At 43.0% G+C, this 141,576-nt stretch overlaps 3 protein-coding genes across 3 annotated transcripts; all 3 read right to left on the bottom strand.

Annotated features, from left to right (window-relative positions):
- Positions 1–4,875: 4,875 nt before the first annotated feature.
- On the bottom strand, positions 4,876–6,171 carry LOC120064748 (probable G-protein coupled receptor). The gene has a single exon (XM_039015363.1). It carries the CDS (start codon positions 6,169–6,171, stop codon positions 4,876–4,878), a length of 1,296 nt encoding a protein of 431 aa, XP_038871291.1.
- Positions 6,172–9,743: 3,572 nt separating this feature from the next.
- LOC120065220 (protein mono-ADP-ribosyltransferase PARP3-like) lies at positions 9,744–33,563 on the bottom strand. Its single transcript, XM_039016021.1, has 11 exons — positions 33,444–33,563; positions 32,666–32,881; positions 31,813–31,938; positions 31,469–31,651; positions 22,212–22,350; positions 21,454–21,671; positions 20,622–20,780; positions 20,332–20,418; positions 19,943–20,120; positions 19,608–19,751; positions 9,744–11,082 (listed from the first exon to the last, which is right to left on the bottom strand). The coding sequence occupies exons 2-11, from the start codon at positions 32,858–32,860 to the stop codon at positions 10,913–10,915; spliced, it is 1,599 nt and encodes a 532-aa protein (XP_038871949.1). The 5' UTR covers positions 32,861–32,881; positions 33,444–33,563; the 3' UTR covers positions 9,744–10,912.
- Positions 33,564–70,921: 37,358 nt separating this feature from the next.
- Positions 70,922–140,058, bottom strand: LOC120065219 (metabotropic glutamate receptor 2-like). Its single transcript, XM_039016020.1, has 5 exons — positions 139,690–140,058; positions 94,550–95,390; positions 90,913–91,976; positions 72,815–72,998; positions 70,922–70,995 (listed from the first exon to the last, which is right to left on the bottom strand). The coding sequence occupies exons 1-5, from the start codon at positions 139,942–139,944 to the stop codon at positions 70,922–70,924; spliced, it is 2,418 nt and encodes an 805-aa protein (XP_038871948.1). The 5' UTR covers positions 139,945–140,058.
- Positions 140,059–141,576: the final 1,518 nt, after the last annotated feature.

Below are 141,576 nucleotides of genomic sequence, written 5' to 3'. Positions count from 1 at the left end.
GTTACAGCCTGAATTTTTTTATTTATTTTTATTTTTATATCTCACCTATCTACACACAATAACACATAATGACAAAGTGAAACATGTTTTTCAAAAATGTTGCAAATGTATTGAAAATTAAAATATCGAAATTTCTAATTTACACAAGTATTCACACCCCTGAGTCAATACTTTGTAGAAGCACCTTTGGCAGCGATTACAGCTGTGAGTCTTTCTGGGTAAGTCTCTCAGAGCTTTCCACACCTGGATTGTGCAACATTTGCCAATTATTCCTTTCAAAATTCTTCAACCTCTGTCAAATTGGTTGTTGATCATTGCTAGACAACCATTTTCAGGTCTTTTCATAGATTTTCAAGTAAATTTAAGTCAAAACTGTAACTCCGCCATTCAGGAACATCTTCTTCTTGGTAATCAACACCAGTGTAGATTTGGCCGATTTGTGTTTCAGATTATTGTCCTGCTGAAAGGTGAATTAATCTCCCTGTGTCTGGTGGAAAGTAGACTGAAACAGGTTTTCTTCTAGAATTTTGCCTGCGCTTAGCTCCATTCCATTCATTTTTTATCTTTAAAAACTCCCCAGTCCTTAACCATTACAAGCCTACCCATAACATGATGCAGCCACCACTATGACTGAAAATATGGAGAGTTGTACTCAGCAATGTATTTGCTCCAAACATTACACTTTGTATTCAGGAGCATTAGTGAGGTCGGGCACTGATGTTGGGCAATTAGGCCTGGCTCGCAGTCTGCGTTCCAATTCATCCCAAAGGTGTTCGATGGGGCTGAGGTCAGGGCTCTGTGCAGGCCAGTCAAGTTCTTCCACACCGATCTCGACAAACCATTTCTGTATGGACCTCACTTTGTGCACTGGGGCATTGTCATGCTAAAACAGAAAAGGGCCTTCCCCAGGCTGTTGCCACAAAGTTGGAAGCACAGAAACGTCTAGAATGTCATTGTATGCTGTAGAGTTAAGATTTCCCAAGCCCGAAACATGAAAAATAGAACCAGACAATTATTTCTCCTCCACCAAACTTTACAGTTGGCACTATGCATCGGGGCAGGTAGCGTTCTCCTGGCATCCGCCAATCCCAGATTAGTCCGTCGGACTGCCAGATGGTGAAGCGTGATTCATCAGAGAATACATTTCGACTGCTCCAGAGTCCAATGGCTGCAAGCTTTACACCACTCCAGCCGACGCTTGGCATTGCACATGATGATCTTAGGATTGTGTGCGGCTGCTCGGCCATGGAAACCCATTTTATGAAGCTTCCGACGAACAGTTACTGTGCTGACGTTGCTTCCAGAGGCAGTTTGGAACTCTGTAGTAAGTGTTGCAACTGAGTACAGACGATTTTTACACACTACGCGCTTCAGCACTCGGCGGCCCGTTCTGTGAGCTTGTGTGGCCTACCACCCCAGCTGAGCCGTTGTTGCTCCTAGATGTTTCCACTTCACAATAACAGCACTTACAGTTGACCGGAGCAGCTCTAGCAGGGCAGAAATTTGACGAACTGACTTGTTGGAAAGGTGGCATCTTATGACGGTTCCAAGTTGAAAGTCACTGAGCTCTTCAGTAAGGCCATTCTACTGCCAATGTTTGTCTATAGAGATTGCATGGCCGTGTGCTCGATTTTATACACCTGTCAGCAACGGGTATCACTGAAATAGCCAAATCCACTAATTTTAAGTGGTGAAGATCAGACCACATTTTATGAGTAATCAATGCAGAAATCCAGGTAATTCCAAAGGGTTCACAAACTTTTTCTTGCAACTGTATTTGAACCCAGGTCTGGTGTTTGTGTTTGAGAATCTACCTCCCTGTTCTTACTAACGCATGGATCGGTCATACAACCCAGGTTACATAACAATACGCAAATACTCCTGTTCTATGGCGATGCTATGTGTCATTATTTGCTGGGAACAATCCACCCTGAGCCCCAATCCAGATAAAGAGCCGTCATAAAATGACAGTGTCATCACTCCTAGAGCGTTAACGTCACTAAGTAATGATTTCCATTGGACATTCACTATCTCTTTCTCACTGGAACTGTGCCACTATGTGTAGTTAGGTAGATTCAATCACTGAGAAGTCTCATGCTGGCCTGTCTTTTTCCCTCGCTTTATTCAGATGATAATAAGCTCTGTCATTCTGTATGTCTCTAGCTATAAGCTGTGGGTAATGAGACACACAGCCTATGTAATGTGAAGAGCAGGTTCAGGCCTCTCTCTCTTTCGCTCTATGCTCTCCCAAACTGGATCAAAAGCCTAGCATCCAGCACTGCAGCAGAGGACCTTGTTGCTATGTGTCCCTGCCTACTGCCTCACTGCATTTCCATGGCGACAGGCACAGATGACATTTAAGGCCTCCCTCAGATTCATGGTGGATGGTTCCATTTTTAAATCTCCATGTTGCTGTTTTGATGTTTTATATTAGTTTTGCCTTTTATCCCTTGCATTGATATATACTTGCACATGACACATCGTTTTTCACTGTAAGATGGTTTTAATTATTGTAATTATTAAAAAAGATAAATCCATTGTTGTTACTCTTGTAATTATGCTTTATTTAAATAATGTGTTAATGAGAGAAAGTTAATTAGAAGCTTTACATTCCCGCTGTACAATTTTAAAATAGGAAAGTATTTCAATACCTTTTTTCCTGTTCATTGGAAACATGAGTAAACACGTCCATAAATGTTATTTCAGAATATAAACTGAGCAAAAAAAGAAACTTCCTTTTTTCAGGACCCTGTCTTTCAAAGATAATTCGAAAAAATCCATACAACTTCACAGATCTTCATTGTAAAGGGTTTAAACACTGTTTCCCATGCTTGTTCAATGCACCTGTGGAACGGTCGTTAAGACACTAACAGCTTACAGACGGTAGGCAATTAAGGTCACAGTTATGAAAACTTAAGACACTAAAGAGGCCTTTCTACTGACTCTGAAAAACACCAAAAGAAAGATGCCCAGGGTTCCTGCTCATCTGCGTGAACGTGCCTTAGGCGTGCTGGAAGGAGGCATGAGGACAGCAGATGTGGCAAGGGCAATAAATTGCAATGTCCGTACTGTGAGACACCTAAGACAGCGCTATAGAGAGACAGGACGGACACCTGATCGTCCTCGCAGTGGCAGACCACGTGTAACAACACCTGTACAGGATCGGTACATTCGAACATCACACCTGCGGGACAGGTACAGGATGGCAACAACAACTGTCCGAGTTACACCAGGAACGCACAATCCCTCCATCAGTGCTCAGACTGTCCGCAATAGGCTGAGAGAGGCTGGACTGAGAGCCTGTAGGCCTGATGTAAGGCAGGTCCTCACCAGACATCACGTGCAACAACGTCGCCTATGGGGACAAACCCACCGTCGCTGGACCAGACAGGACTGGCAAAAAGTACTCTTCACTGACGAGTCGCGGTTTTGTCTCACCAGGGGTGATGGTCGAATTTGCGTTTATCGTCGAAGGAATGAGAGTTACACCGAGGCCTGTACTCTGGAGCGGGATCGATTTGGAGGTGGAGGGTCCGTCATGGTCTGGGGAGGTGTGTCACAGCATCATCGGACTGAGCTTGTTGTCATTGCAGGCAATCTCAGTGCATTACAGGGAAGACATCCTCCTTCCTCATGGTGTACCCTTCCTGCAGGCTCATCCTGACATCCTGGCATCCTGGCTCATCCTGGCATGACAATGCCACCAGCCGTACTGCTCGTCTGGGACCTGTTGGATCGGAGGGTGAGGGCTAGGGCCATTCCCTCCAGAAATGTCCAGGAACTTGCAGGTGCCTTGGTGGAAGAGTGGGGTAACATCTCACAGCAAGAACTGGCAAATCTGGTGCAGTCCATGAGGAGGAGATGCACTGCGGTACTTAATGCAGCTGGTGGCCACACCAGATACTGACTGTTACTTTTGATTTTGACCCCCCCCCCCCCTTTGTTCAGGGACACATTATTCAATTTCTGTTAGTCACATGTCTGTGGAACTTGTTCAGTTTGTCTCAGTTGTTGAATCTTGTTATGTTCATACAAATATTTACAAATGTTGAGTTTGCTGAAAGTAAACGCAGTTGACAGTGAGAGGACGTTTCTTTTTTTGCTGAGTTTATAATTCATACAACATTATATAAAACAAGCATACACTTTAACCCCCTAAGGTCGATGTCCGCGCCCCTGTGTAAATCTAATTGTAATAATAAAAAAATCCCCATAAAAATCTGTCAATTTAAGCTAGAGATGTGTTTTCTGGGGGATTGGATGCCTCTCAATCCACCACATCTGCCTATATCACAATTCTGCATCTGTGGTGAAAGGTGACAGAACTAGAGCGGTGTTCGTCAGACCACGAGACAATCCCGAAAATCGGTCTTCTCACAAAATCATCTGTAGCGTACCAACGGTTTGGCCTACAAACTATGGAAAGATGAGACTCTAATGAACATGATGGTGAGACCACAGGCCTCACAAAACTCATCTGAAGGTCCCTTGGTACCAGCTGAAAAAAATGAATGGAAGTATATATGGAGACTGTTTAACATAATGTTTCGGTTTAGGCCTGTCATGAAACAATGGTAAAGTCAATTAAATTCTGTCACAATAATTTCATATTTCACATTAAAACACTGGTCTTGTGTTGGAGACCTTACCTGAATGAATCCCATACCAATAAATAATGGACACCTACTCAGAGGCATATTATGTACAGCTTATGAGTAGGGGCTTGAGTTTTTACCAACCACATGATCTGACCTGAAAAACCTCAGGGCCCTATAGTTTTCCTGGTCATAATCAGGAAAAACTCAGGGTGCTACGAGTCCAGAGGGCTATCATATTAACAGTCCAAATTGAAATGTGTTGTCCACTGTCCTCTGTTTAGCCATGCTCCTCTGTTATCTGGCCAGGTATTCTGATCCCCTGGTCCAGAGTGTTCCTGGGGCTGGAGTTGGTGCAGCTGGAGCGCTTGTCGGCCGTGCAGCTGGTTCTCTGAATGAACTGGAGGAAGTTCTCCTGAAAGGAGCCCTCATGGCTGGAGGCCACCAGCTCCACCGGCCCGGAGGAGCAGCAGCGCCGGAACTTGACCAACTCCTCCCTGATCTGCCTGTTGAGAAGGCCATAAAAGAAAGGGTTGACAGCGAAGGAGGAGTAGGCCAGCCAGGTGACGGCCTCCTCCACGTCCCCGGGACTCTGCAGGGACGATCTGAAGGACAAGTGCAGGTGGAAGGAGAAGTAAGGCAGCCAGCAGAGCAGGAACTGGCTCACAATGACCACCAGGGTGAGGGCAGCCTTACCCCCGCTAAATGCCCTCTCAGGGGACAGTCTCTGGGGCAGGCTGCGGGTGGTGGTGATGATGGTGGTCTGACTGTTGATGGAGTCAGAACGGTTGGCACGTTTGGCTGGGTTGGACGAGGCCCAGGTGGTGGTCGCGGGTGCGTGCTGCAGGGCAGCCGAGCGCGCCACCTTGTACACGTTACAGTAGACAGCAAAGATGACAATGGCAGGTAACAGGAAACACACCACGCTGAAGAGCACGGCGAACACCTTCCTCAACCGACTGTGGCTCCAGTGGAGGGAGCAGTGGTTGGCAGCGATGGAGCTGTGGGCCCCGTAGGCAGGCCAACCAAACAGGGTGACCAGGGCCAGAAGGATGGACTTGACCCATATGAGGAGCATTATGCCGATGGCTAGATTGATGCTCATCTTCACCTCGTAGCGCATGGGATGGACGATGTAGTAGTAGCGCTCCACACTGATGGCGGTGATGGTGAGGATGGAGGCACAGATGAGGAACACATTGAGGAAGATGTAGACCTGGCACTCCAACACGGTGAACACCACGGTGCCAAAGAAGGGTGAGTTGGAGATGATGCCCAGGGGCATGAGGAGGATGGCACACAGCAGGTCCACTGCACACAGGTGGCACACAAAGGCAAACCTCTTCAGGTGAGGGGCGCGGGCGATGGCCACCATGACTCCAGTGTTGGCCAATAGGGCGATGAGATTAAGGGTCACCATTGCAAACAGCCCAATCAGATCTTTGATCTGAGACTGGGAGCTGGTGACCACTCCCACCTCTGCGGGGACTGTGGGGTTGGGTCCCCATAGGCCAGTTGTGAGGTTGGACCCTGTGCGATTGGGAATAGAGGCCAGCATCGGACCATATTTCTCCATATTTCACAGAAGACTAGTCAGAGGCGTCACTACAGCAGCAGGCCCCATTGCAATGTTTACTTTCTTCTCTTTTCACGTACTTGTCATCATGTTGGATATGTCCTGTTAAGGAGACAAAAACACAATTTAAACATTTACTGTATAGGAGCTTGAAATGTCATGCTGATGCAGCTTAACATATGGTTTGCTCCTACGGTACATGTTGCTTTGAACATATGGTTTACTCTTACAGTACATGTTGCTTTAATGCCTAGTAATCTTTTTCTATTAAATCAGTCTTCATCCCTGTCATGTGAGGGACAACCTAATTGATTTATTCCATTTCAGACGGCCCTGGAGACCTCATTGTATTGACAAGGAATATGTTCTACATTAAATAACCCTTTAAGCCTTCAAAGACATTCTGTCTGACAGGCTCTTGAGATAAAAATCTTCTACAAGTTGAATATTCATGACGTCTTTTCTCGAGGCTGCACTGAGCATTTCTAAATTTCTTTCAGGTCTTGTTCTAAAAAAAACGTATGTAGGTGTGGGTTGATAATTAGCCCAAGGTCAGAATGGAAATATACCGTACTTTCTATCTCATGCCTTGCTCAAACAGAAGAGGATGAGAGGGTAATCAAAAAGACATTTTGGGTAAAATAAGAGTAAAAATAGCTGTGTTTATGAGACAAGATTGTAATTGGATCGCAATTGTATATCATGAAATTAGGGGGTAAAATACAAAATGAAATCACCCAAATGAAATCCAGCCAATTTGACACAACTGTGGGAAGCATTGGAGTCAACATGGGCTAGCATCCCTGTGGAACGCTTTCGACACCTTGTAGAGTCGATGCCTTGATGAATTGAAGCTGTACTAAGGGCAAAATATTTGTAAGATGTTCTTAATGTTATGTACACTCAGTGTATAATCTAATATAGTAATGAAGTTAGAATAAAAATAAAACAAAGCAAATTAATTTGTAAATTGTTGGATATTATTTACATTTCTACAGCATTATAGTCACAAGAGGATGGCCTGAGCGCTCTCTATTTCACTGCCTGGAGGTTATCTGACAAGCCAAACTACCAGATCACATGGACCTAAAACCAAGACAGCTAAAGAAATGAGAATACACATGCATTTTCACTGTTTTGATAAGAAAAACAGGTGCACAAGTTGATTCTGAATTAGAAAAAAACAGTTTTAGTTCAGATAAAGTACTTCCCACTGGGCAAAAACTGGTTGAATCAATGTTGTTTACATGTCATTTCAACCCCCTAAAAACGTGATGAAGATGAACCAACTTGGAAAAATTATTAGATTTCCAAACAGTTATCAACATAAGGGCATATCGTATTTTCTTCACCTAACCTTTAACCTAAATATAATGACATGGTGAATAATTTAAAAAAATGTAATGTTGAATTCATGTTCGTTGAATGTAAATCAAAACTAGACGAACTGCCGTCTATGCCCAGTGGGTTACTACAGTTTGTCTAAAACATATAGTCCTTACTCCTTGCTACATGGTGTCAGCATTGCATGGATTTGGGGAACACGAAGTAGGTAACAGTAAAGGGCACATTAGATACAGTGTGGTGCACAGGGCCAATGGATGGATTGTGGTGCTTTTCCTACTTTCTCTTCAAACATTGAGCAACAACAACCTTTCACTCACAGAGGAAAGCAAAACAACTCTATCCTTGCCTTTTGACTTTGATTCATAAGCCCGGTATTAGTCCCTTTAATTAATGTCCTGGTCCTTTCCATCTTTAGAAAGGTGTATTTTCTACAGACAGGAGAAAAAGTATAACACTTAAAAAGAATATGTTTTACACTGAAGGATCAATGACTTCTGTTAAATGGCGCTATTTTTTGAGAGGTCACAAGAGTCACCCATGCTTGTTCCTCCAATGTACCCCTCACTGCCCCCACCCCACTTCCTGTCCTTCTCTGAGCCCACCCCTTCCCTCTCCCCCAGCCATTTCAGCTCGAGCTGTCCCTGCACAGCTACTGTCAACTGGGTAACCCACTGAGATGAGTCAGTATAATATCCTTCAATGTTAATATATTAAAAGTATTTTCTTAAAATGTACATTTTGTATTTAGGATGTAGCTAAAGATAGATTTAGAGGCAAATGTTTTGTAAGGCTGTGTATTGAATGATAATAGATGGGATATAAAAACATTTCTGTTAAATTTCCATATGGTATACTATTCTACTCAAAAGATGAAGTAATTTCTTAAGAGCACATACACATAGTGGACACTGGAGACATACGGTACATTACCCTGCATTTGAAACACATGCACCTGAACTGGAAAACCCACCCCCCAAAAAACAATAACTCTTAAAATAGCTTGTTGCCTCAACTTTCAGCTCATCTATGACTATCTGATGAAACATTCAAAGTGATTTCACTCTATGTAAAAATGCACAGTGCATCTCCAACAGAATGTACACCTGTTAGCTATGACCCCTGTTGAGGATACATTTTATGGATTTGTGAGTCAAAATGAGTAGAATGATAAGAAGTCTTGTAACCTACCCATATGAGATTATGATATGTCCAGTCCAATTCAAAGAGACCAGGATTTTATGATTCGTCCTTTCTAGATATCCCAGGTGTTGTTTCAGTGAGGAGACGTCAGTTAAGCAGATCCAGACCTGAACAGGTCCACATAGACCAGTTACACGGGGTATTTCCACTGGATGAGCAGGACGAGCTCCACACTGCTGAGGATAGAGCTAGCCAGTGGGTTTTCCAGAGGTTTTGAAGTTTCTGGTATAGGTGTAGAGGGAATCACTTCACTTCACTCAGGATGGTGTCTAAGTCCCTGATAGATGTGAGGATGCACTTTCCATCCCTCCTCCTCCTCTCTATCACTGTGTAAGGCAGTGACTGTCACACATTGTGCACTGTGTGATTCCCTCCCCTCCTCCCTCCCTCCCAGACAGACACACACTCCACTGTCCCCTAAAGAGACAGTATTTCCCTGGGTCCTAGAGCACACCAATTCAAAAGACTGACATCAGCTCTGCGTTAACATGTATATGCCAGTTGCAGTTAACATGTTGGCTTTTTCCAACAATGTGTGTCTGTATTATTTCGATGCAAAAACAAACAAAACATTTTTTACAACCAAATATCACATTACTCATAGTGAGGGTTATTAAAACATGAGGTATAATCTTGTCGTGACTCCTGAACTTTCAATATTGGATTTAGTAATTGACCCAGCTGTGGTGATATGAGAACATTTCCCCCATCTCTGGATGACACTGTTCAAAATATAGGTTTATGGAAGAAAGTAATGGTAACCGTCTGTGTTGGTGTTGCTGTTTATCGAAATGTTGAATGTGTTGTCTGAAGAATGTGGTCAACACATCCAACTGTGCATCTACAGCATGTTGCAAACATGTTGGGCAACAACCACTAAATAGTGGCAACCCACTGAAGTAACATCAAAAGTGCTGAAAAAATAACTTAAGAGTGATTTGTCAAAACACTGGGGTCTGGGCTGAGTTACATAAATAGGTGAAAGCATATGCAGTCTCCTCAGAGAGAGAGGTCTGACAGCCAGCTGGAGGGTTATTTGTTTATTGAGCCTTCAAGTAAATAGATCAGGTGAAAAAAGGCTCAGAGGTGGTCTGAGCCTGGATGTTCACTAGTGACACCTCCTGGTTACGAGGCAGAAGGACATTCTCTCAACCGGCTGCTGTGTGCAATAAACAGCCCCATAGTCTTACAGCGTCTCAGAGTTCGAGTGCTGATCCAGAATCAGATCACCCTCCAATTATTCATTACGATTTAAAAGGCAAAACTGATCCTAGATCACGACTCCAACTCGAGACGCTTTGTGAATCTGGACCCAGGCCCAGGAAAATGTATAAACTGAGACAAGAGCATTGATCATCACCACAGGAACTTTGAGCCTTGCTAGGTAACACATGAATATTAACATACACAGTGCACTGGGATTATAGATTTGCAAAGCCGCATGGTCTCCTTCATAGACGCACAACACATGCAAATCAAACTTCTAAACCATACAGATCAACTCTACAGTTATTCCTTCAATCATGCATTTTATTACATGCCAATACAGCATCTAGGCCTATCTAGTGTATTGAATTATGTTCCATGCACTAACATTCAAACAGTTATTGAAGAGAGATGTTTTCACAAAGTAGGTAAGTGAAAATAAAGCTTTATACAAGTATATTCAGAGTAGGAAATACTCACAGCTAAATGAAAACATATAGTGCAGAATAAAGATACAGGTAGGTATTGTATTGCATATTAGTAAAGGTACAGTATTCACACTACATCCAGTAAAGGTAAAGAGAATAGTCCTCCCATAACAGAAATGAGTGGCCAAATAGTACAATAACATTGAAAATCCACAATACTATGATCTGCTCAAAGTAAATATTGTAGACTAATAAAATTATAATCCTAATTGTAATTCTAAGTGAGAGTGCAGTATTTATACTCCGGTTAAGAGTAGAATCACCAACGACTTGCAACCAAAACTGACAATGGAAGACTTCAAAGCCCGTTGTGTAAAGCATAAGGCACAGAGAAGTATATCTGATACATTATAGACAACTTTGGTTGAATATGGTACTCAGTGACAGTGATGTCTAACAACAACCACCTTTATTTGAATAATACTCTTGATACTCTACTAATTAGACAGAGTAGGAGACATCTTTCTCAGAGAGGGCATAGGTGCCTTTCCCCTCTCCGGTTAAAACTTGAGCTCCAGCAGGTAGCGGATGCGACACTGGTTCTCCTTGTAGACCAGATACTCGCTGTTGGAGAAGTAGCTGTCCTTGTACTGGGGCTGCTTAATGGGCTCACCCTGAGGCACAGCCACCTGCTTACCATCCAGAGTCAGGAAGATGTCCTTAGACGGGTCTGAAACAACACACAGTGTTCACTACACAACCATACAGCTGAAACACACAAGTGTTTACTATACAAACACTGTACTGATATACACAACAAAAGTGTTCACTAGACTTATGCAGTCTTTTGGATATCTGCTCATCATCTACCAGATGTTTAGACATACAGTGACCACTTCAGTAGTGTATATGGAGAAAGACACTTGCAAATACAACTCTCTTTCGGTTACACAGACTCTTGGTTTCCCATCCTATTCAACTACCTCCCTCCGGCTTTTTATTCACATTACCTGATGAAAATGCTGTACAATATGTGACCCGATTCAGGAAACTATGCTTATGTCGCAAGTCACGACTTCACAGGAGAGACTTTAGAACGTAAAAAGTATTTGATCAAAATGCGTTTTCTGGCAGAAATGTCTTCTCGAACATGAACTTTCAAGTGCCTTAATAACAAACTTTTATGCCATCTGTAAACACAAAGTTGTTAAATTAATAGCCTAGCTGGTTTAGCCAAAGAAAAAGCCAGGTAGATTCCCGCTAACCATGACTGGCTGAGATAATGAGTGGGCCATAATGTGGTGTAGCATCTTGTGTCTATAAAATGAGCTGCTCGTTATGCGTAGATAATCCTTTCTACTGCAGTTTGTTCAAAATATATAACTTTGGCCATGGAGAACTGCAAATATGTTGCTACTGCTCTCAACACCGCTGCCCAGAATTTATCAGGCGCTTTCGACAAAGGTCAGTGGGAAAAAGTTGTGATGGACTACTTTCTGGAGGATGACCGTGCCATGCTGACTTTCTCTCGGACTCTGTAAATGTATCAGACGATGAGGAAATCCCTGATTTAGGTAAAAACATTTTCATTGAAGACATTGTAGAGTCTTCTGATGACTGTGATGGGGAAGAAACGGCGATCAACAGTGTTGTTGTCACGGAAGATGTTGACCCAAGTTTTGAAATCAGTGGAACACAACGGGCCAAACAAGCTGTGTAAACTAAATGGAAAAGACAAAAGTCTTATTTAATGAAAGGGGGTGCAGTCTGCCGTGAAGCTTTCATCCATGTATACGGGTAAGAATCGAACTACAGTTTCAGAGAGTACACTACCGTCCAAACGTTTGGGGTCACTTAGAAATATCTTTTTGTTTTAAAAGAAAAGCACATTTTTTGCCCATTAAAATATCATCAAATTGATCAGAAATACAGTGTAGACATTGTTAATGTTGTAAATGACTATTGTAGCTGGAAATGGCAGATTTCTTACTTAGGCGTACAGAGGCCCATTATCAGCAATCATCACTCCTGTGTTCCAATGGCACGTTGTGTTAGCTAATCCAAGTTTATAATTTTAAAAGGCTAATTGAACATTAGAAAACCCTTTTGCAATTATGTTAGCACAGCTGAAAACTGTTGTGCTAATTAAAGAAGCAATACAACTGGCCTTCTTTAGACTAGTTGAGTATCTGGAGCATCAGCATTTGTGGGTTCGATTACAGGCTCAAAATGGCCAGAAACAAAGACCTTTCTTCTGAAACTCATAAGTCAATTCTTGTTCTGAGAAATGAAGGCTATTCATGCAAGAAATTGCCAAGAAACTGAAGATCTCGTACAACGCTGCGTACTACTTCCTTCACAGAACAGCGCAAACTGGCTCTAACCAGAATAGAAAGAAGAGTGGGAGGCCCCGGTGCACAACTGAGCAAGAGGACAAGTACATTAGAGTGTCTAGTTTGAGAAACAGACGCCTCACAAGTACTCAACTGGCAGCTTCATTAAATGGTACCCGCAAAACACCAGTCTCAACGTCAACAGTGAAGAGGCGACTCCAGGATGCTGGCCTTCTAGGCAGATTTGCAAAGAAAAAGCCATATCTCAGACTGGCCAATAAAAATAAAAGATTAAGATGGACAAAAGAACAGACACTGGACAGAGGGACTCTGCCTAGAAGGCAGCACCCCGGAGTCACCTCTTCACTGTTGATGTCGAGACTGGTGTTTTGCGGGTATTATTTAATGAAGCTTCCAGTTGGGTGTAGTCAAAGGAGAGCTCTCCAGTAGGTATCAAAACAGTCCAAGGTCCTTTTCTCAAAACTAAGTTTACAAGTGTATCAACTTTCAAAGCAGAATAACTTTCCCATTGTTCGACAAAAATGCTGTGTATGATATCCCATTTTGTAGCTCAGTCTCTACTTTATCCAATTTTTAAAAAACAATTTAAAATGTTGCTACATAAGACCGAATCCAGGTGGTGAGTCACATATGATCTTGTTTCAATCTGATGCGCATTCAAAATGTCATCCGCATTCCGCTTCGCTCCACAGGTAGTATTACATTTCATTTCATTACAGTACAACGGTTTGATTTGTTTGATCTTAGCTAGCTACATAGCCGTCTTTGTATCAAAGATAATTGTGTAGTTTAGAGTAATTATTGAGGTTCGCTAGCCAGCTATTTTCGTCCTTCTAACGTAACGTAGTCAACACTGCTAGCTAGCCAGCTAGCCAGCTAGCCACCGAATAGCAGCACTGTATAAACTATTACATTACAACGGAACGACTTGATTAGTGTAGTGTTAGCTAGCTACATAGTTGTCTTTGCATCTAAGATAATTGTGTAGTTTAGAGTAATTATCGGTTAGCTAGCCAGCTATTTTCGTCCGCCGCGCTGCCGTTCTCCTACCTAGTCAACACTGCTAGCTAACACTGCTAGCTAGCCAACTCCTACCGAATAGCAACACTGTAGAAACCATTACATTACAACGGAACGACTTGATTAGTGTAGTGTTAGCTAGCTACATAGTTGTCTTTGCTGTCTTTGTATCTAAGATAATTTTGTAGTTTAGAGTAATTATCGGTTAGCTAGCCAGCTATTTTCGTCCGCCGCGCTGCCGTTCTCCTACCTAGTCAACACTGCTAGCTAGCCAACTCCTACCGAATAGCAACACTGTAGAAACTATTACATTACAACGGAACGACTTGATTAGCGTAGTGTTAGCTAGCTACATAGTTGTCTTTGCTGTCTTTGTATCCAAGATAATTGTGTAGTCTAGAGTAATTGTCGAGGTTACCTAGCCAGTTAGAGGTTACCTAGCCAGCTACACTTTCAAACAAAGTCAACAACGCAGCCACTGCTAGCTAGCCTATTTCACCAGCCAGCAGTACTATATCATTTTAGCCAATAAGATTTTTTGCAACGTAAGCTTAACTTTCTGAACATTCGAGACGTGTAGTTTCGAATATTGAGACGTGTAGTTTCGAGAGTGTCATTCCAATCTCCTTTGCATTAGCGTAGCCTCTTCTGTAGCCTGTCAACTATGTGTCTGTCTATCCCTCTTCTCTCCTCTCTGCACAGACCATACAAACGCTTCACACCGCGTGGCCGCTGCTACTCTAACCTTGTGGTCCCAGCGCGCACGACCCACGTGGAGTTCCAGGTCTCCGGCAGCCTCTGGAACTGCCGATCTGCGGCCAACAAGGCAGAGTTCATCTCAGCCTATGCTTCCCTCCAGTCCCTCAACTTCTTGGCACTGACGGAAACATGGATTACCACTGATAACACTGCTACTCCTACTGCTCTCTCCTCGTCTGCCCACGTGTTCTCGCACACCCCGAGAGCTTCTGGTCAGCGGGGTGGTGGCACTGGGATCCTCATCTCTCCCAAGTGGACATTCTCTCTTTCTCCCCTGACCCATCTGTCTATCGCCTCCTTTGAATTCCATGCTGTCACAGTTACCAGCCCTTTCAAGCTTAACATCCTTATCATTTATCGCCCTCCAGGTTCCCTTGGAGAGTTCATCAATGAGCTTGACGCCCTGATAAGTTCCTTTCCTGAGGATGGCTCACCTCTCACAGTTCTGGGTGACTTTAACCTCCCCACGTCTACCTTTGACTCATTCCTCTCTGCCTCCTTCTTTCCACTCCTCTCCTCTTTTGACCTCACCCTCTCACCTTCCCCCCCTACTCACAAGGCAGGCAATACGCTTGACCTCATCTTTACTAGATGCTGTTCTTCCACCAATCTCATTGCAACTCCCCTCCAAGTCTCCGACCACTACCTTGTATCCTTTTCCCTCTCGCTCTCATCCAACACTTCCCACACTGCCCCTACTCGGATGGTATCGCGCCGTCCCAACCTTCGCTCTCTCTCCCCCGCTACTCTCTCCTCTTCCATCCTATCATCTCTTCCCTCTGCTCAAACCTTCTCCAACCTATCTCCTGATTCTGCCTCCTCAACCCTCCTCTCCTCCCTTTCTGCATCCTTTGACTCTCTATGTCCCCTATCCTCCAGGCCGGCTCGGTCCTCCCCTCCTGCTCCGTGGCTCGACGACTCATTGCGAGCTCACAGAACAGGGCTCCGGGCAGCCGAGCGGAAATGGAGGAAAACTCGCCTCCCTGCGGACCTGGCATCCTTTCACTCCCTCCTCTCTACATTCTCCTCTTCTGTCTCTGCTGCTAAAGCCACTTTCTACCACTCTAAATTCCAAGCATCTGCCTCTAACCCTAGGAAGCTCTTTGCCACCTTCTCCTCCCTCCTGAATCCTCCTCCCCCCTCCTCCCTCTCTGCGGATGACTTCGTCAACCATTTTGAAAAGAAGGTCGACGACATCCGATCCTCGTTTGCGAAGTCAAACGACACCGCTGGTTCTGCTCACACTGCCCTACCCTGTGCTTTGACCTCTTTCTCCCCTCTCTCTCCAGATGAAATCTCGCGTCTTGTGACGGCCGGCCGCCCAACAACCTGCCCGCTTGACCCTATCCCCTCCTCTCTTCTCCAGACCATTTCCGGAGACCTTCTCCCTTACCTCACCTCGCTCATCAACTCATCCTTGACCGCTGGCTACGTCCCCTCCGTCTTCAAGAGAGCGAGAGTTGCACCCCTTCTGAAAAAACCTACACTCGATCCCTCCGATGTCAACAACTACAGACCAGTATCCCTTCTTTCTTTTCTCTCCAAAACTCTTGAACGTGCCGTCCTTGGCCAGCTCTCCTGCTATCTCTCTCAGAATGACCTTCTTGATCCAAATCAGTCAGGTTTCAAGACTAGTCATTCAACTGAGACTGCTCTTCTCTGTGTCACGGAGGCGCTCCGCACTGCTAAAGCTAACTCTCTCTCCTCTGCTCTCATCCTTCTAGACCTATCGGCTGCCTTTGACACTGTGAACCATCAGATCCTCCTCTCCACCCTCTCCGAGCTGGGCATCTCCGGCGCGGCTCACGCTTGGATTGCGTCCTACCTGACAGGTCGCTCCTACCAGGTGGCGTGGCGAGAATCTGTCTCCGCACCACGTGCTCTCACCACTGGTGTCCCCCAGGGCTCTGTTCTAGGCCCTCTCCTATTCTCGCTATACACCAAGTCACTTGGCTCTGTCATATCCTCACATGGTCTCTCCTATCATTGCTATGCAGACGACACACAATTAATCTTCTCCTTTCCCCCCTCTGATAACCAGGTGGCGAATCGCATCTCTGCATGTCTGGCAGACATATCAGTGTGGATGACGGATCACCACCTCAAGCTGAACCTCGGCAAGACGGAGCTGCTCTTCCTCCCGGGGAAGGACTGCCCGTTCCATGATCTCGCCATCACGGTTGACAACTCCATTGTGTCCTCCTCCCAGAGTGCTAAGAAACTTGGCGTGATCCTGGACAACACCCTGTCGTTCTCAACCAACATCAAGGCGGTGACCCGTTCCTGTAGGTTCATGCTCTACAACATTCGCAGAGTACGACCCTGCCTCACACAGGAAGCGGCGCAGGTCCTAATCCAGGCACTTGTCATCTCCCGTCTGGATTACTGCAACTCGCTGTTGGCTGGGCTCCCTGCCTGTGCCATTAAACCCCTACAACTCATCCAGAACGCCGCAGCCCGTCTGGTGTTCAACCTTCCCAAGTTCTCTCACGTCACCCCGCTCCTCCGCTCTCTCCACTGGCTTCCAGTTGAAGCTCGCATCCGCTACAAGACCATGGTGCTTGCCTACGGAGCTGTGAGGGGAACGGCACCTCCGTACCTTCAGGCTCTGATCAGGCCCTACACCCAAACAAGGGCACTGCGTTCATCCACCTCTGGCCTGCTCGCCTCCCTACCTCTGAGGAAGTACAGTTCCCGCTCAGCCCAGTCAAAACTGTTCGCTGCTCTGGCACCCCAATGGTGGAACAAACTCCCTCACGACGCCAGGACAGCGGAGTCAATCACCACCTTCCGGAAACACCTGAAACCCCACCTCTTCAAGGAATACCTAGGATAGGATAAAGTAATCCTTCTAACCCCCCCCCCCCCTTAAAGAGTTAGATGCACTATTGTAAAGTGGTAGTTCCACTGGATATCATAAGGTGAATGCACCAATTTGTAAGTCGCTCTGGATAAGAGCGTCTGCTAAATGACTTAAATGTAAATGTAAATGTAAATAAAAAAATCAACACCACAGATCTCTCCCTGTCCTCTGCCGTGCCCTGATTGTATTATTGCTGATGATATCTGGAAATGTGCATGTACACACTGGTCCGTCTACTGTTGCTAGCCCCAACTCTGACATGTGCTTCGATTTCTTCTTCACTGATTTCTGCTCTCGTAAATGCCTGGGTTTTCTGCACGTTAACACTAGAAGCTTATTACCTAAAATTGATCAATTGAAAGTGTGGGTTCACAGCTCCAATCCAGATGTGTTGGTCATTACTGAGACATTGTTAAGAAAGAGTGTTCTGAACACTGATGTTAACCTTTCTGGTTAAAACCTTTTTCGGCAAGACAGATCTTCCAAAGGTGGTGGAGTGGCAATCTTTACCAAGGAACACATTCAGTTCTCGGTAGTCTCCACTAAGTCTGTTCCCAAACAACTTGATTAGCTGTTTATAAGCTTTCAAATAGCTATTTGTTAACTGTTGCTGAGTGCTACCATCCACCATCAGCACCCTAACTGCCCTACCTAACATGGTTTAGACCCTTTCTTCTTTAACTTCTTGTGGGCAGGGAGCAGCATTTTCACTTTCGGATAAATAGCATGCCAAAATTCAACTGCCTGCTACTCATCCCCAGAATATAAGATATGCATATTATTAGTAGATTTGGATAGAAAACACTCTGAAGTTTCTAAAACTGTTTGAATCATGTCTGTGAGAATAACAGAACTTATGTAGCAGGCAAAACCCTGAGGACAAACCATTCAGAATTTGTATTTTTTTGATGTCACTGTCTTTTCAATGAGTTTTCTTAGAGACACCAGATTTCTAATGGACTTGCTTGCAGTTCCTACCGCTTCCACTGGATGTCACCAGTCCTTGGAAATCGGTTGAGGTTATTCCTTTGTGTAATGAAGAAGTAGGGCTATCGTAAATGAGGGTCACATGAAGTACATTATTTGAGAGAGGCACGTTACGAAAAAAGTTGCGTCAGTTTGTTTTCTTTTTGTATTGGACACAGATCATCCCGTCTTCAAATTGATCGATTATTAACGTTTAAAAATACCTAACGTTGTATTACAAAAGTAGTTTGAAATGTTTTGGTAAAGTTTACATGTAACTTTTGATACATTTTGTAGTGAAGTGGCGAAAGTTGGAAGCTGTGTTTTTCTGGATGAAACGGTCCAAATAAATTGACATTTTGGATATATATCAAAGGAATTAATCGAACAAAAGGACCATTTGTGATGTTTATGGGACATATTGGAGTGCCAACAAAAGAATTTCGTCAAAGGTAAGGCATGATTTATATTTTATTTCTGCGTTTTGTGTCGTGCTTGCAGTGTTGAAATATGCTTCTCTCTTTGTTTACTGTTGTGCTATCATCAGATAATAGCATCTTATGCTTTCAACGAAAAGCCTTTTTGAAATCTGACATGTTGGCTGGATTCACAACGAGTGTAGCTTTAATTTGGTATCTTACATGTGTGATTTAATGAAAGTTTGATTTTTATATCATTTTATTTGAATATGGCGCGCTGTATTTTCCCTGGCTATTGGCCAACGTGGGACGCAAGCGTCCCACCTGCCCCAGAAAGGTTAAGGTTACAGCCCCTATCATCGTTGAGCCTCTCTCACCTTTTTAACATGTCTTTCCTCTCTTGGGAGTTTCCCAGTGCTTAGAAGGCACTGGGAAATCCTAACTGTCATAGGTCAATTTATATCTTGTCCTTTTTATCAAAAGTCAACTGACTGGCTTTCTTGGTCTATAGTATTCTCTCTGGTATACAATCTGGTTTCTGCTTAGGTTATGGATGTGTCACTGCAACGTAAAGGTCCTATATTATGTCACCATTGCTCTTGATTCTAAGCAATGTTGTGCTGCTACTGTTATTGACTTGGCCAAAGCTTTTGATACGGTAGACCATTCCATTCTTGTGGATCGGCTAAGGAATATTGGTGTCTCTGAGGGGTATTTGGCCTGGTTTGCCAACTACCTCTTCAGAGTGTGCAGTGTGTAAAGTCAGAACATTTGCTGTCTCAGCCACTGCCTGTCACCAAGGGAGTACCCCAAGGCTCGATCCTAGGACCCACGCTTTTCTTAATGTACATCAACTTAGCTCAGGCTACTGTACCTGGTTCCAACTGTCCTCTAGCCACCACGCAGTCATAGCCGGAAGGAGCCTTCTTCAGGGAGCTGTCATCCATAGTGATGGTGTTTTCCTTCCCCAGCGCCACCTCGTTCAGAAACATCACCCCCCTGTCTTTAGATGTACGCACTACACAGGGACAGGACACATATGTAGTAAGTAGCACGGTATTTCTTCACAAAACGAACAGTGTCGTAGTAGTGCACCTAACAGTCTTATACTCACTACATGAACATACATTTGGAAATTGACTGGATATTCCGAAGATGACGTCTAAAAGAGATACCGGTAGTTCAGCCACATGGTAGCTATAGCCTCACCGTATGCAGCTGACTTGCTGTTCTCCGAGGCAAAGTAGATGCCCCTGCCCACACGGCCCCCTGACTGGGGCATGATCCGCAGGCCGCCCTTCAAGATGGCTGCCACCACCGCCACATTGGTACCGTGCCACAGCAGACGCCGGTTCTCTAGTCCGTCGTTCTCCCTGAATCTCTCCGCCTGGGGAGAACAATCCCCACAGAAAGATCAATCAACTTAAATACTAATGCTAAGTCAAACAAACCTACAGTTATAACAATATTATTTTTTATTTATTTTATACATTCATCAGCACAAAAATCAAGAGCACAGCAAATTAGTAAAAAAATTAATGCTGTATTACATGCTACAAGGATTATGACATGAAGTTGTTGTGCCATATGTTACCCACCTCAGTCTCTCTGTCCACCTCCCAGACATCTATAATCTTTGGCTGGTTGTGGCTATATGCAGTGGCCTTCAGGTATTTCTCTATGACCTTTAAATGAGGCAAGAATGGAAATACAATGGAAGCTTTACATTTACAATATTCTTCTCTCTGTAGTATAAATGATGCTTTGTCACAGTAAATATAGTCACCCATTTAAATACGACCATCAGCATATCACTAAAGACTTGTCTGATTTTGAACAATACAGTGGTGTTTGTATAGAATTCAACTTCGATTAGAGACCACAGTACCTTGAATTCCTGTGTATCTCTTTGTAGTAGAACGAGTTTGCAGCTGAGAGACAGATAGTTTTGGTCCAGTGGATGAGGTACTTTCTCCACCTCCATTTGCTCCTGGGCCTTCTCAGTCTCAGCCTTCAAGTTCTGGGCTATCTCTATATCAGCCAGCACCTGCAGGGGACAGCACAGTCAGGAATGGGATCAGGCCTGGCCAGGAGTTTCACCAGACCTGATCAGGGAAAACTGGGTTCTTATTGTAGGCTATTAAAAAACTTTTGGCCCTAAATAGTACTGATCAAGATCAATGTCATTCCATAAAGCACAATACTGTGACAGCGTCTAATCAAGTACAAGGTGATCTGGAAACACTTATCTCCCTCACTAGCTTTAAGCACCAGCTGTCAGAGCAGCTCACAGATTACTGCACCTGTACATAGCCCATCAATAATTTAGCCCAAACAACTACCTCTTCCCCTACTGTATTTATTGATTGATTTATTTTGCTCCTTTGCACCCCATTATTTCTATTTCTGCTTTGCATTCTTTCACTGCAAATCTACCATTCCAGTCTTTTACTTGCTATAATGTATTTACTTCGCCACTATGGCCTTTTTTTGCCTTTTCCTCCCTTATCTCACATGGTATATAGACTTATTTTTCAACTGTATTATTGACTGTATGTTTGTTTTACTCCATGTGTAACTCTGTTGTTGTATGTATTGAACTGCTTTGCTTTATCTTGGCCAGGTCGCAATTGTAAATGAGAACTTGTTCTCAACTTGGCTACCTGGTTAAATAAAGGTGGGGGAAAAAATGGGAAAAAAATTGAGAGAAAAAATCTCACCAGAAGCATCTCCTTCTTCTTCTCCACGATCTCAGAACTGTCGATGACCGGGGGCCTGGTGCGTCCAAAGTTGTGTGGGATGGTGGTGAAGAACTTGGAGGAGAGTTCCTCCAGTTTGGGCCTGCTGGCGTTCATGGCTCCCTCGATCTCCTCCAGCACCTCAAAGCCCTTAGCGATCTGCATCTTGCTCAGCTTCCCCAGAGGCATCTTCTTTATGTCTGGTGGCCCAAAGAGAGAGAGACAATAAGGGGGATATGATTACACACATTTCACTGCTCTGTCTGAGTTTATATGTTAAGTCTATATAAACTGTGTAGGTGTCTATGTTGACTGCTCTCCTCTACATTGGTAAATGTGGTAGTTAGGGAACTTGCAACACAGCTGAATAAACATTGTATACATTTTACAGTCCTACTTACATTATCGATCAGACAGACTAGGTTTTTATATGGATTATACATTTATCTCCAGATCGCAAAGCTTTACCCTCCATCTAAAATTACTAATGATTTAGGATACTCTTCTCTGATCACATAGAGCAGATGCCTGGTCTTCCCTGACTTCAGTTTAACAGCCAAGTATATCATTGCACTGACAGAGTAAAACACAATACAACAAGCAGTCCAGTCCAACAGGTATGTTACATAACAGAACATGTGTACATAGACAGACCGCACCCAGGCTTACTGACTGAGGAACAGAAAGTTGCTTCAGTGCTGGAGGGGTACAGGTGGTGTGCTGGACAGATTGACACCCACCCAGGTTCATGCACTCCATGGCCTCTTTGAACATGTCATTGCTGAAGATGAGCTGGATGAGCTTCTGCGTGGGGCTGTCCAGGGTGCAAGGGAGGATGTTTCTGGGGCCCTTGCCAATCTTCCCATCAACACAGTCCACCTGCAAAAGCCAGAAGAGAGCATGTTATAAGAGAGGGAACAGAAATGGACACAGCAAAACTATAATGAGTCAGCCTGCCCGCCTGAGCGTATTGTAAGATATACTAATTACAGGAGCCAGGAAGGTAAAATGTTGTTATTCTTTAGAGTATGGTTGGGCGATGTCTGAAATTACAGCTATTATTTGATATCAGTTATATATATTAGCCTACCCTTTAAAAACTAATATTACAGCCATATCAAGTGCAGGCTATTGCTATTTCATCATCTTGAGCATCTGGGTAAGGGCATTTGCGTAATTCGTTCTTCATTTAGGCTACTTCAGACTGTAAATAATAAAAAATAAAAAGGCATTTCACTTAGTAACTATAGAATAGCCTGCCTTATACTAAATCAGAAAAAAACAATGGCTGAATTGGTGGTGTTAAGCAGTCCTTCGGTTTCAGGCAATGGATGTACAGACTACAAACCTCCAACATTTACAAGTCCATCATCCTGCGGAGTTTGCTACTCTGGGCAGAAAAGGCGAACATGCTGGTGTTTTCTGCCAGAAACCTTTAGGTAGGTCTAAGACATGGTAAAAAACAACTAAACCTAACAGTTCATCATTGCACTTTATTTTAATGTAGCCTATATCCAGATCCAGATGCATCTTATTCGAAAGACATAGCCTATAGATTAAACTAAAATATTCAGTCAAACCCTTAGACTTACATGCATAGTTTTTTTGGACTAATTTGTTATTTTAGTACTTATTTTGTTCAGGCTACTTTATTTATTTTGTAACTTGTTGACCTATACTTAGGATTTGTACAGTTCGAAATGCAAAAAAGCATATGCTAATTGGCCTATTCATTTTTTGCCTACGCCAATGTTCATTCAAGTGTTAAAGAATGTTATAGGCTAAATAATTTGATTTTCAGGAGCTGACTTTTGTGTGTCTGTGTTATTTTGCTCATCTTAATCTTTTTTTTTATTGGCCAGTTTTGGGTAATGGTTTTTCTTTGCAACTCTGTCTAGAAGGCCAGCATCCCAGAGTCGCCTCTTCACTGTTGACGTTGAGACTGGTGTTTTGCGGGTACTATTTAATGAAGCTGCCAGTTGAGGACTTGAGGCATCTGTTTCTCAAATTAGACACTAATGTACTTGTCCTCTTTCTCAGTTGTGCACCGGGGCCTCTTATGAATTTTATGTATAAATGACTAAATGATGTATACATTTAAAGTAATGATAGGACTACAACTAACATAATTCTACCCTGTCTCTGTATAATGATGAAGAATGTTTGTACATAGGCAAAGAGAAAGTGTTAACCTGTCTGGCTCTGGCGTTCCGCTAGCGGAACTCCTCCCACATTCCACTGAAAAGGCAGAGCGCGAAATTCAAAATATATTTTTTAGAAATATTTAACTTTCACACATTAACAAGTCCAATACAGCAAATGAAAGATACACATCTTGTGAATCCAGTCAACATGTCCGATTTTTAAAATGTTTTACAGCGAAAACACCACATATATTTATGTTAGCTCACCACCAAATACAAAAAAGGACAGACATTTTTCACAGCACAGGTAGCATGCACAAAGCCAACCTAACTAACCAAGAACCAACCAAACTAACCAAGAAACAACTTCATCAGATGACAGTCTTATAACATGTTATACAATAAATCTATGTTTTGTTCGAAAAATTTGCATATTTGAGGTATAAATCAGTTTTACATTGCAGCTACCATCACAGCTACCGTTACAAATAGGACCGAAGCAGCCAGAGTAATTACAGACACCAACGTCAAATACCTAAATACTCATCATAAAACATTTCTGAAAAATCGATGGTGTACAGCAAATGAAAGACAAACATCTTGTGAATCCAGCCAATATTTCCGATTTTTTAAGTGTTTTACAGCGAAAACACAATATAGCATTATATTAGCTTACTACAATAGCCTACCACACTACCGCATTCATTCATCAAGGCACGTTAGCGATAGCAATAGGTACGTTAGCGATAGCGAATTTGACTAACCTTGATAAGCTTCATCAGATGACAGTCCTATAACATCGGTTATACATACACTTATGTTTTGTTCGAAAATGTGCATATTTAGAGCTGAAATCAGTGGTTATACATTGTGCTAACGTAGCATCTTTTTCCCACAACGTCCGGATATTTTTCTGACACTTTTTCTGACACACATATTCTGACCAAATAACTATACATAAACATAACAAAAAAATACATGTTGTATAGGAAATGATAGATACACTAGTTCTTAATGCAATCGCCGTGTTAGAATTCTAAAAATAACTTCATTACCACATAAGGCTTAGGTATAGCGAGAGAGTACCCAAAACCTGGGCGCAAACGACTATTTCACATGTTCGACAGATATATGAAATAGCATCATAAAATGGGTCCTACTTTTGCTGATCTTCCATCAGAATGTTGTACAAGGGGTCCTTTGTCCAGAACAATCGTTGTTTGGTTTTAGAACGGCCTTTTTCCCTCTCGATTTAGCAAGCACACTTGCCAAGTGGCGCGAATCTCTCCATCGTCAACAAACGGAAGAGAACGGAACACGGCAAAACTCCCGAAAAAATTTCAATAATCTGATTAAACTATATTGAAAAAACATACTTTACGATGATAGTCACATGTATCAAATAAAATCAAAGCCGGAGATATTAGTCGTCCATAACGACAGCTTATCAGAAGGCAAATCCAGGTCCCTTCTCGCGCTCTCCAGAAAACAGGAAACTGGTGACACGTCATGCCAAGAGCTATTATTCGAGCCCAGATCAAGTTACACACTCAATTTCTTCTCTCACTGCTTGTCGACATCTAGTGGAAGACGTATGAAGTGCATCTAAACTAATAAATATCAAGGCCATTAATAGGCAGGCCCTAGAACAGTGCATCGATTTCAGATTTTCCACTTCCTGTCAGGAAGTTTGCTGCAAAAGGAGTTCTGTTTTACTCACAGATATAATTCAAACGGTTTTAGAAACTAGAGAGTGTTTTCTATCCAATAGTAATAATAATATGCATATTGTACGAGCAAGAATAGAGTACGAGGCCGTTTAAATTGGGCACGATTTTCCCCCAAAGTGAAAACAGCGCCCTCTGTCCTCAACAGGTTAACAGACAACTTGTGACAGTTTCACTGTGGTCACAAGTTGTCTAACAAACAGGAAAGATGTCTCGTCCTCGCCCAGGGAGGGGAGAAACCGTTGGGCTTGCAGTAGATTGTGTAACATGTTGCAGGATATGATAAGCAATGTATGTGTTGGAGAAAACTTGTAAACAGCATTGACAGTGCTAGAGAGGAGGGGCATTTATATGACCAAATGTGAGGTATAAAAGGTGCATGGTATGATTTTTAGAGCTCTCGTAAATAAACGTTTCTGACTATTGTAGACTGGCCTCTGTCTGTTTCATTTCAACCAGAACCTTAGAAACTCTGGGTTGCAGACTGAGTATTTTAATTGAAGTTCAGTTTATGAACCTTGAGAACATAATTCGCTTAACAGCCTCCCACTCCTCTTTCTATTCTGGTTAGGGCCAGTTTGCACTGTTCTGTGAAGGGAGTAGTACTCAGCATTGTACGAGCTCTTCAGTTTCCTGACAATTTCTCAAATGGAATAGCCTTCATTTCTCATAACAAAAACAGACTGACGAGTTTCAGAAGAAAGTGCTTTGTTTCTGGACATTTTGACCCCGTAATCGAACCCACAAATGCTGATGCTCCAGATACTCATCTAGTCTAAAGAAGGCCAGTTTTACTGCTTCTTTAATCAGAAAAACAGTTTTCAGCTGTGCTAACATAATTGCAAAAGGGTTTTCTAATGATCAATTAGCCTTTTAAAATTATAAACTTGGATTAGCTAACAACGTGCCATTTGAACACAGGAGTGATTGTTGCTGATAATGGGGCTCTGTACGCCTATGTAGATATTCCATTAAAAGCAGTTTCCAGCTACAATAGTCATTTACAACATTAACAATGTCTGCACTGTATTTCTGATCAATTTGATGTTATTTTAAAAATGGACAACATTTTTTGCTTTTCTTTCAAAAACAAGGACATTTCTAAGTGACCACAAACTGTGTGTGTGTGTAAAAATATTCGTGGCCAAAAGTTTTGAGAATGACAAATATACATTTTCTAAGTTTACTGCTTCAGTGTCTTTAGATATTTTTGTGAGACGTTACTATGGAATACTGAAGTATAATTACAAGCATTTCATAAGTGTCAAAGGCTGTTATTGACAATTACATGAAGTTGATGCAAAGAGTCAATATTTGCAGTGTTGACCCTTCTTTTTCAAAACCTCTGCAATCTGCCCTGGCATGCTGTCAATTAACTTCTGGGCCACATCCTGACTGATGGCAGCCCATTCTTGCATAATCAATGCCTGGAGTTTGTCAGAATTTGTGGGTTTTTGTTTGTCCACCCGCCTCTTGAGGATTGACCACAAGTTCTCAATGGGATTAACTTCTTATGGCTGAAGGGGCAGTATTGAGTAGCTTGGATGAAAGGTGCCCATATCAAACGGCCTGCTCCTCAATCATAGTTGCTAATATTTGCATATTATTATTAGTATTGGATAGAAAACTCTAAAGTTTCTAAAACTGTTTGAATTATGTCTGTGAGATTAACATAACTCATATTGGCAGGCAAAATCCTGAGTTGAAATCAAAACAGGAAGTCAGAAATCTGAGCTTGTATGTATTCACCAGAGTCCCTAAAGAAATCCCCTTGAGTTATGAATGATTGTGCACTGCCTAGGGGTTCCACTAGATGTCAACCATCAATAGAAAATATAATGAGACTTCTATGATGTTGTGGGAGAGAATGAGAGCAGAATCAGTCAGGTGTCCATCAAGCAGCCATTTTCTGATCATGCTTTTTCCTCGTGGAAGTCACTTGCGTTCCATGGCTCACGAAGACAAGAAGGAATAATCCGGTTGGAACTTTATTGAAGCTATATGTTAAAAACATCCTAATGATTGATTGTGTACTTAGTTTGAAATGTTTCTTCGACCGGTAATATCACTTTTTGTCCGATATAACGCTGACCAGAATTAGCGTTTGGATATGTAAACCAGACGCGCTAACAAAAGAAGGTATTTGGACATAAATAACAGATTTTTTCGAACAAAACAAACATTTATTGTGGACCTGGGATTCCTGGTGTGCTTTCTGATGTAGATCATCAAAGGTAAGGGAATATTTATTATGTATTTTCGTGTTTATGTTGACGCCATCTTTGCAGCTGTGGTATTTTACTTTTGAGCGCCGTCTCAGATGATTATAGCGTGCGTTTCTTTTTCCGTAAAGTTTTTTTGAAATCTGACACAGCGGTTGCATTAAGAACAAGTGTATCTTTAATTCTGTGTAAAACATGTATCTTTCATCAAAGTTTATGATGAGTATTTCTGTTATTTGACGTGGCTCTCTGCAATTACTCCGGATATTTTGGAGGCATTTCTGAACATGGCGCCAATGTAAACCGAGATTTGTGGATATAAATATGCACATTATCGAACAAAACATAAATGTATTGTGTAACATGATGTCCTATGAGTGTCATCTGATGAAAATCATCAAAGGTTAGTGATTAATTGTATCTCTATTTCTGCTTTTTGTGACTATCTTTTGCTGAGAAAATGGCTGTGTTTTTCTGTGGCTATGTACTGAGCTAACATAATTGTTTGGTGTGCTTTCCCCGTAAATCCTTTTTGAAATCAGACATGTTGGCTGGATTCACAACATGTGTAGCTTTAATTTGGTGTCTTTCATGTGTGATTTCATGAAAGATTGATTTTTATAGTAATATATTTGAATTTGGCGCGCTACATTTTTTCTGGATTTTGGCCAAGTGGGACGCTATCGTCCCACCTATCCCAGAGAAGTTAAATGTGCCTTGAATTCTAAATAAATCAGACAGTGTCACCAGCAAAGCACCGACACACCATCACACCTCCTCCTCCATGTTTCACGGTGAGAACCACACATGCGGAAATCATTCGTTCACCTACTCTGCGTCTCACAAAGACACGGCGGATGGAACCGAAAATCTCAAATTTGGACTCATCAGACCAAAGGACAGATTTCCAACGATCTAATGTTCATTGCTCGTGTTTCTTGGCCCAAGCAAGTCTTCGTCTTGTTGGTGTCCTTTAGTAGTGGTTTCTTTGCAGCAATTTGACCATGAAGGCCTGATTCACGCAGTCTGCTCTGAACAGTTGATGTTGAGATGTGTCTGTTACTTGAACTCTGTGAAGCATTTATTTGGGCTGCATTCTGAGGTGCAGCTAACTCTTATCCTCTGCAGCAGAGGTAACTCTGGGTCTTCCATTCCTGTGGCGATCCTCATGAGCCAGTTTCATCATAGCACTTGATGGTTTTTGCAACTGCATTTGAAGAAACTTTCAAAGTTCTTGAAAATATCCAGATTAAGACATGAAGGTCAGTCAAAGTAATGATGGACTGTCGTGGGTATGACATTACAAGCTTGGCACACCTGTATTTGGGGAGTTTCTCCCATTCTCTATGCAGATCCTCTCAAGCTGTCAGGTTGGATGGGTAGCGTTGTCGCATAGCTATTTTCTGGTCTCTCCAGATGTTCGATCGGGTTCAAGTCCGGGCTCTTACTGGGCCACTCAAGGACATTCAGAGACTTGACCCAAAGCCACTCCTGCGTTGTCTTGGCTGGGTGCTTAGGGTCATGGTCCTGTTGGAAGGTGAACCTTCTCTCCAGTCTGAGGTCCTGAGCCCTCTAGAGAAGGTTTTCATCAATCTCTGTACTTTGCTCTGTTCATTTTTCCCTCGATCCTGACTAGTCTCCCAATCCCATCCACTGAAAAACATCCCACAACATGATGCTGCCACCACCATGCTTCACTGTAGGGATGGTGCTAGGTTTCCTTCAGATGTGACGCTTGGCATTCAGGTCAAAGAGTTGGTTTCATCAGACCAGAGAATCTTGTTTCTCATGGTCTGAGAGTCTTTAGGTGCCTTTTGGCAAACTCCAAGCGGGCTGTCTTGTGCCTTTTACTGAGGAGGCTTCCGTCTGGCCACTCTACCATAAAGGCCTGTTTGGTGGAGTGCGGCACAGATGGTTGACCTTCTGGAAGGTTCTCCCATCTCCACAGAGGAACTCTTGAGCTCTGTCAAGAGTGACCATAGGGTTCTTGGTCACCTGCCTGACCAAGACCCTACTCCCCCAATTGCTCTGTTTGGCAGGGCGGCCAGCTCCAGGAAGAGTCTTGGTGGTTCCAAACTTCTTCCACTTAAGAGTGATGGAGGCCACTGTATTCCTGGGGACATTCAATGCTGCAGACATTTTTGGGTACCCTTCCCCAGATCGGTGCCTCGAAGTGTGTCTCAAAGCTCTACAGACAATTCCTTAGATCTCATTACTTTTTTTGCTCTGACATGCACTGTCAACTGTGGAACCTTAGATGGACAGGGGTGTGGCTTTCCAAATCATGTCCAATCAACTGAATTTATCACAGGTGGACTCCAATCAAGTTGAAGAAACATCTCAAGGATGATCAATTGAAACAGGATGCACTTGAGCTCAAATTCTAATCTCATAGCAAAGGGTCTGAATGCTTATGTAAAGAAGGCATTTCTGTTTTTATTTTTAATAAATATGTGTAGAGGTATTGTGTGTAGATTGCTGAGAATTATAATTTATTTAAAGCATTTTAGAATAAGGCTGTAACGTAACAAAATGTGGAAAAAGTCAAGGGGTCTGAATACTTTCCGAAGGCACTGTATGTAAACTCAACAACAAAAAAAGAAACGTCCCCTTTTCAGGACCCTGTCTTTCAAAGATAATTAATTAAAATCCCAAAAACTTCACAGATCTTCATTGTAAAGGGTTTAAACACTGTTTCCCATGCTTGTTCAATGAACCATAAACAATTAATGAACATGCACCTGTGGAACAGTCGTTAAGACACTAACAGCTTACAGACGGTAGGCAATTAAGGTCACAGTTATGAAAACTTAGGACACTAAAGAGGCCTTGCTACTGACTCTGAAAAACACCAAAAGAAAGATGCCCAGGGTCCCTGCTCTTCTGCGTGAACGTGCCTTAGGCATGCTGCAAGGAGGCATGAGGACTGCAGATGAGGCCAGGGCAATAAATTGCAATGTCCGTACTGTGAGATGCCTAAGACAGCACTACAGGGAGATAGGACGGACAGCAGATCGTCCTCGCAGTGGCAGACCACGTATAACAACACCTGCACAGGATCGGTACATCCAAACATCACACCTGCGGGACAGGATGGCAACAACAACTGCCCGAGTTACACCAGGAACGCACAATCCCTCCATCAGTGCTCAGACTGTCCGCAATAGGCTGAGAGAGGCTGGACGGAGGGCTTGTAGTCCTCCCCAGACATCAACGGCAACAACGTAGCCTATGGGCACAAACCCACCGTCGCTGGACCAGACAGGACTGGCAAAAAGTGCTCTTCATCAAGTCCCATTGAGCACATCTGGGACCTGTTGGATCGGAGGGTGAGGGCTAGGGCCATTCCCCTCGGAAATGTCTGGGAACTTGCAGGTGCCTTGGTGGAAGAGTGGGGTAATATCTCACAGCAAGAACTGGCAAATCTGGTGCAGTCCATGAGGAGGAGATGCACTGCAGTACTTAATGCTGCTGATGGCCACACCAGATACTGACTGTTACTTTTAATTTTGACCCCCCCTTTGTTCAGGGACACATTATTCCAGTTCTGTTAGTCACATGTCTGTGGAACTTGTTCAGTTTGTCTCAGTTGTTGAATCTTGTTATGTTCATACAAATATTTACACGTTAAGTTTGCTGAAAATAAACGCAGTTGACAGTGAGTGGACGTTTCATTTTTTTTGTTGAGTTTACTAAAAATGTACGCTATGGCAAATAGGGAATAGGCCATTTGGCTTGTAGCTGCCAGACTCCGGTGGTGAATTCAAGTTCAAATATGCTAAAACATAGTTTATGATATTACAATGTCATTACCATCGACAATGACTGTCAAACATCATTGATACATAAAATTGCCAAACACTTTAGAATCCGTGGTCCTACTGAGACCCAGCCACCACTTTACCTTGACCTCTGCATCCTGGTCTCCATCTACCTCTATCAGGGTGTACTTCCCCGGGTGAGACACAAAGTTGTCCCGCTCCTTCCAGCTGTTCTTCGTCTTGTCTTTGAACTTTTTCTCAAAGTCTTTGATGGCTTTGTCTGGGCTGTTGGAGAGGTCTGATAGGTTTGACTGACCCGTTTCTCCCTGTAAGGGAGAGAGGAGAAGATGATGCTTCAATTCTGGGTGCTCAAGAAATTAATAGCTTAGTATTTAAGATAATTAACTCAAATGTAGATTTACTACTAAAATATACACAGGAATGTGTAGTAAACTAACATCGTGTCTTTGTCTAAAATTAAGCTTACCACTCTCCCCCATCTGGTCCAGCAGTAGTAAGAGTCATCTATACACAACACTTGAATGACATAAAACTTGTTGTTGTTATTTCCAATGTTGGTCTGATTCAGCATGCAATCATAATCTTCATACACCTGTGGGGGAGATTAAAGGAGGAACATGATTCAGGAAAGCAGTCAGATAAAAAATGGGCACATTCATCTATTGCACTGCACAGCAGTCTGTCCTACTGACATGACTGCAAAGATGATCAAACAAATCAAGTCAAATACCTGTAACTAGTGACAGTTTCTCAGATTCTGCTACATATGAATGATTAGCAAACATGCTGTAGCAACACACTGGTCTGTTGAAACAGCTATAACTGAATGCAGCATATACAGTAGATATGAGTGACCTTCCACACTCATTATCTCAGGTGTCTTGGGGGAGCATACATTACAACTGAGCAGAGGTAATGTCTTGAACAAGGAAAGAAGAGAATAGTCCCCTTCTGTATTAGATGAATACAAGGGGCAAGTGTCTCTCACTCTCAGGGAGTTTACTTCCAACTGAAACTATTACTGTACCCTACATGTCACTTCTAAGGTTTGTATATTGGAAAGTAGTCAAACCTCATTGAATCTAAATGAAGGGTGTGGCTGAACTGAAAGCCATACATTGTCATAGCCTTTACAGTTAGTGTGTGACAAGTGCTTCAATCACAGTAACACCTTCAGAGTACCTCAATGAGTAACACTGACTGCACAGGAGGACTTTTGAGCTGAAATAGTACATAATACATTTTTGTATGATTGGTGGCACAGGCAGCATAATAAATAGCCTACTCCTTGCCTTGATATGGCATGATGTCCAACTCACCCTTCCTGACTGCTGTTCTGACAGCAAGCAGTGCTCATCCGCCTTCCTTTTGCCCTTAACTTCTGGCCCTGCAGCCTTCAGAGCCTCTTTGGCAGAGGTAAAGGCATCCTTTGGTGTGTCAGGCTCTTGCTTGACCTTCTTTCCACCCACTTTATTGGCTTTGGTGGATGAGGCAGCCCTTTTCTTTGGTGCCATCCCTGATCTGTATTTCAATCACTGCAGAAAAAAGAAACATTATGCATCATTAACACACTAAAATTTGAAGAATGAATGATAGTATTGATGCACTTAAGGCAGGTGCTTTTCACTTAATCCCCTTTCACCTTTTCTGGCACACTGGCCAATGGCAGTGGTGTTTTGATACAGCTGAGTGAGGCGGGGTACTTCCAGTAACACAGAAGTAGTAGCAGCAGCAGACACAGCAGACAAGCTCTGACGTGGCTGGTAAATTCCTTGACCTGTCTAAGGAGGCACTGAGGAGGTTGTGCGAGTGCTAATTAGCTAGCTACAGCAGCTGTCCTAGATGTATTTCCATGTACAACCCCTCAGTAATGTTTAGGTAGATAGCTAGCTAGTTTAGTTAGCTTGGCGCAAAGTCCAATAACTTCATTTTGTGGGTGTGTAGCTAGCTAGCTAACGTTAGCTAAACGCCGTTGGTATCGAGAAGTTCACGCACTAGCGTTAGCTAGCTAACTACAAGGCTATGGATGCCGCTACGGTTGACAGAAATTGGAAGATAGCCAAATAATTTGCGAACCTTTATCGACTTGCTACTTACCTTAGAGCAGGTATTCGGCAGCTCGAGCGGTCACTGTCAGAAGTAGCAGAACACAATATTTTGACAGACACACTTCTCACCGACTGTCGAGGAAGTTCTACTTCCGCTTTAAGGGGGGGGGGTGGTAAGTGGCATTCAGAAAGTTGCAGATAACTACAGGCCCACCGGATCACCCCCCACCCCACCACACACACACAAGGTGCAATTTCGAAATGTTATTGTTCATCCGCAGTTTTTCTCTTATTATGTTAGTCACTGACAGTCACTCAATTAGACCAAGTCAGCTAAAACATTTTAGATTGGTAAATTTGTCTAGCCATCTATCTAAAATGGCAGTAATCATGGTCGAAGTAATGTTAGTCACTCTCACTCAGATATCATATAAAAAAACTGCTAACTGCTAACTCCACCCCATGGCAGTGTGTAGACTTGCAGCAAACTTGCTTTAAAAGTACAACATTTTCTCTACGACCCATGGCAAAATGTGTAGAATTGCAGAAAATTAACTCTGAAACATTCTCTCTGCTGTCAAGAGGGGGGCCGCTAAAATGCTTTGGGGGCAAAAGGCTAGTGCTAGTGCGGGCTCTGGGTGCATGTGTGGATATGGATTTGGGTACTGCAGACCCATGAGCCACTACGTGGCGGACCCATGAACCCCTCATGATGAGTTCAGATGTTTTGAGGCCACCACCCCCATCAATGTTGCCCATCCCTGTTATAGAGAGACTGTCCATTCAAGGTGTGGTCCGTAATTCATATTACACACTGAAACCTTCATGTGCACTTTATTTGATAGGGAATTCAATCTGAATTTCTGAATTCAATGTTCTGCCATTCTGTATTGAATACAAAAGTATTATCAGGCATTGAAAACGCATTGGCAATTGGTCCTCATAAATAAGGGACTGCTACCAAACTACTACAGGTAGGCTATTGTTGCAAACACTATTATACAGAAGAAGAAGACTGCTACAGATGGCATAATTAGAGTTGTTCTGATCAGAGTTGCCTGGTCTCTGTCTGTCCTGTAACGTCAACCTGAGAGTAGTTGGGCACAAGCTGTCAAAACGTTGAATTCAATTTGTGCAATGTGAGGATTCAGGTTTCTGTTTCTTTTCCAAAATGTCTCGCATACCTGTGGAAGGCAGACTCAGGCTCCAGCTGGATTCTGGCTTGAATGTGATTTACACCAGCCTACCTACAGTACCTGACCTGACCCCACAGCAGCCTCTGAGAGCCCTGCCTTACTGACATGACCTTTGCCTCAAGGAGACTCGTGATGGGTGAGCCAGCCTCCAGATTGCACCCAATCACAGCTGCACACTGCCCTCTCTGACTCAGGTGGCAGGTGTGACTGTTTTATCAACCATGGTCTGGCCATTCATGTACAACTTGATTTGTCTGCCCTACACTGTTTTATTTTAAATGGTCATATCATATAGTACTGTATTATGATATAGGTTAATATTTGCTCAGATTATGGCACACTATATTGTCCAATCACTGGTGAAAGTGTAGCCGGTGTAACTTTTAAACAGAGAGCTCTCTATACCTAAAACTCTTCCATTACTCATATTAACAGACCTTATCAACTTTGCAGTGCGTGATTGGAATGTCTCATATGATTACTCAATTATGTTAACATGTGACTGTGAATGTCTGGGTGTCAGGACCAGTTTTTACAGCCTGGTCTCATAGACTGGACGAAACATAGTAAATGTTAATCCGGGACACTCAAATTAGTATGAAATGTTACTTTTGATATGTTTATATAAGACAGATAGTTACTTAAGGCAAAAATGAAAGTAGGGTGGGTGGGTGGTCTGGTGGGCGTATAACACGAATGTCTAGCAACCCAAATCATGCACAACTTTAGCATTTTAGCTAATGAGCAAATATTAAACTACTTACTACTTTTCAGTTATTTTGCAACTACTTAGCATGCTAGATAACCCTAACCTTAACCCTTTCAGCTAACCCTTCCCCTAACTCTTACCTTAACCCTTTAACCTAACTACTAAACTTAACCCTAACCTTAACCCTAACCCCTAACCTAGATAACATTAGCCAGGTGCCTCAAATTAGCCACCTAGATAATTCATAACATATCATACATTTTTGCAAATTCGTAAAATGTTGTACTTTTTGCAAATTCATAACATATCATACGAAATGGGTCATGGACATCGACAAATTAATACATACCATACAAAACATAACATAGCATACTAAAGAGGGGTTGTTTTAAATGTGGAAGACACAGTTCAGTTGAAGGCATTCAGTTGTACAACTGACTAGGTATCCCCCTTTCCCTTTTAATGGAGTGTCTCGGTTTAGAATCATACGAAATGCTCTGAGACCAGGTTGGTTTTTAGTGTGATTGCACTCACCAATATTGGCACACAGAATGTATTCATAGCCAGCTATTCCTATTTATTGGTGTGATCGTATGCACTCACCCAAATTAAAGAGTATAAGCTTCATAATGGATACTGATGTAGAAAATTACCAATTTGCAGTGCAGAACATCCCTGCCGGCCAAACCCTCCCCTAACCCGGACGACGCTGGGCCAATTGTGCGCCATCCCATGGGTCTCCCAGTCGCGGCCTGCTGCAACAGAACCTGGACTCGAAAGAGGTTCTCTAGTGGCACAGCTAGCACTGTGATGCAGTGCCTTAGACCACTGCACCACTCGGGAGGCCTTGTAGTAGTTTTTTTAATGAATCTAAATAAGACATTTTTCATATCACTAACTTTTTTCCGCCTTTTGCTTATATCTGAAAGGAATTGCCGGTATCAAAGCCATAACTATTATTTCCCACCTACAACCTAGTAGCCTAATCATTTTGGTAAATGTCTGCCTACAGCATAGTATTGATGGGGTTCACCTTGGGGTCATGATAGGGGCTGCACCAAATGTTTGATGTATTATTGTCACATTCCTGACCTGTTTTCCCTTGTTTTTGTATTTGTTTAGTATGGTCAGGGCGTGAGTTGGGGTGGGCATTCTATGTTGTGTGTCTAGTTTGTCTGTTTCTGTGTTCAGCCTAATATGGTTCTCAATCAGAGGCAGCTGTCAATCGTTGTCCCTGATTGAGAATCATATATAGGTGGCTTGTTTTGTGTTGGGGATTGTGGGTGGTTGTTTCCTGTCTCTGTGTTTGTGTTCTGCACCAGATAGGACTGTCTCGGTTTTCACGTTTGTTGTTTTGTATTGTTGTAAGTGTTCACAGTTCGTTAAATGAAACATGTTGAACACTAACTGCGCTGCATTTTGGTCCTCTCCTTCATCCCAGGAAGAAAGCCGTTACAATTATAATAATTGATTATTGAATATCTTTTGACGAACATATCAAGACTGTTTCAAGGACAGCTTTTTTCCATCTACGTAACATTGCAAAAATCAGAAATTTTCTGTCCAAAAATGATGCAGAAAAATTCATCCATGCTTTTGTTACTTCTAGGTTAGACTACTGCAATGCTTTACTTTCCGGCTACCCGTATAAAGCACTAAATAAACTTCAGTTAGTGCTAAATACGGCTGCTAGAATCCTGACTAGAACCAAGAAATTTGATCATATTACTCCAGTGCTAGCTTCCCTACACTGGCTTCCTGTTAAGGCAAGGGCTGATTTCAAGGTTTTACTGTTAACCTATAAAGCGTTACATGGGCTTGCTCCTACCTATCTTTCCGAGTTAGTCCTGCCGTACATACCTACACGTACGCTACGGTCACAAGACGCAGGCCTCCTAATTGTCCCTAGAATTTCTAAGCAAACAGCTGGAGGCAGGGCTTTCTCCTATAGATCTCCATTTTTATGGAATGGTCTGCCTACCCATGTGAGAGACGCAGACTCGGTCTCAACCTTTAATTCTTTACTGAAGACTTATCTCTTCAGTAGGTCATATGATTGAGTGTACTCTGGCCCAGGAGTGTGAAGGTGAACGGAAAGGCTCTGGAGCAACGAACCGCCCTTGCTGTCTCTGCCTGGCCGGTTTCCCTCTCTCCACTGGGATTCTCTGCCTCTAACCCTATTACAGGGGCTGAGTCACTGGCTTACTGGTGCTCTTTCATGCCGTCCCTAGGAGGGGTGCGTCACTTGAGTGGGTTGAGTTACTGACGTGATCTTCCTGTCTGGGTTGGCGCCCCCCCTTTGTTTGTGCTGTGGTGGAGATCTTTGTGGGCTATACTCGGCCTTGTCTCAGGATTGTAAGTTGGTGGTTGAAGATATCCCTCTAGTGGTGCGGGGGCTGTGCTTTGGCAAAGTGGGTGGGGTTATATCCTTCCTGTTTGGCCCTGTCCGGGGGTATCATCGGATGGGGCCACAGTGTCTCCTGACCCCTCCTGTCTCAGCCTCCAGTATTTATGCTGCAGTAGTTTATGTGTCGGGGGGCTAGGGTCAGTTGGGTATATCTGGAGTACTTCTCCTGTCTTATCCGGTGTCCTGTGTGAATTTAAGTATGCTCTCTCTAATTCTCTCCTTCTCTCTTTCTTTCTCTCTCTCGGAGGACCTGAGCCCTAGGACCATGCGTCAGGACTACCGGGCATGATGACTCCTTGCTGTCCCCAGTCCACCTGGCCTTGCTGCTGTTCCAGTTTCAACTGTTCTGCCTGCGGCTATGGAACCCTGACCTGTCCACCGGACGTGCTACCTGTCCCAGACCTGCTGTTTTCAACTCTCTAGAGACCGCAGGAGCGGTAGAGATACTCTTAATGATCGGCTATGAAAAGCCAACTGACATTTACTCCTGAGGTGCTGACTTGCTACACCCTCGATAACTACTGTGATTATTATTATTTGACCATGCTGGTCATTTATGAACATTTGAACATCTTGGCCATGTTCTGTTATAATCTCCACCCGGCACAGCTAGAAGAGGACTGGCCACCCCTCATAGCCTGGTTCCTCTCTAGGTTTCTTCCTAGGTTTTGGCCTTTCTAGGGAGTTTTTCCTAGCCACCGTGCTTCTACACCTGCATTGCTTGCTGTTTGGGGTTTTAGGCTGGGTTTCTGTACAGCACTTCACGATATTAGCTGATGTACGAAGGGCTATATAAAATAAACTTGATTTGATTTGATTATGCGTTTGTTGTATTAATAGAAGGGGAAGGGCTATAAGACCCCTCCCCCACTACATTTATAGGGTCCTAGACTACAGATTAACAATCTATATATTCAATATAAGGTTTAATATTGTTCCACTATTCTTTTCTAGTCTCTGCTTCTTATAAGAAACGGTCTGAGAGATGTGTGAGTTATTGCAGTCAAAACAGGGTGTCTGTGAGAAAGCGCCTCAAGGTTAAAAGAGATTCATAGACAGAACCCTGCAGGGGAGTGAAAGAGATAAGAGACAAGACAGACATACCACTATAAATCAACTTGGGGAGTGGACAATTACTGCTGAGCTTTTAGATAACACTGGAACTATTGTTTGTATAGCTGTGTGTGCATGGGCTTGGCCTCATGAGTAGAGGGTGTTGACATGGGTAGTGACATCACTAGGGGTTGACTGCAAGCACAATAAAGCAACTTGGACCCTTTCCTATTTTACAGAACTTACTCTGAAACATGCGTGCTATGTTCCCATTGTCAACCTCTGTCTGCAATTGCATTAATAAAGGTTTTTGATTGATTCACTGAAAGATATTGTCTGATTGCTGATTTCACCAATAAGCAAATGATTGACAAGGAACAAGGAACCTACCCCAACAGTATGAAGCGTAGCCGTAATGCTGAGCATTGGCACGCACTATGCTCTTAAACTCTTGATAATTGCTAAGCAGCGGCAGTTATTAACCATCCTCTTGCCAGTTCTTAACTTTGATGCATGTCACTTCTCACATCTCTTTGCATATCCCACCAAGCATGCAGTGTTTTCTTAACCACAACTGGATGGATCCATAAAGAATTACTGTGGGAATAACTATCACTGAATGATGAAAATATTGGAATAAAGTAGGCTGATGCAATTGAAGGCATGTATCAAATTGTTGTTTACTGAAACTACCAAAGGCCAAAGTCATCCAATCATTGTAGTAAATTTGAAGCAATAGCCCTAAATCTTGTAATGAATAGTGTGGTAATGGAGCAAGTTGAGGAGACTAAACTGCTTGGAGTAACCCTGGATTGTAAACTGTCATGGTCAAAACATTGATACAACAGAAGCTAGGATGGGGAGAAGTCTGTCCATAATAAAGTGCTGCTCTGCATTCTTAACAGCACTATCAACAAGGCAGGTCCTACAGGCCCTAGTTTTGTCGCACCTGGACTACTGTTCAGTCGTGTGGTCACGACTATATTTGAGATTCTTCAAATGGCCACCTTTTGCCATGATGACAGCTTTGCACACTCTTGGCGTTCTTTCAACCAGCTTCACCTAGAATGCTTTTCCAACAGTCTTGAAGGAGTTCCCACATATGCTGAGCACTTTTTGTCTGCTTTTCCTTCGCTCTGCCGTCCGGCTCATACCAAACCATCTCAATTTGGTTGAGGTCGGGGGATTGTGGAGGCCAGGTCATCTGATGCAGCACTCCATCACTCTCCTTCTTGGTAAAATAGCGCTGACACAGCCTGTGGGTGTGTTGGGTAATTGTCCTGTTGAAGAACAAATTATAGTCGCACTAAGCCCAAACCACATGGGATGGCGTATCGCTGCAGAATGCTGTGGTAGCCATGCTGGTTAAGTGTGCCTTGTCACCAGCAAAGCACCCCCAGACCATAACACCTCCTCCGCCATGCTTTACGGTGGGGAAAAACACATGCGGAGATCATTCGTTCACCCACACCACGTCTCACAAAGACACGATGGTTGGAACCAAAAATCTCCTATTTAGACTCTAGACCAAAGGACAAATTTCCACTGGTCTAATTTCCATTGCTCGTGTTTCTTGGCCCAAGCAAGTCTTTTCTTATTGGTGTCCTTTAGTAGTGGTTTCTTTGTAGCAATTCGACCATGAAGGCCTGATTCACACAGTCTCCTCTGAACATTTGATGTTAAGATGTGTCTGTTACTTGAACTTTGTGAAGCCTTTATTCAGGCTGCAATTTCTGAGGCTGGTAACTCTAATGAACTCTGCAGCAGAGGTAACTCTGGGTCTTCCTTTCCTGTGGTGGTCCTCATGAGAGCCAGTTTCATCATAGCGCTTGATGGTTTTTGTGACTGTACTTGAAGATACTTTTAAAGTTCTTGAACTTTTCTGTATTGACTGACCTTCATGTCTTTAAAGTAATGATGGCCTATTGTTTCTCTTTGATTACTTGAGCTGTTCTTGCCATAATATGGACTTGGTCTTTTACCAAATAGGGCCATCTTCTGTAAACCCCCCACCTTGACACAACACAACTGATTGGCTCAAACGCATTAAATTCCACAAATAAACTTTTAAGAAGGCACACCTATTAATTGAAATGCATTACAGGTGACTACCTCATGAACCTCTCTTTCTAAAATTATCCGCCTCCATTGTTGCAACCCCTATTACCAGTCTGTTCAACTTCTCTTTTGTATCGCCGAGATCCCTAAAGATTGGAAAGCTGCTGCGGTCATCCCCCTCTTCAAAGGGGGTGACACTCTAGACCCAAGCTGTTACAGACCTATATCCATCCTGCCCTGCCTTTCTAAAGTCTTCGAAAGCCAAGTTAATAAACAGATCACTGACCATTTCGAATCCCACCGTACCTTCTCTGCTGTGCAATCCGGTTTCTGAGCTGGTCACGGGTGCACCTCAGCCAAGCTCAAGGAATTAAACGATATCATAACCACCATCGATAAAAGACAGTACTGTGCAGCCGTCTTCATCAACCTGGCCAAGGCTTTCGAATCTGTCAATCACCGTATTCTTATCGGCAGAATCAATAGCCTTCGTTTCTCAAATGACTGCCTCGCTTGGTTCACCAACTACTTCTCAGATAGAGTTCAGTGTGTCAAATCGGAGGGCCTGTTGTCCGGACCTCTGGCAGTCTCTATGGGGGTACCACAGGGTTCAATTCTCGGGCCGAATCTTTTCTCTGTATATATCAACGATGTCGCTCTTGCTGCGGGTGATTCCCTGATCAATCTCTACGCAGATGACACAATTCTGTATACATCTGGCCCTTCTTTGGACACTGTGTTAACAAACCTCCAAACGAGCTTCAATGAAATACAACACTCCTTCCATGGCCTCCAACTGCTCTAAAACGCTAGTAAAACTAAATGCATGATCTTCAACCGATCACTGCCCGCAACCGATCGCTGGACGGTTCTGACTTAGAATTTGTGGACAACTACAAATACCTAGGTGTCTGGCTAGACTGTAAACTCTCCTTCCAGACTCATATTAAACATCTCCAATCCAAAATAAAATCTAGAAACGGCTTCCTATTTCGCAACAAAGCCTCCTTCACTCACGCCGCCAAAAATACCCTCGTAAAACTGACTATCCTACCGATCCTCGACTTCGGCGATGTAATTTACAAAATAGTCTCCAATACTTTACTCAGCAAACTGGATGCAGTCTATCGCAGTGCCATCCGTTTTGTCACCAAAGCCCCATATACCACCCACCACTGCGACCTGTATGCTCTCGTCGGCTGGCCCTCGATACATATTCATCTCCAGACCCACTGTCTCCAGGTCATCTATAAGTCTTTCCTAGGTAAAGCTCCGCCTTATCTCAGCTCACTGGTCACGATAACAACACCCACCCGTAGCACACGCTCTAGCAGGTATATCTCACTGGTCATCCCTAAAGCCAACACCTCCTTTGGCTGCCTTTCCTTCCAGTTCTCTGCTGCCAATGACTGGAACGAATTGCAAAAATTGCTGAAGTTGGAGACTTATATCTCCCTCACTAACTTTAAACATCAGCTATCTGAGCAGCTAACCGATCGCTGCAGCTGTACACAGCCCATCTGCAAATAGCCCATCCAATCTACCTACCTCGTCCCCATATTGTTTTAATTTACTTTTTTGCTCTTTTGCACACCAGTATTTTTACTTGCACATCATCATCTGCACATCTATCATTCCAGTGTTAATTTGCTAAATTGTAATTACTTCGCCACTATGGCCTATTTATTGCCTTACCTCCTCACGCCATTTGCACACACTGTACATATATACTTTTTTCTATTGTGTTATTGACTGTACGTTTGTTTATTCCATGTGTAACGCTGTGTTATTGATTGTGTCGCACTGCTTTGCTTTATCTTGGCCAGGTCACAGTTGTAAATGAGAACTTGTTCTCAACTGGCCTACCTGGTTAATAAATAAAGGTGAAAAAAAAGAAGGAAAAAAAAGCTGTTTGAGTGCAGAAAATAGTATATATCAAATAATGTGTCTGAAACTTTTCCAGTAAGTCTATGTTCATGTTATTCAGATCCAGTACGGCTACATCCAGGAATTTCACTACCTCTCCAAAGCTCTCTTCCAACTCGTCGGCAACCATCTCCTCAACAGTAACAAATGGGGACAGCAGCAGCAACTCTGGCTATACACTGAACAACAGCACCTCCTCTGGCAATAGGCAAGCAAACTGTGTTTTTATCACTATGCCACAATATGCAGTCAATGGGATATCACTAGCCAGTCAGACCAAGTCAATGGAGTCCCATTTACTCTACCGGTCAAAAGTTTTAGAACACCTACTCATTCAAGGGTTTTTCTTTATTTTTACTATTTTCTACATTGTATGAAATAACACATGGAATCATGTAGTAACCATATTTTATATTTGAGATTCTTCAAATAGCCCCCCTTTGCCTTGATGACAGCTTTGCACACTCTTGGCATTCTCTCAGCCAGCTTCACCTGGAAGGATTTTCCAACAGTCTTGGAGTTCCCACATATATGCTGAGCACTTGTTGGCTGCTTTTCCTTCACTCTGCGGTCCGACTCATCCCAACCCATCTCAGTTGGGTTGAGGTCGGGTGATTGTGGAGGCCAGGTCATCTGATGCAGCACTCCATGACTCTCCTTCTAGGTCAAATATCCCTTACACAGCCTGGAGGTGTGTTTTGGGTCATTGTCCTGTTGAAAAACAAATGATAGTCCCACTAAGCACAAACCAGATTTGATGGTGTATCGCTGCAGAATGCTGTGGTAGCCATGTTGGTTAAGTGTGCCTTGAATTCTAAATAAATCACCAACAGTGTCACCAGCAAAGCACCATCACACCTCCTCCATTCTTCACGGTGGGAACTACACATGCGGAGATCATCCATTCACCTACTCTGCATCTCACAAAGACACAGCGGTTGGAACCAAAAATCGCAAATTTGGACTCATCAGACCAAAGGACACATTTCCACCGGTCTAATTTCCATTGTTTGTGTTTCTTGGCACAAGCAAATCTCTTCTTCTTATTGGTGTCCTTTAGTTGTGGTTTCTTTGCAGCAATTCGACCATGAAGGCCTAATTCACGCAGTCTTCTCTGAACATTTGATGTTGACATGTGTCTGTTACCTGCACTCTGAAGCATTTATTTAGGCTTCAATTTCTGAGGCTGGTAACTGTAATGAACTTATCCTCTCCTGCAGAGGTAACTCTGGGTCTTCCATTCCTGTGGCGGTCCTCATGAAAGCCAGTTTCATTGCGCTTGATTGTTTTTGTGACTGTACTTGAAGAAACTTTCAAAGTTCTTGAAATGTTCCGTATTGACTGACCTTCATGTCTTAAGGTGATGATGGACTGTTGTTTCTTTTTCTCTTTTTTGAGCTGTTCTTGCCATAATATGGACTTGGTCTTTTACCAAATTGGGCTATCTTCTGTATAGGGCTATCTTCCTTGTCACAACACAACTGATTGGGTCAAACGCATTAAGAAGAAAAGAAATTGCACAAATAAACTTTTTTAAATTGAAATGCATTCCAGGTGAAGCTGGTTGAGAGAATGCCAAGAGTGTGCAAAGCTGTCATCAAGGCAAAGGGTCGCTATTTGAAGAATCTCAAATCTAAAATATATTTTGATTTGTTTAACACTTTTTTGGTTACTACATGATTCCATATGTGTTATTTCATAGTTTTGATGTCTTCACTATTATTCTACAATGTAGAAAATAATAAAAATTACGAAACCCTTGAATGAGTAGATGTTCTAAAACTTTTGTCCGCTAGTGTATGTACTATACACACACGTACACGTATATTTTGTGTTGTAGATATGTGGTAGTAGGGTAGGGGCCTGAGGGCACAATGTCACGCCCTGACCAGAGTTTGCTTTGTATGTTTTATGTTTTGGTTGGTCAGGGTGTGATCTGTGTGGGCATTCTATGTTGTTTGTCTGGTTTGTCTATTTCTGTGTTTGGCCTGATATGGTTCTCAATCAGAGACAGGTGTTTTGCGTTGTCTCTGATTGGGAACCATATTTAGGTAGCCTGTTTTGTGGTGGGTTTTGTGGGTGGTTGTCTTCATGTCTTCGTGTGTCTGCACCAGACAGAACTGTTTCGGTTTTTCACATTTTGTTGTTTTGTATTTTGTAGTGTTCACATTTATTGGCTTTAATTAAAAATGATGAACACTAACCACGCTGCGCTTTGGTCCGATCCTTCGTCCACAGAAGAGAGCCGATACAGAATCACCCACCAACCAAGGACCAAGCAGCGTGGTAACGGGCAGGAGCAGGAGAGGCAGCGATGTCAGGATTTCTGGACATGGGAGCAGAATCTGGACTATAATACTTGGGAAGAGATAGACAGATGGGCGGTCGACCCAGGGAGAGTGCCGGAGCCCGCCTGGGATTCGCTGGAGCAGTGCGAGGAGGGATACAGGCGAATGGAGTTGGCGAAACGAGCACGGCGGCGCGGTAGGAAGCCCGAGAGGCAGCCCCAAAAATTTCTTGGGGGGGGGGCACACGGGGGGTGTGGCGAAGCCAGGTAAGAGACCTGCGCAAACTCCCCGTGCTTACTATGGCGAGAGAGAGCGCCGTACTGGTCAGGCACCGTGTTATGCGGTAGAACGCACGGTGTCTCCAGTATGCGTGCTTAGCCCGGTGCGCTACATCCCAGCTCCCCGCATCTGCCGAGCTAGGGTGAGGATCCAGCCAGGGAAGATGGTGCCACCCCTGCTCTCCAGACAGCCAGTGGGTCTCCTCGGGCCAGGATATCCTGCGCCGGCGTTGCACACTGTGTCTCCCGTATGTCTGCACAGCCCAGTGCGTCCTGTGCCTGCGCCCTGCACGTGCCGAGCTAGAGTTACCATCCAGCCAGGACGGGTTGTGCAGGCCATTAGCTCGAGACCTCCAGTGCGTCTTCACGGCCCGGTCTATCCAGTACCACCAGTGCCCACACCACGCACCAGGCTTCCTGTGCGTCTCCAGAGCCCTGTAAGCCCTGTTCCTCCTCCCCACACTCGCCCAGTGGTGCGTGTCCCCAGTCCGGTACCCCCAGTTCCGGCACCACGCACCAGGCCTACTGTGCGCCTCCAGGGTCCAGTATGCCCTGTTCCTGCTCCCCGCACTCGCCCAGTGGTGCGTGTCCCCAGTCCGGTACCACCAGTTCCGGCACCACGCACCAGGCCTACTGTGCGCCTCCAGGGTCCAGTATGCCCTGTTCCTGCTCCCCGCACTAGCCTTGAGGTGCGTGTCCCCAGCCCGGTACCACCAGTTCCGGCACCACGCACCAGGCCTACAGTGCGCCTCGGCAAGCCTGAGCTGCCCGTCTGTCCAGCGCTGCCTGAGCTGCTCGTCTGTCCAGGGCCGTCTGAGCTGCCCGTCTGTCCAGCGCCGCCTGAGCCGCCCGTCTGTCCTGAGCCGCTAGAGCCGCCCGTCTGTCCTGAGCCGCTAGAGCCGCCCGCCAGTCAGGAGCCGCCGGAGCCGCCCGCCAGTCAGGAGCCGCCGGAGCCGCCCGCCAGTCAGGAGCCGCCTGAGCCGCCCGCCAGTCAGGAGCCGCCGGAGCCGCCCGCCAGTCAGGAGCCGCCGGAGCCGCCCGCCAGTCAGGAGCCGCCGGAGCCGCCCGCCAGTCAGGAGTCGCCGGAGCCGCCCGCCAGTCAGGAGCCGCCGGAGCCGCCCGCCAGTCAGGAGCCGCCCTTCAGTCATGAGCTGCCCTTCAGTCATGAGCTGCCCTTCAGTCATGAGCTGCCCTTCAGTCATGAGCTACCCCTCAGTCATGAGCTACCCCTCAGTCATGAGCTACCCCTCAGTCATGAGCTGCCCCTCAGTCCTGAGCTGCCCCTCAGTCCTGAGCTGCCCCTCAGTCCGGAGCTGCCCCTCAGTCCGGAGCTGCCCCTCAGTCTGGAGCTGCCCCTCAGTCCAGAGTCGCCCCTCATTGGAGTGGGGTCATTTAGGAGGGTCGCCGTTCCTAGGAGGCCACGGAAGCGGGGATTGACTATGGTGGAGTTGTCACGTTCTGACCATAGTTCTTTTGTATTTTCTTTGTTTTAGTGTGGTCAGGGCGTGAGTTGGGTGGGTAATCTATGTTTTCTATTTCTGTGTTGGTTTTCTGTGTTTGGCCTGATATGGTTCTCAATCAGAGGCAGCTGTCAATCGTTGTCCCTGATTGGGAACCATATTTAGGTAGCCTGTTTTCTGTTGGGTTTTGTGGGTGGTTGTCTTCAGTCTTTGTGTGTCTGCACCAGATAGAACTGTTTCTGTTTTCACTTTTGTTGTTTTGTATTTGAAGTGTTCTGTTTTTTGATTATTATTATTATTTATTAAATTAAGATGAACACTAACCACGCTGCGCTTTGGTCCTCTCCTTCCACCGACGAAAGCCGTTACAATTATATTGTTGCAGGAGACCAATTGCACTTTAGATCCTGTTAAAGATTGCACCTCGGGTTCAAACTACTCCAACACCAAATCTAGGAAAACCATAGAGCATTTTATGAAGACTTTAAACTTAGTAGAGATTTGGAGAGAAATAAAACCAGATGATGTGGAATATTCCTGTTACTCTAGCACTCACCAGACCTATTCCCGAATACACTATTTTTTGATCTCAGCAGCATTACGTTCTAAAATAAGAAGATTGCTTTTATGACAGTATTGTCATCTCTGACCATGCTCCAGCATCTCTTATACATTCCGATTCTAATTTAGTAGGTGACCCACCTAAATGGTGCTTCCAACCTAAATGACTGCAAGATACAAGTTTTACAGAATACATTGGACAGCAAATTGACCTATACTTTTCAATTAATACTACACAGACTTCAGCTTGTACTAGATGGGAAGCCTGTAAAGCTTTCATAAGGGGTCAGGTTATACATTTCACCAGCTCCAAGTCAAAAAATACTTGTCAAAAAATAAAATTACTTAAAACTCTGGAGAGAGACATTTTCCTCACTAATTCCACAGGTGCACACAAGGAGTTGCTCTTGCTCAGGGCTCAATATAACATAATTTCTATGGGTAGAGCTGCAGAAAGCTTATTGAGACTAAACCTATAATATTATGACAAGGGTGAAAAAGCTGGGAAGCTGTTGGCCTGGCGAATCAAACAGCAGCAAGCAGAGAGAGCAATCAATTCAGGATGCAGGGGGAGCTGTGACGGTAGACCCTCGGGTGATAAACAATACCTTTAAATCCTTTTATGAAAAATGATCTGCATCAGAGTATCCTCCTGAAACTGATACTCAGGCTAGCGTTTTAGATAGATTCATCTGAAATATTGGGAAACTCCAATCTAAGGATATTCTTAATGCTGAGCTGACTGTGGAGGAAATTTCCAATGCAATTGATAGTATGAGGGTGGGGAGGGCATCTGGCCCAGAAGGGCTGTCCATTGACATCTACAAGAGATTTAAGAACAAACTTGTGCACTCCCCTCCTGGAGGTGTTTTTGGAATCTTACGAAACTGGTCTCCTGCCCCCTTCTTGGAGAGAAGCTCTGATCACTCTGCTCCTAAAACCTGGAAAGCTGCATACCAAATGTGATTCCTATTGTGCTATTTCACTTTTCAATTCTGACACTAAGGTTCTTTGTAAAGCACTTGCGAGGAGGTTGGAGGGTTTTCTCCCGGATGTGGTGGGTAGAGACCAAAATGTCTTTATTCAAGGTCGTGAAGGATTTCATAATGTTAGGAGAGTGCTAAATGTTCTACATGCTAGAATTGGGTCGTCAGACACTGCGATCCTGTCGCTGGATGCAGAGAAGGCCTTTGACAGGGTTCAGTGGCCCTACCTATGTTAAGTGTTAATTCGTTTTGGTTGTGGTGAGAGCTTTTGTAAATGGATTAAGATACTACATACAAATCCCACTGCAGAGATCCTTACTACTAATACGGTATCTAAACGTTTTGACATCTGCAGGGGTTCTAGGCAGTACTGCCCTCTTTCCCCTCTCCTGTTTATCCTAGCCATTGAGCCTCTAGCCATAGCTGTTAGGTCCCATCCCAATAGTTCAGGTATCAGAATAGATCAGATGGAACATCGAATTGCCCTTTATGCAGACAATGAATTTTGTTTCTTACAGACTTGTGTAATTCCATACCCGTATTTCTGGACCTAATCAAAAAGTTTGGCGTGTTCTCGGGATACAAAATAAATTATGCAAAATCCTCAATTATGATGCTTAAGGAGGAGGAAAGACGTAGACCCACACCGCTGACTTTTTTTTAATGCAACGGAAGGCTTTACATATCTCGGCGTTCGTATTGTGCCAGAGATTGACCACATAGTCTCAACTAACTATGACCCTGTCGTAGATTTAATAACTCAATCGATAGATAGATGGTCATCTTTACCTATATCTTTAATTGGCCGGATTAACATTCTGAAAATGAATGTCCTCCCAAAATTGTTGTATCTATTTCAGAACATTCCCTTGCCGCCACCACCATCCCTCTTTACAAGGCTAAAAAAGATGTCACTATATTTATCTGTAATAACAGACGTCCCAGAGTTCGCTTGTCTTTATCGTACCTACCGTATGACAGAGGGGGGTTCCATTTGCTTAATATCCAGTGGTACTACTGGGCAGCTCAGCTTCGCACTGCTATGTACTATTTTACCTCCGAGTCTCTCCCTTTGTGGATGGAGATTGAAATGTCTTCAGTTGTACCCAAATTACCCCTTAACTCTCCTCTACATATACTCAGCTGATATCAAGACACATAAAAATAATCCCTTGGTTTTTAATACGATCAACATTTGGTATAAGGTGCGGAAGTTCCTTGGTGAAACGCATTCTTTGTCATGTTTTAGTTATATCTGGGGAAACCACAATTTCACTCATGGAAGAGCTGATAGAGGTTTCAATCTATGGGCCAGCAAGGATTTAAGAAAGGTTTGAGACCTGTATAAAGAAGATATTTGTATGTCATTTGAAGAATTCATAGCAAAATATGACATTCCTAGAAATATATATTTTTAAATATATATTTACAGTTAACTTCTTATGGCTGGGGGCAGTATTGAGTAGCTTGGATGAATAAGGTGCCCAGAGGTGCCCAGAGTAAACTGCCTGCTACTCAGTTCCAGAAGCTAAGATATGCATATTATTAGTATATTTGGTTAGAAAGCACTCTGAGGTTTCTAAAACTGTTTGAGTGATGTCTGCGAGTATAACAGAACTCATATGGCAGGCAAAATCCTGAGAAAAAATCCAACCAGGAAGTGGGAAATCTGAGGTTTGTAGGTTTTCAACTCATTCCCTATTGAAGATACAGTGGGATATTGGTCATGTTGCCCTTCCTAAGGCTTCCACTAGACGTCAACAGTCTTTAGAACCTTGTTTGATGCTTCTACTGTGAAGTGGGGGCGAATGAGAGGGGAATGAGTCAGGGCTCTGGCAGAGTGCCATGAGCTCGTGACGCTCGTTCACGTGAGGGCGAGCTCTGTTCCATTGCATTTCTACAGACAAAGGAATTCTCCGGTTGGAACATTATTGAAGATTTATGTTAAAAACATCCTAAAGATTGATTCTATACTTTGTTTGACATGTTTCTACGGACTGTAATGGAACTTTCTGACTTTTCGTCTGCTCGTGCGTCATGAATTTGGATTTGTGAACTGAACGCGCTAACAAAAGGAGGTATTTGGACATAAAGACTAACTTTATCGAACAAATCAAACATTTATTGTGGAACTGGGATTCCTGGGAGTGCATTCTGATGAAGATCATCAAAGGTAAGTGAATATTTATAATGCTATTTCTGACTTCTGTTGACTCCAACATGGCGGATATCTGTTTGGGTTGTTTTGGTCTCTGAGCGCCGTACTCAGATTATTGCATGGTTTGCTTTTTCCGTAAAGTTTTTTTGAAATCTTACACAGCGGTTGCATTAAGGAGAAGTGTATCTAAAGTTCCATGTATAACACTTGTATTTTCATCGACATTTATGATGAGTATTTCTGTAAATTGATGTGGCTCTCTGCAAAATCACCGGATGTTTTTGGAAGTACTGAACATAACGCGCCAATGTATACTGAGATTTTTTTGATATACTGTAAATATGAACTTTATCGAACAAAGCATACATGTATTGTGTAACATGAAGTCCTATGAGTGTCATCTGATGAAGATCATCAAAGGTTAGTGATTAATTCCATCTCTATTTCTGATTTTTGTGACTCCTCTCTTTGGTTGGAAAAATGGCTGTGTTTTTCTGGCTCTGACCGGACATAATCATTTGTGGTGCTTTCACCGTAAAGCCTATTTGAAATCGGACACTGTGGTGGGATTAACAAGAAGTGTATCTTTAAAATGGTGTAAAACACTTGTATGTTTGAGGAATTTTAATTATGAGATTTCTGTTGTTTGAATTTGGCGCCCTGCACTTTCACTGGCTGTTGTCATATCGATCCCGTTAGCGGGATCTCAGCCCAACGAAGTTTTAAGGAGCTTCCTCACGGCTGCCCAGAACCAAAACCTAACAGAACCCCTTCTGTCCACTTTCGAAAATACAATCTCAACCCATTGTAACGGTAAGGGTAGAATTTCAGCTCTATACAATATACCAGAGTCTGGCTCAACCGAATCCTCTGCGCACAAACTGAACTCTTGGAAGGAAGATATTCGGGAGGACATAGTCTTGGACGAATGGAGTAGTATATGTACTAAGGCTCAGACACAGACTCTGAATACTTGGCTAAAACTACTGCAATACAATTGGTTGATGCGAACATATGTAACCCCTGCTAAGTTAAATAAGTTTAATAGTACAATTCCAGATACATGCTACAAGTGCAATCCCTCTAAAGGGACTCTGTTTCATTGTCTGTTGGACTGTGAGAAAATTCTATATGTTTGGAAGGAGGTATCACATATGATATCCCAAATAGTATCAGTAAAATTGCCTCTCCATTCCAAAGTGTTTATCCTGGGGTTGTACCCAATCAATCCTCATCTACAGAGCCAAGTACAAACACTTATAGATATGTGTTGTTGCAAGCGAAACGTTTGATAGCTCTTTCCTGGAAAAGTCTGAACAGGTCTAGTATTGCCCAATGGCTTAGGGAAATATTGTCTTGCATAACAATGGAAAAGATAACATACAGTATATTGTTAAGGGTAAACAAGACACTTTTGAAAAGGTTTAGAGACCATTTGGGGATTTTGTTGAGCAGAATGATGTGGGTGAAATATTGACTAATGAAGCGAACTCTGGGTAATGTACTATGCTTTGTGTGCATGTGGGGTGGTGGTGAGAGATATCCGATTGGCTTGTGGCGCTATCTTTCATCTGAAATTTGTCCCAAATATGTTCTATCTTATTGGATCAGACCACTGTAAAATGTATTTTTTGTGGTTTTATGCTTCTGTAAACACTTTTGTTTTGTCTAAGATGTTTCATCATTTACTTATTTACATTTTTTAGTGATGTTAACTTTTGATGTGGTTTCAGGCTGGGAAAATAAGTGGAGGTGGTATAGCTAATCTATTTGTTTTCATGCAATAATGTAGCCCAAATCAAGTGTAGGCCTATTATTTTGCTAAATCGCATATAGACAACTCCAAACGCTTTTAAAAATATGATTGCTATTATTTTCTATCAGTATCACAATAAAGATAGTCTACTTTCAGTGAAGGACCCTACACCTGCTCCCTAACAAAGTGGAGTGAAGGTAGAAAAAAGAAGAAACGTGGATTCAAAATATCACTTTTCATATGACAGCGGTTCATATTATTTGTATTTTATTCTGTTATTTTCCATTATATTCTTACTACAAAATATCTGGGTAGGTGTGTTGTCTGTTTAAAACTTCTTGAAAATAGGGGGCGACATTTTCGTTTTTGGCTAAAAAACGTACCCATTTGAAACTGCCTATTTCTCAGCCCCCGAAACTAGAATATGCATATAATTATCAGATTAGGATAGAGAACACTCTAAAGTTTCCAAAACTGTCTTAATATTGTCTGTGAGTTAAACAGAACTGATATTGCAAGCGAAAACCGGAGGAAAATCTAAACCGGAAGTGTATTTTTTTTTAAACCTCACAGTTCTGAGGCCTGTCTAACGAGCATTTAAGGGATATCAAACACTTTTTCTGTGTCTTCCCTAGGGTGTCAACAGTCATTAGACAAAGTTTCAGGCTTTTATTTTGAAAAATTAGCGTGAAGGGGCACATTGCGTAAGTGGATAGGTGGGGGCTCTCAGAGTGAGCTCTGCGTAACAGAGAAATGCGGCCATTGTTCCTCCCGTTCGTAATGAATAAGCAACACTCTTGGTTGATATATTATCGAATAGATATTTGAAAAACAACCTTAGGATTCATGATAAAAAAACGTTTGACATGTTTCTGTGGAATTTATGCATATTATTTGGCATTTTCGTATGCGTTTTGGCGAATGCTCTTTACGGTGGATTTTGGCGCATAACGAACCAAACGAATGGGAGGTATTTGGATATAAAAGTAATATTTATCGAACATAAAGAACATTTGTTGTGTAACTGGGAGTCTCATGAGTGGAACCACCCGAAGATTATCAAAGGTAAGCAATTAATTTGATTGCTTTTATAACTTTCGTGGCCAAGCCAAGCAAGCTAATATAAGGCTAAGCTAATGTAGCATAGAATGCTACACTCACAAAAGCTTGGATTTCTTTCGCTGTAAAATATATTTTCAAAATCTGACACGATAGGTGGATTAACAACAAGCTAAGCTGTGTTTTTGGTATATTTCACTTGTGATTGCATGATTATAAATATTTTTAGGATATTTTTGAATTTGGCGCGCCTGCAATTCAGCGGTTGATTAGGAAAGTGATCCCGGATACGGTATGGGTATTGAGTAGAGGTGTCACGTTCCTGACCTGTTGTCTGTTATTTTTGTATGTGTTTAGTTGGTCAGGGCGTGAGTTGGGGTGGGCATTCTATGTTTTGTGCTTCTATGTTTAGGCCATTGGTAATTAGCCTTATATGGTTCTCAATCAGAGACAGGTGTTTGTCGTTTCCTCTGATTGGGAACCATATAAAGGTAGGGTGTTCACACTGTTTGTTTGTGGGTGGTTGTCTTCCGTGTCTGTATTGTATGTTCGTACCACACGGGACTGTAGCGTTTTGTTTGTAGTCTATTCCTGTTCGTGAGTTCTTCGTGTTATATGTAAGTTCTCTATTTCAGGTCTGTCTTCGTTCGTTTTGTTATTTTGTAATTATTCCAAGTGTTGTTTCGTGTTCGTCTTTGTGGTTGAATAAATTCATTATGTTCTCAAAACCCGCTGCATTTTGGTCTGATCCCTACTCCTCCTCTCCGGACGAAGAGGAGGAGAACAAGCGTTACAGAACCACCCACCACCGAAGGATCAAGCAGCGGGTTAACGGACAGCAGCAGGTGTACAAGGAGGAATGGACATGGGAGGAAATCCTAGACGGAGAAGGACCCTGGGCAGAACCAGAGGAGTGTCGCCGCCCCAAAGCGGAGCTGGAGGCAGCGAAAGCGGAGAGGCGGCGATATGAGGAGGCAGCACGGAAACAAGGCTGGAAGCCCGCAAGTCAAACCCAAAAATTTATTGGGTGGGGGCTCTCGGGGTATATAGTTGGGTCAGTCAGGGGACTTGAGCCAACTCCTCCTGCTTTACATAAGGAGCCGGTGAGGGCGGATTTGGAGGTGAGTAACGCAGAGACAGTAAAGGAGCTAATGGAGAAATTGAAGGAGAAAGATATGAGGGATGTACTGGTTTGGTGCATGAGGCACGGCATCCGTCCGAATGAACGTATTGGTGAGTTAATGTCACTGGGAACAGCTCTCCATACTCGTCCTGAGGTGCGTGCTAGCCGTCTGGTTAAGACAGTGCCTACACCACGCACCAAGCCTCCTGTGCGTCTCCAGAGTCCTGTGCGTCCTGTTACTGCTCCCCGCACTAGCCCTGAGATACGTGTTCCCAGCCCAATACCACCAGTGCTGGCACCACGCACCAAGCCTCCTGTGCGTCTTCAGAGCCCTGGTTCTCCTCCATGCACTCTCCCTGGGGTGCGTGTCTCCAGCCTAGTACCACCAGTGCTGGCACCACGCACCAAGCCTCATGTGCGTCTCCAGAGCCCTGTACGCACTGTTCCTTCTCCCCGTACTCGCCATGATGTACGTGCCCTCAGCCCGGTACCATCAGTGCCGGTATCAGGCACCAGGCCTATAGTACGCCTTGAGAGTCCAGTGTGCCCTGTTGTTGTTCCTTGCACTAGCCTGAAGGTGCGTGTCCTTAGCCCGGTACCTCCAGTTCCGGCACCACGCACCAAGCCTCCTGTGCGTCTCCAGAGCCCTGTACGCACTGTTCCTTCTCCCCGCACTCGCCCTGAGGTGCGTGCCCTCAGCCCGGTACCACCAGTGCCGGTACCACGCACCAGGCCTATAGTGCGCATCGAGAGTCCAGTGTGCCCTGTTCCTGCTCCCCGCACTAGCTTTGAGGTGCGTGTCTCCAGTCCGGTACCACCAGTTCCGGCACCACGCACCAGGCCTACTGTGCGCCTCAGCAAGTCAGAGTCGGCCGTCTGCCCTACGCCGCCTGCACTGCTCGTCTGCCCAGCGCCGTCTGAGCTGCCTGCCTGCCCAGCGCCGTCTGAACTGCCTGCACTGCTCGTCTGCTCAACGCCGCCTGCACTGCTCGTCTGCCCAGCGCCGTCTGAGCTGCCTGCACTGCCTGCCTGCCCAGCGCCGTCTGAGCCATCCGTCTGCCCAGCGCCGTCTGAGCCATCCGTCTGCCCAGCGCCGTCTGAGCCATCCGTCTGCCCAGCGCCATCTGAGCCCTCCGTCTGCCCAGCGCCATCTGAGCCCTCCGTCTGCCCAGCGCCATCTGAGCCATCCGTCTGCCACGAGCCATTAGAGCCGCCCGTCTGTCCCGAGCCATTAGAGCCGTCCGCCAGTCAGGAGCCGCTAGAGCCGTCCGCCAGTCAGGAGCTTCCAGAACCGCCAGCCAGACAGGATCAGCCAGAGCCTTCCGCCAGACAGGATCAGCCAGATCAGTCAGCCAGCCATGAGCAGCCAGATCCGTCAGCCAGCCATGAGCAGCCAGATCCGTCAGCCAGCCATGAGCAGCAAGATCCGTCAGCCAGCCATGAGCAGCAAGAGTCCGCCGGCCAGGATCCGCCAGAGCCCGCCGGCCAGGATCCGCCAGAGCCCGCCGGCCAGGATCCGCCAGAGCCCGCCGGCCAGGATCCGCCAGAGCCCGCCAGCCAGGATCCGCCAGAGTCGCCTTCCAGTCATGAGCTGCCTTCCAGTCATGAGCTGCCCTCCAGTCATGAGCTGCCCTCCAGTCATGAGCTGCCCTCCAGTCATGAGCTGCCCTCCAGTCATGAGCTGCCCTCCGGTCATGAGCTGCCCTCCAGTCATGAGCTGTCTTCCAGTCATGAGCTGTCTTCCAGTCATGAGCTGCCCTACAGTCATGAGCTGCCCTACAGTCATGAGCTGCCCTACAGTCATGAGCTGCCTTACAGTCATGAGCTGCCCTACAGTCATGAGCTGCCCTACAGTCATGAGCTGCCCTACAGTCATGAGCTGCCCTACAGTCATGAGCTGCCACTCAGTCATGAGCTGCCACTCAGTCATGAGCTGCCACTCAGTCCGGAGCTGCCACCCAGTCCGGAGCTGCCACTCAGTCCGGAGCTGCCACCCAGTCCGGAGCTGCCACCCAGCCCGGAGCTGCCACCCAGCCCGGAGCTGCCAGTAGTCCGGAGCTGCCCCTCTGTCCTGAGCTACCTCTCTGTCCTGAGCTACCTCTCTGTCCTGAGCTACCTCTCTGTCCTGAGCTACCTCTCTGTCCTGAGCTACCTCTCTGTCCTGAGCTATCTAGGGGGGACCGGTGTGAAGGTTCCTAGACCAGGGTTGGGGGCGAGGATCGCCGCTCGGAGGACGCTAAGGAGGGGGACAAAGACAATGGTGGAGTGGTGTCCTCGTCCTGCGCCGGAGCCGCCACCGCGGACAGATGCCCACCCAGACCCTCCCCTTGAGTTTTAGGGGTGCGCCCGGAGTTCGCACCTTGAGGGGGGGGTTCTGTCACGTTCCTGACCTGTTGTCTGTTATTTTTGTATGTGTTTAGTTGGTCAGGGCGTGAGTTGGGGTGGGCATTCTATGTTTTGTGTTTCTATGTTTAGGCCATTGGTAATTAGCCTTATATGGTTCTCAATCAGAGACAGGTGTTTGTCGTTTCCTCTGATTGGGAACCATATAAAGGTAGGGTGTTCACACTGTTTGTTTGTGGGTGGTTGTCTTCCGTGTCTGTATTGTATGTTCGTACCACACGGGACTGTAGCGTTTTGTTTGTAGTCTATTCCTGTTCGTGAGTTCTTCGTGTTATATGTAAGTTCTCTATTTCAGGTCTGTCTTCGTTCGTTTTGTTATTTTGTAATTATTCCAAGTGTTGTTTCGTGTTCGTCTTCGTGGTTGAATAAATTCATTATGTTCTCAAAACCCGCTGCATTTTGGTCTGATCCCTACTCCTCCTCTTCGGACGAAGAGGAGGAGAACAAGCGTTACAAGAGGTTTTAATTAACAAAATAATGAACTATTACATTCATTTGGACGTATCATAGGCCTAATAAACTCAAAATATTAAATTCTATTGTTTTGAAAATACATTATATTAGTTGTGTAATGTTTTTTAGGACCTGCCTAAACTAATTAATAATAGATTTATTTTTGATGGTGTATATTCAATAGATTTATTAAAATAGACACCCACCCACATCTGCACACCACTACCACCACTAGTCATTGGCATGCCAGCATACGCATGGGAGGTATAAAAGGCAGGCAAAAATGTGGTAAAAATGGGCTTGTTTGTAAGGGAGTCATATAAGCATTGGTCAAAAGAAATGCAGGCAAAGTAACATCATTCCTACGTGAAAGCAAGAATACTCAGTACATTTAGTGCTTTTCTAAAGTCTACCCAGCAAACCGGGAATATTCCCAGAACATTAGCTAAGATTCCCATTAAGTTCTAGTTAGGGTTTTATCTAATATTATGATGATAACATCCCAAAAACATGTTTTTGATACCATCTTATTTTTTTTTTTAAATGTTTTAAATGAAATATCCTTGGAATGTTCTCCTAACGTTCACTAAAATGTTGTGCACACCATCTGTAACAACCACCATAGAACACTCCCCAAAAGTTCTCATTAGGCTTCCAGGTAATGTAATATTACAATTTACCAGTAATGTTTTCGCAGCAAACCAAAATTAAAAGTTCCCAGAACATTCGTAAGGTCACGGCAAATGTTCTCATAACACAAAAACTGTCCATTTGTGGTGATGATTATAGACTGCTTGTATAAACCGTTCTTTAACGGTTCCCATAACATGTAATTAGGTTGTGGGAACACTGTGGGTACATTACAAGAGATAGGTTCCCAAAACACAAATATGCTCAGTTGTGATGACATTCATGCAATTTTTAAGTTAGGTTGCACAGGACATTCCCTGTTGTAAGAATTAAATAACTCAGTTTTTGACACAAACCGGTGCGCCTGGCACCTACTATATCAATAAGGGATCATAGCATTCACCTAGATTCACCTGGTCAGTCGATGTCATGGAAAGAGCAGGTGTTCTTAATGTTTTGTATACTCAGTGTACATTTTACTTTGTCTTGGAGGTCCTCAAAACATTTCGAGAACATTTTACAAATGTTTACCTAATATTACCACAACATTCTCAGCAAGCAAATTAAATCAAAGGAAAGCAGATTGGAATACATCCCCGTTATGTTTATCTCCCGATTTAATGGCAATTCACGTTTGAGGACTGCATTGTAGATGATATAGAAACACATGGTATTTAATTTAATTAATAGGCCATTTGAACAGCATTAAGTCATACAAACACAACCATATTTTTTTTACACATCATATCCACACATGTGGGGTTTGAACCTGCAATGTTTGGTTCCCAAATTAGATTTCAGACATAAAGTTTGTATGTGAAAACTATTTCTAAGATACATATCTTAAGTTTTTACAAACTCACTTCACTTGCGCATAAGAGGAAGGCTTGCGCTACCGGTGCTGAAACATGTGCAGATCAAATACACAGCTGGAAAGGTTCTAAGCTGACATATGGAATTGTTTTAAGGTCATACCATGGATCATTTAGCTATTTCATAAAACAATTTAGGAACCCTTTAGGTACATATACATATATATATACATACATACATACAGTACCAGTCAAAAGTTTGGACACACCTACTAATTCAATATTATAATTTTTTTACTACTTTCTACATTTGTAAAATAATAGTGAAGACATCAAAACTATGAAATAACACATGTGGAATCATGTAGTAACCAAAAAAGAAAGTGTTAAACAAATCAAAATCTATTTTATATTTGAGATTCTTCAAATATCCACCCTTTGCCTTGATGACAGCTTTCACACTCTTGGCATTCTCTCAACCAGCTTCATGAGGTAGTCACCTGGAATGCATTTCAATTAACATGTGTGCCTTCTTAAAAGTTAATTTGTTGAATTTCTTTCCTTCTTAATGCATTTGAGCCAATCAATTGTGTTGTGACAAGGTAGAGGGGTATACAGAAGATAGCCCTATTTGGTAAAATACCAAGTCCATCATTATGGCAAGAACAGTCAATACGGAAAATTTCAAGAACTTTGAATGTTTCTTCAAGTGCAGTCGCAAAAACCATCAAGCGCTATGTTGAAACTGGCTCTCACGAGGGCCGCCACAGGAATGGAAGACCCAGAGTTACCCTGCTGCAGAGGATAAGTTCATTAGAGTTACCAGCCTCAGAAATTGCAGCCCAAATAAATGCTTCACAGAGTTCAGGTAACAGACACATCTCAACTGTTCAGAGACTGTGCGAATCAGGCCTTCATGGTAGAATTGCTGCAAGAAACCACTACTAAAGGACACCAACAAGAAGAAGAGACTTGCTTGGGCCAAGAAACACGAGCAATGGACATTAGACCAGTGGAAATGTGTCTTTTGGTCTGGAGTCTAAATCGGCGATTTTTGTTTCCAACCGCCGTGTTTTTGTGAGTGAACGGATGATTTCCGCATGTGCATTTCCCACCATAAAGCATGGATGAGGAGATGTTATGGTGTGGGGGTGCATTGCTAGTGACACTGTCTGTGATTTATTTAGATTTCAAGGCACACTTAACCAGCATGGCTACCACAGCATTCTGCAGCGATACACCATCCCATCTGGTTTGGGCTTAGTGTGACTATCATTTGTTTTTCAACAGGAAAATGACCCAAAACACCTCCAGGCTGTGTAAGGGATATTTTACCAAAAAGGAGAGTGATGGAATGCTGCATCAGATGACCTGGCCTCCACAATCCCCGACCTCATCCAAATTGAGATGGTTTGGGATGAGTCGGACCGCAGAGTGAAGGAAAAGCAGCCAAGAAGTGCTCAGGATATGTGGGAACGCTTTCAGGACTGTTGGAAAACCATTCCAGAAAAGGTTTATCTCCATCTCTTCATTCAAAAACTTAGTCAAAGACACGCTTACTGACAGTTGTGGTTGCTTTGCGTGATGTATTGTTGTCTCTACCTTCTTGCCCTTTGTGCTGTTGTCTGTGCCCAATAATGTTTGAACCATGTTTTGTGCTGCTACCATGTTGTGCTGCTGCCATGTTGTGCTGCTGCCATGTTATGTTTACATTTACTGTTACCATGCTGTGTTGTCATGTGTTGCTGCCATGCTATTTTGTTCTTTCTTTCTTTATGTAGTGTTGTGTTGTCCCTCTTGTCGTGATGTGTGTTTTGTCCTATTTTTTCACAGCCCCCATCCCCGCAGGTGTCACGCCCTGACCTTAGAGAGCTTTTTATGTCTCTATTTTGGTTTGGTCAGGGTGTGATTTGGGTGGGTGTTCTATGTTCATTTTTCTATGTGTTGTATTTCTTTGCTTTGGCCGGGTATGGTTCTCAATCAGGGACAGCTGTCTATTGTTGTCTCTGATTGGGAACCATACTTAGGTAGCATTTTCCCACCTGTGTTTTGTGGGTAGTTATTTTCTGTTTTGTGTTTCTGCACCTGACAGAACTGTTCGTTGTCATTTTGCTCTTTGTTATTTTGTTCAAGTGTTTTTTGAGAATAAATCATGAACACTTACCACGCTGCGCTTTGGTCCACTTCTTCATGCAATGATGACCGTTACAGCAGGAGGCCTTTTGCCTTTTGGTAGGCCGTCATTGTAAATAAGAATTTGTTCTTAACTGACTTGCCTAGTTAATTAACGGTTAAATAAAATTGTAAAAAAAATTATTTCATAGTTTTGATGTCTTCACTATTAATCTACAATGTGGAAATAATAAAATAAAGAAAAACCCTTGAGTGAGTAGGTGTTCTAAAACTTTTGACCGGTAGTGTATTATATTTAGTGTCTTATATTTCATAACATATGTTACCTTATATGCTCATATACTGTGTGTGACTCATATTATTCAAATGTTTATTGCATATACTGTCACGCCCTGGCCTTAGTATTCTTTGTTTTCTTTATGTTTTTTAGTTAGGTCAGGGTGTGACATGGGGAATGTATGTGTTTTTGTAGTGTCTAGGGGTGTTGTATGTGTATGGGGCAGTGTCTAGTGTAGTTGTCTAGTTATGTCTATGGCTGCCTAGATTGGTTCTCAATTAGAGGCAGCTGTGGTTCATTGTCTCTGATTGAGAGCCATATTTAAGGCAGTCATAGGCATTGGGGTTTTGTGGGTAATTGTCTATGTTGAACGTTTGTTGCTTGTCATTGCACTTACGTCATTTAGCTTCACGGTCGTTTGTTGTTTTGTTTAGTTTGTATTCAGTGTTCGTTTCGTGTTCTTCCTTTCTCTAAATAAAAGAGAATGTATTTTGCACACGCTGCGCCTTGGTCCTCTCTCTCACCCATAGACGATCGTGACAGAATTACCCACCAGAATCGGACCAAGCGGCGTGTGAAACAGCAACAGGACCCACCTACACAGGATTTCTGGACATGGGAGGACGAATTGGATGGTAAGGGACCTTGGGCTCAACCAGGAGAATATCGCCGCCCCAAAGCTGAGCTGGAGGCAGCGAAAGCAGAGAGGCGGCGATATGAGGAGGCAGCACGGAAGCAAGGCTGGAAGCCCGCGAGTACAACCCAAAAATTTATTGGGGGGGGGGGCTAAAAGGGAGTGTGGCGAAGTCAGGTAGGAGACCTGCGCATACTCCCTGTACTTACTGTGGAGAGCGAGAGTACGGGCAGACACCGTGTTACGCAGTAGAGCGCATGGTGTCTCCTGTACGCGTGCATAGCCCGGTTCGGTACATTCCAGCTCCACGTATCGGCCGGGCTAGATTGAGCGTTGAGCCGGATGTCATGAAGCCGGCCCAACGCATCTGGCCACCAGTGCGTCTCCTCGGGCCGGCTTACATGGCACCAGCCTTACGCATGGTGTCCCCGGTTCGCCTACATAGCCCGGTGCGGGTTATTCCACCTCCCTGCACTGGTCGGGCGACGGGGAGCATACAACCAGGTAAGGTTGGGCAGGCTCAGTGCTCAAGGGAGCCAGTACGCCTGCACGGTCCGGTATTTCCGGCCCCACCTCCCCGCTCCAGGCCAGTACCACCTGTGCCTACACCACGCACCAGGCTTCCAGTGCGTCTCCAGAGCCCTGTTCCTCCTCCACGCACTCTCCCTGTGGTGCGTGTCTCCAGCCCAGTGCCTCCAGTTCCGGCACCACGCATCAAGCCTCCTGTGCGTCTCCAGAGCCCTGTACGCACTGTTCCTTCTCCCCGTACTCGCCCTGATGTGCGTGCCCTCAGCCCGGTACCACCAGTGCCGGTACCACGCACCAGGCCTATAGTACGCCTTGAGAGTCCAGTGTGCCCTGTTGTTGTTCCCCGCACTAGCCTGATGGTGCGTGTCCTTAGCCCGGTACCTCCAGTTCCGGTACCACGCACCAGGCCTACAGTGCGTCTCAGCCGGCCAGAGTTTGCCGTCTGCCCAGCGGCGCCTGAACTGCCCGTCTGCCCAACGGCGCCTGAACTGCCCGTCTGCCCAACGGCGCCTGAACTGCCCGTCTGCCCAACGGCGCCTGAACTGCCCGTCTGCCCAACGGCGCCTGAACTGCCCGTCTGCCCAACGCCGTCTGAACTGTCCGTCTGTACTGAGCCTTCAAAGCCGCCCGTCTGTACTGAGCCTGCAAAGCCGCCAGTCTGCCATGAGCCTAAAGAGCCATCCGCCAGACAGGAGCCGCTAGAGCCGTCCGCCAGACAGGATCAGCCAGAGCCGTCCGCCAGACAGGATCAGCCAGAGCCTTCCGCCAGACAGGATCAGCCAGAGCCTTCCGCCAGACAGGATCAGCCAGAGCCTTCCGCCAGACAGGATCAGCCAGAGCCGTCCGCCAGCCAGGATCCGCCAGAGCCGTCCGCCAGCCAGGATCCGCCAGAGCCGTCCGCCAGCCAGGATCAGCCAGAGCCGTCCGCCAGCCAGGATCCGCCAGAGCCGTCCGCCAGCCAGGATCCGCCAGAGCCGTCCGCCAGCCAGGATCAGCCAGAGCCGTCCGCCAGCCAGGATCAGCCAGAGCCGTCCGTCAGCCAGAGCCGTCCGCCAGCCAGGATCAGCCAGAGCCGTCCGCCAGCCAGGATCCGCCAGAGCCGTCCGCCAGCCAGGATCCGCCAGAGCCGTCCGCCAGCCAGGATCCGCCAGAGCCGTCCGCCAGCCAGGATCCGCCAGAGCCGTCCGCCAGCCAGGATCCGCCAGAGCCGTCCGCCAGCCAGGATCCGCCAGAGCCAGCCAGCCAGGATCCGCCATTCAGTCCGGTGCTGCCCCTCAGTCCGGTGCTGCCCCTCAGTCCGGTGCTGCCCCTTAATCCAGTGGGGTTAATTTGGAGGGTGGCCATTTGGAGGAGGCTACCAAAGCGGGTATTGACAATGGTGGAGTGGGGGCCACGTCCCGCACCCGAGCCGCCGCCATGATGGGGCCCACCCCGGACCCTCCCCTTTCTATGTCAGGTTGTGCGGTCGGAGTCCGCACCTTTGGGGGGGGGGGTACTGTCACGCCCTGGCCTTAGTATTCTTTGTTTTCTTTATGTTTTTTAGTTAGGTCAGGGTGTGACATGGGGAATGTATGTGTTTTTGTAGTGTCTAGGGGTGTTGTATGTGTATGGGGCAGTGTCTAGTGTAGTTGTCTAGTTATGTCTATGGCTGCCTAGATTGGTTCTCAATTAGAGGCAGCTGTGGTTCATTGTCTCTGATTGAGAGCCATATTTAAGGCAGTCATAGGCATTGGGGTTTTGTGGGTAATTGTCTATGTTGAACGTTTGTTGCTTGTCATTGCACTTACGTCATTTAGCTTCACGGTCGTTTGTTGTTTTGTTTAGTTTGTATTCAGTGTTCGGTTCGTGTTCTTCCTTTCTCTAAATAAAAGAATGTATTTTGCACACGCTGCTCCTTGGTCCTCTCTCTCACCCATAGACGATCGTGACATATACACTACATTGCCAAAAGTATGAGGACATCCCTTCAAATTAGTGGATTTGGCTATTTCAGTGTCACGCCCTGATCTTAGAGAGCCTTTTTATGTCTCTATTTGGTTTGGTCAGGGTGGGCATTCTGTGTTTTTGTTTTCTATGATTTTTGTATTTCTATGTTTTGGCTGGGTATGGTTCTCAATCAGGGACAGCTGTCTATCGTTGTCTCTGATTGGGAACCATACTTCGGTAGCCCTTTTCCCTCCTTTGTGGGAAGTTAACTTTATTTGTGGCACATAGCCCTTAATCTTCACGGTTGTTTTTGTATTGTTTTTGTTGGCGTCATTTTCTAATAAAAAGGAATATGTACGCTCACCACGCTGCGCTTTGGTCCAGTTCTTACGACGGCCATGACATTCAGCCATATCCGTTGCTGACAAGTGTATAAAATCGAGTACACGGCCTTGCGATCTCCATAGACAAACATTTGCAATAGAATGGCCCATACTGAAGAGCTCAGTAACTTTCAACATGGAACCGTTGTAGGATGTCACCTTTCCAAGAAGTCAGTTTGTCAAGTTTCTGCTGGCTAGATCTGCCCTGTTCAACTGTAAGTGTTGTTATTGTGAAGTGGAAACGTCTAGTAACAACAAAGGCTCAACCGCGAAGTGGTAGGCCCATAAGCTCACAGAACGGGACCACCGAGTGCTGAAGCGTGTATCACATAAAAATCGTCTGTCCTCTGTTGCAACACTCACTACCGAGTTCCAAACTGCCTCTGGAAGCAACGTCAGCACAAGAACTGTTCGTAGGGAGTTTCATGAAATGGGTTTCCATGGCCGAGCAGCCGCACACAAGCCTAAGATCACCATGAACAATACCAAGCATCGTCTGGAGTGGTGTTAAGCTCACAGCCGTTGGACTCTGGAGCAGTGGAAAAGTGTTCTCTGGAATGATGAATTACGCTTCACCATCTGGCAGTTGCGAGACCGACGAATCTGGGTTTGGCGGATGCCAGGAGAACGCTACCTGCCCCAATGCATAGTGCCAACTGTAAAGTTTGGAGGAGGAGACCTAATGGTCTGGAGCTGTTTTTCATAGTTTGGGCTAGGCCCCTTAGTTCCAGTGAAGGGAAAACTTAACGCTACAGCATACAATGACATTCTAGACGATTCTGTGCTTCAAACTTGGTGGCAACAGTTTGGGGAAGGCCCTTTCCTGTTTCAGCATGACAATGCCCCCATACACAAAGTGAGGTCCATACAGAAATTGTTTGTCGAGATCGGTGTGGAAGAACTTGACTGGCCTGCACAGTGCCCTGACCTCAACCCCATCAAACATCTTTGGGATGAATTGGAACACAGATTGCGAGCCAGGCCTAATTGCCCAACATCAGTGCCCGACCTCACTAATGCTCTTGTGGCTGAATTGAAGCAAGTCCCCACAGCAATGTTCTAACATCTAGTGGAAAGCCTTCCCAGGAGAGTGGAGGCTGTTATAGCAGCAAAGGGGGACCAACTACATGTTAATGCCCATGATTTTGGAATGAGATGTTCGAAGAGCAGGTGTCCCTTATGTCATAATACGTGTTTATAATATGTGTTAACATATATGTTATGGGAGCATTATTTCACTTGTACTTGTAGTCATGGTAATAAAACAGAACAAACGACACAAAACAAACAATTCAATTTAATCCTATTCATTATATTTTTTTCTCTCATCGCTTGTCAATTCAGCCATTTTACTGATGTGAGTTGTTCCCACATGTCCCTTTGTTGCACTCTGGCAGCGCTTAGTGACAGCATCTGAGGGGGATACGTTACAAATATAAGATAAAGAGCACAAAGAACAGTTAGGGGTTGGGTTTGGGGATATAAATGACTTTGTGAAAAGCTTATGAGATTCAGTTTAATAAGAAATCCTTGACCATTAGTGCCCTATTTGCAATGATTGATTTGTAAATTCAATTAAGGGATAGTTTACTTTTTTACATCTTATAGTCAGTTGGTGCCTCACCCTGAAAGTAGCCCATGTTCTGGGAGAAACTGTAATCCATGGTTCAGAGTTGTTTGAATAACCACTATTAACTTGAGGGGATTTGTCCACAAACATTAAACTTTGTCTAATTGCCACCATAAACCATATAGCAAGCTTCCGGAACATACACAAATAATAAACATGTAGCCTACCCATTAACTATTTACATACTTCATTGACTGTCACATTAGGTGGCTCGGAGAGCAAGGCATAAAGTGGCACAAACTGCTCTGTGTTCTACACCAGCAGAGGGCCCGTGCTACTTCTCCCCCTGACATTGTAGTCATCCACCTTGGTGGAATGGACTTGGGCTACACCAAGGGGATGTCACTGGTGCTGCAGATGCCTGGATTTAGAGGTGGTCATCCAAATGTTTCCAGGACAACCGTAGTCTTCTCTGATATCTCTCAGTGGAGGAGCTAGATGTTCCAGTGGGATCAGAAGATAAACAAGTGCATAGAGAAGGCCCCACCATCAGCTGGTGTACGCATTTCAGGGAACACAATCCACTACCCTGCCAGCGTGTCCTTACTAATCGGTGTCCTTTGCAATGGAAAACCTCTCTGGTCTTTGTGCTTGAATCTGTGCTTGAAATGCATTACTCGATTGAGGGACCTTACAGATAATTGTATGTGTGAGGTACAGAGATGGGGTAGTCATAAAAAAATCATGTTAAACACTAATATTGAACACAAAATGAGTCCATGCAACGTATTATGTGACTTGTTAAGCACAGTGTTACTCCTGAACGTATTTAGGCTTACCATAACAAAGGGGTTGAATACTAAATTCCACTGGGGTATTGTGTGTAGATCAGTGTCACAAAATCTAAAATTATCTATTTTAAATTCAGGTTGTAACACAACAAAAGGGGTGTGAATAATTTCTGAAGGCTCTGTAGGTCGGTGTAATAAATAGTATTTTTTTCATAATGCTAACCACTCTGTTAAAAATCTCCTATGTGGTTCTCGGTAATGGCCGGACAGCTCATGACGAGAGGCGGGGAGTGTGTTGTATACCTCCAATCAAGTTGATTTGCTAATCGACATTGGTGTCATATTGGCTTAGATATGATGTTAGGGAGATATGATTTGAACATTGCACTTCAACCAATGCCATACTATTGCCCCCACATTACTACTACAATACTTGTTTTATTGGTCCATTTGCACGGATATTATAATTTTTTTGCTATCACTCTACACAACCTGACACACAACATCACAGGCTGGGAGCAGCACAGGGGCTGCGGCAAGTGCCTTGCTCAAGGGCACAACGGTGGTAAGTAGTATACAGGGATATTGAAACTGGATCAGATTTCCCCGCAGGCAGCTCAGGGGTTCGAACCTGCAACAAAGGCTACATTGGTGCTTAGAAAAACCTGTTTCATGTTGTGAATGTTTGAGGGAAACTGGCATGGTAGTAGAGGGATAGAGGTATGGGCCTAAGTCCCATCCATATGTCTCAGTGGAAGGCCTGGCTACACCCTATTACTCCAACAATGAATGACTTGAGTGTGTCAGGCAGTGGCGACCTGTCATTCAGGGCAGGTGGGGCTCTTTTCCAAGTTTAAAATGATAAACATTCAACATTAGCCATGCTGTCAATGAAGCTTGATTTGTGCCACGCTCAAAACAACTGTTAACTTCAGTGAGTTCAAGACAACTGGGAAGTCGGGAATAAACGAACTCCGACTGGGAAAATACGTTTTGAACTATCATCCAACTCTGAATTATAAATCCGGCCTCTTTCTGGAGCTACGACATGATTCGACCGTGTTTTTTTCCAGAGTTCCCAGTTGTTTTGAAAGCACCATAAATCCAAAGAATGCCAGACTTTGATGACAAAATTTGCCGATGAAGGACCGCCGCGCTACCTTCCTGTTCAAGTGAGCACAGCACAACAAGGTGAGTCCGAAAATGTATGCTGCTGCATAAATGATGTAATATGGCAGGGAGATATGTATATTGTAGCTAAGAAAGTAATACTAAGTGTATGTTGTGTTGTAAGATGTTAGTAGCCCATGTGCCTCACCCTAATAATTTGGTCTATTTACCCCTCTTCATTTTGTCTAATATACTGACTTGGTGGTGCACATGTAGCTTATAACCTGTTTTAGAGAAATGTAATTATTGAATATTGTAAGAACTTTCATTGTCTGCTTATATGCTCCCATTATTTATCCTGCGGTTCTGACTTGGTGTGCAGGGAGAACACTGTAAGAACGGCCCATGTTCTGAATTCTGTCGCTGTACATTTCAAAAGTGCTAAACAAATAGTTATATTTACTACGTCCGTCCTAGCTCGCTCATTAATGTCTTAATCGAAATTACAAATTGCCTCTTATCTGCTTGTCGTCCTCATATGCCATCGTTTGTACATCTCAATTGTCATTAGAAACCACATTTGTTGAAACAAGTCAGCCATATCAGCTATGTTTTTTTTAAAGGCAGTGAATGAGGCTGAATTAACTGTTAACAAGGCTCCGCTGATAGCCAGGTGTAGCAGTGGTAAGATGTTGGGACTGCTATTGGGACAGATTTATCTAGGCCCTAGCAGTTTGTGGGTACCATTTGTCACTGTTATAGTGCAATTAATGTATTGTTTAGTGATGTATTGTGGCTTCGCTGGGATGCATCCCACTATTTTAATCCCCCCCCCCCCCCCCACCACCAATATTTACATGCTAAAATCGCCACTGGTGTCAGGAATGGATCAGTCTCGTGAGGCGCCAATTTGCACTACTCATCATTTTTATTAGGTTAATGCAAAATGATGATGTCATCAAGGAGGGACAAGATTTATAACTTTTATGAATAATAACATAGGCTGTCATATTAGGCCACAATGGAGTGCTCATGGTCTGTGTTGAACAGATACAGTGCCCTGTTCCTGGCCATTACAACACGTGGCCTCATCTGGGGCACATTAGATTGTGTTAATCATCTGTTCTTTATGTGGGAAGGATATAATGTAGGTATGAGTGAGCATTGATACTTCTATTAAGGAATGTACATTCTGTTGGCCTACTGTCTGGGATTGTACAAGTTAAAGGTATCAGCATCAATAATGTCATATTGCTCAAATTAGAATTGTATTTTGTGATGACAATCATGTAGATATAGTAGATCTTACTGCATTACACCTTTGTCACCATCTAAAGACAGTATATCACCAAATTATCCAGTGTACCAGCTGGATTTTGCCATCGTGGAGAAAGTTCACCTCCTACACTTAAGATGGCAGTATTGAATCAGGGATTTGGTCCATCTTTCTGAGAAGAATCTGTCTCATGGGGAAAATCTCAATTGCATACTCCTCGCGTCAACTCTCCTCATCTCCTTCTCAAAACTCATTGGAGGAGAAGTCCAGAGAGGAGGGACCTCTGGCTTTCTCATCCAATGGAATTTGAGAAGGAGACGAGGAGAGAGGACGCGAGGAGCATGTACTTGAGATCTTCCCATTGCCTCTTTAGACTCTTCTTCTGTACAACTGATGTTTAGTGTATTCCAAAGGCACCTGAAGAGGATTTTCTCTCATATTAACTCATGTAGATGCTTGGGCTAATTTTCACTGAGTCTGTTTGGTCTGCAGACATGGCAGATGGTGAATTAAATAGACAAATATTTGTCATCTTTCTGATTTCACTCACCAACATAACTGAAGTAAGGAATTGCACAAGGAATTGCACAAGCTAATAAAATAGTATTTTGGAGAGGGATTGTATGATAAATATTTTAATCACAGTAATATTTGCTTATGCTTCTCGTACTGTCTCAAAATGATTTGCATTATTCCTCCTGATGTTAGCGTTTCGAGTTAGAATGTTAGAGCATTCAAGAGTTGAAGCGTCTCATTCGGTGGCAGTTTGCAGTGGGTCAAGGTACGCCACTGTGATTCTTCAATAAATCCATTAAGGCAAGCTTTGTCTGACTGAGAATGGCATTATTTTAAGCTGCTGGCATATTCTTATCAGTAATAAGTTCCTGAGATGTGGCCATGGTAGTCACATCAGGCCTCGTGAAAATGCCACGCTGTTAAATACCTGAAAGTTATTTTTAAATCCCCTTTCCCCAAATGCTCTGTGGGATTGAAGAAAAGTGGTAGCACAAGTATGGAAACAGGTTTACATGCAACATCATATCTTTCTGCCTCTACAGACTAGAGCTTGATGTCCTCCTTGGTGTCTCTGTGTTACGTAATGTGTCTTTTGATTGTGACAGTTTAACTACAACCCATTTCGTTTCAGTCAGACAGCCTGTGTATGAGAGTTATAGAATAGTCAACCCATATGTAGTTTTCATATGAATAAAATACACATTTTATTTACATAAATTACAAGAAAGCACAAACCGGTTCACCAAAATCTACATTAAAAACATCTTGTATATATTACATTTAACAGATTTACCATAATTTACTCCATGTCTCAAGTAAAATCTTCAATAAAAAGAAGGGCTATGATACGGAATCTTTATTGGCATCTCTTTTTAAAATCGCTACTAGTCATAGAATGGAAACAGAATCGGGACATTGTACTCACAGCACTTAGAGAACAACAAAATCAGGACAATCTTCTGTGTGACCTCTTTAATATCTGAAACAGCTGATTCTGGACTAGTGGTTATAGAACTCTGTATACAATGTTTGTCAGCAGAGGAACGTGAGGCTCAGTCAGTCAGTCTTCACAAGGAGGAAGTCGTGGAGTCCACCACTTCTCGCCCGTTACACACCGTTGGCACAATATTGGAGGCTGAAGCTTTAGAAAGAGAACAGTCCCTTTTTAACAACAACATGATCAGATTACAATTCACTGAGTCAGATTAGTGGTTAGAGAAGAAGATGAGAGCAGGGGAGGGGAAAATAACGCCTCATTCTAAAGTTTGGTCTGTCAGCACACCACAGGGGTGTAGTGAAGTGATGCGTCTTCAGAAAGTATTCATACCCCTTGACTTAATCCAACATTTTTTGTGTTACAGCCTGAATTCAAAATGGATTAAATCTAGTTTTTTTTCTCACCCATCTACACATAATACCCCATAATGACAAAGTGAAAATACTTTTAAAAAACTTTTTGGGCAAATGTATTGAAAATGAAATACAGAAATATCTCATTAACGTAAGTATTCACCTTTGGCAGCAATTACAGCAGTGAGTCTTTCTGGGTAAATCTCTAAGAGCTTTGCCCACCAGGATTGTTACATATTTGCACAATATTCTTTTTTAAATTCTTCAAGCTCGGTCAAGTTGGTTGCTGATCATTGTTAAACAGCCATTTTGAAGCCTTGCCATAGATTTTCAAGCCAATTAAAGTCAAAACTGTAACTAGGCCACTCAGGAACATTCAATGACGTCTTGGTAAGCAACTCCAATGTATATTTGGCCTTCTGCTTTAGATTATTGTCCTGCTGAAACCTGGATTTATCTCCCAGTGTTGGAGGATTTTGCCTGTACTTAGCTCTATTCTGTTTTTATCCTAAAAAAACTCCCTAGTCCTTGCTGATGACAAGCATAGCCATAACATGATGCAGCCATCACCATGCTTGAAAATATGAAGAGTGGTACTCAGTGATGTGATTTGTTGGATTTGCCCGAAACACAATGCTTTGTATTCAGGACATAAAGTACATTTCTTTGCCACATATTTTGCCGTTTTACTTTAGTGCCTTATTGCAAACAGGATGCATGTTTTGGAATATTTTTATTCTGTACAAGCTTACTTCTTTTCACTGTGTCATTTAGGTTTGTATTGTGGATTAACTACAATGTTGTTGATCCATCCTCAGTTTTCACCTATCACAGCTATTAAACTCAGTAACTGTTTTAAAGTCACCATTGGCCTCATGGGGAAGTCCCTGAACGGTTTCCTCCCTCTCTGGCAACTGAGTTAAGAAGGACGCCTGTATCATTGTGGTGACTGGGTGTATTGACACACCATCCAAACTGTAATTAGTAACTTCATCATGCTCAAAGGGATATTCAATGTTAGTTTTTTTATTAGGTGCCCTTGGTCTTTGTGGTTGAATCTGTGTTTGAAATTCACCATTCAACTGAGGGACCTTACAGATAATTGCATGTGTGGTGTACAGAGATGAGGTAGTCATAGAAAAATTATGTGAAACACTTATTGCAAACAGAGTGAGACCATGCAACTTATTATGTGACCTGATAAGAAATGTTTTATTCCTGAACTTATTTAGGCTTGCCATAACAAAGGGGTTGAATACTTATTGACTGAAGACATTTTAACTTTTCATTTTTAATTAATTTGTAAACATTTCTAAAAACATAACTCTACTTTGACATTATGGGGTATTGTGTGTAGGCCAGTGATCCACATTTTCAATTTAATCAATTTTAAACGCAGGCTGTAAATCAACAAAATGTGGAAAAAGTCAAGGGGTGGTGATTTGTGAATACTTTCTGAAGGCACTTTATAGTGTAATATGTAGAAATATCTCAATGATGAACAATGGTACTGTAAAATTACTTTTTAACGACCATGATGGTAAAAATGAGGATGATGATGATGATAATAATGATAATGGTGATGATGAAGGTTGTGTTTGCCTGCCGGCTTGTACCTTGAGAGAAGCTGGATCCGGGGCCGGTGGTGACGCTGAAGCGGGTAGTGGCCACCCTGAGAGAGGTGACGTTCTTCTGGGGCTGGAACAGGATGATGTGGGTCTTAGGGGCAAAGAGGCAGCCCAGCACCACCGAGCCACTCAGACTGACAGAGATACACATGGTGGTGGTCTGCACCTGAAGGGGGGAGAGCGAGAGAGGGAGAGGATGGGACCAGAGACAGGGATTACTCATCTGATAAAGCCATATTATGGAACACAATACAGCATAGAGACTGAGGAATGTCAAAAAGCTAACAGTAGCCGGACAACCTCAGGAAATAGAAGGTTCCATGTGTGATTGGCTTCCAGTTGAAGCTCGCATCCGCTACAAGACCATGGTGCTTGCCTACGGAGCTGTGAGGGGAACGGCACCTCCGTACCTTCAGGCTCTGATCAGGCCCTACACCCAAACAAGGGCACTGCGTTCATCCACCTCTGGCCTGCTCGCCTCCCTACCTCTGAGGAAGTACAGTTCCTGCTCAGCCCAGTCAAAACTGTTCGCTGCTCTGGCACCCCAATGGTGGAACAAACTCCCTCACGACGCCAGGTCAGCGGAGTCAATCACCACCTTCCGGAGACACCTGAAACCCCACCTCTTTAAGGAATACCTAGGATAGGATAAAGTAATCCTTCTAACCCCCCCCCCCCCCTTAAAAGAGTTAGATGCACTATTGCAAAGTGGTTGTTCCACTGGATATCATAAGGTGAATGCACCAATTTGTAAGTCGCTCTGGATAAGAGCGTCTGCTAAATGACTTAAATGTAAATGTAATGTAATGTAAATTGTGTAGTGCTGCCAGCAGCATCTGAGAGGAGAGTGGTGTGAGTGAGCTGTTTGTTTGCCTGTCAGTCCCTCACTTAAGCCCCCTCCACCTCCCCTCCTCCCTTCCGTCCGCCCACATGCAGTTGTGTGTCATCAGCTAGTCCTTTTATATCCAGCCCTGCTTTGTCTTTGTCTCTTCCGAGATGCCAGTTTAGTTATAGTGCAGCCTATAGGTAGTGGTGCATGGTGAGTGGGTGTTGGGTACATCTTGCCAGCCTGCCATCCCACACACTTCCCAGGCTCAGCAGGTGTCTGTCCATGTCTCCCTGAATACTAATATCAGCATTAGAATGAGTTGGGCTGGCAGGCAGAGAGCACTCAGCAGTGGACACGACGTTCAAGCTGTGCTGTGGTCCTTCACTCACTGCTGTCACTGACAGAAGGCTACAGAGAATGCAAATTCACCATAACATGACACAAGTTAATCTTTGAGTTGTGTAGCGAGTCCAATGTGAAATGCACTAGAAATAAATATTGAATTGTCGACAGCCTCTACTTCTGGCAGTCCCTTTGTTGAGCTGAATACTGTCTGTCACATGTAGGCTGCTGTACATTATGTTAAAACATTTATCCATCTTTTTAATCTGGTTCATAAAATACCTAAAAGCTCGGATAAGAAACTGATGTCAACCTCATGTAACCTGTAGTATCATCAAAGAGTACACAGGTGCTATGTTCCACACTTTGTATTCAGAAATAGTCTTAATAACACTGCAATGTGGGCAGCGTAGCCTTCTGCATAATCATAAGCTTCTAATTGATTTTAATAATGGAAAGATGTGTCTTAGGAACAGCAGAGAGCTGGGAATCTGCCTTCTCAGTAAGACAAACTGTGTTTTCCAAGAGGGTTGAATTCAGGATGCAGAGCATGGCAACTCTGGATGTTCCCAGCCTCCTCTCACGGTGTGTGTGATTCAGTTGTTCATTATGAAAACTGACAAAGATTTTTGTAAGTACTCTCGGTAAAACTGTTTTAAAAAGGCTGTGTAGCCTGTGGAAGCCATACTCTACGTATATTCAGGTGTATTATTCCACAAAGAATCTAGCCCTCACAGGGAGAGTGAGATCATTCTACATTTTCAGCCTGAATATATATTTTCAGAAGGGGAACGTACAACATGATTAGGTGATTTTAGGGCTTCTTTTGGCTTGTAAGAGAGAATGGGCAGAGGCATCATGCCCATAGGGGGCACAAGGGCACGTGCCCCCTCAGATTTTTTACAATTATTTATATAAAGGTCTGTCAGGGGTAATTTGCGAAGGGGGCACACTGACTGGACCAGGCAAAGAGTAACCCTCCTATTCTCCTTAGTAAGTGGTTCCTTCCATGGTGCACTGAGGAGCAAAGATATGCTAGGTAGGACACTAGATACTCTAGTGCATGCAGACAGTATCGTCAGTGGAGGAGGAGAGAGAGTGTCCAGTAACACACACAGTGTTTGATTTTATTTTAGCTGCCAGTGATGGGCAGGACCGGAGGTATGTTTGTAAATTAATTTGATCAAGCTATGTAGCCTATTGATTTCTTTCCTTTCTTTGATTAATATATAAAATGAAAATCTTTTGTTGTTTCTCTGTAATTCTAGCCACCTAGCAATTTTATGAAGTTGGCTTTAGCTAGCCAGCTAGATATGTTCCCAATCTCCCAACCTAATAACTAACTGCCAAGCAATTTCAGGCTATCAATCATGTTAGAGTAGCTTTTCTAATTATCTTAGCTGGCATGCCTGCTGGTAAGGTTGCTAGACGTTAGAAAATAAATAAATACATTGCTGTAACTCTCGGGTTATTATACTATACCAGTGTGGCAGTTGTACTAAACTCCTAAGGCATAACAGTTCTTAAAGAATCAATGTGAATCATTCATTAACATGACAATTGAACAGGTAAAGAGGTATGCTTAGATAACCTATGCTGAATATATTTTTTAATACAGTATAATTAGGCATAATGATTATGACTCTACAGTGCAGGAAAAAGCTGTTTCAGGTGTTTGAAAAATGACCCCTCTGGACCACCCCCATTATAAAGAAAGGTTCCTTCGCTACCACACCCACAACAGAAGCGCAATCATGGCTTCGGATTCACAGGTGGTCGGTTTCCTCTAGCTTCCACAGCCACAAATCATTTAAGGTCAGGGTTAGGCATAATGTTAACAGTGTGGTTAAGGTTAGGTTAAGATTAGGGTTAGGTTTCATATCAAATTTTAAGAAGAGAAATTGTAGAAATGGGCAGGGTTTATGACTTTGTGGCTGTAGTAACTAGTGACAATCCAAGGTCATTTCTGTGGCAGCAGAAACACTAAGGCTCATGGTTAGTGTCATTTTTGGCGCTCTTTATAACCAGGAAATGACGGTAAAAACATGACTTCTCAATACAGAGGTTGAAACATTGATAACCGATGGGCACTACATCAACATACAAAAGGTTTTGCAATTTCGGGAGAAAATAGAACATCTACATTACACGGTAGTCCTAATATCGCTATCGCTAACAGATCTCATGGTATATTTTAGGGATGAGGAGACTCTTCGTGATTCCTTACTAAAAGGGAGTTATGAAATCTGAAGACAAGTTGACAAGTTAAGCGAGACATATTAAACCAATCATATTCACTGTTTCAAACATTAACTTCCACGCTGCACAGGTGTCTTTTTAGTGCATAAAACTTTTTGGTTTCTTTTTAAAAAAACTTTCATTTAACTAGGCAAGTCAGTTAAGAACCTATTCTTATTTACAATGACAGCCTAGGAACAGTGGGTTAACTGCCTTGTTCAGGGGCAGAACGACAGAGTTTTACCTTGTCAGCTTGGGGATTTGACCCAACGCTCTAACCACTAGGCTGTCTCTTCTTTAACATAAGATGTTGCTGTTATGCCTGAATTTTACCCAAAACCAACAAGGAAGTCTGCAGGGTTGATTAATTTAATTTCAGCAAGCCATGACACCAACCATCTCAGATTGTTATGAAATGGTTTCTGTAGTTAGAAACAGATATGGTAACAGTTCCTGCAACATTATTATGTTGAAAGACAATTCGAACTTAAGCTAATTGATTGCACCCAAATTGGCCATTTAAATGTACAGGATTCATATGAAATTCATTAAATAAATATGAAGCTGTGGTTTGGATAATTGTATATTCAACCTATGTAATGAATTTGGTGAGGTTTTTTTCCCCTCAGTTCAGAGAAATTAGTCATTGAAGTTCTTAGGTTTATGCCCCATCATACAACCTGATATTACCAGGTTCTGATCACTAGATGGTGCTGTTCCTGGTATTTATTTTATTTATTTATTTTTATTTTACCAGGTAAGTTGACTGAGAACACGTTCTCATTTGCAGCAATGACCTGGGGAATAGTTACAGGGGAGAGGAGGGGGATGAATGAGCCAATTGTAAACTGGGGATTATTAGGTGACCATGATGGTTTGAGGGCCAGATTGGGAATTTAGCCAGGACACCGGGGTTAACACCCCTACTCTTACGATAAGTGCCATGGGATCTTTAATGACCTCAGAGAGTCAGGACACCCGTTTAACGTCCCATCCGAAAGACGGCACCCTACACAGGGCAGTGTCCCCAATCACTGCCCTGGGGCATTGGGATATTTTATTAGACCAGAGGAAAGAGTGCCTCCTACTGGCCCTCCAACACCACTTCCAGCAGCATCTGGTCTCCCATCCAGGGACTGACCAGGACCAACCCTGCTTAGCTTCAGAAGCAAGCCAGCAGTGGTATGCAGGGTGGTATGCTGCTGGCATAAGGTGAAGAATGTGTGAAGAAACCCCCCCTCAAAGTTAATTCAAAAGTTAACATTCAAATGATAATGATTTATACATGTAGAGTGAAGAGTTATAATTAGAACAATTTACACTACATGACCAAAAGGATGTGGACACCTGCTCGTCAAACATCTCATTCCAAAATCATGGGCATGAATTTTGAGTTGGTCCCCCCTTTGCTGCTATAACAGCCTCCATTCTTCTGCAAAGGCTTTCCACTAGATGTTGGAAAATTGCTTTGGGGACTTGATTCCATTTAGTCACAAGATCATTAGTGAGGTCGGGCACTGATGTTGGGCGATTAGGCCTGGCTTGCAGTCGGCGTTTCAATTCATCCCAAAGGTTTCGATGGGCTTGAGGTCAAGGATCTATGCAGGCCAGTCAAGTTCTTCCACACCGATCTCAACAAACCATTTCTGTATGGACCTCGCTTTGTGCACGGGGGCATTGTCATGCTGAAACAGGACAGGGCCTTCCCCAAACTGTTGTCACAAAGTTTGAAGCACAGAATCGTCTAGAATGTCATTGTATGCTGTAGCATGAATATTTCCCTTGACTGGAGCTAAGGGGCCTAGCCCAAACCATGAAAAACATCCCCAGACCATTATTCCTCCTCCACCAAACTTTACAGTTGGCACTATGCATTCAGGCAGGTAGCGTTCTTCTGGCATCCGCAAAACCCAGATTAGTCGGTCGGACTGCCAGATGGTGAAGCGTGATTCATCACTCTAGAGAACACGTTTTCACTGCTCCAGAGTCCAATGGCGGCGAGCTTTACACCACTCCAGCCAATGCTTGGCATTGTGCATGGTGATCTTACACTTGTGTGCGGCTCCTCGGCTATTGAAACCCAATTCATTAAGCTCCCGACGAGCAGTTATTGTGCTGATGAGGCTTCCAGAGGCAGTTTGTAACTCGGTAGTGAGTGTTGTAACCGAGGACAGACGATTTTTACACGCTTCAGCACTTCCCGTTCTGTGAGCATGTGTGGCCTACCCAGTTCAAAGCTGAGCCGTTGTTGCTCCTAGACGTTTCCACTTCACAATAACAGCACTTACAGTTGACCGGGGCAGCTTTAGCAGGGCAACATTTGACAAACTGACTTGTTGGAAAGGTGGAATCCTATTACGTTGCCACGTTGAAAGTCACTGAGCTCTTCATTAAGACTATTCTACTGCCAATATTTGTCTATGGAGATGCATGGCTGTGTGCTCGATATTATACACCTGTCAGCAACGGATGTGGCTGAAATAGCCGAATCCACTCATTTGAAGGGGTGTCCACATACTTTTGTATATATAGTGTATTTTGTGTCCATATGCATCTAAAAAAAAAAATCATATGAAAACAAAAAACAGCATTGAGGACTACTCATTCTTCATTTTATTCTTTCAGTTTATTTTCTTCACTGCATCTTCTTTTGCACTGATGTCGCTACATCCCATATCAGTGTTTCACAATCCTGGTCCTCGCGTTTCTCCAACAGTACACATTTTTGTTGTAGCCCTGGACAAACACACCTCATTCAACTCATTGAGGGCTTAATGATTAGTTGACAAGTTGAATCAGGTTATCTTGGATGCATGAATTTCACCTTTATGTCTATTACGACTGGAATCCGCAGCATCCACCCAAAGGGGAAATTCATGCATTCAAGTTATCCAGCAAGGTAATTTTCTCGGCAAACAGAAAGGACACATTCTATGTACCAAAAACAAGCATCATATTCTGCACAATTAAGGCACCAACCACTGCAACTGGTTGGCATTGGGTAAATCCCTTTGAATTCAATCACTTTTTGACAGCATCCATTTTGATTTGAATGACAACCTTCCATAAATATTTGCCCATTGTAGAAGTGCTCAGAAAGTTACTTTTTTGGACCTGAATGCCAAAACATTCAATAGATAAAAGTGCTCAAATTTGACCCGTTTTTGCACAACCCACCATACCGTGAGACATCCATGTCTTCATCACTGAAAAGACAAATGGTTGAGATATAATATAAAAACTTACAAACATGGTTGTCAAACTTTTTTATAATTTCTGAAAAAAAATATTTTTCATAAATATTTCGTCATTTTTTAACCATTAACGCCAATTATCTAAAAATGAGTAAACTCAGATTCTTTCATATTTGCATATGTTGTAGCTTAGATCCTATTTTACATAATCTGAGGTTTTTGTGTTGTGCCCGCCACCGTTCTTGAATGCTCTTGAATTTTTTATTTTATTTTATTTTATTTCACCTTTAGTTAACCAGGTAGGGCAGTTGAGAACAAATTCTCATTTACAACTGCGACCTGGCCAAGATAAAGCAAAGCAGTGTGACACAAACACAGATTTACACATGGGATAAACAAACGTACAGTCAATAACGCAATAGAAAAATCTATATACAGTGTGTACAAATGTAGTAAGATTAGGGAGGTAAGGCAATAAATAGGCCATAGTGGCGAAATAATTACAATTTAGCATTAACACTGCAGTGATAGATGTGCAGAAGATGAATGTGCAAGTAGAGTTACTGGGGTGCAAAGGAGCAAAAAACAAAAAACAATATGGGGATGAGGTAGTTGGGTGGGCTTTTTACAGATGGGCTGTGTACAGGTGCAGTGATCGGTAAGCTGCTCTGACAGCTGATGCTTAAAGTTAGTGAGGGATATATGGGTCTCCAGCTTCAGTGATTTTTGCAATTCGTTCCAGCCACTGGAGGCAGAGAACTGGAAGGAAAGGCGGCCAAAGAAGGAGTTGGCTTTGGGGATGACCAGTGAAATATACCTGCTGGAGCGCGTGCTACGGGTGGGTGTTGCTATGGTGACCAGTGAGCTGAGATAAGGCGGGGCTTTACCTAGCAAAGACTTATGGATGACCTGGAGCCAGTGGATTTGGCGACGAATATGAAGCGAGAGCCATCCAACGAGAGCGTACACGTCGCAGAATACAGGGTGGGTGTCATGTTTTGGCTGATAAATGTACTAAAATGGGGATACAATTTACATTTCTACTTTCAAATGGAACACAAAGATGGTTGCTGGTCCAAACCAATGTTATCTCTAAGCTTCCCAAGTGTGCGGAGGACTGCCTTGCAGAAGAAATAGCAACCCGCTCAGAAAAGCACGAGATTGACTTTACTTAACTTTCTAGAGTTTTCCCCATGAGTTAACACTATGAAGGTTTCCCTTATCTGTGGGAATTGTGATCGAATCAATGTAATATTAGCCACCTTGTTAAGCGCAGCAGCACAGGGGATCCCAAGAGCAGACTCAGACCAGGAAACAGGGATGAATGAACCAAGATATGTATTGTAACACAGGGAGAGATGAAGTGCAGATCCAAGGAAGCTCGGATGAGTTGTAGTAAACCAGAAGTGGAGGCTGAGGTTGAAGTGAGCTGGGTTGGGACAGGGTAAGCAGGTCCGGAGGGGAATCCAAGGGAGTGATGGTGAGTTGAATACAGAACAGGGTAGCAGGGTGGTGATATGTGAAACAGGAGACAGGAACCAGAGTCAGTGGCAAAACTGCAGTGAGAGGAGATAGTGTCAGGCAAGGAAACAGGCACAGCAGGATACAGGATCTTAAATAATAACAAATAGCTAGAAGCATGACTGACTGAACAGAGATTACGATCCGGCAGAGTGGAAGTGGCAGGACTGAGTATTTGTAGAGGTCTTGATTATGGAACGGGTTGCAGCTGGTGAAGATCCGCTCTGGCTCCAGCATACCTGTCTCCAACCACACAATCACACACAAACAGAAGGGGAGGGGGAGAAAGAGAGAGTGTCCTGAAGGAGTGGCTGCAGGTCAAGGAGACACCGGATGTCCACTAGGGGGTGTGGCAGGAGCAGATGTGGCACACCTTCAATGTAACATACTGAAACAAAACAAACTTTGCAAGAGATTTTGTTGTAAGCAGAATGTATCAGAGTAGGATTCTACTGCATTGACAGGCAAGACTCAGGCCCGTACTGGTGCACCATAACCAATCAGAGCTGCAGTAGGCCTATATGCAAATAGACCATTGCCATGTATGGATCTTTCCCATTAACTTTGAAGTACACTGTTTTTACAGCATGAGCAGTGGTGAGTAGATGTGCTTGTTTTGAGATCAAAGCGAGAGCTACATGTAGCTGAAGCATGCATGAGAGCACCAGCTGTTCTGGACGACTGTGTGATCACGCTCTCCATAGCAGATGTGAGTAAGACCTTTAAACAGGTCAACATTCACTAGGCCGCGGGCCAGACGGATTACCAGGAGGTGTGCTCAGAGCATGTGCGGACCAATTTCCAAGTGTCAGACATTTTCCATCTCTCCCTGCACGATTCTGTAATACGTACCTACAGACCACCATGTCCCTGTGCCCAAGAAAGCGAAGGTAATATGCCAAAATGACTACCACCCCAAGTACTCACGTTGGTCGCCATTAAGTGTTTTGAAAGGCAGATCATGGCTCACGTCAACACCATCATCCCTGAAACCCTAGACCCACTGCAATTTGTGTGTTTGGACCATGATAGTTTGTTGGTAATGTGGACACCAAGGAACTTGAAACTCTCAACAAGCTCCACTACAGCCCCTTCGATGTGAATGGGGGCGTGTTCGGCCCTTCTTTTCCTGTAGTCCATAATCATTTCCTTTGTCTTGCTTACGTTAAGGGAGAGGTTGTTGTCCTGGCACCACACTGCCAGGTCTCTGACCTCTTCCCTATAGGCTGTCTCATCGTTGTCGGTGATCAGGCCTACCACCGCTGTGTCATCAGCAAACTTAATGGTGTTGGAGCCGTGCTTGGCAACGCAGTCGTGGGTGAACAGGGAGTATAGGAGGGGACTAAGCACGCACCCCTGAGGGGCCTCTGTGTTGCGGATCAGCGTGGCAGATGTGTTATTGCCTGTTGTATTCGGCACATGAGACAAATACAATTTAATTTGAATGTAGGCCTAGATAGAACACCGCACATTGGCTGCTACTGTAGGCTGAACGATTGATTTGATTTGATCTAACTTTATTTGTCACATGCGCAGAATTCAACATGTTTAGACCTTACCATGAAATGCTTACTTATAGTTGAAGTCGGAAGTTTACATACACTTAGGTTGGAGTCATTAAAACTTGTTTTCAACCATTCCACAAATTTCTTGTTAACAAACTTTAGTTTTGGCAAGTCGGTTAGGACATCTACTTTGTGCATGACACAAGTCATCTTTCCAACATTTGTTTACAGACAGATTATTTCACTTATAATTCACTGTATCACAATTCCAGTGGGTCAGAAGTTTACATACACTAAGTTGACTGTGCCTTTAAACAGCTTGGATAATTCCAGAAAATGATGTCATGGCTTTAAAAGCTTCTGATAGGCTAATTGACATCATTTGAGTCAATTGGAGGTGTACCTGTGGATGTATTTCAAGGCCTACCTTCAAACTCAGTGCCTCTTTGCTTGACATCACGGGAAAATCAAAAGAAATCAGCCAAGACCTCAGAAAAGAATTGTCTGGTTCAAGTCTGGTTCATCCTTGGGAGCAATTTTCCAAACACCTGAAGGTACCATGTTCATCTGTACAAACAATAGTACGCAAATATAAACACCATGGGACCACGCAGTCGTCATACCACTCAGGAAGGAGACGCATTCTGTCTCCTAGAGATGAACGTACATTGGTGCGAAAAGTGCAAATCAATCCCAGAACAACAGCAAAGGACCTTGTGAAGATGCTGGAGGAAACAGGTACAAAAGTATCTATATCCACAGTAAAACGAGTCCTATATCGACATAACCTGAAAGGCCGCTCAGCAAGGAAGAAGCCACTGCTCCAAAACCGCCATAAAAAAGCCAGACTACGGTTTGCAACTGCCCATGGGGACAAAGATCGTACTTTTTGGAGAAATATCCTCTGGTCTAATGGAACAAAAATAGAACTGTTTGGCAATAATGACCATTGTTATGTTTGGAGGGAAAAGGGGGATGATTGCAAGCCGAAGAACACCACCCCAACCGTGAAGCACGAGGGTGGCAGCATCATGTTGTTGGGGTGCTTTGCAGGAGGGACTGGTGCACTTCACAAAATAGATGGCATCATGAGGTTGGAAAATTATGTGGATATATTGAAGCAACATCTCAAAACATCAGTCAGGAAGTTAAAACTTGGTTGCAAATGGGTCTTCCAAATGGACAATGACCCCAGGCATACTTCCAAAGTTGTGGCAAAATGGCTTAAGGACAACAAAGTCAAAGTATTGGAGTGGTCATCACAAAGCCCTTACCTCAAACCTATAGAACATTTGTGGGCAGAACTGAAAAGGTGTGTGTGAGCAAGGAGACCTACAAACCTGACTCAGTTACACCAGCTCTGTCAGGAGGAATGGGCCAAAATTCACCCAACTTATTGTGGGAAGCTTGTGGAAGGCTACCCGAAACGTTTGACCCAAGTTAAAGAATTTGAAGTCTATGCTACCAAATACTAATTGAGTGTATGTTAACTTCTGACCCACTGGGAATGTGATGAAAGAAATAAAAGCTGAAATAAATTATTCTCTCTACTATTATTCTGACATTTCACATTCTTAAAATAAAGTGGTGATCCTAACTGACCTAAAACAGGGAATTTTTACTAGGATTAAATGTCAGGAATTGTGAAAAACTGAGTTTAAGGTGTATGTAAACTTCCGACTTCAACTGTACATGCCATTAACCAACAGTGCAGTTCAAGAAGAGAGAAGAAACCAACAGTTTAAGAAAATATTTACCAAATAAACTAAAGTAAAAAAGAAAAAAGTAAAACAATAAAGTTTTATGGGCTTAGTAGCCTTAAATGCAGAGAACTTGCCCACAAATCAGCACATTGATACAACATCCCGGTCCCAGCGATCTGGTCAAGAAATGGAAGGGTAAGTGATATTGAACAGAAAGATCTAGATCGGAAAGTACACTCTTAGAAAAAAAGGTGCTAAGTAGAACCATACAGGGTTCTTTGGTTTGTCCCCATAGGGGAACCCTTTTTGGTGCTGGGCAGAACCCTTTGCAGAGGTTCTTCAAAGAACCCCTATGAACCCTCTATGAAGGGTTCTACCAAGAACCATTTTATCATCTGAATGTTCTTTCTAGAACCGTCTGAAGGGTTCTACTGAGAACCCTTTTATCTTTGGAGGGTTCTTCCTAGAATCCTCTACGAACGGGTAGAACGCACCAGCCTTATTAGCCTTTAACATTTTATTACTTATGACAATACTTATGACAATTACATAAATCATAAGGCCTTTCTTTGAGGGCCTAGTTATACCCTAACACAGTGCAGTGGAGGCTGCTGAGGGGAGGAAGGCTCGTAATAATCCCCAATTAACTTGCCACAAACCTCCTGTGACACAGTGGTATTAGGAATCTCCTGGATTACAGGCCACATCAGGCCTGCAAGTCACATTATGCTGGCTTTCAAAGTGATGTGTAATTCTGATTGGAATCCAGCCAGAGTTAGGATATCCAACAAGTAAAATTGTTAATCACCCACAACCTGCATTCAGAATGAATGCCAAGGTAGAGCAGATTGAATACTGAGACTACCTCAATCATCTAAACTGGAACAAACATCTCAGTAACGGGTGCAATAAATCCTATTTCTAACAGACTGGATTAGTTTAGAAAACGGTATATTATTTACTGTATCTTTGTGTGGCATAAAATGTATCAACCGATCAATATACTATACATGCAAAAACACAGATATTACAGTAAAACAAACAATTCTGAAAATCTCCCTCCAATAGAGCATGCTGGACAATATTATATATTGTTCTATGTAGAACCCTTCTCGCATCCCAAAGACTAATCAAATAACCCTTTCTGCCAAAAACGGTTCTTAGGGTGTTAAAGGTTCTAGGAAGAACCCTTTGACTTACAAAAAACCCTTGATCAAAACAGTTCTTGGTAGAACCCTATCCCTCTGCAAATAACCCTTTTGGAGGCATACATTTAAGATGTACAATATACCACACCACCATTCAATGAATTAAACTTTGACCTACCAGCACCATCACCCACTGTCACAGAACACCGTTGTGTATTTACGCCAAGGCGGCTCATTTTGCCTTGTCCCGCTGCTCAACTTACCCCATACCAGGGTAAGTTGTGGAAATAACCACTTTTTTTTGGACAAGCTTTGTTTTCAAAACTGTTATGTTTACATGAATTCTGTAATTTTTTTTCCAGGGATACACAACATCCTGAAATATATGTAGATCTCTTTGTTAGAAAGAATACTATATTTCCTTGACGTAGTGAGGCTGAATGTTAAAAAAAAGAAACGTCTCAACTTAACCCATTCTCCCCTAGAGTATATGAGTATATATGAGTATATGAAATATATTAAATAAATGTCACCAATAAAACCTAAAGATACTGTATATCTGATATTTATAAAGGGCAATTTTTTTTACTTTTTTTACCCAACTTTTAACCTAAATCCAATGACATGGGGAAATGTTTTGTTGATTTCACGTTGAGTTCACATTAGTTGACAACAACCAACTGTAAATCAAAACTAGACATTGAACTGATGTCTATGCCCAGTGTGAAGGGCACTCTTTGCCTTTGGATATGAATGATGTTTCATCACCTTGTTAATTTGCTTTTCTCCTTCAGGGAGGACATCTTTAATATTTAATGTGGTAATCATGTTTGTAATTCATGCCTCAGTAGACCATATTTTGTTTCCTTAAACATTTAATGGATAACGTGCACATTTTTTTTTGATTATTCAACCAGACTTTTCTGAAATCACAGGGTAGGAGGACAGCCATCTCAGAGTAAGATTGTAGCAGACGGAACACAGTCCAGTTATATTTCCCTCATTGAAGACAATACACAAATCACATGAGTCTTTGTTCCAGTTCAGAGATAATCAGAGCGGTCAGATTAGAGCTGTGTTGATCTGTTCTGTCCGTGCCCCCTTCTGTCCCCTCCCCCTCCTGCCTAGGGGCCATGATGTAGGGTCCCTTTGAAGCCCTGGGAGACATCTCACGGCACACAGCTGGGACTCAACGTCCTGATCTTTCACACTCTACTCCGCACGGGGACACACAGCTACGTTCTGTCCCCCATCCAGACCTCATACTCTCCAGCCTGTCCATCTGTGTCTGCAGAGGTAGGTGCACCAGGGGACCTCCCTCTGTCTCTCTCTCTGTCTCTCTCCCCCAGTCCACACAGGTATCCCAGAGGGGACAAAATACCACAGAGCTCAGTACTTCTCTGAAACTCTATGTCATCAGATCTCTAGGTTCAGGACTCAACAGTCACTTGGTCACAAATATTTTTCTATCTGGGTCGTTCCAGGAGTTAAAAGCCTGTGCCCTTTAATATGAACCAGATGGTTTTCACCATCATTGTAAAGTCTTAGTTATTTTGTTGCTTTGAGAAAGTAATTTCGTAAAATTCAAATAAAATTTTATTTGTCACATGCTTCGTTAACATCAGGTGTAGACTAACAGTGAAATTATTACTTCCCAACAATGCAGATTCTTATTTATTATGCAGATTCTTATTTATTTCATGCGATTAGTGAATAATTTATGTCTGTCCCTCATTTTAAGGTCAACCTTGTTACGTGAACTGAACACTCATTTTAATATGGTCATACTATTCCTTTTTCATTTATTTTTTCAATAGAAACATTGAAGATATAATAATCAAATCATAGTGTAAAAGCAGGTGAGCTGCTTCTACTCTTTTTGGCCATTTTCTAGTGTTTAACAATAAAAAAATGTGAAGCTTGCATTCACTTGCCCCTCCCTCTTGCACACAACAAACTTCCATATAGTGGTGAGGAGGAGCTCTGCAGACCCTTCGTGTCCAGAAGTAATTTAGCAATTGGCGCTCTGTAGAGTTGCTATTTTCTCAAGTTTTCTCATGTCAATTAACTTGTGACATTCTTGGATTACTCATTATACTAATAAAGTCAGATTTAATCAACAAATACGATAGTCAGTTTAAAACAGTTTAAGGGTACAAGACTGTGTACATATCTGGCTGTGTTGGCAAAATTTCTACATATCCCATCGAGTCAAGTGGGGAGAGGCTGCCCGTTGTCACAGTTCCAAGACCAGTCAGAAACATCCAGCTAACCCTACGCCAATGACGACAGTGGATGTTTAAACACGGTGGATGTAAAAACTGAACTTGGATCTTCGAACTTCTTCTTGATAGGGGGCGCAATTTAAACATCTGGCAAAATATGCGTACCCATTTTAAACTGCCTATTTCTCATCCCCCGAAACTAGAATATGCATATAATAGTCAGATTAGGATAGAAAACACTCTGAAGTTTCCAAAACTGTAAGAATTTTGTCTGTGAGTTAAACAGAACTTTTATTGCAGGTGAAAACCTGAGAAAATTTCAAGCAGGAAGTGGCACTAATTTTGAGAGCTCTGTGTTTCAAAGCCTTCCTATTGCATATGTGAAGTCTCATCAATAAGACCTCTTTTTCTATGTCTTCCCTAAGGTGTCAACAGCTTTTAGACGTAGTTTCAGGCCTTTATTTTGAAGGATGAGCTCGCAAGAGCACATTGAGTAAGTGGACAGGTGGGGGCTCTCCGGGTGAATCATGCGTAAATCTGAAAAGGTAGCCATTGTTTCTCTAGCTTTACTGAAAAGCGAACTGTCCCGGTTGATTTATTATCGAATAGATATGTGAAAAACTCAATGAAGTTGGATCAGAAACAACGTTTGGCATGTTTATGTGAACATTATGGATATAATTTGGAATTTTTTTCGCCGTTGTCGCGAACGCTTTTTCCAGTGGATTCTTGGGTCATGACGCATTAAACAAACGGAGTTATTTGGATATAAAACATATCTTTATGGAACAAAAGGAACATTTGCTGTCTAACTGGGAGTCTCGTGAGTGAAACCAACCGAAAAACAAATAAGGTAAACGACACATTTATTTGCTTTGCTGGTTGTTGTTACCGAATTACCTGACGTTAGCTGTTCTTATTGTTTTGTCGAGTGATCGATACATTTACACAAATGCATGTATTGCTTTCGCTGTAAAGCATCATTTCAAAATCTGAGACGACAGATGGATTAACAAAAGACTAAGCTGTGAATTGCAATGTTCCACTTGTGATTTCATGAAATTATATTTTATGATTACCCTCCGGCGCTAGGCTACGCTATGCTAGTCAGGGTTTTTAATGACAGAAATCCCGGATCCGGGAGGAGTAGCAATGAATTAAGTAGCAATGATATCCTTCGCCACCATTTTCTTACGACACAACAGATACTGTACTGTAGATCGAACCAGTCTTGACTATAAAAAAAAAACGTTAATTTCCAGAGAATTTCTTAGTTACATGATTTTATAACTAACTAGCAAAGAGGTTTTGAAGTTGAGGGTGCAGTATCCATGAAGTTTGGCAATGTGGACGAAAACTAGCATAGTTCAGCTAGCCAGTTTGTTTAGCCAGGACAAACAAGTTTGGGACAGGATATAGCTGGGCGCACATGTGCTAGTTCAGGCTAGTTCAGGACAGGCTAGTTCAGGACAGAAATGTTCATTTTTATGCCCTAATATCAGGATCTGGCGGCAAACATTTTGATTAAACAATTCATAGACTGAAACTAATACATCAGATGACAAATAATTAAGTAGAGCAAATCGATATACAATCCCGAAATCAGCTGTAACTGCCAAAAGTAAAACAAAGCTTAAAATTATGTTTGAGTGAACCTGAATCCAGAAAATGAATGACTCCTCCTCCTCACCACTCTATTCCCACTGTCGCAAAGGGATTTAAGATGAAATTGTCAAACCTGTTACCGTCAACCCTTCTACTTTAATGTGCACTTCATTGGCATTTACTGTATATACTGTATATATATTTTTACTCTTGGAATGGGAAAATATGTTTTTTCTTTACATGTGCTCTTTATGACAGAATGTTTAAATAAAAAAAACATTTTTAAAAAGCAAAACAAATGATATACCCAAAAGGCCCTCTATTGATGGAATGACCCAGCTGTTATGCTTTTTGCTATGGTAGGCTCTGCTGTACACACTCCACATACAAGCTTGTGTACAGTATACACATACTGTACGCACATAATGTTGGAGAGCATTACTTTAGTAATGCATTACTAAATCCATTGACCAATCTTCAATAAATACCGTAAAACTTATATTTATAGCATTTATCTGCTTAAATCATTGAACACAACCAGCGCTTATGGAGACAGGCTTATCTTTGAGGTAGGTGTCTATTTCCTTAAAGTGATACATCAAGATTTTGGCAATGAGGATAGTATTTTTATGTCTCTTCATCTAGTATGAAGGATGTTAGAGGTAGTTTCGCACACTAACGCTAACTAGTGTTAGCGCAATGACTGGAACTAGCATGCTCGGTGTTACCATAGACTTCCAGTCATTGCATTAACACTAGTTATCAACTTTCTTCAAACTGCACGCAGAGACATAAACTTCATTGCCAAAATCCCGAAATATCCCTTTAATGCACACAGCATTTTGCTCTATAAAATGTTGAAAAGACTACCACACTGTTGTGACCGGTATGACCAGTATAAACATAATATTAACAAATCCATCAGACTTGCAAAGACTAGGCTGCCTGTCATACACCCCCCAATTTCACGCTTCACCACCATGGAGAGCATTATTTGATGTTGTGTTGTCTTTTTGGTGGCGCCATTGCTAGGAAAATGTTTTTATACACATGACCGTGGGAATATCAGAGCGGTGTCCATGGTAACCTCGTGAACAATTGATTTAGACCTCGTGACTATTTGAAACAGACATTTACTTGCTGAAATGTAATAAAAGGGAGAGGCGGCTATTTGAGACTGCGTTTAATTGAAGTTTTATGGTAGGTATGGTAATGTGGAAATGAAATGATCATAACACAATGAGGTTTGCTCTATGCTAATTGTCATTAAGTAGCCAATGTCAAGTGTTTTTTCAGTATAAATCCATCCCACCAATTTAAACCCGTGATTTTGCCGGGATATGATCTCCTCTGAGCCTTTGTTCTCCTCTGGAACAGATTTCTCAGTCACATGAAAAGAGATCTGCTTCTTTTATCAGAGTTTAAGACAAGCAATCAAAGGGATTTGTCATCTGTTTAGAAAAGATTCAATGAGCCAAACTCACGTCCCCTGACTTACGACTTTAAGGACACAGGAAATACACAAGTAGAAATAACAACCAAGGGATCGGTTTCATGTGTCTTCAACCTCAGTTTGTAAAGTACTGTAGATATACACTGTATGTTAGGCAGTGTGTTGAGGTTGTGTTGTTAATTTTTGGAAAAGTAGTGATGTACTGTAAAACTCAAAAACAGCAAAAACATGTGACTTTGTTTACAAAATCAAAGGCATAGGATGTCTGCTTATTATCTACACCAGAATATCAAAGTCTATGTGATTTGATAACTCACCCTGTAGTCGCTGGCCGTGACATAGAAGATGGGCTGGAAGGCCAGCCAGATGATACAGGTGGTGTACATGGTGAACCCAATGAACTTGGCCTCGTTGAAGTTCTCGGGGCACTTCCTGGTCTTAAAGGCGTAGACAGTGCAGAGGATGATGAGGATGCAGTTGTAGCTGAGGGACATGAGCATACTGGAGTCCTTGCTATTGCACTTGAGGGTGACTATGTCCCTCCTCTCGGGGTTCACTTCCTTCCTGACCCCCGGGGCCTCCACCAGGAGCCAGACCACCACCACCACCAGCTGGCAGGAGATCAGACCCCCGCAGATGGCCACCTGCGAAGCAGGGCTGATGAACCTCGGCCGCTGGGCTCCGTCCTTCACCCCGCTGAAGATGCGTGCGATGCGGTTGGTCTTGGTGAGAAGCGCAGAGTAGCACACAGCGAAGGAGGTGCCCAGGCCTAGTCGACGTAGGGTACACACAGCCATGGAGGGCTTGGAGATATAGATGAAGGTCATGCTGTAGCACATCAGAACACCCAGCAGGAGGATGTAGGACAGCTCCCGCCCGCTGGCCTTCACCACAGGGGTGTCGTTGTGCTTGAGGAAGAGGCCGATGATGAAGAGTGTACACATCATGCCCAGGCAGGAGATGGTAACAGGGCCTATAGCCCAGGCGTCCTCCCAGCGGATGTACTCCTCTGGTAGGTTGTAGCAGCCTGTCAGGTTGGCCAGGGGCCATTCGCTAAACTTGCAGTCGGCGCAGGTGAACTCATCCTTCAAGTACTGGTAAGGCTGGCAGGGGATGCAGATCCAGCAGCACACATCTCCAGGCTGCATGCTCTTCACCTCGTTCTTCCTGCAGGGGTCACTGCATTGGGAGGTGGGTGCGGCATGGCCTTCCCAGGGGATCTGGCTGGTGTTAAGGGTCAGATTCTGGGCCCAGTAGCCCACCTTACGGTAGACGTAGCGTCCGTCTTCTTTGTGGTAGTGAAAAATGTTGTAGCGGCCTAAGCTGTCTCCAAAGATATCGAACCTCACCATGTTCTCTGTGTCTGCTGGACGGAATGGAGCTGCAGGGTGAGAAAGAGAAGACCATGGTCATGTTATGATGGTTGAAAGTGAAATAAACAAATTCATGTCTATCCTTGACAATACAATATATCATTAACCCTCTGAACTCTGACTCACTCAGATTCGTATTTTGAATTGTGTACAATGTGTACAATGAATCCAGGGTCTTGGAGTCAACATGTTTTGATTGAATGAGCTTGTATCTGCTTCATCACTTCACCTCTCTGTATTCCCCTCTGACATTCCATTCCTTTCACATGGGATTGATGCATCGGGGACACAGGTGCAAACCCAACATTTACATAATTGAAGCCAGAAGGTTGAGTCTGTTTTCTTTGACACAGGCTTATTGCACTCAAATGAGAACCTCAGAGAGATGTTTAAAAGTTTTTTTTTTTTTTTTTACTATTCAGGTGCCAACAACTATGGGTTTAGAGCAGATTCATTCAACACCATGGAATAGACCGTTACTATACAATCACTTGGTACCATGTCAAAAAGATTGAACATTTATCTTAACATCAATCCATTCATAATGTCTAACTATGGAATAATACATTCTTAATGTCTAACTATGGAATAATACATTCTTAATGTCTAACTATGGAATAATACATTCTTAATGTCTAACTATGGAATAATACATTCTTAATGTCTAACTATGGTATAACAATTTGCAAGACATGGATAGAAATACCAATGCATTCATAGCTAGAAAGTAAACAGAGCAAAATGACAGAATTGCACCTGGACCGTTGAGATGTTTAGAGATTTTTAGAACCATTCTCAGCTGAATAGCCCCATTATTCTCCATAGAGAATCATCTAGTCTCTTTTGAACTAGAGGAAATGGGGCTTTGTAATGGATGAAGGATAATTTGTGACCCTGCTGTACTGCCATTTCCCCAAAGATTTCCATACACTTCAGGCGATTCTAGTCTTGTAATCCAATCTGATGTCTTCTGACAGCAAGCTCCCCTGGGGATCCATCTACAATCCATGGACGGCTGACATGGACTTTGACCCCCCCCCCCCCCCCCCCCCCCATCACTCATGCATGGAAATATTCCCACCTTGTACTGCATCCCTACCTTAAGACTTGGAGACACAACTACTCAGTCAACGGTTTAGTAGTTAGAGCATTCGGCTTGGTGGGGTTGTTGTTATCTGTGTTGTACAGATGTGTTGCTGCTATAGGGGTTTACATAAATGATCTGTTACACTGACTATCTCTGGTCACCACCTGACTGAAAGTGTCGTTCCCTGATGAGGGTGTTTATGTGATTCCTATATGTAATATTCAGGCTGTAGGCCAAGTCACTCTCCACACACTCCAGGCAGATGAGATGCATGACAAAATGAGCCTCAGCGTGTGAGGATGGAAATTGATGTTTCCTCTTTGCAAATTGAATCTTTACAAGCTCTTATCTTCAGCAGCAATATAAAAACAACTATAATTAGTCCTGGACTGTTCCCACGTACTGTAGGATGGTAGGAATTGATACAATGGATCTAAATGTATGTAATCAAATTTGTAAGCAAGTAGGGCACTCATGGGTAGATTATGATTGCAGTATATCACGCAGTGTAGTTCATTTTCAACATTATGTTTCGAGAGGCTAATAAGAGACAAACATATATAGATGAAAGAGACTTTAGTCATCAACCAAAAATCAAATACAAAGAAATACAGTTGAATATGGTCTATTTGTTCTCTGGCAATAATCTCATGGAAAATCACTTCTTAGGATATAGCCATTTCTGAGGATATAGAAAATCAAATTTCTCTGTATACATCTAACAGGGTTTCTGCCACTGCAGAAATATGTATTCAATGTTTATGTATTCCTACTGGTTGTTTGAATTTACATATCAACAAGGTGTTATGCCACTGGTCATGCTTGCATATAGGGGAAAATTGCGGACGTCAATTCTTCCCAGTCCAATAATCCTATCCAAGTGGTAGGTCACGTTCTGAAATAGTGCATTATATTTACAATGTGTCAGAGGTCACTTTGTACATTTCCTATACAGTACCAGTCAAAAGTTTGGACATACCTACTCATTCAAGGGTTTTTCTTTATTTTTACTATTTTCTTCATTGTAGAATAATAGTGAAGACATCACAACTATGAAATAACACATATTGAATCATTTAATTACCAAAAAAGTGTTAAACAAATCAAAATATATTTATATTTGAGATTCTTCAATGTAGCCACCCTTTGCATTCCAGGTAAAGCTGGTTGAGAGAATGTCAAGAGTGTGCAAATCTGTCATCAAGGCAAAGGGTATTTCATTTGTTTAACACTCATGAGAGAAATTAGTAAGCTAGCTAGCTAAATTGCCATAAATGTTTAATGCTTTTTGACCTGTCCCCAAATTAATATAATTTGTTCTGTTATAGTTTGTTTTGATATTTCAACCTGTGTGTCCTGATCGTGACAAAATCAACATGCCTGCGATGGCGCATGCAGGCGCACTCGCGCGTCTGGTTTGGTCAACATGTTAACGATCACATCTGTTACATAATGTGTAGTCATGTAGCCATACTCATCAATCTTCAAACTCACCGTCAAACTTGGTCTTCAGGATATACTCCCTGTAGAACCTCTTGCCATTGCCTGGCTTCAGAGCATCACAGATCTTGGTGGTGGAGTTGGGGCACAGCGACTGCCTCATGTTGTGCAGGGCATGGGCCATGGCATAGACAGCGTTCACCACAAACATGATCTTGGACTCCTGCTCAAACAGGCCGTCCCGCAGAGAGTGCTTCCCACAGGCCAGGTCATGGAGGCTACATTGGAATCTATTCTCCCAGAACTCCCTGAACCAGGGGTTACGTGTGTTGTTGTAGGGATTCAGGCCAGTGAAGTACTCAGCAAACTGGGGGATGGGGTAGGAGGCCAGCTCGATGGTGAAGGCCCCGTCCGCCACAGCCTCGCTGCCCCTCACCACAATCTCCTGCGCCCCCCAGCCATCGCTGGCCACCCAGGTGAAGGACGCGTTCAATCGGTTGGCAGCCACCAGCAGCTCCCGGGCGTCCTCGCTGCGTGTGAAGAGAATGACCACCTTGGCATTGGACTTCTGCCGCAGCGAATGGATCACCTGGTCATAGCTGTAGCGGTTCATCGACCGGCTGACCTTGGCTGAGGTGGCGATACAGATCTGGCGGGCGCGGGCCTCCTGCTGGAAGGCGTCGATGCCCGTCTCGCCGTAGTCGCCCTCCGATGCCACGGTTGACACATAGGTCCAGTTGAAGAAGCGCAGGATCTCTGCCATGGCCTTGGCCTGATAGAAGTCAGGGGGTACCGTGCGGGCAAAGTAGTCATAGCGGCTCTTGTCGCTGAGCTTGGCGCTGGTGGAGGCGTAGCTGATCTGAGGGATCTGGAAGAGACGAAGGAGGTTGGCCACCTGGAGAGAAAGAGAGAGAGGTACTATGAGAGCATGATCAAGATTTAAACAATACTGTAGGGGCTTTATTCGATCCGTATTGCGGAAGTTCAGCGTTACTGCTTGATTTAAATTTAAAAGCAATGGTCCCGGGTTAGCGAAGACTGCATTCAAGGTGACCACTGCATATTTCGTCTCAATCGGAAATGACCTTTACATTTCATGCAATCTGTAACGCTTCAGAGATCCAGATGGAATAGTGCCAAGTCTTTACAGTACCTAGACATTATACCCTAGTAATAGTACTGGTAAAGTATAGTACTTATAACTGTTATACATGTAAAACAATTCACTGAATGAATTATTGGGAGTTCTGATATTTTATTAAATCAAAACATATATTGCTTGTGGGTCATTTCTTTATAACTCAAGTGGTGAAAGGAGCCACATCAGATACAGAATACAGTAATCTCACTAACAGTTTGGCCTAAAGGGACAATCAGTCTCACTCCAATCTGCAGCCTCTCATCGCCCTCTGAGGTCCCTGCAGTGTGTTTCACAACTCTCCTTTCTGCTGATTGTCTGACAACATCCTGGGCTTGCCACGGGCTCCAGGGATGCCCACATAGACTACAACCCAGATCTGTCATATCTGATCTACCACACTGTCGACAACGTCCACCAATAAAACCATGCAATATCTGATGATTCATTGGCTTGCGAGGAAATCATTTTAAGGCTAATTTCCCCCAAATTCGACATATTTTGCCATGGGGCATAGAGAAAATGTTGCAGTTTCAAAGTAAGTTTGCTGCAATTCTACACAATTTGCCACAGGGGTGGAGAATATATATTTTAAACTAATTTCATACAATCCTACACATTTTGCCATAGGGGGGATAGAAATGTTTGCAGTTTTTAAAATGATGTGTGAGTGAGAGTGACTAACAGAATGAATATGGACCTCCTAGTCGGTAATTCGACCATGATTACTACAAGTTTAGATAGCTGGCTAGACTAATTTACCCATCTAAAATGTTTTTGCTGACATGGGCTAATTGAGTTTCTAACCAGGTTTCTATGAAACAAAAATGTTGCGTAAAGTAGATCAGACGGTTGAATAACAGATGAGCCAAAGGCAGCGATTGCCTCACTGAGATATTTATTAAAACTAATGAGATAATATTATACATTACATTGTCGACCCACCAGGTTTTCTGATAAAACATTTTAACAAAAAATTACGACATAAGACTGTAAAAACACCAGTAAATCAACTCCAAGTGACTTTAAATTGTAAAATCTGTTCCGAAGCATTCCCACAAATAATAGAGACATACAGTGCATTCGGAAAGTATTCAGACCCCTTGACTTCTTCAACATTTTGTTACGTTACTAAAATGGATAAAATAGTTTTTTGTCCTCATCAATCTACACACAATCTCCCATAATGACATCAAAAACAGGTTTTCAGATTAAAAAAAAAAATACACTGGAAATAACACATTTACATAAGTATTCAGACCCTTTACTCAGTACTTTCTTGAAGCACCTTTGGCAGCGATTACAGCCTCGAGTCTTCTTGGGTATTATGCTACAAGCACACCTGTATTTGGGGAGTTTCTCCCATTCTTCTCTGCAGATCCTCAGGTTGGATGGGGACTGTTGCTGTACAGCTATTTTCAGGTCTCTCTAGAGATGTTTGATCGGTTTCAAGTCCGGGCTCTGGCTGGGCCACTCAAGGACATTCAGACACTTCTCCCGAAGCCACTCCTGCGGTGTCTTGGCTGTGTGCTTAGGGTCGCTGTCCTGTTGGAAGGTGTACATTCGCTCCAGTCTGAGGTCCTGAGCGCTCTGTAGCAGGTTTTCATCAAGGATCTCTCTGTACTTTGCTCCGTTCATCTTTCCCTCGATCCTGACTAGTCTCCCAGTCCATGACGCTGAAAAACATCACCACAGCATGTGCTGCCACCACCATGCTTCACCGTAGGGATGGTGCCAGGTTTCCTCCAGACGTGATGCTTGGCATTCAGGCCAAATAATTCAATCTTGGTTTCATCAGACCAAAGAATCTTGTTTGTCATGGTCTGATAGTCTTTAGGTGTCTTTTGGCAAACTCCAAGTGCGCTGTCATGTGCCTTTTACTGAGGAGTGGCCTTCTGGAAGGTTCTCCCATCTCCACAGAGGAACTCTGGAGCTCTGTCAGAGTGACCATCAGGTTCTTGGTCACCTCCCTGACCAAGGCCCTTTTCCCCCGATTGCTCAGTTTGGCCAGGCGGCCAGCTCTCGGAAAAGTCTTTGTGGTTGCAAACTTCTTACATTTAAGAATGATGGTTCTTGGGGACCTTCAAAGCTGCAGAAATGTTTTGGTATCCTTCCCCAGAGCTGTGCCACGACACAATCCTGTCTCGGAGCTCTACGGTCAATTCCTTCAACCTCATGGCTTAGTTTTTGCTCTGACATGCACTGTCAACTGTGGGACCTTATATAGACAGGTGTGTGCCTTTCCAAATCATGTCCAATCAATTGAATTTACCACAGGTGGACTCCAATCAAGTGGTAGAAAATCTCAAGAATGATCAATGATAACAGGATGCACCCGAGCTCAATTTTGACTCTCACAGCAAAATGTCTGAATACGTATGTAAATAAGGTATTTAATTTTTTTTATTCTATAAATTTGACAACATTTCTAAAAACCTGTTTTCATTTTGTCATTATAGTGTATTGTGTGTAGATTGATGAGGAAAAATATGAATTTAATCAATTTTAGAATAAGGCTGAAACAAAATGTGGAAAAAGTCAAGAGGTCTGAATACTTTCTGAAGGGTCCCTTCCTGTTACCATTGATTGATAGTATACAAATGTACCATTTTAGAAAAATTGTATATCTGTTTGGGCTTCTTGTGGTCAATTTGCAGTCTAGAAATTATTTATTATTATGTTCCAGCCCCCTGACCATCCATTCAAGAGAAAATCGGTCCGCGACTGAATCTAGTTGATGATCTATGGCTAGACTCTAGACTCTAAACCTCAGAATGTCATATATGGTGACTTATATTGTCATAGTATGTCACAGGACATATTGCAACACTTTTACAGTAATATGTAACTAAAATCACCTGTTCTTTGTACAAGAGGTGGCAGTCAAACCATATTCAAAATTGTTATGTTTTATGCATGTTGCTATAGAAACTGTTAAAAGACACAGATGAGAAGTCCTCTGTCTGTGTGCTGAATGGTTAATATTTGAAAAGTATGCTACCCTAGAGGCTTCCTGCCTGGCTCACTAGAGATTCCCTGACTAGGAACTCTAGTTACTATTGCCATGAAACATTCCCCAAAAACCTCTTCTTCCCTAACCCACCTCGACAGGCTTTTAAAACGCATGTACAGACAGCTGGCAGCAGCCTGTTCTCTCTCTCCTAGGAGAATGGGAGGACACACTTAAGTGGTAACTAAAAGTACAACTTCTAACTTTCATTTAAAAAAATAACTTCTTAGATTAGCACTACCAACAACCTTAAGTTTGCTCAATTGTCGTACAACACTGATTTTAAATGGGATTTATGCAGCCCTTACATCATTTACAAGGCATATAAATGCAGTCCAGGAATGGCAATAAACAATGCCTTAGCACTTCGACTCACTTGACAGATTTCACTTTTTCAAAAACACTATAATCATAAGAGAGAAATAAAATAAAATTGGGACAGAATATGCAGAGCCTCGGCTGATGGTGTAGGCATAGGACATGCGTAGCAGACCCATTAAAGTGTCACAAGCTAAGTCCACACATGGACACACTACTGAGCTTACTGTGACTTGGAATGGAAAAACTTAAGATCAGCATCAACAGAAAATGGTGTACATTTATACAAGTATACTCTGCAACTAAATATGCATTTGTCAAAATTATTAGATAATTTCCAATCAAGATTTCGTTTTTCTTTCATCAAGCTTCTGAAGTCTCTTCCCCGTGCATCTTTTCCCTGTTTTTATAAAATCCATACACAGTCCCAGAGGAGGAGATAAAGTGTAACCCAAAGGCCATGTCAAGGATTCAGTGGTGTTCTGGGCATTGATTAAAACCATTTATCTGACTTATCATTATCAGACTTCCTCACCACTCATATATGTGAATGCTGTCAGGCCCATTTGAGTGATACCTATAACAGATTGTGGCCAGTGCTTTGGGGAATGACATGATTCACCCATCCCTCACATCTCCAGCATTTTGATTAATTTGCTCAGAGGCAACTCTAAACTTTTGGGCAAATGACTGATCTGTCAGTCTAGTAGACATAGACAATTACACTTCAATACAGAATACTCCTATGTATTGGGCAAGAAATATCTTTCACACGGTTTACATGCCTTGAATCACCTCTGTATAACACACATAGGTATTATTGATTAACTTCTAATCCAGTTCTATATTCACTTTGTACTGCAGCCTAGCTGACTTAAACATGTTAGACATGCAGCTCATACTATTCCCGACACGCTGAGTCTCCTCCTCAGTGAGAGAGCTCTGTATTTAATTACGAAAATTAGGAAGCAGGCAGGGAGAGGATTTGCATTGGAAGAGTCTGCTATAGAGAGGAGTACCTGGAAAGTGGTTCACTCCAGAGCAATGGTAATACACAGCCTGAGTGTGGAAAGAGGGATAGATAGCAGGCTTTTCAGCTCTCATGTATTCTGAACACAGAAAGAAACCCAGCACAGTGGAAGAACAGAGTGCCTAAAGGTAAGAAGACAAAAACACAGCCGAGCACCATGTCCACGGCTCAGTATCAAAACACAGCAACGTGAGTAAAAGTACAGGACTAGAGAGTGTTGCAAAACTCTTTATTACATTAATACTAGACATCTCTGAAGTGGTCATTTACACTTGGTGCGTTTGGGAAATGTCCCCAGTGCAATATTAGAGGGAAGAGTACATTTTTAAAAATGCAAATGTATAAAATAAAAACTGAAATACCTTATTTACATAAGTATTCAGACCCTTTGCTATGATAATCGAAATTGAGCTCAGGTGCATCCTGTTTCCATTGATCATCCTTGAGATGTTTCTACAACTTGATTCCACCTGTGGTAACTTCAATTGATTGGACATGATTTGGAAAGGCACACACCTGTCTACATAAGGCCCCACAGTTGACAGTGCATTTCAGAGCAAAAACTAAGCCATAAGGTCGAAGGAATTGTCCGTAGAGCTCCGAGACAGGATTGTGTCGAAGCACAGATCTGGGGAATGGTACCAAAACTTTTCTGCAGCTTTGAAGGTCTCCAAGAACACAGTGGCCACCAGCATTCTTAAATGGAAGAAGTATGGAACCAACAAAACTCTTCCTAGAGTTGGCCGCCCTGCCAAACTGAGAAATCAGGGGAGAAGGTCCTTGGTCAGGGAGGTGATCAAGAACCCAATGGTCCCTCTGATAGAGCTCCCAAGTTCCTCTGTGCAGATGGGCAAACCTTCCAGAAGGACAACCATCTCTGCAGCACTCCACCAATCAGGCCTTTATGGTAGAGTGGCCAGACAGAAGCCACTCCTCAGTAAAAGGTACATGACAACCCGCTTGGAGTTTGCCAAAGGGCACCTAAAGACTCTCAGACCATGAGAAACAAGATTCTCTGGTTTGATGAAACCAAGATTGAACTCTTTGGCTTGAATTCCAAGCGTCACATCTGGAGGAAACATGGCACCATCCCTACAGTGAAGCATGGTGGCAGCATCATGCTGCGGGGATGTTTTTCAGCGTCAGGGACTGGGAGACTAGTCTTAGCAAAGTACAGAGAGATCCTTGAACCTGCTCTAGAGCGCTCAGGACCTCAGACTGGGGCAAAGGTTCACCTTCCAACAGGACAACGACTGTAAGCACTCAGCCAAGACAATGCAGGAGTGGCTTCGGGACAAGTCTCTGAATGTCCTTGAGTGGCCCAGCCAGAGCCTGGACTTGAACCCGATCGAACATCTCTAAAGAGACCTGAAAATAGCTGTGCAGCAACGCTCCCCATCCAAACTGACAGAGCTTGAGAGGATCTGCAGAGAAGAATGGGAGAAACTCCCCAAATACAGGTGTGCCAAGCGTGTAGCGTCATACCCAAGAAGGCAATAATCGCTGTAAACGCTGCCAAAGGTGATTCAACAAAGTACCGAGTAAAGCGTCTGAATACTTAAATTAGCACACCATTTTTTTTTTTGCTTTGTCATTATGGGGTACTGTGTGTAGGAAAAAAACGATTTAATACATTTGAGAATAAGGCTGTAACTTAACAATATGTAGAAAAAGTCAAGGGGTCTGAATACTTTCCGAAGGCATTGTATTTGATGACACCGTGTGAAGTATCTTATCTATTCCTTTTGATCAATTGCATTGATTAATACTACATGAAAATCATTTTCAAACTGCATTTGTACAAGATGAGCAAAAATGATCAACAGCAGCAGCCAGTGTTTTTACTGGCTCATAAATATTCCTGTAGGAAGCAGCAGCCTTCACCTCGGCACTGTGTTGACGGTGTTACTATCACCAGACAATCTTCCCCATGTGATTCATGGCCTATGTGCACCTCATTGGTCTGGATATTTGCTAGACATGTGCTGGTTCTGTTAAAGAATAAAGGACATCCAGCGGCTGAGTGAACAGAGAGAGGGAAGAGATAAGGGAGATTGTGAGATAAAGAGGGAGTGGGAAGAGAGAGGAAGGGAAAGAGAGGCCAGAGAGAGAAGAAGAGGGAGAGAGAGGGAGAGAGACTGTCCAAGCTCACAATGGCACAACCTCATGGAGATGTCATGATTTTTTCAACCTGAAAGCCGACCTACTCTTCCTGGAAGGCTGTCTCAGTGTGCCTCTGCAGCAACAACACATTTTCCCACTGCAGCCGTCCTGGGCCATGCTCACTATCACATATGCACAGCAGCACACTCACACACTCTCAAACAAACATTTGCAAACACACACATGCACTCAGTGGCGTACCAGAGTTTCACAACCAAATCAAGGCCCGTCTGGACCGCACCAAATCCGAACCAAACATAGTCGTCTATGATTGGTTCAGATTTGGTCTGGACCAGACCAAAAACCAATGTCCGTGGATGTGGAAATCAAGGCCAGTCCGGACTGCACCAAAAATAAACGTTCAAAAGGCTTCAGTCTGTGCTTACTGTGGTGCCTACAGTGAATGCCCATCTATGTGGCAAGCCTAATGTTTGTAAAATACACTGTTTGTAAAACACAAAAAAAGATAATAAAAAGAGACTTCTAAAAGACGTTGTCTCGTGCTTACTGGGGTGTAGCCTAACATGTCAGCCCACAATGGAATGTTATGAATGCCCATCCATGTGGTAGCAGTGGCGTGCCGTGGGCCTGGGGCCTGGGCCTTCAGTGAGGTACTACACAGTCCCACCCGAATTAATTCACCTCTTATTACCATCATTATGATGCCATGGCTCTAGACACTATACATTTAGACAGAAACGCAGTATAACCAGGCGTTGCGTCACCTTGAAATTGACAAATTGACATTTTTGGGTAAACAGTGTTTACCCAAAAACATGACACAATCAATGAGTCTTTTCAATATTTCCCTTCACCTTTTCATTGTGCAGCTCCGTTGCCCTGCGCGCTTGTTCTTTGAGCTGTAGATCCACTCCGGTGTCCCCAAAAGTTTTCAAAAGCACCATTGCTTGTAAGTGCCCAGCCTTATGTCTCGTTGCTGCCTTGGTTAGACAACTCAAGTTTGCAAAGCCAGTGTGGCTCCAAACACCAAATCGATCACTTGCAAATAATAGGCATTCCCAGCAGTACAGTTTGCAGTGCTTCTCGGAGCCTGTGAGCCATTGACAGCGCTCGTAGTTGAAACTTTGAAAGTGGCGAGCGAACGAACCCCTTTCCCGCCTGTGACAGGCTTTGTGGCGTCGGGCGACCTCTCCTTACAATGTCTAACTTTTCTTGAAAAGTTCGTCTTGAGAATGGCGTTATAATTATATCCTCGACCAAATCGATATCTTCTCCTCCTTCCGCCATTGTGGGTTGAAAAAACAGCTTAGTAGTATGCGAATTAATTCGTTTATCAAATTCAGTTTCCTAGATCTGCATAGACCTGCCCATAGGACCTGCCTCTCAATATTGGTAATCCAATCAAAAGACGTGCACGCACTACGCCTGCTAGCTGGCTCCTGTGTAACACTGGAGCCAGCCAGCAGGCGTACAATAGCCAACTCTAAAGCTGATTGGTTGACACTAAATTTTCATTTCCATTCACTATAAGCTACAAGCGCCCGCACTGTTGATTCTGAAGGCCTGAGGGCAGATTTTAGACCCCTGGCAACACATGATGGCTGAATATGATTGGATAAAAGATCTAACATAAAGACCAGCCCTCCAAATCTCAACCTGGAGCTGGAAGCAGTGCAACCAAGAGGAAAGCTATGAAATGAAGAGTATAACTCTTACTCTGGGGAATAATTTAATACATATTTGTGGGAAAATATATTTAAAAAAAAAAAAATTATACTCTGATGATGTTTAGGCCAGCAGAGAAGGCCTTGCAGGCCCTGACGGCCCACCACTGTGTGGTAGGCCCACCACTTGTAAAACAGGCTGTTGCATTGGTTTTATTAGTCCTGATTCCTGTGACTAATCATTTTGGCTATTTAAGCACTGAAAAGCAGCTATCCAACTTCATCAGGAGTTATCGCGAGCCTATTTACAATGTGTTTACATAGCAGGAAATGCTCAGCTTGTCAAAAACTGACGCATACAAACTTGAAAAAAGTGATCATGACAATGGGGTGAAACTCCTGGACAACAGTTGAGATTGTCCATTTTCCTTTGACCTGTCCTCTTTTTAGGATATGACGTTTGTTATCATGGCAGTGCATTTTTTATTTGATTAGGTGCCCTTTAGGTTAGGCTATTTGATCTGAGAAACCTGCATTATGTAAAAAGTCTCCTTCTGATTACATTGTCATACATTTTATCTCCATTCTGTAGGCTACAGAAAAAGCCACATACGCTTTCTACCATATCCTATATCTGCTACATGACTTATGTTAGATTTTTTTTTTTGACAAAACGTTGGTGGAGCGCTGCAGAGACGCATCTGTCCAACAGAGAGGTGCGCCGTGAATGGACAAGCAAAAATATTATGCGCCCCTGCCTTTGACAAAGTGGGCACTGCTTATCACATGGTGGCATCAGCAATCACCTAAAAAGCCCATATGCCACTGGTTGAGAGAAATTGTCATTATTTTTGGGGAAATTATGTGAGGTTTAATGTGTTATTGTTGGAGGTGCATCTTGGTCAGTTTACCTCAGAAAATGACACCCTCGTCAATCTGACACCATAGGCAGCCGCCTAATGCTGCCTAATGAGATAACAAGGTTGACGAAATCAGAGCAAGCGTTGCTTTCTAGAGAGACATCAGGGATTGTAACATACTCTGTTTCACGGAAACATGGCTCTCTTGGGATATGCTGTCGGAGTCGGTACAGCCACCTGCATTCTTTGTGAGTCGCGCCGACAGGAATAAATATCTCTCCGGGAAGAAGAAGGGCGGGAGTGTATGTTTCATGATTAACAACTCATGGTGTAATTGTAACAGCATACAGGAACTCCAAGTCCTTTTGTTCACCTGACCTAGAATTCCTCACAATCAAATTCCGACCGTATTATCTCCCAAGAAAATTCTCTTTGGTTATTGTCACAGCCGTGTAAATCCCCCCTCAAGCAGATACCACAACGGCCCTCAAGGAACTTCGGTGAGTGAGTTATAGGAGATGTTGTACCCACTGTGACTATTAAAATCTACCCTAACTATAAACCGTGGATAGATGGCGGCATTCGCACAAAACTGAAAGCGCGAACAACTGCATTTAACCATGGAAAGGTGACTGGGAATATGGCCGAATACAAACAGTGTAGTTATTCCATCCGCAAGGCAATCAAACAAGCAAAAGGTTAGTATAGTGACAAAGTGGAGTCGCAATTAAACAGCTCAGACACGAGACATATGTGGCAGGGTCTACAGACAATCACGGACTAAAAAAGGAAAACAAGCCACGTCACGGATACTGACGTCTTGCTTCCAGACAAACTAAACACCTTCTTTGCCCACTTTTTAGGATAATACAGTGCCACCGACGCAGCCCGCTACCAAGGACTGTGGGCTCTCCTTCTCCATGCCTGACGTGAGTAAGACATTTAAACGTGTTAACCATCGCAAGACTACCGGGCCAGACGGCATCCCCAGCCACGTCCTCAGAGCATGCGCAGACCAGCTGGCTGGAGTGTTTACGGATATATTCAATCTCTCCCTAATCCAGTCTGCTATCCCCACATGCTTCAAGATGGCCACCATTGTTCCTGTACCCAATAATGTAAAGGTAACTGAACTAAATGACTATCCCCCATAGCACTCACTTCTGTCATCATGAAGTGCTTTGAGAGACTTGTTAAGGATCATATCACCTTCACCTTACCTCACCCTGGACTCACTTCAATTTGCTTCCCGCCCCAATAGGTCTACAAACGATGAAATTGCCATCACACTGCACACTGCCCTATCCCATCTGGACAAGAGGAATACCTACAGTGGGGCAAAAAAGTATTTAGTCAGCCACCAATTGTGCAAGTTCTCCCACTTAAAAAGATGAGAGAGGCCTGTAATTTTCATCATAGGTACACTTCAACTATGACAGACAAAATGAGAAAAAAAAATCCAGAAAATCACATTGTAGGATTTTTTATGAATTTATTTGCAAATTATGGTGGAAAATAAGTATTTGGTCAATAACAAAAGTTTATCTCAATACTTTGTTATATACCCTTTGTTGGCAATGACAGAGGTCAAACATTTTCTGTAAGTCTTCACAAGGTTTTCACACACTGTTGCTGGTATTTTGGCCCATTCCTCCATGCAGATCTCCTCTAGAGCAGTGATGTTTTGGGGCTGTTGCTGGGCAACACGGACTTTCAACTCCCTCCAAAGAATTTCTATGGGGTTGAGATCTGGAGACTGGCTAGGCCACTCCAGGACCTTGAAATGCTTCTTACGAAGCCACTCCTTCGTTGCCCTTTAACGCTTTATTGCCGACATGGAGCCCCGCCGATCCATCACGACTGGTCTGCCGACGTAATTGTCCGAGGAGGTTTCAACAGGCTTTTCCATTGCGACGTTGTCGAAGACCAATCTGCTATCCCCGGCCTGCTAGCTTTCTGAATCGCCGTGTCTCCAGCTCACCTAGCGTAGTAGCGACTACCGAATGGCTCCCTGACTCACCTATTGCTACTCATTGGACCCTAGGATCACTCAGCTACACATGCCTCTCCCTAATATCAATATGCCTTGTCTACTGCTGTTTAGGTTAGTTATTATTGTTTTATTTCACTGTAGAGCCCCCGGCCCCTCCCAACATGCCTTAGACAGCTCTTTTGTCTCACCTCCCACACATGCGGAGACCTCACCTGGCTTAACCTGTTGAGGACAGAGGGCGCTGTTTTCACTTTGGGGGAAAATCGTGCCCAATTTAAACGGCCTCGTACTCAATTCTTGCTCGTACAATATGCATATTATTATTACTATTGGATAGAAAACACTCTCTAGTTTCTAAAACCGTTTGAATTATATCTGTGAGTAAAACAGAACTCCTTTTGCAGCAAACTTCCTGACAGGAAGTGGAAAATCTGAAATCGATGCACTGTTCTAGGGCCTGCCTATTAATGGCCTTGATATTTATTAGAATACATGCACTTCATACGTCTTCCACGTCTTCCAGGCAGTGAGAGAAGAAATGGAGTGTGTAACTTGATCTGGGGTTGAATAATAGCTCTCGGCATGACGTGTCACCAGTTTCCTGTTTTCTGGAGAGCGCGTGAAGGGACCTGGATTTGCCTTCTGATAAGCTGTCGTTATGGACGACTAATATCTCCGGCTTTGATTTTATTTGATACATGTGACAATATCATCGTAAAGTATGTTTTTTCAATATAGTTTTATTAGATTATTGAAATTTATTCGGGACGTTAGGCGTGTTGCGTTGTGTGCCTTTGTTCAGGAAGGAGAGCTTAGCGCCACTTTGCTAGCTTTCCGTGCTAATTGACTGGAGAAGAGGACATTCTAAATCCAAACAACGATTGTTCCCGACAAAGGACCCCTTGTACAACATTCTGATGAAAGATCATCAAAAGTAGGACCCATTTTATGATGCTATTTCATATATCTGTCGAACATGTGAAATAGTCGTTTGCGCCCAGAGTTTGGGCACTCTCTCGCTATACCTAAGCTGGATGTCGTAATGAAGTTATTTTTAGAATTCTAACACGCCGATTGCATTAAGAACTAGTGTATCTATAATTTCCTATACAACATGTATTTTCTAGCAACGTTTATGAATAGTTATTTGGTCAGAATAGTTGGAGTGTCAAAAATATCCGCACATTCTGGGAAAAAGATGCTACGTTAGCACAATGTATAACCACTGATTTCAGCTCTAAATATGCACATTTTCGAACAAAACATAAGTGTATGTATAACCTGATGTTATAGGACTGTCATCTGATGAAGCTTATCAAGGTTAGTCAAATTATATATCTTTTGCTGGTTTATTCGCTATCGCTAACGTGCCTATTGCTATCGCTAACGTGCCTTGATGAATGAATGCGGTAGTGTGGTAGGCTATTGTAGTAAGCTAATATAATGCTATATTGTGTTTTCACTGTAAAACACTTAAAAAATCAGAAATATTGGCTGGATTCACAAGATGTTTGTCTTTCATTTGCTGTACACCATTGATTTTTCAGAAATGTTGGTTCTTGGTTAGTTAGGTTCGCTTTGTGCATGCTACCTGTGCTGTGAAAAATGTCTGTCCTTTTTTGTATTTGGTGGTAAGCTAACATAAATATATGTGGTGTTTTCGCTGTAAAACGTTTTAAAAATCGGACATGTTGACTGGATTCACAAGATGTGTACCTTTCATTTGCTGTATTGGACTTGTTAATGTGTGAAAGTTAGATATTTCTAAAAAATATCTTTTGAATTTCGCGCTCTGCCTTTTCAGTGGAATGTGGGAGGAGTTCCGCTAGCGGAACGCCAGAGCCAGACAGGTTAACAACCACTCTCATCGTCACACAATGCCTAGGTTTACCTCCACTGTACTCACATCCTACCATACCCTTGTCTGTACATTATGCCCTGAAACTATTCTACCACGCCCAGAAACCAGCTCCTTTTATTCTCTGTTCCCAATGCACTAGACGACCAGTTCCTATAGCCTTCAGCCGTACCCTTATCCTACTCCTCCTCTGTTCCTCTGGTGATGTAGAGGTTAACCCAGGCCCTATAGCCTCCAGCACCACACCTATTCCCCAGGCACTCTCATTTGATGACTTCTGTAACCGTAAAAGCCTTGGTTTCATGCATGTTAACATCAGAAGCCTCCTCCCTAAGTTTGTTTTATTCACTGCTTTAGCACACTCCGCCCACCCTGATGTCCTAGCCGTGTCTGAATCCTGGCTTAGGAAGGCCACTAAAAATTCTTACATTTCCATCCCCAACTACAAGATTTTCCGACAAGATAGAACTGCCAAAGGGGGCAGAGTTGCAATCTACTGCAGAGATAACCTGGAGAGTTCTGTCATACTCTCCAGGTCCGTGCACAAACAATTTGAGCTTCTACTTTTAAAAATCCACCTTTCCAGAAATAAGTCTCTCACCGTTGCTGCTTGTTATAGACCCCCCTCATCCCCCAGCTGTGCCCTGAACACCATATGTGAATTGATTGCCCCCATCTATCTTCAGAGTTCGTACTGTTAGGTGACCTAAACTGGGATATGCTTAACACCCCGGCCGTCCTACAATCTAAGCTAGATGCCCTCAATCTCACACAAATTATCAATGAACCTACAAGGTACAACCCTAAATTCATAACCATGGACACCCTCATAGATATCATCCTGACCAACTTGCCCTGTAAATACACATCTGCTGTCTTCAACCAGGATCTCAGCGATCACTGCCTCATTGCCTGCGTCCGTAATGGGTCCGCGGTCAAAGGACCACCCCTCATCACTGTTAAACGCTCCCTAAAACACTTCAGCAAGCAGGCCTTTCTAATCGACCTGGCCCGGGTATCCTGGAAGGATATTTGACCTCATCACGTCAGTAGAGGATGCCTGGTTGCTCTTTTAAAGTGCTTTCCTCACCATCTTAAATAAGCATGCCCCATTCAAAAAATGTAGAACTAAGAACAGCTATAGCCCTTGGTTCACCCTAGACTTGACTGACCTTGATCAGCACAAAAACATCATGTGGCATACTACATCAGCATCAAATAGCCACCGCGATATGCAACTTTTCAGGAAAGTCAGGAACCAATATACACAGTCAGTTAGGAAAGCTAGGCTAGCTTTTTCAAACAGAAATTTGCATCCTGTAGCACTAATTCCATAAAGTTTTGGGACACTGTAAAGTCCATGGAGAATAAGAGCACCTCCTCTCAGCTGCCCACTGCACTGAGGCTAGGAAACACTGTCACCACCGATAAATCTACAATAATAGAGAATTTCAATAAGCATTTTTCTACGGCTGGCCATGCTTTCCACCTGGCTATCCCTACTCCGGCCAACAGCTCTGCACCCCCCGCAGAAACTTGCCCAAGCCCCCCCCCCCCCCCCCCCGCTTCTCCTTCACCCAAATCCAGACAGCTGATGTTCTGAAAGAGCTGCAAACTCTGGATCCCTACAAATCAGCTGGGGTAGACAATCTGGACCCTCTCTTTCTAAAATTATCCGCCGAAATTGTTGCAACCCCTATTACTAGCCTGTTCATCCTCTCTTTCGTATCATCTGAGATCCCCAAAGATTGGAAAGCTGCCGCAGTCATCCCCCTCTTCAAAGGGGGAGACACTCTAGACCCAAACTGTTATAGACCTATATCCATCCTGTCCTGTCTTTCTAAAGTCTTTAAAAGACAGGTTAACAAACAGATCACCGACCATTTCGAATCCCACCGTACCTTCTCCACTATGCAATCTGGTTTCAGAGCTGGTCATAGGTGCACCTCAGCCATGCTCAAGGTCCTAAACGATATCATAATCATCGACAAAAGACAGTACTGTGCAGCCGTTTTCATTGACCTGGCCAAGGCTTTCGACTCTGTTAATTACTGCATTCTTATCGGCAGACTCCATAGCCTTGGTTTCTCAAATGACTGCCTCGCCTGGTTTACCAACTACTTCTCAGATAGAGTTCAGTGTGTCAAATCGGAGGGCCTGTTGTACTGACTTCTGGCAGTCTCTATGGGGGTGCCACAGGGTTCAATTCTCGGGCCGACTGTTTTCTCTGTATATATCAATGATGTTGCTCTTGCTGCTGGTGACTCTCTGATCCACCTCTACGCAGACGACACCATTCTGTATATATCTGGCCCTTCTTTGGACACTGTGTTAACAAACCTCCAAACGAGCTTCAATGCCATACAACACTCCTTCCGATGCTTCAAACTGCTTTTAAATGCTAGTAAAACTAAATGCATGCTCTTCAACCGATTGATGCCCGCACCCGCCCGCCCGACAAGCATCACTACTCTGGACGGTTCTGACTTCTGACAAATACTTATGTGTCTGGTTAGACTGTAAACTCTCCTTCCAGACTCACATTAAGCATCTCCAATCCAAAATCTATTTCGCAACAAAGCCTCCTTCACTCATGCTGCCAAACATACCCTCGTAAAACTGACTGCCCTACCGATCCTCGACTTCGGCGATGTCATTTACAAAATAGCCTCCAGCAGGTATATTTCACTGGTCACCCCCAAAGCCAACACCTCATTTGGCTGCCTTTCCTTCCAGTTTTCTGCTGCCAATGACTGGAACGAATTGCAAAAATCACTGAAACTGGAGACTTATATCTCCCTCTCTAACTTTAAGCAACAGCTGTCAGAGCAGCTTACCGATCACTGTACCTGTCACGCTCTGACCATAGAGAGCCTTTTATTCTCTATGTTGGTTAGGTCGAGGTGTGACTGGGGTGGGTTATCTAGGTTGTTGTATGTCTATGTTGGCCTGGTATGGTTCCCAATCAGAGGCAGCTGTTTATCGATGTCTCTGATTGGGGATCATATTTAGGCAGCCATTTCCCCACTGTGGGATCTTGTTTGTGGGATCTTGTTTGGAGTTAGTGCATGTTGCACCTCTTATGTTACGGTTCATTGTTTGTTTCTTTTTTTGTTTTGTAAGTTTCATGAAATAAAGATGTGGAACTCAGAGCACGCTGCGCCTTGGTCCGTTTATTCATTAGACGAACGTGACAGTACCTGTACGCAGCCCATCTGTAAATAGCACACCCCACTGCTCATCCCCATATTGTTATTTTAGGCTCTTTTGCACCCCAGTATCTCTACTTACTCATCATCATCTGCACATCTATCACTCCAGTGTTAATACTAAATTGTAATTATTTCGCCTCTATGGCCTATTTATTGCCTTACCTCCCTAATCTTACTACATTTGCACACACTGTGCATATATTTTTCTATTGTGTTATTGACTGTACATTTGTTTATCCCATGTGTAACTCTGTGTTGTTGTTGCACTGCTTTGCTTTATCTTGGCCAGGTCGCAGTTGTAAATAAGAACTTATTCTCAACTGCCCTACCTGGTTAAATTAAGGTGAAATAAAAAATAAAATAAAATAAAAATCTCATATGTATATACTGTATTTTATACCATCTATTGCATCTTGCCTATGCCGCTCTGTCATTGCTCATCAATATATTCATATTTATATATTCTTATTCCATTCCTTTACTTAGATTTGTGTGAATTAGGTAGTTGTTGTGGAATTGTTCGATTACTTGTTCGATATTTCTGCACTGTCAGAACTAGAAGCACAAGCATTTTGCTACACAGGCAATAACTTCTGCTAACCATGTGTTTGTGACCAATAAAATTTGAGCAGGCCAGCCATGCCCGCAAGGTTCGAGCAAGGCCCCTCCCAAACCCCCCAAAAACATTTTTATAGGAAAACAGCTAATTTCCTGCAATTCTACAAATTTGGCCCCCAAAAAAGTTGCGAGGGTGTGTGGTACACCAGTGCATGCACTGCTTCATGAATGCGCGCAGACACACACACACTCAATACTAAGGAAGGGGAGGTTCAAAGACAATGTCATATGTGTGTTGAAGTATCTCCTTCCCAGGGTATGGCTAGCAGACTATAGCAGGAGATTCCATACTTAGAATCAACACCAGTTCACTTCTCAAGAGTTCAGTTGCTTGGCAACCACCCTTAAAATGTTCCACCAGGTGGAAATGTGACCCGGTTGGACACTAGAGGAGAGGATCTCTCTCATCAGAGCTGCCCTCTCCTTGCCGAGTGATACGGGGCTCCCATACTGTAATGGGTCACTTAAATATGCTCTGCCAGGGACCCCACAGTCACCACAGCAGACCACACACACTGCTGCTAAGCTGTCATTCGGAAAAGGAAGGAAGGAATTTATGTATAGGCATGCATGTGTCACAGGCTTTGGTTTTTCCATTTATTTTCAAGGTTGGACGTTAGCACGTTAGAACGTTAGTGTGTCACGGCCGTCAAAAGGAGGAGACCAAGGCGCAGCGTGGATGTGTACATTCTTCTTTAATATAAGAATGAACACAGAACAAAAATAACAAAATAACAAAACGAACCGTGAAGCTATACAAATGAGTGCTGACAGGCAACTACACATAGACAAGAACCCACGAACACAAAAGGGAAAATGGCTACCTAAATATGATCCCCAATCAGAGACAACGATAAACAGCTGCCTCTGATTGGGAACCATATCAGGCCACCATAAACCTACATATCACCTAGACCTACATACGCTAATACTAAACTAGCATACCCACCCTAGTCACACCCTGACCTAACCAAAATAATAAAGAAAACATAGATAACTAAGGTCAGGGCGTGACAACGTGGGGCGCATCGACTCGTTAGTCCCTATGTGTTACACCTGTGCTGGCTTGTCCATCTTGTTAGTCGAAAGACGTTTCACCTGTGCTGGCCCAGATTATATTTAAGAATGGATGGTCCAGTGCTCCAGTTGTTTTGAGAGATGTGGAGGGTTAACAGCTTTAGTTGGCTCTCGCTATTTGATTTCTAGAAAAACAATCCTTTATCTGATCTTCCCTGTTTTTGTTTTGCTTCCTGTCTTTAAGTTTGGTGTGGGTTTTTCTTTTGTTTGCTTCTTCTTGGGCAAATTTTGTGGGCGCTCATGGTGGGTGTCTTTTCGGTCCCAGTTGTTGTTGCTAGTCAACTTTCAGCGGACACCACCATGAGTGTCTTTCAGAACCCCTCTTAAAACTCCCACCTGTTTTGTTTTGGTTGTTGTCTGTGACTCTTTCTTAGTTCCCCCATATGTTTGAGCGACAATGTTTGGTTTTCTTGCTGGGGAACGTAACACATGCATATCTTAAAAATTGGGTTGGCACTTCATCTTGACAGGTTTGTCTTCTGAAGCCCTTGCAACTCTATCACTATCTCACTCAGCCCTCATCCATCTTCATCAACCCATTCCAATCCTTTCTGTCTCAGATTGAGCATTGTACAAAATGGTAATGACATTGCGTGTCTCCGATCCAAGTGTTCAGGAGATCCTTCCAACTGGGATCGACTTCCCTTATTCCTTACCCCCATTTTCTCACGCCTTAAAATTGTCTAGCTAAGCAAACTGGGAGCAGGCTAAAATGTTGCCACACAGGATATAAAGGCATTCATTCACATGTAAGATGGACAGTGCACACACTCATTCAGTGGTGCAGAGGAAATTATATGGATTGTGAGACTGTATGAATAGAGTTCTGCTGACCCACTGAATAATCCAATCACATGTAACTTATTTATGATTTGAGGGAGCATGTTCTTTACATTTCCTCATGAATTATGCATTTCCACTGCATGGCTTTACTGATACGTTTCATAATTATTGTAATTTCTGGCATGAATTCGATCATGTGTGCACAGCCATGTAATTAATATCCACTGGGTGAGTCGCGTGCTCCCAGAAATTTGCACTGTCTAGAACCAGATGAAAACCTCTTAGGACTAAAAATAGCATTTTTTTTCCTCTTTAAGATAAGAATGAGATGTTTGAGCTCTCTGCTAGCACAGCCCAGAACCTCATTATCATAGTATAAATTAGGAAAACATTTCTGGTGTAGTAAATGTCAACCAATGTTTTCGTAAGAATGTGTATGAGTGTGTGTGTGTGCATTTGTGTGTGCGTGCATTCGTGCGTGTGCGTGCTTGCCTGCATGTGTGTCATTATGTGCGTCTTCTCCTATCAGATGTTGCCATCTCATTCACCTCTAAATGGCACCCTGTCTCATTAATTAGAGAGTCTCAGGCTGCGTCTGGGGAATGTGCTAAAACATTCCTCTTTAAATAAAAGGAGGATTCTGGGAGACGCAGCAGGAACTCAAAAGCTCTTTCTCTCTCTCAAAGAGCACAGAAGGAAAAGCCTTTGTTTTTACATACACACCCCCATCTTTCATCGCTGTTAAGAATAATCAATACTTATGTGAATAAGGTATTTCTGTTTTTTATTTTTAATACATTTGAAAAAAATTCTAACAACCAGTTTTGCTTTTCCATTAGGGGGTATTGTATGTAGATTGATGAGTGATAAAAAAAAAAAAAAAAGAGTAGAGTAGGACGTAGCAAAATTTAGCAAAATAACGTAGCAAAATTTGGAAAAAGTGAAAGGGTCTGAATACTTACCAAATGCATTGCAGTTTGAGGGTGTTGTTTTAACAACAGCTGTAGGGCGCAAAGCCTTATTTGCATATTTCCCAGTGTGCCTTTCGAATGAATTGTAGAGTTACCGCCCGTGACTGTATTCGTTAGTGACAGAAACATGGTTGTTGAAATTATATATTTTCAGTCCTGTGGCCTTAACAAAGTGATTTTGTAAGCAAATATGATATCATTAAAATTAAAATACTTAGGACAATACATCACATACAGTATATCATAAGGCCTTACTTTGAGAGCCTAGTTTTACCCTTATACAGTGACCTAAAATTACTGGTTTACAGGCCACAGCTGGCAATAAGTCAACTAACAGATTGGATTACTTTAGAAAAATGTGTGTTATTTATCTTTGTGTAGCATAAGATTAATTAATCAATCAATGTACATACAAAAACATAGATATTGAAACAAGCATAAAAAAATACAAATCTACCTGCAATAGAGCATGCTGGGAAATATGATAATGATGGGCACGGTTTTTAGTGTTTCACTCTACACAGAGTAGGAATAACACAATCACGCTCAAGTCTGGTTATTAACACCAACACTGGGGTTATTTTACACCAATGAGTGTTAATAACTATTAACAGACATAATTTAACTCCTGAATCAACACTAGAGATGTTTTTTTTTTAAATCATCAACACTAGGTAACACTGGCCAATTTTCTTTGTAGCAGTGTCAGTGAGTCATGTTTAACAGGACTGTTGTCGAGGGTAACGCTGCTGGAGCCTCTGCAATACTTTAATTACAGTCTAGCCCCAAGGCTAAATGTTCCTTGCTGTAATTGTAGAATATACTGCATCACTAATTAACACACGCATGGCTGTTGATGATTAACAGCGCTAAAGCTCTCTCAACTACTCATTGATACCCACTAAAATTTCGGTATCTGTGAAAACAGCACAGCAGCATACCACCCTGCATCCCACTGCTGGCTTGCATAGGAAGCTAAGCAGGGTTGGTCCTAGATGGGAGACCAGATGCTGCTGGAAGTGGTGTTGGGGGGCGGGGCGCCTGCAGGCCAGGCCCCAGGATAGATCCACCCACAGATCACATCTGACTCTGGGACACAACAACAACTCCACCGGCAGGCTGCAGCAGCACCAGTCTGCTCACTGTGAGCAGTCCAGACTCCCAGAGTGGCCATGTTCTGCTGCATCTTCAAGGCAATGGGGACGTTTACCAGGGGATTGTGAGGTGTCCTGTGGCCTGACTGGCTGGCTAGCCCATCTCCCTGTAGGTTCCCCATACATCAGATATGATCACCTGGGGTTCACCCGGACGGCCCAGACAAGGCCCCTAGTCTGGTATTATACAGGGAGAGGAGGGGGCTGATGAGCCAAAGGCTTCAGAGCTGTAGAACCTGCAGCCTGTGTGAAAGATGCCCACACACACTCATTACTCACTCCGCCTGCATATCTCCGAATAACATAATCTCTGGCTCACTCTGACTACCTGTTAGGAGCACAGGAAATCCTTGTTTATGGGGCCATCAATCAGTCTCTATGAATCAGATACTACGTAGTCCGCACAACAATGTGAGCCTTTGTAGGAATTACATCAGCCGTAATCGTGATGACAGTACAGTGTGTTTGCGAAGCCAAAGTGCTTAAGACATGAATGATAAAGGAAGTGCAATACAAGAGAAGATTAGTCTTAATAATTGAGGGTTAGTTTGCTCAGCACACAAAGGGAAGGCTGAACAAAACACCCTATAAAGCACAGACAGTGGTGTCGCGATGAAGGTGATGAAAGATGTACACTCCCTGGAACCCTGTGGAGCGGTCTGGGACAAGTTCAATCAACCCTACTAGACTAGGTCTAGTTCATCAGACAGACACTTACTGGCTCACCACTACAACATAAAGAGCAGTGGAGGCTCCTGAGAGGAGGAAGGGGAGGACCATCCTCTACAGTGAATAAAAATGGAAAAACATTAAAAAAGTTATAATAGTATAAATAGTCACCAAATAATTGATTAAAACACACTATTTTGCGAAGAAGGTCTACAGTAGCCTCAACAGCACCACGGTGTAACCGGAGGACAGCTAGTTTCCATTCTCCTCTGGGTACATTGACTTCAATACAAAACCTAGGGAGCTCATTGTTCTCAACCTGTTCCATAGACTTACACAGTAATTATGACAACTTCCGGAGGACATCCTCCAACCTATCAGGCTTCTTGCAGCATGAACTGACATGTCCACCAAATCAAAGAATCAGAGAATTAATCTAGTATTGAATGCATAAGCTACAGCTAGCTAGTACTGCAGTGCATAACATGTGGTGAGTAGTTGACTCAAATAGAGAGAAAAGACAGTAGTTGAACAAATTAATTTCTTTCATGATGAAAGAGAAGCGAGAAATAGAGATGTCAATTTTTTCCACTTATAGCTGAAGTCGGAAGTTTACATAGACCTTAGCCAAATACATTTAAACACAGTTTTTCACAATTCCTGACATTTAATCCAAGTAAACATTCCCTGTCTTAGGTCAGTTAGGATCACCACTTTATTTTAATAATGTGAAATTTCTGAATAATAGTAGAGAGAATTATTTTTTATTTCAGCTTTTATTTCTGTCATCACATTCCCAGTGGGTCAGAAGTTTACATACACTCAATTAGTATTTGGTGGCATTGCCTTTAAATTGTTTAATTCGGGTCAAATATTTTGGGTAGCCTTCCACAAGCTTCCCACAATAAGTTGGGTGAATTTTGGCCCATTCCACCTGACAGAGCTGGTGTAACTGAGTCAGGTTTGTAGGCCTCCTTGCTCGCGATCCACACTTTTTCAGATCTGCCCACAATTTTTCGATAGGATTGAGGTCAGGGCTTTGTGATGGCCACTCCAATACCTTGACTTTGCTGTCCTTAAGCCATTTTGCCACAACTTTGGAAGTATGCTTAGGGTCATTGTCCATTTGGAAGACTCATTTGCGAACAAGCTTTAACTTCCTGACTGATGTCTTCAATATATCCACATAATTTTCCATCCTCATGATGCAATCTATTTTGTGAAGTGCACCAGTCCCTCCTGCAGCAAAGCACCCCCACAACATGATGCTGCCACCCCCGTGCTTCACGGTTGGGATGGTGTTATTCGGCTTGCAATCCTCCCCCTTTCTCCTCCAAACATAACGATGGTCATTATGGCCAAACAGTTATATTTTTGTTTCATCAGACCATTTCTCCAAAAAGTACGATCTTTGTCCCCATGTGCAGTTGCAAACCAGTCTGTCTTTTTTATGGCGGTTTTGGAGCAGTGGCTTCTTCCTTGCTGAGCGGCCTTTCAGGTTATGTCGATATAGGACTTGTTTTACTGTGGATATAGATACTTTTGTACCTGTTTCCTCCAGCATCTTCACAAGGTCCTTTGCTGTTGTTCTGGGATTGATTTGCACTTTTCTGGAATTTTCCAAGCTGTTTAAAGGCGCAGTCAACTTAGTGTATGTAAACTTCTGACTCACTGGAATTGTGATACAGTGAATTATAAGTGAAATAATCTGTCTGTAAACAATTTTTGGGAAAATTACTTGTCATGCACAAAGTAGATGTCCTAACCGACTTGCCAAAACGAAAGTTTGTTAACAAGAAATTTGTTGAGTGGTTGAAAAACGAGTTTTAATGACTCTAACCTAAGTGTATGTAAACTTCTGACTTCAACTGTACTTAGCTAGCAAGTGCAGTTAGCTAGTTTAGCCTACTGAAACACCCTGTTCAAACAGAGGTATGCTATGTTAGCTAACTGGCTATGACTTTCCAACACAACACTGGAACTCCTACAAGGTAAGCTTTTTGTTTTACTAATTTATTGCCACTGGGCCTGCCGGTGTAACTGCTTACTGACTGTACATTGTAACATTACTGCATGGTTGTAGCGGGTTTACAAACATGTTAGTTCTATTAGCTATGCTAAATATGACCCTACTGTAGCTAATATGGTGACAACGATGTAGGCTGTGTGTAGTGGTTTGGCTTGGAAAGGTTTTATCGTCTGGTCACATACAGCTGATGTGTTGTGCATTGAAGTCCACAAGCGTAGGGAAGAGGTGAGAGGAGGAGAGTGCATAGATGCGAGAAGGAATACAATGTGGCTGTAATGCTACACCCACAATAACATCTGCTAAACATGTGTATGTAACAAATAAAATGTGATTTGATGAAAGTCAACTGTGTTAACACGTGATCAAGGGTATATTCATTCCGCTGATTCTGTTGAAAAACGTTTCTTAAACGGAAGCAAACGGACCAAAACAGGGATAAACAAACCTGAATTTGACAAATAGAAACTCTCGTTTACAACTGTTGGACTAAGGATTACACCCTATATCAGCTAGATGCAGGCACGAGTGTGCAAGGTGGTATTGAATGTCACTGTCTGTCCAAGTGTCACTGTCTGTCACTTTAAATTTGTCTCTCGACCTGTGTGCACCTACGTTGTAAACTGCCATTCATAGGCTAGGTTGTAGCAAACTCATGATGGGTATAGGGAAAATTTGAGTATCAATTAGCCTAAACCTATTGCTGTTACATTGAGCTGGGTGAATGGAATATGAATGACAGTCATCCAGAATGCTATAATAGAAATAAGACCATGCTTATTAAAAAATGTCCTCTCTCATCTTAAACTGCACTGACCACCACTAATAGAGAGTGAGAGGGAACTCCTTCGTCAGCACAAATAGCAGCACAAACAGATCAGGTACCAGGCTATCCCCTTCACCCTCTGAGACTGTGTGTAGTCTAAGTACAGGGCAGAGGGCATGTGGTTAAAAAGAGGGTTATCCAAAGGCTGGGGGCATCGTCAGGCAGGCAAGTGCATCTATTCACCCCGCTGAAAAATTCAGTGGAGCAACTGCGTGTAAAGCTGGGGAAGAACTGAAAAGAGGCTGGTAATAGCAGCTCTATAAATTACCACAAGACAAGGGCATGCTCCCTGAGAGGAGACAGTAGCCCCAGATACAGTCCTTCACCAAAGTTACACTTCGTTCGTCAAGCCTGTGTTTGCATGCCCTCCATCCCCTCTCTCTATCCTTTGAATCTCTCTATTCCCTACCTCCTCACAGGAGCTTTCTCTCTATGTTAGGTATTTCTGTTTGTTTTGAAGGAATACACTGTACATTAGATTAGAATTAGTAATAGCACATTGCTGTATTCAGTCTGATATTTCCTACTTAAAATGTAGCTTGTTGTAGTGGAGTCTCATCATTATCTAGCATTTAGATGATGGCTAGATCAGTGCATGTATTGCACTGTCTCTGGATCCCCCTCTCAGCCTGATGACAAGAGAGGGAAATTAATGATTTACAAATAGTTAAAATAATGCTCAAATGACCCCTTAAACTATAGGGATACCACACAATGTCATCAGTATCTAAAATGAAGCACTGTGTAGCATTCACCAAGGCACCCCAGAGAGTAAGCCATCGCAAGATTTTGACATACCTTTATTACATACTTTTATCCTGTCGTATGGGCATATCTCATGCAGAGAGCAGACCCTCCCCCACTGGCTAGAATGGTCCACTCTATTATTCATCCAGCCCTTCCTGCCTCCCAAGCAGCCTAGGCATTCTGCCTATGAAGCAGAGCACAGTAAGGGGAAGAAAGGACTGCAAAGATTCCATCTGCAGGTTTAATAATGGCTTGGACCCTAATTGAAATCCATTGGTGGTCTGTGGCTGTATGGGGAGGTATCATTTTAGGCTAGAGAAGCTCCTATGATAGAGCTGGAACGGAGTTGTGAATGTGTGTATGTAAATGCAGGTGATCGTGTTTAGAGTATGTAAGAGAATGTCCACAATTCTCTCGCTCTCTCTCTCACCGTTCAAATTGATCAGAAATACAGTGTAGACATTGTTAATGTTGTAAACGACTATTGTAGCTGGAAATGGCAGATTTTTTATGGAAAATCTACATAGGCGTACAGAGACCCATTATCAGCAACCATCACTCCTGTGTTCCAATGACATTATGTTAGCTAATCAAAGTGTATCATTTTAAAAGGCTAATTGATCATTAGAAAACCCTTTTGCAATTATGTTAGCACAGCTGAAAACTGTTGTGCTGATTAACTTTTTATGGCTGCAGGGGCAGTATTGAGTAGCTCTGATTTAAAGGTGCCCATTTCAAACGGCCTCGTACTCAATTCTTGCTCGTACAATATGCATATTATTATTACTATTGGATAGAAAACACTCTCTAGTTTCTAAAACCGTTTGAATTATATCTGTGAGTCAAACAGAACTCATTTGGCACAAACTTCCTGACCAGGAAGTGGAAAGTCTGAAATCGATGCTCTGTTCTACTTCCTGCCTATACATGGGCATGATACGTAAGAGTATACGTGCACTTCATACCCCTTCCCCTGGATGTCAAGAGGCGGTGAGAGAAGAAATTTCGTGTTTATCTTGGTCTGAAGTGGAATAAATCCTCTTTGTATGACGTGTCCCTCATTTCCGGTTTTCTAGAGAGCGCGCAGGGGGACATGGATTTGCCTTCTGTTTAGCTGCCGTTATAGTCGACTAATATCTCCAGCTTTGATTTTATTTGATACATGTGACCATATCATCGTAAAGTATGTTTTTTCAATATAGTTTCATCAGATTATTGAAAATTTTTCGGGAGTTTTGCCGTGTTCCGTTCTCTTCCGTTTGTTGACATGGAGAGCGTCGTGCCACCTGGCTAGTGTGCTTGCTAATTGAAGAGGGAAAGTTGCCGTTCTAAATCCAAACAACGATTGTTCTGGACAAAGGACACCTTGTCCAACATTCTGATGGAAGATCAGCAAAAGTAAGAAACATTTTATGATGCTATTTCATATATCTGTCGTACATGTGAACTAGTCGTGGGCGCCCAACGTTTGGGTACTCTAGCTATACCGAAGCTGCATATCGTAATGAAGTTATTTTTAGAATTCTAACACTGCGATTTCATTAAGAACTAATGGATCTATCATTTCCTATACAACATGTATTTTTTAGTTATGTTTATGAATAGCTATTTGGTCAGAATATGTGTGTCAGAAAAAGTGTCAGGAAAAATCCGGACGTAGTGGGAAAAAGTAGCTAAGTTAGCACAATGTGTAACCATTGATTTCAGCTCTAAATATGCACATTTTCGAACAAAACATAAGTGTATGTATAACCTGATGTTATAGGACTGTCATCTGAGGAAGAAAATCAAGGTTAGTCAAAAATTATATATCTTTTGCTTGTTTGTTACGATCGCTTACTTTTGCTACTGGGAAATTGCTTGTGTTTTTGGCTATTGTGGTAAGCTAATATAACGCTATATTGTGTTTTCGCTGTAAAACACTTGATAAATCGGAAATATTGGCTGGAATCACAAGATGCCTGTCTTTCAATTGCTGTACACTATGTATTTTTCAGAAATGTTTTATGATGAGTATTTAGTTATTTGGCGTTGGTGTCTGTAATTATTCTGTCTGCTTTCGGTGCAATTTCTGATTGTAGCTGCAATGTAAACTATGATTTATACCTGAAATATACACATTTTTCGAACAAAACATAGATTTATTGAATAACATGTTATAAGACTGTCATCTGATGAAGTTGTTTGTTGGTTAGTTTGGTTGGTTCTTGGTTAGTTAGGTTGGCTTTGTGCATGCTACCTGTGCTGTGAAAAATGTCTGTCCTTTTTTGTATTTGGTGGTGAGCTAACATAAATATACGTGGTGTTTTCGCTGTAAAACTTTTTAAAAATCGGACATGTTGGCTGGATTCACAAGATGTGTACCTTTCATATGCTGTATTGGACTTTTTAATGTGTGAAAGTTAAATATTTAAAAAATATATATTTTGAATTTCGCGCCCTGCACTTGAAGTGGCTGTTGTCATAAGTGTACCGACGTCGGGCTTGCAGCCATAAGAAGTTAAAGAAGCAATATAACTGGCCTTTAGACTAGATGAGTATCTGGTGCATCAGCATTTGGGGGTTCGATTACAGGCTAAAAATGGACAGAAACAAAGCACTTTCTTCTGAAACTCGTCAGTCTATTCTTGTTCTGAGAAATGAAGGCTATTCCATGCGAGAAATTGTCAGGAAACTGAAGATCTCGTACAATGCTGTGTAATACTCCCTTCACAGAACAGCGCAAACTGTCTCTAACCAGAATAGAAAGAGGAGTGGGGGGCCCCGGTGCACAACTGAGCAAGAGGACAAGTACATTAGATTGTCTAGTTTGAGAAACAGACGCCTCACAATTCCTCAACTGGCAGCTCCATTAAATAGTACCCACAAAACACCAGTCTCAACGTCAACATTGAAGAGGCAACTCCGGGATGCTGACCTTCTAGGCAGAGTTGCAGAGAAAAAGCCAAATCTCAGACTGGCCAATAAAAAGAAAAGATTAAGATGGGCAAAACAACACAGACACTGGACGATAGGAAAAAAGTGTTATGGACAGACAAATCTAAGTTTGAGGTGTTCGGATAACAAAGAAGAGACGCAGAAAAAATTAAAAGATGCTGGAGGAGTGCTTGACGCCATCTGTCAAGCATGGTGGAGGCAATGTGATGGTCTGGGTGTGCTTTGGTGGTGGTAAAGTGGGAGATTTGTACAGGGTAAAAGGGATCTTGAAGAAGGATGGCTATCACTCCATTTTGCAACATCATGCCATACTCTCCCGTCAGCGTTTAATTGGAGTCAATTTCCTCCTACAACAGGACAATGACCCAAAGCACAGCTCCAAACAATGCAAGAACTATTTAGGGAATAAGCAGTCAGCTGGTATTCTGTCTATAATGGACTTGAAGTGGCTGTTGTCATATTGTGGGCGGCCTCGGGCTTGCAGCCAGAAGAAGTTGTAAATGACTATTGTAGCTGGAAACGGCTGATTTTTAGGCGTGCAGAGGCCCATTATCAGCAACAATCACTCCTGTGTTCTAATGGCACGTTGTGTTAGCTAATCCAGGTTTGTCATTTTAAAAGGCTAATTGATCATTAGAAAACCCTTTTGCAATTATGTTAGCACAGCTGAAAACTGTTGTGCTGATTAAAGAAGCAATACAACTGGCCTTTAGACTAGATGAGTATCTGGAGCATCAACATTTGTGGGTTCGATTACATTGTCAAAATGGCCAGAAACAAATAACTTTCTTCTGAAACTCGTCAGTCTATTCCTGTATGAAAAATGAAGGCTATTCCATAAGAGAGATTGCCAAGAAACTGAAGATTTCGTACAACGCTGTGTACTACTCCCTTCATAGAACAACGCAACTAACCAGAATAGAAAGAGGAGTGGGAGGCCCCGGTGCACAACTGAGCAAGAGGACAAGTACATTAGAGTGTCTAGTTTGAGAAACGGACACCTCACAAGTCCTCAACTGGCAGTTATGCCTACACTGTATCTCTGATTAATTTGATATTACTTTAACTTCTTATGGCTGCAAGGCAAAGTGTTGAGTAGCCAGTGAAATCGTGCCCATTTCAAACGGCCTCCTACTCAAATCTTGCTTCTACAATATGAATATTATTATTCTTTTTGGATAGAAAACACTTTCTAGTTTCTAAAACAGTTGGAATTATTTCTCTGAGTGAAACACAAGTCCTTCTGCAGCACTTTTCCTGACCAGGAAGTGAAATGTCAGAAATCTATGCTCTTTTCAATCTGATGCCTATACATGGTCTTAACACCTACGAGTCTGCTGACAGTCTATACGCCTTCCTATTGGTGTAAAGAGGATGTCAGAGAAGAAATTTTTTTGCTCCTCTTGGTCTGTGGTGGAAAAAAACCTATTTCTTTGACCTGAGCGCCAACTTCCGGTATTCTGAAGGAAGTGGGATGGACTTCTGTTTTGCCTTCCTAACGAACGGCTAACGTCTCCGGCTCGAATTTTTTGGGATATATGTGACCATATCATCGTAATGTATGTTTTTTCAATATAGTTTAATCAGATTATTGAAACTTTATTCGGGAGTTTTGCCGTGTTCCGTCGTATGACTGTGTTTACGTTGGGCCACGGCTACTGGAAATGGTAAATTAACAGGGATATTTCTCATTCTGAAACGAAACAACGACTCATCTGGACAGAGGACGCCTGTTTCAACATTCTGATGAAAGATCAGCCAAAGTAAGACTCATGTTATGATGTTATTTCATATATCTGTCGTGCATGTGAACGGGTCGTGGGCGCCCAAATGTGTCTCTCTATTGTGGCTACGCTAATATAGCGATACATTTTGTTTTCGCTGTAAAACATTTAATAAATCGGAAATATTGTTTGGAATCACAAGTTGCCTATCTTTCAATTGCTGCAAACTATATATATTTCGGAAATGTTTTATGATGAGTAATAAGCTATTTGACGTTGGTGTCTGTTGGTGTCTGTAAATATTATGGCTGCTTTCGGTGCACTTTCTGATTTGTAGCTGAAATGTAAAATATGATTTATACCTGAAATATGCACATTTTTCGAAAAAAAATATGCTATACAATAAATATGTTATCAGACTGTCATCTGATGAATTTGTTTCTTGGTTAGTGGCTATTTATATCTTTATTTGGTCGAATTTGTGATAGCACCTGATGGAGTAAGAAACTGATGCAGTTAGAAAAGTGGTGTCATTTGCTAACGTGGTTAGCTAATAGATTTACATATTTTGTCTTCCCTGTAAAACATTTTAAAAATCGGACATGTTGGTTTGATTCACAAGAAGTTTATCTTTCATCTGGTGTCTTGGACTTGTTAATGTGTGAAAGTTAAATATTTTTAAAAACTAGCTTTTGAATGTCGCGCCCTGCACTTTGAGCTGGATGTTGTCATAGTGTGGGCGGTGTCGGGCTTGCAGCCCAAACAGGTTAATGGACAGAAATGTGCTTTTCTTTCAAAAACAAGGACATTTCTAAGTGACCCCAAACTTTTGAACGGTAGTGTATATACAGTGCATTCGGAAAGAATTCAGACCCCTTGGCTTTTTCCACATTTTGTTACGTTACAGCCTTATTCTAAAATTGATTAAATATTTTTTGCCCCTCATCAAGCTACACACAATACCCCATAATGACAAACCGAAAAAATAAATACCATATTTACATAAGTATTCAGACCCTTTGCTATGAGAATCAAAATTGAGCTCATGTGCATTCTGTTTCCATTGATCATCCTTGAGATTTTTACAACTTGATTGGAGTCACCTGTGGTAAATTCAATTGATTGGACATGATTTGGAAAGGGTATCAAAACATTTCTGCAGCATTGAAGGTCCCCAAGAACACAGTGGCCTTCAACGGAAGAAGTTTGGAACCACCAACTCTTCCTAGAGCTGGCCGCCCGGCCAAACTGAGCAATCGGGGGAGAAGGGCCTTGGTCAGGCAGGTGACCAAGAACCCAGTGGTCACACTGATAGAGCTCCAGAGTTCCTCTGTGGAGATGGGAGAACCTTCCAGAAGGACAACCATCTCTGCAGCACTGCACCAATCAGGCCTTTATGGCCCTTAAGCCACTCTTCAGTAAAAGGCATATGACAGGCCACTTGGAGTTTGCCAAAAGGCACCTAAAGTACTCTCAGACCATGAGAAACAAGATTCTCTAGTCTGATGAAACCAAGATTGAACTATTTGGCCTGAATCCCAAGTGTAACGTCTGGAGGAAACCTAGCACCATTGCTACGGTAAAGCATGGTGGTGGCAGCATAATTATTTCAAGGGCAGGGACTGGGAGACTATGCAGGATCGAGGGAAAGATGAACGGAGCAAATTAGAGAGAGATCCTTGATGAAAACCTGCTCCAGAACACTCAGGACCTCAGACTGGGGCGAAGGTTCACCTTCCAACAGGACAACGACTCTGAGCACACAGCCAAGACAACGCAGGAGTGGCTTCGGGACAAGTCTCTGAATGTCCTTAAGTGGCCCAGCCAGTGCCCGGACTTGAACCCGATCAAACATCTCTGGAGAGATCTGAAAATAGCTGTGCAGCGACGCTCCCCATCCAAACTGATAGAGCTTGAGAGGACCTGCAGAGAAGAATGGGAGAAACTCCCCAAAAACAGGTGTGCCAAGCTTATAGCGTCATACCCAAGAAGACTCAAGGCTGTAATCGTTACCAAAGGTGCTTCAACAAAGTAATGAGTAAAGGGTCTGAATACTTATGTAAATGTGATATTTCAGTTTTTTATTTTTTATACACAGAAACATTTTTGCTTTGTCATTATGGGGAATTGTGTGCAGATTGATGAGGGATTTAAAAAATATATATACATTTTAAAATAAATTGTAGAAAAAGTCAAGGGGTCTGAATAGGGGCCCCAATTAGTAGGCATTTCATTACGTGCTTTTGAGGTGTTTTCCTTGCTTAGCCTCACCAGTCAGTCGCAACTGCTGCTACTGTTACTGCTGCTGAGAGTAATCATGCTGTCACTAGTCATACCATCAGCCCGTCCTCCTCAACCCAACATCTGCTGCATGTCTTCATCTGACAGGCCCACTGCTGGAGTGTGAATTACCAGGGAAGAGAAGAGCTCCTCTAAATGAAATCAGCCAAGCATATGGGCAAACAGGTAAACAGATCTGCCATACAGAACCCATTTTCATTAAAGCTCCTGTGTTAACATTTCACTAAACATGAAGCACCGTAATTGCTTGCCGGTACTTTAGTTTAAGTAGAGACAGTTATATGATCATCAATCATCGTGTCCCTGCTCTATTCTATGGAGCGAAACCATGGCTATCTGGACAGTGACATAGATTTGCAGAACAGTTGCTGCATCAGTATTTATCTTGCATGGGTTGGGATTGTTCAAAACCCAAGAGTGGGAGATACATTTAGAAACTAGGAGCCATTCAGTGTTTGGTTAGAAGAAGAAAAAACATATCCTTATATCAGAAAGTATATTTAGCAAGAATCTAGAAAACTCTCTGTACTTATAACCAGCAACCATACACTGAGTATACCGAACATTAGGAACACCTTCCTAATATTGACTTGCACCCCCCCCCCATATTGTCAGGGCAGGGATGCTGGACCATGTTGACTCCAATGCTATCCACAGTTGTGTCAAGTTGGCTGGATGTCCTTTGGGTGGTGGACCGTTCTTGATACACACGTGAAACTGTTGATTGTGAAAAACCCAGCACCGTTGCAGTTCTTGACACAAACCGGTGTGCCTGGCACCTACTACCAGACCTCGTTCAAAGACACTTAAATATTTTGTATTGCCCATTCACCCTCTGAATGACACACATAAACAATCTATGTCTCAATTGTCTCAATGCTTGAGCATTATTCTTTAACCTGTCTCCTCCCCTTCATCTATACTGATTAAAGTGGATTTAACAAATAACATTAATAAGGGATCATAGCTTTCACCTGGATTCACCTGGTCAGTCTGTCATGGAAAGAGCAGATTTTTTCAATGTTTTTTGTATACTCAAGTGTAGGTAAGATCAAAGTATGAGTTTATAGAATAGAGCAGCATAAACAAAGCTCATTAGCGTGTATTTAGGGTGGGCCCAGCCCCGAAAGTGACTATTTACACTCTATGCGAAAGGTTTCATTCTCTTCTCAGGAATTCAGCCTTCTCTGTGTTGCTCTCCAACCCCATTCTGTCACACCTTTGTGAAGCAGAGGTTCTGTTGTGATAACATCTTGTAGCTCTTTCACTTTGTTCCTGACCTGCACTGGTGAGATACACTGTCTCTTTTTCTCTCACCACCCCAGGGACTCTTGGGGCATGGCCTTTCAGGCTATGACTTCTCTCTCTGTCTCCCTCTCTGATCATGTCCGTCACTTCCTCTTGAACTTGCAGACGTGTTGCTGTGCGTTTTGTTGCTGTGCGTTTTGTTGCCAACCTTACTTTGCTAGCTGACAACTTTACGTTTTTTTTCTTTTTACTTTTTAATTACCGTTTATATTTTTAGTTTTTTCCCTCATTCAACTTTTTCACTCCCGACGCTTTATCTGGACATGGTTCGTCAGCACCTTCAACAGCCGAAGCTAAGTAGTAACATTAACATGATGTCTTCTAATTGCAGTCGCTGTACTCATAATATACAGGAGAACGATCGCCTTACGGCGAGGATAGCTGTGCTGCAAGCCCAGCTTCAGACGCAATCGTTAGGCAAGGGTAATTTCAGTGTAGGAAAGGATGAAACGGCGTCTGTGCCACCAGTAAGTACAGATAGTAGTATAAATCCCCCCGCACAGTCCCCGCAGCCGGACAACTTTCTCATGGCTTCTGGAGGGAAATGCTGTAGGAATGCTCAACTGGTGTCGCTCATTCAGCCGACAGAAACTTTCAACCGGTTTTCCCCATTAAGTAGCGAGTCGGAGTCTGAGGCCGAGTCTTCTCTTGTCTCTACTCCTCCCGTTACGGGGTCTGAGACGCCGAAGGCTCCCACCATTAGCTCTGACAAATTGAAAACCCTAGTCATTGGCGACTCCATTACCCGCAGTATTAGACTTAAAACGAATCACCCAGCGATCATACACTGTTTACCAGGGGGCAGGGCTACCGACGTTAAGGCTAATCTGAAGATGGTGCTGGCTAAAGCTAAAACTGGCGAGTGTAGAGAGTATAGAGATATTGTTATCCACGTCGGCACCAATGATGTTAGGATGAAACAGTCAGAGGTCACCAAGCGCAACATAGCTTCAGCGTGTAAATCAGCTAGAAAGATATGTCGGCATCGAGTAATTGTCTCTGGCCCCCTCCCAGTTAGGGGGAGTGATGAGCTCTACAGCAGAGTCTCACAACTCAATTGCTGGTTGAAAACTGTTTTCTGCCCCTCCCAAAAGATAGAATTTGTAGATAATTGGCCCTCTTTCTGGGACTCACCCACAAACAGGACCAAGCCTGACCTGCTGAGGAGTGACGGACTCCATCCTAGCTGGAGGGGTGCTCTCATCTTATCTACCAACATAGACAGGGCTCTAACTCCTCTAGCTCCACAATGAAATAGGGTGCAGGCCAGGCAGCAGGCTGTTAGCCAACCTGCCAGCTTAGTGGAGTCTGCCACTAGCATAGTCAGTGTAGTCAGCTCAGCTATCCCCATTGAGACTGTGTCTGTGCCTCGACCTAGGTTGGGCAAAACTAAACATGGCGGTGTTCGCCTTAGCAATCTCATTAGGGTAAAGACCTCCTCCATTCCTGCCATTATTGAAAGAGATCGTGATACCTCACATCTCAAAATAGGGTTACTTAATGTTAGATCCCTCACTTCAAAGGCAGTTATAGTCAATGAACTAATCACTGATCATAATCTTGATGTGATTGGCCTGACTGAAACATGGCTTAAGCCTGATGAATTTACTGTGTTAAATGAGGCCTCACCTCCTGGTTACACTAGTGACCATATCCCCCGTGCATCCCGCAAAGGCGGAGGTGTTGCTCACATTTACGATAGCAAATTTCAATTTACAAAAAAAAAAAGACCTTTTCGTCTTTTGAGCTTCTAGTCATGAAATCTATGCAGCCTACTCAATCACTTTTTATAGCTACTGTTTACAGGCCTCCTGGGCCATATACAGTGTTCCTCTCTGAGTTCCCTGAATTCCTATCGGACCTTGTAGTCATAGCAGATAATATTCTAATTTTTGGTGATTTTAATATTCATATGGAAAAGTCCACAGACCCACTCAAAAAGGCTTTCGGAGCCATCATCGACTCAGTGGGTTTTGTCCAACATGTCTCTGGACCTACTCACTGCCACAGTCATACTCTGGACCTAGTTTTGTCCCATGGAATAAATGTTTTAGATCTTAATGTTTTTCCTCATAATCCTGGACTATCGGACCACCATTTTATTACGTTTGCAATCGCAACAAATAATCTGCTCAGACCCCAACCAAGGAGCATCAAAAGTCGTGCTATAAATTCTCAGACAACACAAAAATTAATTGATGCCCTTTCAGACTCCTTCTGCCTACCCAAGGACGTCAGAGGACAAAAATCAGTTAACCACCTAACTGAGGAACTCAATTTAACCTTGCGCAATACCCTAGATGCAGTTGCACCCCTAAAAACGAAAAACATTTGTCATAAGAAACTAGCTCCCTGGTATACAGAAAATACCCGAGCTCTGAAGCAAGCTTCCAGAAAATTGGAACAGAAATGGCGCCACACCAAACTGGAAGTCTTCCGACTAGCTTGGAAAGACAGTACCGTGCAGTATCGAAGAGCCCTCACTGCTGCTCGATCATCCTACTTTTCCAACTTAATTGAGGAAAATAAGAACAATCCAAAATTTCTTTTTGATACTGTTGCAAAGCTAACTAAAAAGCAGCATTCCCCAAGAGAGGATGGCTTTCACTTCAGCAGTAATAAATTCATGAACTTCTTTGAGGAAAATATCATGATCATTAGAAAGCAAATTACGGACTCCTCTTTAAATCTGCGTATTTGGTGGTTGAAGATATCCCTCTAGTGGTGCGGGGGCTGTGCTTTGGCAAAGTGGGTGGGGTTATATCCTTCCTGTTTGGCCCTGTCCGGGGGTATCATCGGATGGGGCCACAGTGTCTCCTGACCCCTCCTGTCTCAGACTCCAGTATTTATGCTGCAGTAGTTTGTGTCGAGGGGCTAGGGTCAGTTGGTATATCTGGAGTACTACTCCTGTCTTATCCAGTGTCCTGTGTGAATTTAAGTATGCTCTCTCTAATTCTCTCCTCTCTCTCGGAGGACCTGAGCCCTAGGACCATGCGTCAGGACTACCGGGCATCATGACTCCTTGCTGTCCCCAGTCCACCTGGCCTTGCTGCTGTTCCAGTTTCAACTGTTCTGCATGCGGTTATGGAACCCTGACCTGTCCACCGGACGTGCTACCTGTCCCAGACCTGCTGTTTTCAACTCTTAATGATCGGCTATGAAAAGCCAACTGACATTTATTCCTGATTATTATTTGACCATGCTAGTCATTTATGAACATTTTGAACATCTTGGCCATGTTCTGTTATAATCTCCACCCGGCACAGCCAGAAGAGGACTGGCCACCCCTCATAGCCTGGTTCCTCTCTAGGTTTCTTCCTAGGTTTTGGCCTTTCTAGGGAGTTTTTCCCAGCCACCGTGCCTCTACACCTGCATTGCTTGCTGTTTGGGGTTTTAGGCTGGGTTTCTGTACAGCACTTCGAGATATTAGCTGATGTACGAAGGGCTATATAAAATAAACTTGATTTGATTTGATGCCTAGAATAATGTATTGTAACTTAAGCTTAATGCATTGTATAATGTTATCATTAATTTTAGAACAGAAAATTCTCAGACCTTTCTTGACCTTACTATTACTTTAACTCAACTATAGTCTCTTGCATACTACTAAATTATCTTTATGGAGTCAGATATTCAGTTAAATAGACTTCATCATATTAATTGCATAGTCTTATTATGGGTTGCATGTGAGGTACTGTATATAATAATATATATGTGATAAATATTACCCCACTTTAGTACATGGTGACCCCAACGTGATATATTATACAGATCATTTGGGCTAAACTGGTATTTATTCCATTAGATTCTCTGATATATAACGAACACATGCGTGATGGGGAATATGCAAGCAACAGATCTGTTTGAGAAATGGCAATCAACTCGTATTAATGATTTGATCAAAAAAGGCAAGAAAAGTCTCACATTTGATTCGACTAGGATTACATTTTTCAGTACTGGCAATATATTGGCATGCAAAAGAAAACATCTAAGAGGATGTTAATTCTAGACCTTGCTGTATTTTTACTTGGCAAAAACGAATTGCGACACAGCAAACTAGGGGTGAGCATGCTTGATACCACTGTGATACCACTATGGGGCGGCAAGTAATTTAGCGATTAGAGTGTTAACCTCACTAGGGTAGGGGGCACTATTTTCACCTCCGGATGAAAAGCGTGCCCAAAGTAAACTGCCTGTTACTCAGGCCCAGAAGCTAGGATATGCATATAATTGGTAGATTTGGATAGAAAACACTCTAAAGTTTCCAAAACTTTTAAAATAATGTCTGTGAGTACAACATAACTGATATGGCAGGCGAAAACCTGAGAAAAATCCATCTAGGAAGTGGGATTTTTTAATGTTTGTAGTTTTCCACTGACTGCCTATACAGTATCCAATGACTTAGGACTCAGATTGCACTTCCTATGGCTTCCACTAGATGTCAACAGTCTTTAGAAATTGATTCAGGCTTGTATTCTGAAAAATGAGAGAGTAAGACCACCATCTTTTATATTGACGAAGCTATTTTCCGGTTGAAATATTATTGATTATTATGACTAAAAACAACCTAAGGATTGATTATAAACATCGTTTGACATGTTTCTACGAACTTTACTGATACTTTTGGGATTTTCGTCTGCCTGTTGTGACCGCCTTGGAGCCATTGGATTACTGAACAAAACGCGCCAACAAAACGGAGGTTTTTGGATATAAAGAGGGACTTTATCGAACAAAACAAACATGCATTGGGTAACTGGGAGTCTTGTGAGTGCAACCATATGAAGATCAAAGGTAAGTGATACATTTTATTGATATTTCTGACTTTTGTTACTCCTCTACTTGGCTGGTAACTGTTTGTAATGTTTTGTGTGCTGGGCTCTGTCTTCAGATAATCGCATGGTATGCTTTCGCTGTAAAGCCTTTTGAAATCTGACAACGGTTGGATTAACAAGAAGTTAATCTTTAAACCGATGTATAACACTTGTATGTTTTTTGAATTTTTATTATGAGTATTTCTGTTTTTGAATTTGGCGCTCTGCAATTTCACCGGATGTTAGCCAGGTGGGACGTCCCCTACCCACTAGAGAGGTTACACCAGTAACCGAAAGGTCGCTGGTTCAGATACCCGATCCAACAAGGTGAAAAATCTGTCAATGCAAGGCACTTAACCCTAATTTGCTGCAGGAGCGCCGTATTACTATGACTGATCCTGTAAAACAACACATTTCACTGCACTATTTGGTGTATGTGATAATCAAAGGGACACCGAAGTGCAAAATAGAGCAGTTCAAGCATGCAAAAAATAGCAGGTTATTTCTACATGACGCACAGCGAGATTTGTTAGAAGAGAGCACAAATAAGCTCCAAAATGACATTTCTGACTCAGAGATAGCAGGTTTGTCGCACAGTCAGTCGCACCTATGGGTGTGGTGTGCGCATCCACACCACTCTCTAGTGTGTGAAAAGACCAAGCTACTGAAACAGCCCCTATTGCTGGTACAAACAGCCCACAAAGCATTATTGTGATTTCTGTAAAAGGGAAAGGAAAAGGGGATATCAAGTCAGTTGCCCAACTGAATGCATTCAACCGAAAGAATAGCATACGGTCAGGCACTGTTGGAATCTTGGCAGAGGAAATCCTCATTCACATTTCAGGCAGCCTGCCGGCCCACAGAGTAGGACTTCCTTTCCAGTTAGGTTTGATAACTTTTGTCACAGAAGCAGTCATACTATGCAGAGATGTTGAGATTTAGGGAGGGGCTGACCATCTCGATTCTACTCGCAGCATAGGGTAGATTGGGAGCTTTCTCCTAAAATTTAGGATATTGATTATTTGAAGATGTGTTAACTAATTCTTCCTTTACAACTTAATGGTTTCTACAATACCAGTCAAAACTTTGGACACATTCAAGGATTTTTCTTTATTTTTACTATTTTCTACATTGTAGAATAATAGTGAAGATATAAAAACTATGAAATAACATATATGGAATCATGTAGTCACCAAAAAAGTGTTAAACAAATCAAAACATATTTAATATTTGAGATTCTTCAAAGTAGCCACCCTTTGCCTTGATGACAGCTTTGCACACTCTTGGCATTCTCTCAACCAGCTTCAGGAGGTAGTCACCTGGAATGCATTTCAATTAACAGGGGTGCCTTGTTAACTTCTTTGGGGTAGGGGGCAGTATTTTCACGTCTGGATGAAAAGCGTGCCCAGAGTAAACTGCCTGCTACTTAGGCCCAGATCCTAGGATATGCATATTATTATTATATGTGGATGGAGAACACTCTGAAGTTTCTAAAACTGTTTAAATGATGTATGTGAGTATAACAGAACTCATATGGCAGGCAAAAACCTGAGAAAAAATCCAACCCGGAAGTGGGAAATCTGAGGTTTGTAGGTTTTCAACTCTTTGCTTATCCAAGATACAGTGGAAATGGGGACATGTTGCACTTCCTAAGGCGTCCACTAGATGTCAACAGTCTATAGAACCTTGTTTGATGCTTCTACTGTGAGGTGGAGGCGAATGAGAGGAGATTGAGTAAGGTCTCTCCCAGAGTGCCACGAGCAGACCATGCGCTGACCATGCGCGTTCATGTGAGAGTTAGCTGCATTCCATTGCATTTCTGAAGACAAAGGAATTCTCCGGTTGGAATATTATTGAAGATTTATGTTAAAAACATCCTAAAGATTGATTCTATACATCGTTTGACATGTTTCTACAGACTGTAATGGAACTTTTTGGACTTTTCGTCCGTACTTTCCGCTGAGTTTAGATTGTGTACTGAATGCGCGAACAACAAGGAGGAATTTGGACATAAATAATGGACATTATCTAACAAAACAAACATTTATTGTGGAACTGGGAATCCTGGGAGTGCATTCTGATGAAGATCATCAAAGGTAAGTGAATATTTATAATGCTATTTCTGACTTATGTTGACTCCAACATGGCGTATATCTCTTTGGGTTGATTTGTCGTCTTAGCGCCGACCTCAGATTATTGCATGGTTTGCTTTTTCCGTAAAGTTGTTTTGAAATCTGACACAGTGGTTGCATTAAGGAGAAGTGGATCTAAAATTCAATGTGTAACACTTGTATTTTCATCAACATTTATGATGACTATTTCTGTAAATTGATGTGGCTCTCTGCAAAATCACCGGATGTTTTGGAACTACTGAACATAACGCGCCAATGTAAACTGAGATTTTGGGATATAAATATGAACTTTACCGAACAAAATATACATGTATTGTGTAACATGAAGTCCTGTGAGTGTCATCTGATGAAGATCATCAAAGGTTAGTGATTAATTTGATCTATATTCCTGCTTTTTGTGACTCATCTCTTTGGCTGGAAAAATGGCTGTGTTTTTCTGTGAATAGGCACTCACCTAACATAATCGTTTGGTTTGCTTTCGTCGTAAAGCCTATTTGAAATGGGACACTGTGGCTGGATTTACAACAAGTGTATCTTTAAAATGGTGTAAAATACATGTGTGTTTGAGGAATTTTAATTATGGGATTTCTGTTGCTTTGAATTTGGCGCGCTGCAGTTTCACTGGCTGTTGACGAGGTGAGACGCTACCGTCCCACATACCCTAGAGAGGTTAAAAGTTGATTTATGGAATTTCTTTCCTTCTTAATTAATGTGATGAGCCAATCAGTTGTGTTGTGACAAGGTAGGGGTGGTATACAGAAGGTAGCCCTATTTGCTAAAATACCAAGTCCATATCATGGCAAGAACAGCTCAAATAAGCAAAGAGAAACGACAGTCCATCATTACTTTAAGACATGAAGGTCAGTCAATGCGGAAAATTTCAAGAACTTTTCAAGTTTCTTCAAGTGCAGTCGCAAAAACCATCAAGCGCTATGATGAAACTGGCTCTCATGAGGACCGCCACCAGAAAGGAAGACCAAGAGTTACCTCTGCTGCAGAGGATAAGTTCATTAGAGAAATTGCAGCCAAAATAAATGCTTCACAGAGATCAAGTAACAGATACATCTCAACATCAACTGTTCAGAGGATACTGCGTGAATCATGCCTTCATCGTCGAATTGCTGCAAAGAAACCACTACTAAAGGACACCAAAAATAAGAAGAGACTTGCTTGGGCCAAGAAACACGAGCAATGGACATTAGACCAGTGGAAATCTGTCCTTTGAAATTTGAAATTTTTGGATCCAACCGTGGTGTCTTTGTGAGACGCAGAGTAGGTGAACGGATGATCTCTGCATGTGTGGTTTCCACCGTGAAGCATTGAGGAGGAGGTGTGATGGTGTGGGGGCGCTTTGTTGGTGACACTATCAATGATTTATTTAGAATTCAAGGCATACTTGACCAGCATGGCTACCACAGCATTCTGCAGCGATACGCCATCCCATCTGGTTTGCACTTAGTGGGACTATCATTTGTTTTTCAACAGGACATTGACCCAACCTCCAGGCTGTGTAAGGGCTATTTGTCCAAGAAGCAGAGTGATGGAGTGCTGCATCAGATGGCCTGGTCTCCACAATCACCCGACCTCAACCCAATTGAGATGGTTTGAGATGAGTTGGACCGCAGAGTGAAGGAAAAGCAGCCAACAAGTGCTCAGCATATGTAGGAACTCCTTCAAGACAGTTGGAAAAGCATTCCAGGTGAAGCTGGTTGAGAGAATGCCAAGAGTGTGAAAAGCTGTCATCAAGGCAAAGGGTGGCTACTTTTAAGAATCTAAAATATAAAACATATTTTGATTTCTATATTATTTTTTATTTAACTAGGCAAGTCAGTTAAGAACAAATTCTTATTTACAATGATGGCCTACCCCGGATGATGCTGGGCCAATTGTGCGCCGCCCTATGGGACTCCAAATCACGGCCGGTTGTGATACAGCCTGGAATGGAACCAGGGTTTGTAGTGACGCCTCTAGCACTGAGAAGCAGTGCCTTAGACCGCTATCTTTATTATTATTCTACAATGTAGAAAATTGTAAAAATAAAGAAAAATCCTTGAATGAGTAGGTGTGTCCAAACTTTTGACTGGTACTGTATATCCATTTGTGACATCTAAATATAAAAGGTTACTTTTGTGAATGTCCCTGCAAACAATAATGAGTCGTTAGGACGACCTCCGGGATGTCACGAAATGGTCACATGAAGTCGTCAGGACGTTGTGTCATGGTCCACTTGAGGTTTTGTCTAGTTTCCGGTTGGTCTCTGTTTTTAGGATGTTATTGGGGCAAAACCTCCAGGGCACCATGACACAACATCCCAAGAATGTGCTAAAAACGTCCTCGAGGACATCCACGGGACCAACTAGGAACATAGACAAAACCTCCAGGGGACCATGACACAATGTCCTAAAAATGTTCAGGTGACCTTCAGAGGACCATGACACAATGCCCCAAGAATCTCCTAAAAACATCTCAGGGTCAAACCGGGAAATATAAAAAGTTCCCCCAGAGAATGTTCCCTTGGGACCATGATGCAACATCCTAAGGACTAGTAAAATGAAAGCCCTGGGAACTTACAGAGAACTAGTCAAAGGTTCCCCAGAGAACATTCCCTTAGGACCATCACACAATGTCCTAAGGACTAGTCAAATGAAAGTCCTGAGAACGTCCTAAAAAGATCCTAACATTGTCCTCAGTGACGTCCTGGGAACTGAGGTACATATTAAGGTACCTAATGGAAACGTTGCCGAATGTTCTCAGGACGTCCCCTGTTTGCTGGGGTGCGTTTTTATCTACACAGATTGCTAGACATAATGTAGTGGCTCCTGTTAAGACCCAAAGAATAGTTTGTTTTCCTATAGTGCATGTGGCTAAGTCCATCTGAATGTATAGATGTGTGTGTGCTATGAACCTTCATTGCCTTGTTTCTCACAAAATGGCCTTAGAACCTTCACCATTGATATGCTAATGTTGGGTGCTGTAAATTGAGATGCTACACTTCATTTCCAAATTGCTTGTGAAACCACTCTTACCCTATAATTGTATTTATATTTTGAGTTGCTTGAAAGTTGTTTTGATTTAACTTCAAGAATTGTTATTGATTTCCCAGGCATGTCTAAAGCAGAAGACAATTCTACCCGCCAAAAGGACCCTCCTGAATTGTTGCTGCTAGGACCATGGACTACTGGTCTGAAGATTGTCTACAGTGACTACAGTGCTGGTCGTCCAGTTGTGAACCCTTCTGTCTGATTCAGAATCAGATGTGTTCAAGCGAGGATTAAGTAGGGCAGCCCAGCTACCCGAAGTGACTGTTTACACTTTTATTGTCTTCTCAGGAATTTAGCCTTCTCTGTGTTGCTCTCCAAACCCCATACTGTGATGCAGATATTATTTTGTGATAACATCCTGTGGGTCTGATATTTGATTGGAGCTTAACTTTACATTAATACTATTGATCAACAACTCAGATTTTGAATCCAAAAAAACTCAGATGTTATAAAGGGGTCTCAGATTCATTGTCTCTTTGTTCCTGACCTGTGCTGGGGAGAGACACTCTTTTTCTCTTTCAGGTTATGACTTCTATCTCTCTCTCTCCCTCTCGGATCATGCCTAGAATACTAATGCTAGTATTGTCTTGAGCTTTATGTCTTGAATAATGTTATCATTCATTTCAGAATATTAAATATCTGCCTTTGATATAGACCATTCTCAGACCTTTCTTGACCTTACTATTACCTTAATTCAACTATAGTCTCTTGCATATTGCTAAATTATCTTTATGGAGTCAGATATTCATTTTAATAGACTCTGTCACATTAATTGCATTGTATTATTACAGGTCGCATGTGAGGTATATACAATACATATATGATAAATATTACCCCACTACATGCTGAGTCAGTGCTGTACCTGTATGGAGACGTCGCTGTAGGAGCCTCCTATCACCCCAGAGATGGCCAGAGGGACGTCGTCATGGATGGCGTAGGAGCCATCAGGGCAGGTGTACTCACTGTCGTCCACCTTGGTGAGGGAGGCACGGACAAACTCCAGGCTCTGTTCCAGTGCATAAGTGTCCTTAGAGCAGGTGTCCAGGATGTGGGCTCCCAGCCGTATCCCCGGCAGCAGGTGCTCGTCCTTGTTAATCTCGTCCAGGGCTAACAACATGGCCTCCAGTCTCTGAATCCCTCTCTGAGCGTTGATCTTCCCACAGTCCTCAGGCCCCTCGCCCTTCTGGTGCACAGGGAACAGTCCCCCTATGATCAGGTCTCCGTCCACTGTGATCTCTCTCTTGGTGTCCGTGTTGAAACCTGACATGGAGAGACCCAGTGGGGCCTGGGCCAGGAGGTACACACACACACACAGTAGGCAGAGGTGGGAGAGGTGGAGCGGTCGGGGCAGGGGGCGCAGCCCCAACCAAGGGGACCTCCCCGATGACATGTCCCTGGGCCCTGTGTGAGTCAGATCACTGCTGTCTGGTGCTTCTCTTCTTCTGGTTTCCTCTGTCTCTGGAGCTGGGGAGGGTACAGTACGCTAGCTAGGCACAGAGAAGCGTGGCACGGTGGCACCAGATCTCAAAGCGCTAGATTTTTTGTCCTGTGAGGCTATCTACTGCATCAATGGCATTGTCTTCAAAGTTCTGGAGATTACAGCCTGCGAATCAAACAGAGGGGTCAGTCAATGCTACAACACAATGAGACCTTTGTCTTTCACACACTCACACTTCTCATTTCCAACAAATATCACCTTTACGAGACAGTAAAATTTGTGTTGTATTATTCCATTGAAATTTGTGTTCATAATAACTGATGTGGAAACAGGGATATTCACTGGATAATGACACATTGAAATAGAAGTGATGAGAGCATTTCTAATAGTTACACATACTGTATACAGTACAGCACTACATAGACTAGTGAAGGGGTACTCAAATTGGTCACACAAATGTCCTAGGTGGCAAAGGTCCAGATGGATGTTGTCTTTTATCGCCTTGGTAACAAACCCGCACCTCACAACGCATGTAACCCCGAACTGTTCACACCGTCTTGTTGGGGGAAAGAACATTTAGCAGTTTTAAAACCAAGTTCCTGCAATTCTACACATTTTGTCATGGGGCGAGAGAAAATGTTGCAGTTTTAGAGCCGATTTCCTGCAATTCTACACATGTTGCCGTCTTATGTATGTTCATATGATAGCTGAGTGACTCAACAAAATCAATGCCTCCTTGGAGTCGAAGCCCCTGGGCACATAATCTGGCAAATGATAACTACAAGATTTAAGATAGCTGGTTAGCCTAACTTACCTGACTAACATGGGCTAGTTGACCAACTGGACATTTCTGACAGGTTATACCGTTTTTTAAACTTACTTTGGTAATATTTTCACAAGTGTGTGGTCAAATTTCACAACTTTTATTACAAAAGCACATTTAAAACACACAAAAATCACACAGTAACTTTTGCACAAAACCTAATCAGTGTTTCATCGAGAAATAGTAATAGTAATTGCCTTTCACAATGCAATATGCTCACAATAATTTTTATATGATTCTCTTCTCATGTGTTTAAATATATTTGACCATCACTTAATCCAACTGCACTTAATGGCTAATCACTTAACCGCTTGGTAAACCTATAGATTTTAAACTGGTTTGTCTACTATATATGGATTTTGAGAACTACAGAAATAAAATGTGTGTTTGTAAAGTATAAACATCTAATGTATGATACATGATAACCATACATAATGACTGCTCGTTATTGCTAATTGATTTCGCATAGTGGTAACTACAATTGGTCA

This window comes from Salvelinus namaycush, chromosome 20 (genome assembly GCF_016432855.1).
Source record: "Salvelinus namaycush isolate Seneca chromosome 20, SaNama_1.0, whole genome shotgun sequence".
In the NCBI taxonomy this organism is placed as follows: domain Eukaryota; kingdom Metazoa; phylum Chordata; class Actinopteri; order Salmoniformes; family Salmonidae; genus Salvelinus; species Salvelinus namaycush.
The sequence above is the reverse complement of the archived record's forward strand: the minus strand, read 5'-3'. Positions and strand labels throughout refer to the sequence as shown.

Bases quoted from the DNA above. Each gene is read 5' to 3' on its own strand.
- LOC120064748 (XM_039015363.1), bottom strand. From the start codon at position 6,171: ATGGAGAAATATGGTCCGATGCTGGCCTCTATTCCCAATCGCACAGGG.
- LOC120065220 (XM_039016021.1), bottom strand. From the start codon at position 32,860: ATGGCACCAAAGAAAAGGGCTGCCTCATCCACCAAAGCCAATAAAGTG. The intron at 22,351-31,468 runs GTAAAGTGGTGG...TGGCTTTTGCAG, and splicing joins ACCAGGATGCAGAGGTCAAG to GTGGACTGTGTTGATGGGAA. The intron at 20,121-20,331 runs GTGGGTAACATA...TGTTCTCCCCAG, and splicing joins AGGTGGACAGAGAGACTGAG to GCGGAGAGATTCAGGGAGAA.
- LOC120065219 (XM_039016020.1), bottom strand. From the start codon at position 139,944: ATGTTGTTAGCCCTGGACGAGATTAACAAGGACGAGCACCTGCTGCCG. The intron at 95,391-139,689 runs GTACAGCACTGA...CTTTCTCTCCAG, and splicing joins ACAGCGACGTCTCCATACAG to GTGGCCAACCTCCTTCGTCT. The intron at 91,977-94,549 runs GTGAGTTTGAAG...CTCACCCTGCAG, and splicing joins CCTGAAGACCAAGTTTGACG to CTCCATTCCGTCCAGCAGAC.